General features: G+C 42.2%; 1 protein-coding gene across 1 annotated transcript; it reads left to right on the forward strand.

Moving 5' to 3' along the window:
• The first annotated feature begins 4210 nt into the window (after window positions 1–4210).
• LOC306970117 (polypeptide N-acetylgalactosaminyltransferase 10-like) lies at window positions 4211–76820 on the forward strand. Its single transcript, XM_079565977.1, has 14 exons — window positions 4211–4472; window positions 22424–22523; window positions 31730–31868; window positions 38009–38175; window positions 44786–44971; window positions 49944–50127; window positions 50912–51029; window positions 66806–66913; window positions 71477–71698; window positions 73062–73178; window positions 73301–73450; window positions 76087–76323; window positions 76400–76499; window positions 76583–76820. The coding sequence occupies exons 1-12, from the start codon at window positions 4311–4313 to the stop codon at window positions 76252–76254; spliced, it is 1821 nt and encodes a 606-aa protein (XP_079422103.1). The 5' UTR covers window positions 4211–4310; the 3' UTR covers window positions 76255–76323; window positions 76400–76499; window positions 76583–76820.
• Window positions 76821–144179: the final 67359 nt, after the last annotated feature.

Below are 144179 nucleotides of genomic sequence, written 5' to 3' on the forward strand. Positions count from 1 at the left end.
TATGAACCATAAGATCTGGCCCATTGACTTTAAAAAGACGCACCTCAGCCCCAGATCTGCATGACACGATATACCGAGGCTAACTGTGAAAGCACCCACCCAAACCTATGGGCATGTGAATCGGCTCTCATTTCAAAATTGTTAAATAAGTTTTAGCAATACCTTAGTACTTTTCTCGCCGTTAACACATTAGGCCCGATCTTGTGCATCAAAACGGAGACGATAGCGTGACATTTTGCGCTCAGTAGGAGCGCACCTTGTGATCTTGCCACTCCAGACTTAGCGCATTTAAGTGGCTTGAGACACACATTTTCCTCCAACCAGATCGACTCCGCGTCCAGGAGAGGTGTTGTGTGGGAGTGGGGGGTGAACATGTGCTTTTGTTTTGCTTCGCGTTCACCCCAAGCGCGGGCCGATCTGCGCCACAGCGGACGCTGTTGCTCTTTTTCTCTCGAGACGTGAACATCGTTTAGCTCACGATGGGGTAAATGAATAAATAAATCAAGTTTTTAGTTTGACCTGTGAGAGCCTAAGGCTTAAGAAAGAACGCAAGCCAGCGCAATGTAAACGAGGAAGTGAATGTCAGCCGTGTTTCCATCAGTGCAGTCACCTCCTCTTGTGACGCCCCCTCACAGGTGGCGGAGGCGAACGGCACATATAGCGCCGCCACTCGGAAAATATTTCGCCAAGAGCCTGCGCCGCCCCGTGCGCCGCCACAAGATCTGGCCCATTGAGTGCTAAAAACTAACGTTTTCTTGTTGTTGTTTTTAAATTGCCAAACTAGACATTCTAATTCACCTTATGTGTGATTTTGGGAGCTCTGTGATGAACAAAACTGAAATAAATGACGATCAACAACTTGTGAAAAGTCACGATCTCTCTGACCGGCCAAGTCACAATCGGTATGTTTTGGGCGCTAGGTGCAGCTAATCCCTGCTAGCCGTTGGCCTTACTACAAATAACTTATTTTCATTCATATACTCGTGTAACGGAGCCTAGGGACACTGTGTAGCAACTGTTGCTCTGAATTACTCTCGGAACTACACTGTTTGTTCTGATCTATTCAATTTGATGTTAAATGTACTAATCAATGTTGAACTGAGAAGAAACAAAGAATTGTGACTATTGGGAATCGTGCGACCTGTCTATGGTGAATTTAGTAACAACTAGTGAAAATAAATTCACTTTTCAATTTCTACGACGGAACAAATGTCTGTGATCAATTTAAACAAACCTGTGTGACCTTACTGGCAGTTCTGTTCCACGGTCATTCTCCCCCGTTACATCGCTAAAGCTACTGAGCTACACCACCCCGTCACAATAGGAATGTTTTCAGCTCAGAACAGGTTTTGCGAATGCCAAAAACCTTCCTAAGACATCATTATACGTTCCTATTCTTCACCCATGGTCGTAAACTCTGGGTCTGACCCAAACGACAAGATCCCATACACAAGCAGTCGAAGTTTGGGTCAGACTTAGAGTTGATGAGGCGTTCGATCACCCGGACTGTCCCTCCACATGCAGCGAAGGCTCTGTTGCCTTTGCCAGGTTCTAAGCCAATTAAGTCCAAAGTCCTAAGTTAGGACATAAATCAGTCATAAACAGTAGCCAGATTGGGACTAAAGCACATGCTACGTACATGGCGTGTTTAAAGAGCCTAACAAAGGAAGCGGGAAACCACAAAATTGAGCAATAAATCACACAAGAGTCAGAAAAAGGAAAGTGAGGCAAAACGATGAACGCCACACACCGCGGCGTCCTTCAATTTCACTATGCATGAAACAGTAATGTGTAATTCAAATTCTAGAGACGAGAATCATCAGAGTAAATGAAGGCGCACCGTTATGATAGCATTTGTAATATGGTTGTTACAGCCACGATTCATTAGGTCTGATAAATTAAAGACAAGCAGGAAATGGGAAATGAGAAATTTGAAATTGGAGAGGAGACCGGAGAACTGTGTGACGCTGGGAAAGTCAGAAGCCTTTAGTGTGGTTTGGAAAAGGGTTGTTTTGGCAACATTTTGGTGACGTTTAGAGCAGAGGTGTCCAAAGTGGGGACAAGCTGGAGAGGTTTGTGGTATGTGCGATACTTAATCTGTGCAATGCATAGACTGCCATAAGTTGGATAGAGGATTTTCTTTCTTGGGGGGATTTCCTCTTGTATCTGTTAAAAGTGACTAAAAAGTATGTAGGTTATTACATTCTAGGTTATTACTTATAGGGTCATCTGAGACTAAGTTACACACAATCCCCCAGAAAAGCTATATAAGTGCTATAGAGATGAACCTAAAGACCTTAAAGCAGAACTAAGTAACTCTTGCCCCTAGAGGCCATAAGCGCAACTGCAGGTGTTGTAGCAAGTTACGATTTTTTAACTTATTAATTGTCTTGGAGTGTAAACACTACGCTGACAGAAAAGGCGAAGGGAGAGAGGGATATTGTACATCCAATTATACAATGGAAATTTTTTTTTCACTCAAACTTGGCTGTAAATACTGTTTCAAGCGACGTTAGCCCACAGTTAGCTTTGCCCGTTAGCATGTTAGCTTCTACTTCGTGATTCCATTAGTGTGTGTATTGGTGGCTCCGGTCCGGTGGCTGTCAAGTTGCGAACATGGTTTTCTGGCCAGAGACACCAGGGGGAGATGAAAGACCCTCCAATCATCCCATAAACACTTGTATTACCCCCACAGGGACTACGGAAAGGATTTATTAAGGTAAACACGTTACTTAGTACTGCTTTAAAGATGAAATAAGATGTATTTTAACTACATACCTCCACCTAGGGCTGGGCAATTAATCTGATTTTTATCGAATCATGATTTTAATAAAGGTCGATCACGATAATCGCGTGGTGCATTTTCATCGAGGAGAATTCACCAGTCCTGTCGCATTCTGGGAAAAAAATATGGACGGCGTAATGCTGCAGCGCCTGTCAGGTCAATCCCAGGGAAACACTCGGCCCAAAACAAACAGAAAGCACAGGATGGCACATGCGGCAGCCAGAGGAGAGGACCAGGAGGACCAGGACGCACACGGGGATGAGGAGTTCACCTTTGAAGAGGAAAACTATCAATCGCTGTTTGAACCATGTGGATTTGTTTTGAGGCTGCAGCCATCAGACATTTTTTTTTTTTTTTGCAAAACATGGCAAATAAAGCGACAATAAAGCGGAAAAATGGACAAAAAGGCGACACAATCAAGGTAAAAAAAAAAAAATCAGCCAAAATGTGACAAAACGTGCCAGAAAAGTAACAAAAAAACAACAACGAAAAAAATCGACAAATGTGTCAAAAAAAAAAAAAAAAAAACGACAAAAATGTGACATAAACGTGACATAAATGCGAAGCTACGGTCCAGGGGTGGACTGGCCGTATGTCCATTCTGGAAGAGCACAGAAGGGCCACTGGGTCTCGGGCCACCGGTCTGGCCTCTCACTTTACCCTTACCCTGGGCGTAACCAGGCTTTACCCAAATCTAAAAGCTGAAAAGAAAAGCATCCAAAAACAAAAATGTGCTGGAAAAGCAACAAAAAAGTGACAAAAACACAACAAAATGTGACGAAAACGTGACGACAAAGCAATGAAAAAAGCGATGAAAAAACAACAATAACATGAAAACCCCCCCCCGAAAAACAAGAGAAGAAAACACACCGAAAAAGTGACAAAAAATTGACGAAAACACGCCAAAAAGCCACAAAAAAGTAATGAAAAAGCAACAAAAACATGACACAAATGCAGCGACAACGTGACAAAAAGTTACCATCACTTTTCTAGATTTTAGCTTTCAAATGAGGCGTTACAGTTGCTCTCCGGTCAAGAAGCCTTTTGATTTGGGTAAAGCCGCACTGGAGAAAATGCTCTCGGGGGTAAGAGATTAACATATGTATTTGTGGAAGTGTCGCATTTACGCTCATTTGGGCCGGGCTGGCCAGAGTCCAGGGCTGTTTTTCAGTCCCAGTCTGCCCCTGAAGCTTTTACATTTGGGTAAAGCTGAACTGGAGAAAATGCGAAAAAAAAAAAAGACACCAGGCCTTCACCAACATCACCAGACGTTTATTTTGCCGTCGTGTCGCGTCGCCTACTGTACAGCATGAGCTCGCCCAATACGTGCTCTTATGTTGAAAAGATCACGCACGACGCAGCTTGGCGTGTGTCTGACGCAGGGTGTATTTGAGCGGCGGCAGCAGCGGCTCGCCTCTCAGTCTGTGCCCGCCACGGAGCGCAGCGTCTCGGGATTTTCCGCTTCCTTGTCCCTTTCCCTCCCCTTCTCGCCCCTGCTCGTTCTTTCTCCTTCGCCACGAGAGGCATGAGGCGGAAGGAGAAGAGGCTGCTGCAGGTCGCGGGGCTGCTCGTCGCCGCGCTGCTCTTCTTCCCGAATGTCGGACTATGGGCTTTGTACAGGGACCGAGTGTTGGACCACTCTCCGGAGAGCGTAGCGGAGGGAGCGGACGCGTTAAGCCCGATACAGGTGAGCGGACTCCCGTTTGGGCACCGTGTGGCATACCGCTGCGCGCGCTGGGGCCACACCAGTCAATCAATCGGTCTGTCCTGAAAATACGGACAAAACTTTCTCCAATGTAAAGAACAGGCTATACATCAGCAGTTACCGGGTTTTACTAGTGCTATAATAAAACATTGATACATCTGGTGAATACGCTATGCATTGCTCAGTAAAGTGTAGACAGTCATAAAACGATCAAAACTGGACTTTAAGTGTTAAGCTTACCGTAAAAGATGCCCAACTTGGGGTCTCCAACTAAAAAATAAATAAATAAAGCAGTGAGCAGGCTATAACAATGTTAAAGTGAGCGTGGCGCAGCTAAAATACATATCAAATATAGTATATGTTACGTGATGATGTTTTTTCCCCCTTGTTTTCCTATATTTTCATCGTTCGCTGTGGAAGTGTGGAAGTTCAGCACCAGGGACAGCTCCTCCGCTCTCGCGTTTCGTTTCGTCTCGTTTCTTCCGCGTTTCAGTGAGCAGAGGCCACTATGCATGCGGTGCGATTCGAGACCAATGTGCGCAACGCCGCGTTCTGTGACAGCACCACATCGTGTTACAACAGTTGACGTGTGATAAAAACGGGGATTCACAAGCGTGACGCCCATGAAGCGGAAACCATGAATCAGCAATCATCTTTTTTTTTTCAACCGATGTTGCCCCTGCGTTTTTCCCTGTGAATAGATATTAAAAGAAAATTTTCCCTGGAAAACCATTGAAAAGTCCCAGTCCTCTCCGCCTTGTAGGGTTTTAACATCATAGTTGGCATACCGGTAATAAAGGTTATAAATGTTTAGCGTCTTAAAAATGATTGAGAAATCATTTGGAAAGCTTTGGAAGTGTTTTAGTGTTTACAAATGCTTTGCGAATGATTGAAGCACTTACTGTAAAGCGCAACAATGTTTTTATCTAACAAAATGTGAGAGTTATATGCTGTTATTACTAAATCCGGATCTACAGTGTGTACCAAGACCGCGGACACTGTATACACTGTCCATTTACTTAGTATGTCGCTGATAACCCACTCCCTCCGTGTGTGCCGTGAGCCTGAGGATAAATGTGCTTATCTGCAGAGGGATCAAACAGTCCATATTTACAACCACTTTAAAGCAGGAGGTGATTTTGTGGTTGTTTCATATTAAGGTTGTTGTAATTGTTCTTATTTTGAAGTTCGTTTTGAAGCGTTGGATTACAGTCTAAGGAAGCACAGTAGAACACAACAAACCAAATAGACGCTCTGGAAGTTTTTTATTGACTAACTGGTCGAGGGAGCCAAAACATATGAAAGAAAAACCTATGAACTCTTTCCGTATGAAAGTTCTCTACGTCGTCTGAAAAGTCTTATTTTAAGGCTAATCAATTCAAAATCTTTGTCGAATTTCTAGCTCTTGGTTTTCCTTTTTGTTGGTCTTTAGGAAGGGCTGGTGAGTCGATGACCAAAATCCCAAACACAAAACGACAAAAAGGCAACAAAGATCGGAAGCAACATACTCCAAAAAACATTTTTTTTGGTTAAAGTTAAGCCAGAGGTTGGCAGGTGCAGACTGTCAGGTCCTAGTGGAGACGTTTAGCAGCCTCGCTTCCATTTGTGTCAGGTACCTGTGGCTATAATAGCAGCTAAGTGTTGAGGAAGTGACAGTGAAGCACTTTGAAAGGCTTGTCCAACGTGTAAAGTGCAGCACGTCCATTCAACATCACCTTCCCCAGTACCACATGGGTCATGTTAACGGTACCCAGCACATAGTGTAACTGTAACATTTAGCAAAAAAAAGGAAAAGAAAAGTTTGTTCTTAGATGCACAAAAAGTTACAGCCCGACGTTATTTCAAACGCACATACTGTAGCTTCGAGTGTCCTTATACGATCCGTAAAATCCTGCCCTGAATATATGAATCCCACTCTTAAGCGGCGGTTTGATCAGCTCAGTTCATTTTAATGGAAGGCGACAAATGGAACGAGAGCCTTAAATGCCTGTTTGAGTTGGACATGGTGCTGTTCCCTGTGGGCCACGGCTGCTGCCGCTGCTGCTGCGATGGCTTCTCTGAAAATAACCTCAGAATGCATGGAAAACAAAAATCCCATTTGGTTATAATTATTACAGTCAGTGAATTTTGGGTCATCCTTTTTAAAACAGACGTGGTTAAACATCAAATCGACAGTTGGCGGCGACTCGGGAAGACGAGGAATCTGAATGCCTGAAATGATTTTGGAAGTGTAATGGTTCAGACTGGGAGAGAATGGTTATGCAAAGTCACAGTTTGAGCGGTCAAAATAAGCAAATCACAAAGCCTGCAATCAGCATACGGTCATTTGAGGATTGGAGCACTAAATATCCTGTCTCTGTGGGGACTTATTATGTAATAGAGCAGCCAGCCCTGCAATTTTACCTCCACAAACAGGCTCTGAAAAAGGCGAGATTCTATAGTGGCTAGGGTCTACTGTTGATGCTCCTGGGCGTGTATAAAATGTGCATCGGGAACTCAATTATGATTATGAAAATAACCACGATGTGCATGTTTTCTGGCTTCCATAACACATGGCATTAAAGATAAGTCCTATAATCTGTCAATAACAGTCAGGTATGGCTTGCAGCGTCGACTAAAGCCTTGTATCAGGCGTTGGAGTGAATCAGCACCATAGACAGCGCACCATGTGTCTGCACTAGAGTGCGGATCGGGCTGATTTTTTCTGTCCGAGCCCGGCCCTCGTCCGACAGAGCAGTGATCAAATCCGAACCGAGCCCGACAGGCATTAAGATATTTGTGTCCGAGTCCGACCGAGCCCGACACATTTAAAATCACAATATTTCCATAAGCCTAATGACACAGTAGGATACGATATTGTTTGTGTGGAAAAAGTCAGATTTTATCCATCAAAAGGCATTCGGAACGTCAACACAGATGAGCGGAGCACGCACGGCCACACGCACGCACGCACGTATGCGGAGCAACAGTTTTACCTGTGCGGTCACTACACGTGTTTCGTTGTCACAGCAGTTCACAACTTCTTAAAAGCATTACTGCGTGCGCACTGCGCAGTGCATAAGCGGGTTTAAATGCTGCATCTTCTATTTATTTATTTATTTAGTTTTTTGACAAATGAACGCTTGCAATGCATGAAATGAAACAGACCCATTTTATTTTCATTTTTTATTATCGTGCTGATGTGTCCGAGTCCGACCCGAGCCCGAAAATAAGTTCTAAATATTTGTCCGAGTCCGACCGAGCCCGTCGGGTTCCGACGGGTCCCGTCGGACGTCGGACGGGTTGCAGCACTCTAGTCTGCACAACATTCCTGGAAGCAAAAGAATAGCCAGAAAAGATAGAGAGAAACTGCAAATACTTTTTTTTTTTATCAGACTTGTTCCTTGTACAGTTATGCAACATTTTGAAGGCTTTACAGTTTTGAGAAGTTACTTTTCTCGGCTGGATATGACTATTCTGTAACACTTTATAATAATTACACCTTATTTAGCCTGTGATGAATTCACATTTAATTCATCAGGGACAATTCATTAGTTAAGTGTGACACTTAACCACTACTTAACTACAGTTAATGCCTGACTCATGATGAAAGGTTCTTCACATACTTGATGTATTCATTGATAAGTAGTTATTAAATATTAGCCACACTTAATTAATGAATTGTTCATGTAATTAAGTGTTAACTAATCATTTATTAAGGCTAAATAAGGTGTAGTTATTATAACTTGTTATAACTATTCTTTTTCATTCTTCTTTAAATATAAGGCTTGAAGGGACTATACACAGTTTAAAAATGTTTAATTATGTATTTTCCTCCCGCTACATGTTCCACCCATGTGCTAATGTGTAGAATGAGCTCAGGCCTATTCACCACAACTGCCTCTAAAATCCTGCACTGTCACTCAAAAAGTTTTGTGTTCATTGTGGGATATTGTAAGTTCAAGTACTTCCCGAACAAAGCTTTACTGCCATTTTTGAGCTTTAGAGTCAGATTCTGCGGCGTGATTTCAATAATATTGTTCACATTTTGATCTAAGCCTAGTCTCAAGTACATGCTTAAAAACATTCTAGAACTTTGTTGATTATCTTTTCTCTTGAGATTTGATGGGAAAAAGATCAACTTTGAACGTGCAATACCTGGATATCCATCTTGAGCTGAAGTCCTAATCATGACGGAGTCAGAATTTAGTTTTTCTGTCCTTTTTTAGTCTTGAGATAAATTATACTTGGTCAAGATTTGCTACAACCCTGGCAACCCTTCAAGATTTGCTATCAATCTATCAGTCACTAGTTTCATTATGTCCAAGTGAAATCATTTTCTAAGGCTGCATAATATAGCGCAAAAAAAAATCGTATCACGATATTAGGTATCGACACATTTTTTTGCAAACTCAGCCAAAAACAAACAAAGAACAGAAAACAAAAAAATGTGTAGCAGTTCAGTTTTACTTTTTCCTAATTTACCCTTGTTTTGAATATCGCAGTAAAATCGTTATCGCAATAGTGCACCCTACGCCGTCACCAGTTACTTCAATATCGTACTTTATTCCTTGGTTTAGATCTAGATTTGTCGGAGCCCCCGTCACAAGTGCATTCTGTTTGTCAGCCCTCACATTGTCTTTGGTCACTGCGGGCGGATGTCACCTATAATGCTGTTGTACCTTTTGATATGCATGAGCCCGCGCTATGCTCGACACGCGCCGCCTGTATGAACACATTGGAGTCAGTAGCAATTCTCTTTATGCCCCTCCTGAATGACAAGCGTGAGCGAACTGGTCCCAAACAACACACACACACACACACACACACACACACACACACACGCTCATATACTTTCTATCCTCTTTGTTATGTGCGGGTTGCCATGTCCACGCTTCAGTAACCAGTCTGCACACACACACACACACCCCGGCAACATGTTTATCTCGTCTGACTGACAGCTCCATGTAGTCAGGCCTCTAACAAGAGAAACGCCAAAAAAGCCCCCCCCCCCCAAACCCCTGACTCCACCGTAGCGCGCCGCGATATTGGTTTGAAGAGCCTACACCCACAATGCACCTCTCTCTCTCTCTCTCTCTCTTTGTGGAGACATTGATTGGCTCCGTTTCAGCGCGCACGGATCGATGGCCAAGTTGAAAAGAGGAAAGAAGGAGAGACTGATTGCAGAAGGACACAGCACAATGGGGCGGCGGTCGGCTCCCATTGTGGACGCCGCACACTCGCGACAACAACATGGGCGGAATAAAGGACACACGAGCTGTAAATGCGTAGTGGGTGGACAGAGTATGACATGGGAAAAAGAAAAAAAAACCCACACTCAGTCAGGTTCAAAGCAGGAAAAAGTCATCGGTTTAAGATACAAAATGATTGGCTTGAGTGAAGCGTGGAGGTGTGACCGTCGTCTTTGTGATAGCGCTGACTCTCTGGAAAATCTAAAAAAAAGTCCATCATTGATCATTGAGTTTGATTGATTTACAGCCTCGTGTTTTATAATTCGTTTGTTTATCTTTGGTCCCAAAGGAGCTAGCCTGTACCATACTCTGTTATTTAGTTACTTCACAGTCAGTGTTGGGGAGCTCCCTCTGTGGCACAGATGCCCCGGGGCAGTCTGACGGCTGCCGCACTAGGCATCATAACTGCATTCAGATGTGAAGTACCTTGCCCAAGGCCACAACAGCGGAATATCATATAAATATAGTAGAGATGAGACCGTAGCCTGCTGCTGTCCCAAAGTCTCTTTGGACTTACGCAAGTAGGGTATATATTTTTTTTATTATTATTATTTTTATTGTTGCTTCATGAACATTACCTATGTGTGTAAACAGCAAGGTTATTAATATAGTTTTATAGTTAGCACATGTAATGTTGACTGACTCACACAGAAAGAAAAAGACAAACCTGTTCATGATGTAAAAGTTGATTTTGTTTACATATTTGTTCTGGACCGTGAACCCCCTACCGCCTATTCAGTCACAAAGTCGACAAAGCCCCATGTTTTGGGAGGCCAGACCTGGTGGATTTTGATCTGTCATTACTCTGGTTACATAGACATTTGAGGGCCGATCTTGTGTTTAACTTGTTGTGCTTAGTAGGGGCGAAAGCTGCCTCAGGTCTTACACGTAGCTGCTGTTTCTATATTAAGCATGACAGTACTTAAGGCCCGATGTAACTTTCTGAGTGACAGTGCAGGATTTCTGCGGCAGTTGTGGGGAATAGGTCTGGGCTCATTCTACACATAAGAACGTTACTGGAGCAAGTAGGGGGTAGAAAATACATTTTAACATTTTTAAACTCTGTCTAGTCCCTGCAAGGGAGAACACAAGGCTGCACTGGCTCCCGATCCGTTTTCGGATTGATTTCAAAATATTAATGTTTGTTTTTAAAGCCCTTCATGGTCTCGCTCCGTTATATCTAACTGAGTTGGTGACCGTACATCACCCCAGCAGAGCTCTCCGGTCTGTCGACCAAATGGTTCTGGACGTGCCCAGGTCCCAGTACAAACAGTGGAGCGATCGTTCTTTCAGGGTTGTAGCGCCAAAACTGTTCTCACAGAACTGTCCCTCTTTAAGTCTAGATTGAAGACACATCTTTTCAAACTAGCTTTTAAGACTTAGATCGCACTTATTTGATTGATTGATTTTTTTAATATTGTTTTATCTGTCTGTGAAGCACTTTGGTCTTCCTTGTGTTGTTGTAAGGTGCTATATAAATGAACTTTGATTGATTGATTGATTGATTGATTGCATGATGTAAACGAGGAAGTGAATGTGTGCCATAAGAGAGCGCTCTCATGGAGCTCTCAGTGCTGCTTGTAATAAACCACGTTTCAGTCGACCTCCTCTCTTTTTATAAGCGATGCCCTCTCACAACTGGCGCAGACACAGAGCGCAACAGCTGCGCCCATGGAAGATAACCATCCCGTTTGGAGCAGGGCTGTCCTTGTGCCAGGCGGAAGATCTGGCCCTTAGTGTTCCTCCTCCTCCGCTGGCTGCTCTGCCTTGTGACGACGACACGAGAGGCCACCATTGCTGTAGTACCTCCATATAGCCGCTAGTCTCCCATTGGAAAGCATTGCATTGCCTAATTTTTGGGAACTTGATACAGCTAGATATTCCTCCTGTGATAATGCTGGGTTAGCTACAATAAAAGGCACCAGGCTGGTTTTCGTAAGAAACATTTTAGAAATCTCGCACTAATGAGGGCCGGACTGTTAGCATTGGAGCTGCACGAACCACACATCACACGAGGGCGGAGTCTACAGTGAAGATCCCGCCCTTATGCCCTTTTTAGGAACATGCTTCGTCAGAGCTGGGGAGGAGGAGTCTGTAAATCTGCCATGATTTCCCCCTCGAGCGTGGTCATTGTGGTAAACGGGGAGGAGTGAGGAGAAGCTGTCTATTTATATATACAGTCTATGACCTGTATATACTTAAATCTCGCTATAATTTTCAGATAAATATAACATTCATGTGAAAAGTAATTCTACCTTTACTACTACTCCCAGCACATGTAATTTTTCAATCAGTTTCCCGTTGACCTAGCAACGATTCTATAGATACAGACGGCATCTCTGGAATCGCCCATATATATGGTCCTGATCGAAAATAGTTAAGGGGGAAAACAATTTGGAGAAAAATCTAAACTTTCTTTAATTATTCAAAAACTACTTTACCAATGCTAAGTTTTCTACTAAATAAAGATACAAAGACACGGGGTGGAGCAAAGCGGTTCAGCAGCCCATAAATACATAAACAACGGAGAATGCTAACCTGATGCTACATGTTAGCATCGGGCTAATGCTAACGGTTAGCTAGCGCTAGCTACGACTGCCGTTTTTTCACTTCTACTGAACAATCTGCTGTGAGAAAATATCCATATGGGCCCGATTTAGACTTGGCTTTACTGATGTGTGATAAATAAGTTTATATTCCACCAGAAAATGGCTAAAATGAGCGGAAAATTGTGTTTCTCTAAAGATTCTATTTTCCCCTTGGTGAAGCCACACCCCCTTCTATGACCACACCCCCTTCTATGACGTCTGGATCTATAGTTGGTGCTCTCTGCTCCCCCTTGGGCACAACAGAACTGGGAAACACAGGTTGCCATCATGTATGTAAGGCCCTTTTAAAACAGTGAGTGTAACTATCAGATTAAAATAAAACAAAAATTGCACCTGGACTGTATTATTTTTCTCTTTGTAGTGGAGTAAACACTACACATGTTATGCACAGACACTCAAAACCTCTAAGTTCTGGACTAAAATAGAGTTACCGAGGCGTCTCTTTTAAAATATGGGCTCAGAACACAAGTATAAAAAGTAAGTTCGAGTGAAAAATGCTTGCGAGTATTGTAAGTTTCTGTTCCCCGTCTGTGAGTCTGAGCCCCGGGGAGCTGCGGGCCGTTGAGAGCAGTGCGTTTGTCCCTGTCTCTCATTGATGTGGACTTTGATTCGGCCCCGACAGTGCGCCTCACAGCAGCTCCTCGCGCACACAGCGGGGGCGAGAGAGAGTCTCGCGCCAAAGCCAAACTCTCGGTCAGATCCCGGTAATGAGTCCATCTGGGGCGCGGGGTCTGTCTTTGGGGAGGGTCCGCTCATAGATGTCCTGTCGGCTTCACTTCGACGGGCGGCGGACTCACACACAAGAGGCTGAATTAGGCTCCGAAACGAGAGAGACCAGACTGCAGTCATGCTCGATAAAGTCGACTGGTGGGTCTGGAGACAGCTTCTGGGAGGATGGCAAATACGAAACCAAAGTAGAATGTTTGCTACAATACAGGTTATTTATACCTGTAGCTTCAAATGTAGATAATCTTTCTATGCATCTATAAAAGCTATCAATCTATCAGTCAATTTGTCTGTGAAAATTGTAAGATAAAGTATTTGTTAGCATTTTTTTGAAGGTGCTACTTAGTTATAACACCTGAGATTCCACAGCAACAGGGTTGGGGACACTCAAAGTATGTTTTTGTCTCGTAGATGACAGGCGTGCAGGAATTATTCTCTCCCAAATACACAATGCGTTGTACACAGCCTTTACAACTGTTGTTTAGGGGCAACAGTGGCAGAGGAAGACGAGTTATCGGTATCACTTTATCATAACTGCACCTTATTCAGCCTTAAAGAAGGGGTATTATGCTTTTTGATTGACTGCGGAATTCTTCCGCAGTCAACCATTGGTTTTCATGTTCTTTAATATTATTATTAATCTATGTTTTTCCCGTTTTTCTGCAGCTTTCACAGCTTTCACAGTTTCAGCAATTTCAGCAAGTTATACATTTAAACGTTCAGCATGTTGGAGAGAATTGTGCTATTACTTTTGGGAATTCAGCGATTTCCGGTTTTTCCGCAATCGGGCCGGAATTCGGCCGATTTTTCCCATTAATTATAATGGGGCTCCCTCAAATTCACAGATTCTGCAGTTTTTTCCGCAGTTTCAGCAATTTCTGCAGTTTGTGCTTGTTCAGCTTCCGCAGCTTGTCAGTTTTCAGAAAAATTCCGCCTTCTGCAGTTTTCCAGTTTTTTTCTACGGGATCGGGAATTCTGCCATTGATTTGTATGGGGAATTCTGCCCATTCATTTCAATGGGACTTCAGGTCTTTCAGCCATTTCTGCAGTTTCAAATACTTCTGCAGTTCAAATACTTCTGCAGTTCAAATACTTCTGCAGTTCAAATACTTCTGCAGTTTCAAATACTTCTGCAGTTTCAAATACTTCTGCAGTTCAAAATACTTCTGCAGTTCAAATACTTCTGCAGTTCAAATACTTCTGCAGTTTCAAATACTTCTGCAGTTCAAATACTTCTGCCGTTAGAATACTTCTGCAGTTCAAATACTTCTGCCGTTAGAATACTTCTGCAGTTCAAATACTTCTGCAGTTCAAATACTTCTGCCGTTAGAATACTTCTGCAGTTCAAATACTTCTGCAGTTAGAATACTTCTGCAGTTCAAATACTTCTGCCGTTCAAATACTTCTGCAGTTCAAATACTTCTGCAGTTCAAATACTTCTGCAGTTCAAATACTTCTGCAGTTCAAATACTTCTGCAGTTTCAAATACTTCTGCAGTTTCAAATACTTCTGCAGTTTCAAATACTTCTGCAGTTCAAATACTTCTGCAGTTTCAAATACTTCTGCAGTTTCAAATACTTCTGCAGTTTCAAATACTTCTGCTGTTTCAAATACTTCTGCAGTTCAAATACTTCTGCAGTTTCAAATACTTCTGCAGTTTCAAATACTTCTGCAGTTTCAAATACTTCTGCAGTTCAAATACTTCTGCAGTTTCAAATACTTCCGCAGTTTCAAATACTTCCGCAGTTTCAAATACCTCCGCAGTTTCAAATACTTCCGCAGTTTCAAATACTTCCGCAGTTTCAAATACTTCTGCAGTTTCAAATACCTCCGCAGTTTCAAATACTTCTGCAGTTTCAAATACTTCTGCAGTTCAAATACTTCTGCAGTTTCAAATACTTCCGCACTTCTGCAGTTTAAAGGATTGGAACAAAGACCCAGACCAAGACCCAGACTAAGATCCGAACCAAGACCAAGACTGGAGCCAAAAGCCAGACCCAGACCAAGACCCGAACCAAGACCCAGACCAAGATTCAAACCAAGACCCGGACCAAGACCCGGACCAAGACCCGGACCAAGACCCGAACCAAAACCCAGACTAAGATCCGAACCAAGACCAAGACTGGAGCCAAAAGCCAGACCCAGACCAAGACCCGAACCAAAACCCAGACCAAGATTCAAACCAAGACCCAAACCAAGACCCAGACATAGATCCGACCCAAGACCTGGACTAAGACCAAGTCCAGACCAGGTTGCCATAGTTACCGGAATTAAAACCATAACCAGGTAAACTGCAGAAACCAGGCCAAGTCCAGACCAAGTTACCATAGTTACCGGAATAAAAACCACAACCAGGTAAACTGCAGAAACCAGGCCAAGTCCAGACTAAACAACCAGTTACCGGAATTAAAAACACACCCAGGCAAACCACAGAAACGGGCCAAGTCCAGACCAGGTTGCCCTATTTACCAGAACCAGATAATTTCAGCGGTGTGGGGAATTTCAACAGGTTCAAGGACAATTTAAATTTCAGATCTTTCAAGGATTTCAACTGTTTCAATAATTTAACCAGTTCAAATGATTTCTAGAGTTTCAAGGATTTCAGGAATTTCAAGGATTTAAGGAGTATCAAGGTGTCAGAAATTCCAATGATTTTAGAACTTTTAGGACAAATGTTTGTGGTGTTTCAAGGTTTCAGGAGTTTGAAGGATTTTAAGAATTTCAACGTTTCGGGTGTTTCAAGGTTTCAGGACTTTCAACAATTTTAACAGTTTCACGGTTTCGGGTGTTTCAAGGTTTCAGGAGTTTTCAAGGATTTTTCACCTAACTTTTGCAGCAACACTATTCCGCAGTCAATCGCAATTGCGCAGCAATTGCAAAATTTTCTAGTTTTATATATGTTTTTTTATTTATTTTTTTGGTCACATGGCACCAGTCTATATCACACTACAATGATGACCAAACCTTCTGTTGGTCTGTAAATGCAGTAAATTAGAATAACTGCCTTGTCTAAAATTGCTCTTTCAAAATGGCTGTAGTGAATGTCTTGAAATAGGCCTCTGTCTCTTTAAGAACCTCTGACCCTTTCAGACACGCCCCCTCCACACGCTGTCTGTGGCATCAGTGGGGAGGGGGTTCTGCTGAGGAGCAGTGGTTGGTTACTCGGCTGGTGACGAAAGCTCAGAGGCGTCTCCGGGAGGTGGGGGCGTTCCTAGGAGGACTCAGGCAAACCTATCCCTAAAATGGCCGCCATCAGAGTTTTTAAAGATTACTCGAAAATACGTGAATGTGCCAAGGCAACACTTCAGGCATGTTTTTAATGAGGGAGTGACATAATAACATGATGTAAAGCTTGAAAAAGTCGATTTTGCATAATTAATAAATGATGAATTAACACTTAATTCATCAGGAACAGTTCATTAGTTAAGTGCGACTAACACTAATAACTACGTAACTACTACAGTTCATGCCTAAATCTTCAGGTATAGTTCTTCACATACTTCACTAGGGATGAATACCAAAACCCGGTACCGAAACCCGGAATCCACCTGGACCGACAAGCTCCAGCCTTCAACGGTCTTCTTAACCGAGCCGCTGTGTTGCTGTGAGAAAAAAAAAAGCGAAATGTAACAACCTTGTAGACGAGCCACACACCCTTTTCTTCGTTCACAAATACCCAAACTAAAGAGTTTCGGGTGGGGTCTAATTTTCCGCATATGGCGGCGTGAATGCAGTCACACTGGCTGTGGCTCTAGTTCATTATTATTTTATTTTGAAGTTTTCAATTGAGCTCAGTCCCCACAAATCTAACCAACACCCTGTGATCCTTCATTTACTAGATCATTTTAAAAAATAGCAATTGTACATTTTGGTCGATAGACTATTTGTATTTTACCTCCCAAGTGTATTCGGACGGTACGGTAGCGCAGCGTTTGGTGCTCTCGCTTATCAGCTAGAAGTATATATACTATATAGTGTAAGCTATAACTATAGGGCTAGGATAGTGCTGGGACTTAAAGGATCTTCCCAGGCGTGGAAGTTGTTGAGGGGTGATTTGGTTAAAGAAAAAAAGGAACGTTAGCTGATGGGACACACCTGGAGATCAGCTGGTGCTCATCTGTGTGGAGACAAAGAGCAATGAAAGACTTTTAAAGGAGACACTTTTAATCATGACGTTTCCTCATCAAAAACCTAGAGTAGTATTTTGCTTCATTCACATAGTTTTGCATAATCCTGTTCACTTTGGTCGTTTGTTATTCTACTGCTGAAGCTTTTCAATGTGTATTTACTGGACTTTTTTGTGTTATAGAAGGAACCTGGTTGTCAAACTGCGTTCTTCACTGTGCCATGAAATAGTCAGTATGCCCTATAGGTTGAAAATGGTGCCTTGCCTTCATTTCCGCTGCCACCAAGAAGTAGACAAGACCCGTACAAAGCAGACTATAGAGCATTAGCACGTATGTAATTTATACATTTGCTGCTGATTGGATCAAGCGTGCCTTGTTTTAGCCAATCACAGCCAAGATTCAAAACAGTAGCTAAAAAAAACCCAATGCACTAGAGCAGTTTTTAAAAATGCCACTGAAGTTTTTCTGGCCTTGCGATATGAATCACTAATGATGAAACCGCTTGTTGTTTTTTCGGCAAATGTGAATACAGTCTGAGCAAACTGCGATGATATTGATGCATTAAAAAGTTACCGTTTGAAATAAATATTTGTGTATATGTTGGTGCGGCCACATTTATTCCCCATAAGACTGCCCTATATTTCCTGCACTTTATAATAAATGCATAGAGGCGCGTTAATGGCGCCGGGCTGCGGCAGCGTCAAAGATTATTTATGCAGCTCCTTGTAAAGACACCTCAGAGGAAAAAACAGTAAAGCCGCTCACAGTTTGAGTCAAGTCTCAAGAGACGCGCAAGTTAATGCCGTAAACAGCGGCGCGACGTGATTTATGGAGACTACAGATCCGCTTGTTCGTACACAGCAAAGATTTAATGGAGTTTAAACATTTCTTTATCAACACGCGGGCTTCTCTGGGGAGATGTTGTCATTGCAGCAGCGCAAAATGTAAGAAGAGTCCAAAGCAATGGGAAAATTCCCCTGAAATCAGAGGGTTTAAGTTATATTATAAGGCAGGGTATAATTTATGGTGTTATCGCGTTCACGCACATTCATTCATATTCCCACATGAACATGATATAAGGCTCTGTCAGTCAAGTTTCCCCCCATGAACATTTTAGTCATAGTTTTATTCTCATTAAAGTGATAGTCTGGAAGTCTAAATGTTTTACAGATTTTATAAAATGTGCAAAATCGAAAACCTGATCTTGCATTTTGATGTAAAGTAGAGTAATAATATATGTTCGTTAATTTTGTAAAGTCTCTCCTTCTCGGATCTCAGAGACTCATCAGAGTCTAGTCTCCTCCCGCGTCGACCAATGAGACGAGCTTGTCCTGTGAACCAGCCAGTCAGGCCCAGTCAGGAGGGGGAGGAGCTTGATCTTGACCTCATTTTGCAAACTGAGAAGGGCTTTTGGTAAAATAGGGAGACACATTTGATTTCACTCTCTCCCTCCTCACTTTGCAAACTTACAGACTATCACTTTAAAGTGATAGTATATTACTTACGTTATTTGACATAACGTAAGTAATATGAATTAATTGTTTTGTAAAGTCCCTCCCTTTGTCGATCTAAGACACTAATTAGAATCCCCGGTGCCATCACTTTGACCAATGAGACGAGCTGTCATGTAAACCGGCCTGTCAGTTCCAATCAGGAGGGAGGGGGGAGGGGCTTGATTTTTTACTTTTTAAATCAATCTGTCTCTTTTCTCATTGTGAAATCTTACAGACTATCACTTTAACTTACTTTGGTTGTAGTTTTAGTCTACAAAATATTTATTTTATCACTTAAAATTAGGTCAACAAAATGAACACTGTGCTGACAGAAGTTACTTTATAAAAAGAATGACTTGCTCAGAGTGAAGGTGTATGCAAAGGACAATTCATGCAAAATGAGTGCAAAAATATGCGTCCTATTGAACATATGTTTAATATTTATTTACACATCACCAACAGATAAATAATGCAGCAAGGCTGTGCTCAGGCACAACAAAGCGGTTCAGAAGTGCAGGAGGCGACATCTGCGAAAACAAAAATAATACAGATGTGGGCAAAACAACATTGTACAGTAACACGACTAAACACTGCATACAGCAAATGTTTTTTACACTATATATGTTTTTTATTGTTTATTTGTGAGTGTCAGTCATTGTGTGAAAGATTGACTTATTTAACCTCTTAACTCCCACCTTAACCAAGCACATTTTTCCAGCTTTATCCAAATCTAAAAGCTTGTCAACTGGTGAGTTTAAAGCCTAGAGGCCAATGTAATGTGTAGTTAATCATGGTTTTGTTGCATGTTATTTGTGACGTTTTCATCGTTTTTTTGCAACATTTTTGTCATGTTTTTGTCAGGTTTACATTGCGTTTTTGTCGTGTTTTGGACATATTTTTTGTGGTGCACTGTAACTGACATCAAGCCACAAAAAGTGACCAAAACATGTCAAATAAGCAACAAAAACTTGATGAAAACACAACCCAAAAAAAAACACAATCAGAACAAGGAAGAAGCTTGGATGAGTTGTGTAGGTCTTAGCTTTCAAATGAGGCTGTAAGCCCCAGTAGAGGAGCTTTTAAACTTGGGTAAAGCCGAACTGGAGAAAATGCACTTGGTTAAAGGTGCACATTGCAACTTTTCTGTAATAACAAAAGTTGATATTAGCAGGTATTTGACCTTTCAGAGACCAAGCGGATGCTTGGGTGGTTAGCATATCGCCTTTACTCACCATCCCGATGGTCTGTAGGACGCTCCAGGATCAATTGGTTTCTCGGCTTTCACTGCTGATTGAACCGTTTCTGTGGTTACCTATGAATCCCAACCTACACAGGAATCCTAAAAAACTTGAAATAAAACAGATCCTGAATCATCATAGCAGCCACCGGAACTGAAAGTAAAGGCGCTAAGCTAACCAACCACAGAGGGAGAAAACATTGAAAAAAAAGTGACGAAAAAATGATGAAAAGTGGCAAAAATGTCACAAAAATGTCACAAGAAATTGACAAAAAATTGACGAAAAAATGACAAAAATGTGACCAAAAAATGACAAAAAATGTGACCAAAAAATGACAAAAAATTGACTAAATGTGACAAAAAATGACCAAAAAATTATTTAAAAAATGACAAAAATATGACCAAAATATGACAAAAAAATTACAAAAATGTGACAAAAAATGATGAAAAAATGACAAAAAAATGACAAAAAAGTTACAAAAATTAGTTGAATACCCAACAAAAAAATTATGGAAAAAAATCTGATGACGTGAGGAAAAAGATCCTCTCGGTTCAGGCGGGAGTTAAGAGGTTAATATCAACCTTTTTTTTGACATAAAAAGTTTCATAGTGCACCTTTAAGCTTTAAATCATGTAACAAAACTCCATCGTCAAAAACATACCTGGAGTAGTATTTCACCATATTCACACAGTTTGGAGTAATCCTCGAGTAATCCTGTTAGCTGTAGCTTTGCTGTTTCTTCTTCTACGGTGTCAGCGCTTTGCCCAGTTCTTCCTGGATACAAATAAAAACCCGAAACTGTCCTCCAGATACTCATTAAAGCCCCTGATCCAACATTATATCGATTCTGAGTGGTGCTGCCATCAAAGTGTGTTTATCACGCTGTAAATCAAAACTGGAGTTTCTTTCCTTTTTATATAAGTCATTCCCACGGCCGCCAGCAGGGGGAGCCCCAGGCAAAGTCTTCACCAGCTCTAGTGCCTGTGTTTCATTGTTACTATTTAACTATTACTTGGACATCATTTCAAATCATAAAATATAAAATACCAATGTTCAGGCACCCAAAATAAATCAGTTTTTAAGCCGCATATGTCCACTTTAAGGTCTACTTTGTTGTTTCGATCCTTTTACCGTGTTATTGCGCTGCTAAGTGTAAAGTGTGCCCGACAAGCGGTTATGTTCCCTTTTTGCCAACTTTTCCTGCATTTCACAGCACGGGTACTTATATAACTGCACACTTTTAGTATTCCTTTTGTTAAAACGCAGATGGCCCTCATTAAACTCCATATTGCGTCCCCCCATTGTTCTTGTTTATTGTCACTCTTGGGGGACAAACATTTGTCAAATAAACCCAACTGGGAGTCTGTTTGCGTGCAGTGATGCCGTCTCAGTCTGCCTATATTTATTTATTTTGTGTGTTTTTTGTTGTTGTTTTGTTTTGTTTTCCTCCGTCGCACATACATTTCCATTACAGCTCTCTGTCACAGGCACAGCGGGTCGTAATTAAAGGGAAAGCGTTGTGCGTTTGGAGATAAATGCTCTATTAGCTGTTTGCAGAGGCAGATGGAGGGGATCCGAACGTGCTTTTTTATCAAGGCATTGTCTCAGAGGAACAGAGCGAGAGCCGTGTTTGTGCCGAGCTTTTTGATGTTTCGAGAAGGGGCAAAGTCGGGAAAAGGTTGCGCAAGTGTTGAGATCGTGAAAACAACGGCGCGGTTTAGCAAACGTTTTTACAAGCGACGAAAAATGAACGGTGCATATACGATAGCGGTCACTAAACTTTAACAGCCAAACAAATACACAAATAAACTATCACTTCTAAAACTTAAACCAACCTTTCCTAATCATTTGTTCATCATATATAAATAGTGCAGACCTTCATAACTGCTCAGGTGATAATAATGTTAAAACCTGTACGTTTTTTTTAATATGGTTTTATATGGTTTTTGACAATTGTAACTTCATGTAGGGCTGCTCGATTATTGGAAAAATAATCATCACGATTATTTTAGTCTTATTTGAAATCCCGATTATGTGTTGCCTTTTAAAAAAAAGTATTTATTTTATTTATATATTTATTGATTTAAAAAAAACTATGCCGAACATTTTCTGTTTTCTGAACAGTCATAAAAGTACAAATGATTTCAAGTTAGCCTCGATTAAGGAGAGGTCTCTGTTTCACACCTGCCCCCTGCTGGCCAGCCCTCACACCTGCGCAAGTAAACTGAGCAGCGCGGCCTGATGACGTCATCACACAGCGCTGTTGTGCCATGGCAGGTGAAATGTGAAGGGAAAATAATCCCAGCGCCATGAAATCATGACAGTCTGCTTTGCAAAAATAAATGAAAAAACGCTAATTTTGTAATCGTTCAGTGTAATAATCAAAATTGTAATCGAATTTCGATTAATTGCACAGACCTAACTTCTTGCATTGCAGCTTCAACATGGTGTCCCCACAGTTGTTTGTCTACGTGGAAAAATTATTCTCAAACAATGAAATGTTTTTCAGGGGTATGCGATGAGAAGGATAGTGGAGGTCGGAGCAGATGGCATACGCCGGATCGACTGGCACGACTACGAGGCCATGAAGCGAGACGCTGCACGATCTGGTGGGTTAATGTCCCGTATACGACTTACTTCATGTCCATGTCATCACATGCACGGTTCAGGGCATGTTCATCCTGGTTGGTTTATTTTCCTTTACAGGGTGCAGTGACAGCACTAGCCAGTAGTGGGCAGTATGTTAATGTTCGATGGGAACATGAAAGTGGACCTCAATATTAGTCGCCATATTATTTTATGAATAACTCTCCAAAGATTGTGTTGTGTAGTGTTTAAATCACACATTTTGGCATAAATCCTTACTTATCCACTCGTTTGTAATCCAATCACATTCCTGTTCAATACACACATGTTTTTTATGTCTCCTGCGACTTTTAAAAACAGTGATTTTTAGTTTATTTTTCTGCGTTGGTTCTTGGTTTGGCTCTGACTGAGTGGATTTTCCCAGGAAGTGCCCCAGGATTACGTGGACATGAAGTCATATACAGTAGTTCCCTCTGCGTACTAAAGGGCCCATATCACCGGCCTGGGGACCAGACTTGCAGCTAGTCACGGGGATGCCTCTGATACGTCCCCTGGCAATAAGGCTTCTCCGCACGCTCTCCGAGAGGTCTCAAGCAGTTGTGGCAAGCTGTGTTGGATAAGGAGATCTCAAAGAGTCATATGGAGTCTCTTTGAAATCTCCTTGGGATCCTACAGGTCTTGGAGACATTGCGGAGATGTCACTGAAACGTTTCACAGGTTGAGGACAACAAACAGTGTTCGCAACACTGCCACAGCTGGTGGAGACCGCGTAGACCTCTCGAAGACCTCTCAGAGACCATGCAGATGCACTGAAATCGAGCCTTTGTTTTCACCGAGACCACCTGGAGACTCGCCTTATCTCCAGGGGACGTCTAGGAGACATCACCGTGACCAGCGGCAACTCGAGTCTCCAACTAGTCTCCAGTGTTGGCCAAGTTAATTTAAAACTGTAATATTTTCTGTATTAGTTGTTATGGCTATAAGAATGTAATATGTTTGTATAACTTTGAGTTACTATTGGCAAAATATGAACCGAAAATAGTAATAATTCCAACGAGCAAAAACTCAGTCAAAGTTTTCCTTTTCCTTCTCTTTCCCTCTTTGCTTTGTTTTGACGACGTTAGCTACACACAACTGCACATCTTATACACCACTGTCCGTTATTTGCGGGAAGTTTGTCATGTTTTCGCTCATACATTTAAATGCACTTGAAAATTGTAAAATAATTATATTTTTGTAACTTATTACTTTTGCTATACGTTAACCCCAACACTGCTAGTCTCCAACTAGTCCCCAACAGGCCCTTAAGAACTGAATCTTGATTTGCAAACATGCACTGTAAATCTAATCAGGATCACACCTAGAAAAATATGCAGTTAGGTTGTTTGTTTTCTCTTTATTTATTTATTTTTAAGTTTTTTAATGAAAGAACGTAGCCCCAGTTTGCCAGAATCCTTAATCACTGCAACACGATACAGCGCTAGCTACCCTGCCACTTACGCTGCGATTTAACACAACTTCTTTAGAATTACTGCCCTAATGCTCCGTAAACCCTCTGTTTTAGCTGGATTTGCCCGTCTTTGTGGACGGAGGCTGAGAGAGTACAGTGCAGTTCATAATTAAAGTCAGTTAATCTCCTCAAACGAGCATCGATTCTGCTCGGGCCGCGGGCTTTTCCTCCAAACGTTACACATCTCCACGGCTTTGGGCTGGCATTAATTTGAACTCACTGACGGAGAGTAAATCTGGGAGAGAAATGTGTTTTTAGCCAGACTTTATGCAAGGAGCAGTGCTTAATCTTTCACATGTCCCACAGGCCGCTAATGCCTCTCACTGATTTGTAGCGGGCTGCTGTAGCGCACGTTTATAAAATGAGTTTGGGAGAAAAAAAGAAAAAAAAAAACACACAAATAAACAAAATTATCAATGTACAGTCTTATTCATTTTCCAAGATGAAGATTAAGTCTTCTTTTACTGGCAGGATTGGTAAGACATGGAACAATAGAACAGTATATCAAAAGTGAATAATGCAAATCACTGAAAAACTATCACTACTATTATGACCCCACTGAAAACGCTATTTTGATAATAGATACAGAGCGGCAGAGAGTAAATCCACAGAATGGAAAAACAACAAAAACAAATGGGTTTCATTAATTAGCTACTAATAAATTGGTTATAATTGTGTGTGTTCCACTCATCCATGGCCAGTTAGTCATGCTGAAGAGAGCAATGTCAGTGTGCCACCCCCGCACCACGAGAACATTCACTGTTAGCACCCTGACAATCCTAGTTCATGTTCTGTCCTTTAATTTCCCAGTATGTCCTAAGAAAAGTGAGGTGCATTAAAGGGACTATATGGAGTTTAAAATGATAACCCTAACCCAGCCATGTCCTAATGTGTAGAAAGAGTCCAGACCTGTTCACCACAACTGTCTCTAAAATCCTGCACTGTCACTGAAAAAAGTGTTACTTCGAGTCTGAAGCGCCGTCATGCACGAGCTAAATATAGAAGGTGCAGTTACACGTATGACCTGAGGTGGCAGTAGTGAGTATAAAATGGCCAACTTGCATCCAGCCCCTTTAAAATAAGCATTGAGCTTGCCCTATTCTGTCTGCAGGTTGTCACTCAAAAGCACTGCCGTACCTCGTACAATGTATTTTTAAGTTAATTATAATAATAATACATTAATAATAATAATAATAAGTTGCAAACATTTCACAAATTTAGCAGATTTGGTAACACTTTATATTAATCTGTGCTCGTTAAGTATTAATAACGTATTAATAAACACTAATAATTTGCTTGTAAAGTATTAACACATTGCATAATTATACTTTTATCTGTCAACATACTAATAGGCCATTAATAATATGCTTATTCATAGCCAACCCTTAACCTAACCCTGAAATGATTACTAATGCTTATTAATACTTAACGACCACACCTTAATCTAAAGTGATACCGCAGATTTGAATGATTTACTCTTAATTTATTGAGCACCGGTTACACAAACATGACCCTCTCGTTTTTGTTAAATCTGAGTAATATTCACTCCTTGCCTATATATCCAATTAGGCTCACGTCTTGTTGACTTTCAGGCAGTTTCTCGTTTATCTGTCCCGAGTCAGGGATCAGAGCTCACTGCTTCAAAGCCCCAACAGGTTTATTAAGATGAGCAGTTTATCTGTGAAATGAGGCGTGGATGTGAGTTATTTTCCACTCTGATTGCCTTCAGGGGAAATCCACTAATGCAACACGGAGTGCCCTTTAATGTGAGTCTGGAGAAGATCACAACAACGCGAGTCAAACCACATCAGAATCACACCACTCTGGGTCCGGCCGTACAAACGGACCAGTAATATCGCCAGGATATTCTACACCTGTGTCACCCGTCTGCCACATTGCTATCTTCACCTCTCGACCTACCGTCTCTTATGCCCTTCTTTTCTTCTCATTCTTTCTCGTCATCACCGCCACCATTGTTTTTAACTCTGGGTAGGTGGCGTTTCCTTAACACATCTATCTTTATCTATATCATCTCTCATCGTGACGTAAGCAGTACCAGCTGGCACAGACTTTACACACGCCCATGAACACGTTTTAATATAGCTTTTATTAAAGTGGATTGGAGCAACTAAGCAACACGTCAGGCGCATGTAGAAAATGTACAGTATAACAGAAGGTATGCACATTTTTCAAATCTTAACAGAAACCTTTCAACATGGTAAACGTCAGTGACAAATCATAGAAATAACACTGCAGACTGTCGACTCGCTGCTGCTGCTGCCGCGATGGAATGCTAATTGCCATGCTGTTACAAAGCTATGGCCAGAGGTTGTCAGGAACAAAGTACATTTACGTAGGAACTGCACTTATGCTCCATTCCGGGCGACTTGGAAAAATACCTCAAAACGCCACTCAAACTGGTGATTACAGCATGGAAACTCGGAGATGATCAGACTGCTCCGAGTTCAGATATGAGATGAAGACAGCAATGGCGGCCCCCAGTGGAGAAGTGCAGCTATAGATAAAACTTTAACAAAATCCCTGCATCAGTGAAGTGAACGTTACTTTTGGTCGCAGTTTTCAATATAAAGACATTTATCATGTTTTGGCCAACAAGTCCTCCAAATCCATACGACACAAGTGGTCGTTTGTCTTATCCCTTAATTACGACCATATAAGACGTTTACTAAAACAGCGCCCCCAAGCTCCCATTGAGGGTATGTACATTTACATTACATTTAACCCGATTCAGAAACGACTTTATTTTACGTAGTGTTTTGCGATGACGATTCCAAAACACAAACGCAAAGAAATAAATCACAAACTGGCAAAATGAGCCCCACATGCAATAAGTAAAGCCGTCCCAGGTCTTCAGCCCCGCCACACCTGTGGAGGAACTGAACGTCCAGCGGTGCCAAAGGCTCTCCAAGCGCGCTCTGCGCTATTACGCATCACACCTCCCCAACCGCAGCAGCGGCTACAAGTCACCACCCTCATCATTTATTACATTATATGTGTGAGCTATCGGTTATCGCCATTTTACTCACAACAACAGCGACACCAAAGCACAACTCACCACTGACGCCTTCGTTTCTTCTCCTCCATATGCGTCACTGCCAACTCCATATCTCTCCTGTCATGTCCATCTCTGTCCTCAAACGTCCTCGTGTCTCAGACTCCGTGTCTCCCGTACGTCCGGTTGTCCGGTGACCGCGGCGATCCTCGGATCCGCCCCGGGTTCCAGTGCGCATGATGCGGGGAAACACTGCTGTCACCCCGACAAAGTCGGGCTCGGCTCCGCTGCTGTTCTCCACAAAGTCCCGCATCTCTATCAGAGTTCCTCTTGAAAACGTGCTGCCAAATGTCCTGATCAAACTGATGTGGTTCATTTCTCCGCAGTTTCGTCATTTAAGGATAAAAATATAAAACATCATAGCTGTGTTTAGCTCGCGGGTTTTTCCAACTAGATTTGACGGACACTCGCTCTGTCCAATGAAAACACGTGAATCAGCTCGAGGGCGTTTGGGCAGGTGAGCCTGCGCTCTGATTGGCTGAAGAGTCAGCTACGTCATATCCAGTAATATTTGTTAATAATTATCATCATTATATTATAAACAATCTGAAATAAACTGTTATAGAGCAATTCCTCTGATGTCTGTGATTTATATGAACAATGTTACACATTTTATTATTTTTCTATTCAAAATAAATGTCTTGGTCATAATAATCATTCTACCCATATGTGTTTCTATGCATGACATAATGAGCTAAACACATGAGTGCAGATAAAGGTTAAGATCATTTATGTGTCATTACAAAATGTGTCTCTGCATGTGGCCCCTCCTTCGACTGAGGCGAGCCGTCAGGAGCAGTGGGCAGGAGCGTGTAGCATCTGGGGACCATCTCCAGATGTGGAGCCAGGCTGATGTTCAGAATCACCTGCTGGAGGATTCACCTAATGCACATGTTTTATGTTTTAAACAAATGTAATAGAGACACTGCAGATGTGGCACTTTGCTTTCAGTGTGAATGTTTTGTCATGTCTGATTGTGTGTGCGCAGATGAGCGGCTCTGTCGCCAAGAAAAAAGACAAATCCCCCTCTGGGGCTAAAGACGTTTATCTTATCTTATCATATCATCTTATGTTGGGGTGCAGATGAACTCCACACTGAAAGGGAATTTAACCCAGGACCCTCTTGCTGTGAGGCCAGAGCACAAACCACTCAGCCACATGAGCCGCCCATCATGTAAATCATACAGACGACTGTCAAGTGTGTTTTAATAAAATATAGAAATGTAAACATGACTTTATCAAACAGTAATGAGGAGGTTGCATTATTTCTGATCTGTTTTGTGCAGAGGAACATCATCATCATTGATGATGTAACATCTGATGAACAGCTGCAGGGACAGATGTGCTTCATGGAGTTCTGGACAGTCCAATTGTGTCCAGTTCTTTAGGTTCCTTTGTGAGCCAGTGTACGACACTGAGATGGTCAAATGTACACGCTCACTTTTATGTTACATGACTTAACACTGATGATCCACATGTGGCTGTGGCTTCTCCTGTGGCTTCTCCTGTGAGCTCCACCGACATCACATATGATCAACCAACACACACATGCACCACATGGATGTGCGAACCCTCACGGTCCAGATGAAACGTGACATGATGAAAACTATAAGAATTATGTTTTTGTTTCTTAATTTTATTATAACCCCTGAGTAAATGTTTGTCTAATTAAGGTTTAATGTTGATAAAGCAGAGAAAAAACATAAAACAATGTTGAAAATTCTGATATGTGTAAAAAATACCCCAGAAAAAAATAAATCACAATTATTTTGATAAGACACAAGAAAATTAATACAGGTTTAGATTCATTGTGCTTTGATTCATTTTCATTTTTTTCTTCAGTTTGCCGCTTGCAGATTAACTCAGTAAAAAGAGAACTACACTCGAGTACAGATACTACTTCAAAATAATATTACTTGAGTAAAAGTAAAAAACTCAAATAACAATTAAAAATATAAATAAATGGATCCCAGAAAGAATAGTTATTGCTGCGGTTAATATATAAATGCATAAGTAGTAGATAATAAGAAATGTACAAATAAATAAATCAAATCAAATACATAAACCCCTTTCTTTTTTCTTCCCTCCTGTGCACCTTTTGCTATAGGGTTAAATCCTGCTTTAGTCCAGATAAATCACAGACATCAGAGGAAATGCTCTACAACAGTTTATTTCAGATTGTTTATAATATAATGATGATAATTATTAACAAATATTACTGGATATGACGTAGCTGACTCTTCAGCCAATCAGAGCGCAGGCTCACCTGCCCAAACGCCCTCGAGCTGATTCACGTGTTTTCATTGGACAGAGCGAGTGTCCGTCAAATCTAGTTGGAAAAACCCGCGAGCTAAACACAGCTGTGATGTTTTATATTTTTATCCTTAAATGACGAAACTGCGGAGAAATGAACCACATCAGTTTGATCAGGACATTTGGCAGCACGTTCTCCAGAGGAACTCTGACAGAGATGCGGGACTTTGTGGAGAACAGCAGCGGAGCCGAGGCCCGACTTTGTCGGGGTGACAGCGGTGTTTCCCTGCATCATGCGCACTGGAACCCGGGGCGGATCCGAGGCTCGCCGCGGTCACCGGACAACCGGACGTACGGGAGACACGGAGTCTGAGACACGAGGACGTTTGAGGACAGAGATGGACATGACAGGAGAGATATGGAGTTGGCAGTGACGCATATGGAGGAGAAGAAACGAAGGCGTCAGTGGTGAGTTGTGCTTTGGTGTCGCTGTTGTTGTGAGTAAAATGGCGATAACCGATAGCTCACACATATAATGTAATAAATGATGAGGGTGGTGACCTGTAGCCGCTGCTGCGGTTGGAGAGGTGTGATGCGTAATAGCGCAGAGCGCGCTTGGAGAGCCTTTGGCACCGCTGGACGTTCAGTTCCTCCACAGGTGTGGCGGGGCTGAAGACCTGGGACGGCTTTACTTATTGCATGTGGGGCTCATTTTGCCAGTTTGTGATTTATTTCTTTGCGTTTGAGTTTTGGAATCGTCATCGCAAAACACTACGTAAAATAAAGTCGTTTCTGAATCGGGTTAAATGTAATGTAAATGTACATACCCTCAATGGGAGCTTGGGGGCGCTGTTTTAGTAAACGTCTTATATGGTCGTAATTAAGGGATAAGACAAACGACCACTTGTGTCGTTTTCTGTTGGAGGACAGTCTCGTTTTGGATGATATCTGATGTGAATAAATGTTAATTTAACATTAGCACCTTATTTGCTAATTGGTGCAGCATTTATGTTTTGTCTACATATCAGTTTGTTCAGCTGGACCACTCGCTCTGCAGTCATAAGTTGTAATTTTCGAGTGGGGAAAATCCCAGTTACCGGTTGCTTGGAATGCTGCATTAAAGCAGTGCTAAGTAACTTGTTTAACTCAATAACTCCTTTTTGTAGTCCCTCTGAGGATAATAATAACATTCATCTCCCCCGGTGTCTCTGGCCAGAAAACCACAATTACAACTTTGCTGCCTCCGGGTTGGAGCCGCCAATACACACTAATAGAATCACGAAGAAGAAGCTAACAGGCTAATGGGCAAAGCTAACTGTGGGCTAGCGCCGCTTAAACAGTATTTACAGCCAAGTTTGAGTGAAAAAATGATCTCCATTGTGTAATTGGATGTACAATATCCCTCTCTCCCTTTGTCTTTTCTGTCAGCGTAGTATTTACTCTCACAGACAATTATTGAGTAAAAAAACGTATCATGCTACGACACCTGCAGTGGCGCTTATGGCCTCTAGGGGCATGAGTTCCTTACTACTGCTTTAAGTAGAGTTTTTGTATCCTGGCTAGCTCTTTATATTTGAAATATATTTGAAATCTCCATAATACACACAGTTTGTAATAAACAGAGGAGAATAGTAGAAGAGTCTGGTGTGTCGGGTTAGAGTTTTTTTGAGGATCTTCACAGAAGTAGCACGTGTGTCTTTGAAAGATAAAAGGAGCACTTTGCGCGCCCCTACTTTTCATAAATGGCTCCAAAGTAAAAAAATAAATTACAGCGTTTGTTCTGTTGTTGTTCTGTCTCATTGTCGGAACAGTATGTGGCGCAAATGCTTCTGACTCACAGCAAAGAAGAGGGGGAATTCGGGCAGTTTTTGTATTTTAGTGGCTGCAAAGTTATTTTTCCTAACACTTATTTAAAACGGATTTGTACTTTCTACTTGGAATACTTACATTTTTTCGCGCCGTTACTTCAGTACTTTTAAGTAATAATATATAGCATCTGTACTTTTACTCAAGTAATGAAATGTCTCCCTCTTCTTTTTGAATTCAGTTGAGACAAAACAAGAAAAGCCATTTTCCTTTTTGTAGAAAATGGTCTCTTATTTGAAAATAGCAGATGACTGATTACAATCTGGGGAGAAATTACAGCAGTTTGGGAGAAGACACAAGATGCACTAAATCGTAGATGAGATTCGCTACAGGCGAGCGAATATCTTGCAGCAAAGCCGTAATGAAAAAGAAATGATTTTAAGCAAGGTTGACATGGCACATCTTTTGCAGATAAAGATTCTGTAGATTTGGTTTCAATGACACGAATGAGTAAAAAAATGAATAAACAGTAATTCATCATCTCCCAAATTGCCCTTTTTTAATGTAGTAAATGTCGCTGTCTGCAGGTAACGGGGAGCAGGGGAAACCGTTCCCTCTGAGCGACGCCGACAGAGTGGACCAGGCCTACAGAGAAAACGGCTTCAACATCTACGTCAGCGACCGCATCTCCCTCAACAGGTCCCTGCCCGACATCCGCCACCACAAGTGAGTACCCAGCAGGCCTGTGCAGGGGGGGGGGGGGGGGGGGGGGGGGGGTTGGGGGGGGGGGTTGGGTGGGGGGCTACCAATGAGGTCAACAAGCCTTACAGTGCAGTTAGTACAGTTCGTACAGTTTTGTACGATCTAAAAAATTAACCGTATGTCAGACGCGAGCGCCGTTTAGCACCACATCAGCGCAACGTGTTTTTGTCAAAATAGTTCAGCTCTATTTTTCCTTTTAAAACAACGTGAAACTCACACCCAGACATTCTCAATAGCCCCTGTTTTCAGCCACAGCCCAGAGAAGAGAGAGACATGAGGCGCTGCTAAGACGCTCCCCTGCAAAATACCCCACTAGCAAAAGATACTGGTAAGAAACTGTATTGATAAACTGAAAAAATAATAGCAGTTGGCTTTCCCCAAATCAATATTTTTAGCGCCTATACAGCTCCTTTTACTTTTGTATGCAATAAATAAATAAAATGGATTTGAAATAAACGTGAGTGTGATTAGAATTTAAGAGAAGCCGGAACGGCCGGTTTGTCAGGTGTCGCGGGAGGAGGGGTTGGGTGTAGAGCCCTTTTGATTTTTGTGCCCCTGCCCCTCTGTAGCTCTCTGCACGGCCCTGGTACCCAGACACAGTATATTAGATTTATACATTACACCAACACCAAACTCGCCTATGATCCACAAGAATCTGCTGTTTGGAAGAAATGCAAAATTACAAAGTCTCGTCCGACATAAAAGGTGCCATGTTTCTTTGACGCTTGATACCGAGGCACTAAACTCCTCCAGTAATGTTAGATTCTTATTTTTGGAAAAAACATTTCATAAAAAGCTAATTATATAAATAAGTACACGGCCTTGAGGAGAAGATAAAGTGAAAGCGTTATTTGGCTCCTCTCTTGTTGCTTTCCGTCCTTGTTGGTGTTTGCTAATACATTTCCACACAAAAAAGGATAAGTAGAAAAAAAAAAAAAAAAAAAAAAAAATTCATTTCAAGACTGGTCCTCTCTTAAAAGCCCAGGGTTTGGAGGTCATTTACTGTGCCTTTTGGAAAACCTTGGGTTGATTTTGTGTGCAGACGAACATCCGGCAGCAGCTGATTGTTTACTTCAGCGGCTGATTTCTGAATGTGTTGAATTGAAAGCTTTTGGGGCCGGGTCACATCTCGACCATGCTTTCCTTTGCTTGTGTTTATCCAATGTTTTCCTCCTCAAAGTGCTTCATTCATTTCTGTTCATCGTGAGCATCCTTGGTCTTAAACCTGCGTGGTCAAAGGCAGAGAGACGAGGAAATGGAACATTATTCATTATTATTTGAAGATACATACACAACATATTCTTTATAGAGTACAAACTGTGAGCCGACCTTTTATATTGGGCACAGAATTTAGTGCTTCAGTGGCTGTAGAATATTTCCGTATCTTTAGTTCCTTGAGGATTATTTAAAAAATGTTCACACTGTTCCATGAAAACATATTACGTTCCCCAATCAAAAACATTCTAGGAATAGTTTGGGAAGGCTTTCTGTCGTCCGAGAATTGTTAATTGAAGTGAGGTTGAGGATGTTTTGTGCCTGTCTTCAAAAGCTTCTTGTGTCTAGAGGAGAGAAGAGGAAGTTTCCAAAGAAAAAAGCAAAACAGTCTCAACCAATTAACTTTATCGCCCGGTTTATTTTTGATTGTTTGCAGAAGCTCAGGTCTCCGCATTTGTAACATCACTAAACCATGGGCTGCGTTCAAACTGTGCCATCAGTTTGTTTGTACGTCCTTCACCTGTAACAGAAAGAACACTGAAAGTGTGTTGTCAAGTAAAAGTACACTACTCAATTACAGCAAAAAAATACTCAAAGTGCAATCACCCAAAAATGTACTCAATTACTATAAGTGAGTATACCATACGCAGTTTGTTACTTTCCACCATTGACGTTCACTAAAGGCTCACCGGCAACACTTTATGATAGTGGTACATGAGTTCATGATACATTCATGCATTACTAAAGTGTAACTACTGAAATGAATGTATATGAAAATCTTAATAATTCAACATGATCACATAAGAATACCATGAATTCTCTAAAACGGCAATGACAATAAAATAATCAACCAATCATGACCATGAGGATCATGGATGAACATCATGACTCATATGGCAGAAATCTACTTGCAAACTATGTCCCTTCAACTAAAGAGGTGAATTGCCACATTTAACCTGTTAAAGACCACGTTAGTCCTGAAGAAGAAGCAATGATTTCTGGATTGTTTCCTCAATTGGATTTTTTGTGTGGAAAAAAAACATTTAAAAATATTTATCTGAAATTATTACAAGTACAGCATAACCAAATAAGGTCTCCAGAGCCGGTCTTTAACGGGTTAAAAAGTTTAGGATAATGCACCACATTAGTTGAGGGGCATAATTATAATGAAATCATGATCTGTTAAAGATTAGTAAATGATAAGTTCATGATTGCTGTAACTTTCATCCTATAAAGTTATGCTTTGTGTTCTTGTCAATAATTTGCAGTAGATTTCCGCCATATGAGTCATGATGTTCATGCATGATCCTCATGATCAGGATTGGTTGATTGTTTTATTGTCATTTCTTTGCCGTTTAAGTGAATTCATGGTATTCTTATTTGATCCTCATGATCATGATAATTATTAAGCTTTTCATGTACATTCATTACAGTAGTTAGACGTTTAATTCAGAGATGAGGTCATCCATGAACCAACATGTGATCAGGTTTGTTCCTAAGAAGTCATGATTTACACTGCGTTCCAAATTATTATGCAAATGACATTTTTTTCTGATTTTCTAAATTGTCAACTCAAATGAGAGTCAGCATAATTTTCAAGTCTTTAACTGGTAGAGGATCATTTAAATGTGGTGGAAAAAATAAATATAGTAAAAACCTCAAAATCCACTGTTCCAAATTATTATGCAACTCATCGTTTCATTACATCATACAAAGCTCGTAATTAACTGAAAATGGTCATTTGTTGTATTTGTAGCATTAGGAGGTCATATTTACTGAAATCAGAAGCTATTTCAATCAAAAAAATATTAACAGGTCAAGTTATATTTTACCAAAGGAGCCCTTGTGTGATAGCGGCTTCAAAATTCTTAAATCCATTAAAATTGTGAGTTTTTGGACAGTTTCTGCTTGGATTTCTTTGCAGGATGTTAGAATAGCCTCCCAGAGCTGCCGTTTGGATGAAAATTGCCTCCCACCCTCATAGAAGTTTTTTTTGTTGAGGCTCCAAAGGTTGTCAATAGGGTTGAGATCAGGAAAGGAGGGGGTCCACATCATGAGTTTCTCTCCTTTTATGCCCATATCAGCCAGTGATGCAGAGGTTTTCTTTACAGCAGGACAAGGTGCGTTGTCATGATGAAGAGGATTTTGTTAGGGAAAGCACAGCTCTTCTTTTTGTAACATAGAAGACAGTGGTCAGTCAGACACTCCACATATTTTTCAAAGGTCATTTTCACACCTTCAGGGAGCCTAAAAGCGCCTAATGGGGCCGACCAGCTCTCTCACCATGACTCTGGCCCAAAACATGACTCCGCCCCCTCCTTACTGACGTCACAGCCTTGTTGGGACATTGTGGCCATTCACCAACCATTCACTACTCCATTGATCTGACCATCCAGGGCTACACAGCCTCATCAGTGAACAAGACTGTTTGAAAATGAGTCCTCATGTATTTCTGAGCCACTGCAGCCGTTTCTGTTCTTCAGCTTCAATGAACAGTTTAGGGGAGGCCCGGATAGAAGGTTTATGCACAACTGCAGCCTCTGGAGGGTCCGACACCTTCATGTTCGGGAGACTCCAGAGGCACCAGCAGCTTCAAATACCTGTATGCTGCTTTGTAGCATCTGTTCTCCTAATCTGATGTGTTTGTCTGGCAGAAACCGTCCATATTGTGCCTTTATCTGCACAAAACGGAGTGTGCTCTGAATTATCCACAAATCTCTTATCAGTTCGATGATCACACTTAATCTTTCATGAAATATCGAAGGTTTTCATACCTAGATCAAGGCATTCAAGTATTTCACGCTTTTCATCAACAGAAAGTCCCTTTTTCTTTCCCATATTGCTTGAAAATGATGATCTGCATAATAAAGTGGAACACCCTTTTCAGCAGTTTTTCCCTTAACTGGGCTTAACCTGAAAACTAATCATCCCAGGTCTCTGAGATTAATGTCAGTGATTCATAGAGCCCCAAGACACGATACCATCCATGAGTTTCATGATTATTGTTTTTTTTTTTTACCTTTTTGACACAAAAATCCAATTTGCATAATAATTTGGAACGCAGTGTAGTAATGCATGAATGTATCATGAAATCATGCTTTAACTGATGCATAAGTTGAACTCACGTACCATAATTATAAAGTGTTACCGGCTCATTTATTGTTTTTATCATGTTCAATTCACCATACTGCCAGTGGGGGGCACTCAAAACATTTTTTAACAATACTTTACAGCACTTATCCTCTATCTTCCTCTTTAATTATTTATTGGATTCGTATCATTAGAACCCCTTTATCTCTCTCTGTAAATCACATTGAGTTGCTTCGTGTCAGAATGGTGCGTTGTAAATAAGACAGGCTCGCCATCTCCTGTTTGGTCATTTCCTCGGCTCTCAGCGTCCAAAAATCCCTATTTCCATGAGCGAGCTTTCATTACCGACCCTGCGCGTTTTCACAGACACAAGTGCATTCTTTGAGGAAAACCAAATAGATTGCGTTTTTTTTGTCCTCCGAGGCCGCGCAGCACAAATATCAGCCGGTGGGAAGTGGGATGGGAAGGCGGTTTGGAGAAGATTGCTCCGTGATTTCAAACAGATTCATCTCATCGCAACAGTTTTGACCTGAGAAAACCCGGACGCTTCAAAACACAAGGACTTTTTTTTTTTTTCTTTCTGTTCGCTTACGAATATAATCAGCGGTGGGAGTGTGAAACGGATGTAGCCTGGAGGAAATTACGCAATGATTGAATGCGGAGAGCAAATGACATCAAGCAAGACCGTTCAGCCTTAAGTGTGCTGGCGTTTACAAGCACAAAGCGGGTCCAAGGCAAAAGTAAAAAGCTCAAGAGGCATTTTCAAAGTGCCTTCAATTTTTTTTTTTACTGAATCTAGTGAGAGTTCCAACTTTGACGTGACCAAATGTGACCAATGGGAGCCGCCGTGCATCAATGTCACAACAATCTTTCTTGGTGTCTTTGGTAATATCATTAAACTATTTAAACGTTACTTAAATTCTGAACTGTGTCTTGCTGTTGCCATGTAGTGCCTGTGTGTAGCCTTCACTTTTATAAAATATCATATCTCTCCCAAAATTTCTAAGGACAGTCTCTGTGTATGGAATCTTTTTGGTTAACTTCCTGTTTGCCAGTGGAGGGTAAAGACTACTTCCTGTCCACATTTTAACGTATAATAAACAAACAAGAACAAGAAAACTTAAATATCAAGCCGAGTGTGTATCATAAATATAATTTCAGATGGCAATGCTATTTTGCTATTTAGCTATTTAGCAACTTTGCGGCAAATTAACATTAGCTTTTAGCTTCAATGCTTAAGCGCTAAACACAGTCGTCTCCTACAGTGAAGTATTTACAGTCTGAGTAAACTTTTTAATATGTTGAAAGTGAATATCCAACAGCTGCATGTTTAAACTGATTAAATATTTATTTCAGAAAATACGGCTAACACAGACATGAAACAGTTGTTACGCTTTGAAGTTAGCATCATGTTGCTATGCAAAGAGTCATTATTACCCTGGGGTTACAGTTGAAAACTATAAGGAAATACTGATGTCCGGAAATGTTCATACAGTATGTACTGTCCCTGTCAAATAAAAAAAAGGAAAACAATGAATGCATTGGCAAATCATCACAGGGTCATATAGAATAATATTCTATGTAATATATATGTATAAAATATATCACATTGCGATGTTTGCTGTGACTCATGTACTGCAGTAGATATTGGCCTACAGTATTTTTAGAAATTTCTTTATGGTGTGAACTGGGCATGGTGAAGGATCTGCTGGGGCCATTGTGTATGGAAATTGTCACCAGGTTTCCTTCAGTTTCAACTGCAACTAAAAGCAGAAAAACATGTTTGTCTGATTTTTCAGTTGTAAACAGAAGTTGTACGCGGAGAACCTTCCCAACACCAGCATCATCATCCCGTTCCATAATGAGGGCTGGTCGTCTCTGCTCAGAACGGTTCACAGCGTCCTGAACCGGTCACCGCCAGCGCTCGTCCACGAGCTCATCCTGGTCGACGACTTCAGCGACAAAGGTCTGTATCGCAGTGGTGCACAGACTCAAGACTCAGTTCCAGAAGTGTTAAGCTAAATATGTCTATCAAAATCTAATCACATTTTAGACACTTGGAGAGGTTTACTCAACTACAGGGCGAGCAGGTTTTATGGGTCCTATGACCTCACAGAGTCGGTTGGGATCTTTTGTAATTTTTGTTTTTGGCTGCAATCTTATCTTTAGTCTTTTAGACAAAATAAGCAACACATTAGCTTTAGTTACATTTTAGTTTTTTCTAGTCCAGTTTTAGTCGACAAAAACTCAGGTTGTAGTCTAGTAGTGGTAGTAGTCTTTAGTAGGATAGGATGCAGTAGTTCTGCTGATTGATACTTTTAGCTTTTGACAGAGATAACACACATAATAGCTAGAAATGCCATGCATTTTGAATGTCTGTCAAACCACTTTCTTTGTCCAGTCTCGTCAACAAAAACATGCAAACGTCTTGTGTTAGTCCTAAAGAGCCATGTTTAGCCTGTCACCATCACATTATCGTCATGGAAAGAAAGGGCGTTACTGAAACAATTTTGTCCGCTTCGTTGACATCATCTTCTTCTTCTAGCTGACACTTATATGGTGTATTTTAGTTTGAGAATCATGGCAAGACATTTTAAGTATATCGTGCATTTTGTGCACAAGGCAACTCAATGCGCCTATGATCTTTGTGTACTACCAAGAGGATAGTGATCGTTTCACCGTGACATGTTATAGGAATAAGGTGGCCTATGAACAATGAGAACTGAAGCCATAGCAATTAACAATTCCTGACGAAAAATGATAGCCTTTGAATTGCCAAAAGTCAGACAAATGGTGGACACAAGTCATTTGACTGACCAAACAAATAGTAAAATAGCAATAGCTTTAACATTTACCAAATAAATAAATGAACTACAAGCATTCATTTCATTTTAGGTGTTTTTATTGATAAAGAATGTGATGTGTCTGTACTGTAAGTGGGCTCACCTCTCTTTAGACCTGACTCATTGATCGATCTGGTCATCCCCATGGAGACCAGATCGTCTCCATGGGGATATTGATTCTATTTGACTACAATATGTCACCAAACATATTAAGGTTTAAATACTGTATACTGCATATAGTCGTCCTCCATGTACTTTATTTTTAGAGGCTGACAACCTGGAGTGCTATGCAGTGCTTACTAGAAAAACAAAAACCTACTCTATTATGTACGACAAATAAAGGAAAGCACGGAGGGTTTCGTGCCAAATTAAATTGAGTGCCGTCCCAGACCTGACATTAAACCAAACAACAAACAAGTCAATGTTTTCTTACCAACACCTGGGACATTTTAAATGGTCTTTCTGTGTCCTTGTTTTGCTCCGTCTCTGATACTTTGATTCTTTGGTTAATTAGCCGTGTCTGTCGCCGCGCCTGACTGAGCGATGCATTTATGTCCCCTCGTTAATGAGATTTTCCGCCGCCTCGAACTCATTTAGAGGTTCACCCTTCAGAGACGAGCGCGGGCCCTCGTATACGTCGCATGATCGCGGCGTGTTCGAGTGGCTAATGGTTTTGTGTTTACTGATAATTATGTCATGTAATGTCACACAAAATCAACAAATGAGTTTAAAAAAAATGTAAATGCCGTTCGGTAAAGCAGCGGCGGTTGCCTGGAAACAGAGGTTCACCGGAGCAAAGGAATGTCGAGGGTTAGGCAAGGTCGGCGACACAATGGGGAGCGATACGAGGCAAATTAGCGGTCGATTAGCCTGTCGGGAAAAAATGCACACTGAACCGTTTTTGCTTTTAACGGTCTATATCAGGCAACGTGTATTGATTTAATGTGATACCCTCATCCACACAGTCTTTCTCATGTTTCTGCAATGGTTAATGCACCAATATGTTGAATCTCTGTAACCGAGAGCTTAAATATAATTATTATTGTCATCCATGAATTTTCAAATTTGCTGATTTAAAAAAAAAAAAAAAAAAACATGGTAAAGTGCGTTACTTTTTCTTGATTAATCTCTTAACCTCCGCCTTAACCTCTTAACCCCCACCTGAACCGAGGACATTTTCTCCAGTTTGGCTTTACCCAAATCTAAAGGCTTGCAAAAAAAGTCTCAAAATAGCGACGAAGATGAGGATGAAAACGCAACAAAAAGTGACAAAAACGTGTCAAAAAAAGCGCAAAAAAAACAATGAAAAAAGCGATGAAAAAGCAACAATTATGTGATGAAATGCAACAAAAACAGACAAAAAGTGACACAAAAATGTGACAAAAACGCAACAAAAAGGCCTAAAAAAGATACGAAAACATACCAAAAAAATGCAACAAAAAAGCAACAAAAACGTGAGGAAAAAAAGAGACGAAAACGCTTAAAAAACGAGACAAAAAAATTACTATCAGTTTTGTAGGTCTTAGCTTTCAAATGAGGCATTACACTGTTACTCTCCAGTCGAGAATCTTTTAGATTTAGGTAAAGCCAAACTGGAGAATGTGCGTTCGGTTAAGGCGGTTAAAGAGGTTGACCGAGTGTATTCCCTCCAGTTCAGCTTTATCCAAATCTAAAAGCTTCTGGACTAGATCTTACAGCTTCGGCCAAAGAAACCCCTGGCTCATATTAACTCCGGTCCGGGCTCGGTCCTGATCCAGTCCTGATTTCCTACGTCAGGCCCAGAAACGGCACTCGCGAGAACAGAAGCCGCTCCTGTTTTGCTTGTGTTTTTCCGTTTTTCCAGCTTGATCTGTGGGGCTCAGGCCTCTGGCAAAAATAGACTTCCTGACCCGGACTTCGCGGAGGCCGTACCGGACCTTAACCGGATTTAATGTGAGCCGGGCCGTACACCTCATTTGAAAGCTAGGACCTAGAAAACCGATGTTAACAGATCTTTGTCCTCGCATTGTTGCTGAATCTTTTTTCCGCCATTTTGACACTTTTTTCAAGAAGCTTTTAGATTTGGGTGAAGCCAAACTGGAGAAGATGTGCTTGGTTCAGGTGCAGGTTAAGAGATTAATATAAGTCAAATTATAGTTGTGATAGGGCTGTGCAATTAATCGAAATTCGATTACGATTTCGATTATTACACTAAACTATTAAAAATTAGCATAATCATGGCGCTGGGATTGTTTTCCCTTCACTTTTCACCTGCCATGGCTCATGCTTTTGCCTGACATAAAAACAAACGGCGCTGTGTGATGATGTCATCAGGCCGCGCTGCTCAGTTTGCTTGCGCAGGTGTGAGGGCTGGCCAGCAGGGGGCAGGTGTGAAACAGAGACCTCACCTTAATCGAGGCAAACTTGAAATAATTTGTACTTTTATTCAGCATAGTTTTTTTTAAAGGCAACAAATAATCGTTTGAATAATCGTGATTTCAATTATGACAAAAATAATCGTGATTATTATTTTTCAATAATCGAGCAGCCCTAAGTTGTGATGAGAGCTAACCATGAGAATCAAACAAATAAATAGATATAATATGCAATTTTAGACTAATACAGCATTTACTAACCGGCAAATTGTGATCAAGATGAGTTTAATCTATTTTGCCAAATAACTGCAAATGAAACCTCCTCTTTAACATAATACCTTTCTTCATCATCAGTGCCCAGTCTTTCTGCAGATGAGGCAGTTCTGTGATGAATGCTTTGCTCTGTGTGCGTCGTATTTATAGCCTGAAGTTCAAAGCAGCGCCAGTATGTTCACTCTGTCCAACACTGTTTCTATCTAACAATGACCTCGGCCCACGTTTAGCTTTTATTACAAAAGTTACAGCTCCATTATGTTCTGTGTCCAACTGGCATCAATCACCGCCGGAGCAAATCAGGCCGTAAAACCTCCCAAGCCAGAGCGATCAACTTTCACAAAGCTTTCAAGTCTTCACCGCGTCGTTTTTCGCCAAACACTCGACATTTTATAACTTACTTATAACATATATAACATAACAACAATGAACAATAAGAACTTTTGTCTACGATCAAAATCCAATGTCAGTATAGCATTTGTAGCGCCATTACCAAAGACATACTATTACATGATCACTTTAATGGAGAAAAGTGTCTTGCTCAGGAGTACAGTATCGAACCACCAAAACAGCTATTATAAGGTCACTTTATCGAGGGGGGGAAAAAATACACTGCCACCTTTTTATGGCAAAACGGAAGGCAGCAATACTATTTTCACTGGAATAGAATAATGAAAGCTGTTGACGCCTTTTTCAGAATACAAGTACAAAAGCAACTGCTATTTATTTCCAGTTTAAGAAAATGTTGTTTGACTAACAGTCCACGGCCCCCTCTCAGAAGATCCCATGTGGCTCACTCATAATAACAATAACACTTCGGTCTATTCAAAATAACTCCTGAATTTACATGTTAAATTAATGAGATCATCGGTTAAATACTAAGTCAGAATAGAGGATTGATAAATTCTTCGTCAAATTCCTATTAAGTGCTTGATGGGTAAAGTCTACAACCTTTGGAGGGTCCCTTAAGGGCCGATATGATTGGAGACTCGAGTTGCCGCTGGTCACGGAGACGTCTTCAAGACTTCCCTGGTGATCAAGTGAGTCTCCAGGTAGTCTCGTTGAAAACGAACTGGTTTGATTGCATGGTCTCCGAGAGGTCTACGCGGTGCCAAGCAGCTGTGGCAATGTTGCGAACACTATGGGCCAGATCTTGTGGCGGCGCACGGGGCGGCGCAGACGCGAATTATTTTCCGAGTGGCGGAGCTATATGTGCCATTCGCCTCCGCCACCTGTGAGGGGGCGTCACAAGAGGAGGTGACTGCACTGATGGAAACATGGCTGACATTCACTTCCTCGTTTACATTGCGCTGGCTTGCGTTCTTTCTTAAGCCTTAGGCTCTCACAGGTCAAACTAAAAACTTACCCCATCGTGAGCTAAACGATGTTCACGTCTCGAGAGAAAAAGAGCTGCCGCGTCCGCTGTGGCGTGAACGCAAAGCAAAACAAAAGCACATGTTCAACCCCCACTCCCACACAACCACTCTCCTGGACGCGGAGTCGATCTGGTTGGAGGAAAATGTGTGTCTCCACCCACTTAAATGCGCTAAGTCTGGAGTGGCAAGATCACAAAGTGCGGTCCTACTGGGCGCAAAATGTCACGCTATCGTCTCCGTTTTGATGCACAAGATCGGGCCCAATGTGTTATACTCCAGAACCTGTGAGACGTTTCAATGACGTCCCTGCAATGTCTCAGACCTGTACTGTTGGATACCAAGGAGATCTCAAAGAGACTCCACAGAAACATGTCACAGGTTGAGGACAACAAATAGTGTTTGCCACATTGCCACAACTGCTTCAGACATAAATCTGGAGGTTTGTTTTCACCCTGACTACCTGGAGACTCGCCTTATCTCCAGGGGACGTATCTGAGACCTCTCTGTAACCAGTGGCGACTCTAGTCTCCAACTAGTCTCCAGGCCAGTGAGATCGGCCCTTTGTATGAGGGCAGTCTCAACTGACGGCTGAAAAGACATAGTGAAATATCCCCATGAGGTCTTGCTAAAGTCAAAACCAGTTTAACTCATAGTTTAGACCTTTCCAAATGTTTCTCTGCATCTTGTAATTGTTTAGCATTTTCTCAGTTTCAGTGTTGTCTCAAATGTAAAAGCTCTTGGACATGTTTGAGATATATACTGTATATATACTGTACATATTAGAATATCTTGAAATCCTACCCTCTGCGTGTTCATCCAAGTTCCACTTTGTAAAGATAACACTAGTAATGATATTCATTTTGATGCAATATCAGCATCATCTTGCGTAAATACAGTAAATATCGGGACTTAAGCGAGTCCGACGTCTTGTCTAACAAAGACTAATGCGTTCCCGTACACGGCCGCGCTCTCGTTAACTTGATTAATCGCCTCCTCGCTTCCTCTCAACGCTTTGAGCTTGATTTCAATTAAACCAGGCAAAACGAACCAATCATAATTAAAAGCCCCTCCGCTCTCGTCTTCTTCCTTAACGTGGTTGGCGCGAACGAAGCGGAATCGTTTCACCGCCAGATTTACGACAGGCAGCGTTTGACCCTGCGCCTTTCGCTCAATGTCAGGGGTTTACAGCAGGGGGTCATGATAAAGACGAGGATAAACCAGGGTCACCTTCAGATGTTCGGCCTCGTAACAGAGAAACAGCCAGGAGTTTGATTTTAATGACACTGCAGAGAAATATACCAGTTTTTCATTTTATCTTTCAGCTCGTAACTAAGCCTTGGTGACTCAAAATGGCCTCTGCTCAATGATGCATGTCACCAAAAAATTTAAGTTCTTGCTCCACGCTTTTTTCTGCTTTCTTGGCTGGATTGGACAGGCGCACTGTGTCCCTCATGATGTGAGTGCTAAAGCCCATGCACCGCTGCCTGTACCAGATGACCTGTTCAGACCAAGCAGCATGATGGGAAGCTGCAGCAGGAATAAGCTACATATTAAACAGTTTTTTGCTGCAGTACGAAGGAAGAAAAAGCCCATGATGTAAAAAAAAAAAGATATAATATAATACTTTTACCTGCCTTAACCAATCGTTAGAAGTGATTTGTTTGTTTTTGTGCACTTTTGAACAGAACACGTGTGACTTTGTTAAATGTCTCCATAATGTCTCCCCTCAGAGCACCTGAAGGGGGCGCTGGAGGAGTACATGCTGCGTTTCCCTAAAGTGCGTATCCTGAGGACGAAGAAGAGGGAGGGTCTGATCAGGACTCGGCTTCTCGGCGCCGCAGCCGCCAAAGGAGAAGTCATCACCTTCCTCGACTCACACTGCGAGGCCAACGTCAACTGGCTCCCCCCACTGCTCGGTGAGAGAACTGCAGCAAACTGGTCGACACATGTCAAAGAAACAATAGATCCCACCACCTGAAAGTGCACATTGTCGTTGTGTCTTTGGGCAAGACACTTCACCCACATTGCCCCCAGTGTTTGCATACATTGGTGTATGAATGAGAGAATGAATGGGTGAGTGGATCCTTGCTGTAAAGCGTTTTGAGTGCCTAATGTAGGTGGAAAAGCGCTATATAAGTTGAGACCATTTACCATTTACCATAGATTCAGTTCAAAGTCAAAGTTTTTTTTCAAACTTGGTGAGAGAATTATAAAACTAAATATACAAAAAAGTGAAATTTTCATATGACTCCACATTATAGCGTTAACCAAGAAACTGAAAGCACAAAGGCTTGATCCCACCTCTGACCTCACCTCATCCTGTAAATCAAATGTTATTACCAATCAATCGATCGTTTTGTATAGCCCAATATCACAACAGGAGTTGCCTCACAGGGCTGCACCAAACATTAAAACAATGAAACAAAACAATAAAAAGTTCAGGTAAAGTGTCCGGGCCAGCATAATGTCCAAAGGAGTGTCAGCAGCAGGTGTCCCTGTCCTTAGACTCTCCGACACAGCGAGGAAAAACTCAAAAACCCAGGGGGAGAAAAGAGAAACCTTGGAGAGAACCAGAGGACGAGAGATCCACTCCCATGGACGGACAGGCTATAGATACACCTGGGGCCAAAGGGAGTCCCACAGCAGACGGGCCAAGACCACGGAAAAACATCCAGTCCTTCAGAGCTTCAGTTCTTCTTGTCCAATCTTTAGGCAGGGGATCCTGAAGACTGCGAGACTAACAACCCGCCATACTACTATCTATGCACAAGTAAACCATACCAGTTCTTGTCTTTCAGATACTTAAGTTTACATTTTATATAAGCTTGAAATATATTTCATAAAAATCTCCAAAACCTGAAGAGGCTGTCCATAACCTTGATTCAACCCTATATTCATTCCTAACACTAACCTTAACTGTGTTGACTATTCAATTCATATGAAGGGGCCATAGGTGCAGACTGGCAGCCGCTGGTCTGTCAGTCTGCACCAGGACAAGGTTCGATCTAACTTGCGACCGAAGATGTAAGAAAATCTCTAGCCTGGCGAGTCAGCCAGGGGCGGACTGGCCATATGTCCATTCTGGAAGAGCACAGAAGGGCCAGTGGCTCTAGGGCCACCAGTCCCGCCTCAACCAAGCTTTACCCAAATCTAAAAGAAAAGCATCAAAATAGCGAGAAAAAGAGGATGAAAAGTCAACGAAAACATGAGAAAAACACGGACAAAAAAACCTACAAAAACGTGAGAAAAAACAACAAAAATATGACAAAAATGTGGCGACGTGACGAAAAGTTTCCATCACTTTTGTAGGTCTTAGCTTTCAAATGAGGCGTTACATTGTTGATCTCCAGTCGAGAAGCTTTTAGATTTGGGTAAAGCCCAGTATAAAAAAAACATGAATCTAAAAAGAATTCCGTGGAGTATGGTGCACCACAAGGTTCAATTTTGGGACCATTATTATTTATTATTTATATTAATGATTTTGCTTCTGTTTCTACGACCACCTTTCCCGTTCTTTTTGCTGATGATACCAATAAAAAAAATAAGAGTCCAGGGCTGTTTTTCAGTCCCAGTCCGCCCCTGGAGTCAGCCGCCACTACTTTCCACACTTGACTGATTCCCTCCTCAGTCACAGCAAGTACAGCTTGTTTCCAATGAGAAAGACATTATATCTGCTCACTATTCCCAGAAAATCGTACCCATATGTCAATGCACAAGGCAAACGTTAGGTAGATGCATGTTGGGTTGCATTTCCCACACATTGTTGCCTTAGACACACGCTGAGCAGACTGGATAACTGCAGGTCTTTTTTACTGTCTGCACTCCGTTTCCATCAATATCTATAGATTTGACAGCTCGTGACATTCAATGAGTTTAGCTTCTCGAACTCTAAGTGACGAGAAAACCTCTTTAAATCTATATTTCCATTTCGCCCGTACATTCCCTCTGTCCACTTCGCCCCCCCCACCCTCCCATAAATAAATAAATAAAATAAATTGAACTCCTCGCAGTCCACTTCCAGTCGATTTAACGCAGGACAAACATGGCGGACGTCTGGCTGTGAGGCTGAGTGCTAGTGCTCGCGCTCTTCCTCCATCACCATCTCCATTTAGGCCCCGGCTGCGCTCATGTTTCGCAGCGGGAGGAGACGCGCCCCGCGGGACCAACTCGCAACGAACTAATGACCACAGCAGCGCCACGCAAGCCCCATGTTTATACAACATACTGGGAGACGGAGCGACAGGGAAAGAAGAGATAAAAGAGAGGGAGAGGGAGACGGCAACAAATACGCAGAAGAGAGGAGGGGATAGGGGAAATAACGAGGGGAAAACGATGGTACATGCGTCAAGTCTGTTGCTCCATTGCCGTACAAATAATTACCGTTCTTGTGTACATGTACATTTTTCCAGTTAAATATCTGCCTAACGATCACGAACGTTTTCTGTAAACTGTAGAAAACTTGAGGAAACAGAATAAATAACAACATGTAAGTTAATTCACTTGGTTACAGCAGATGCAAACATCGCTGCTGTGATCAGTTGGTTCATGCGCCAAAAGGATGAGATCACCCGTCTACCTGACCATCATGAATGACCAAGTTATTCCATCAATGGATTTCTTCTTCTCTGATGGCACGGGCATATTCCAAGATGACAATGCTAGGACTCATCGGGCTGTCATTGTGAAAGAGTGGTTCAGGGAACATGAGACATCATTTTCACACACACCAAGGAGTCCAGATCTTAACCCCATTGAGAGTCTTTGGGATGTGCTGGAGAAGGCTTGGCCCAGCTGTCACACTCTCCCATCATCATTACAAGATCTCAGTGAAAAAATGCAACACTGGATCTTTTAAAGTCACAGAAGTTTTTTGAAACAAGGCCACAGCCGACGTGCATTAAAGTAATTCTACAGAGTATTTGATAAAAAATATAGTCAGAAAAATAGTTGACATGATTTACACGGATCTGGTAAAATTGCTAATTGGGCTATGATTGGTTCTCGATTCTCTCGATTTACCGATCGATCTACGTTCCCACCCTCACCTATGGTCGTGAGATTTGGGTAATGACCGAAAGGACAAGATCACAAATACAAGCGGCCGAAATGAGTTTCCTTGGCCCCCCCATCGAGATCGGGTGAGGAGCTCAGTTACCCGGGAGGAGCTCGGAGTAGAGTCGCTGCTCCTTCACGTCGAAAGGAGCCAGCTGAGGTGGCTCGGGCATCTGTTCCGGATGCCTCCTGGTCGCCTCCCGCGGGAGGTGTTCCAGGCATGTCCTGGTGGGACAAGGCCTCGTGGAAGACCCAGGACACGCTGGTGGGACTATGTCTCCGAGCTGGCCTGGTGTCGCCTCAGGGTCCCCCCAGAACAGCTGGAGGAGGTGTGTGTGGATCGGGAAGTCTGGGCATCTCTGCTGAGACTGCTGCCCCCGCGACCCGGCCCCGGATAAAGCGGAAGAAAATGGATGGATGGATGGGCTATGATTGGGACCTTTGCCAAATAACCAAAAGGTTATGCTCAATATCATCAAATCTTTAAAGCTAGGCAGGGTTGGACTTGGTCGAAATGGGAGATCATGTGGGTTTGACGTTTGACGTTTTGGACCCGATAGAGAACGCTCTGTGGTTCGAATCCCGCTCAAACCAGTGCATCCTGTTGTTCACCCACTTGCATATGTTTGAATCCTCGGGTGTGCCACAGGGTTCCATTTTAGGTCTTGTTTTATTTTCACTTTACATGTTGCCCCTGGGTTCAATCATCTCTAGCCATGACGTGTCCTTTCACATGTATGCAGATGATCTACAAATCTACCTCCCGGTTTTGCCAAACTCCACAGACACATCTCAGTTCATCCACAGGTGTCTGGATGACATAAAGCTCTGGCTTTCACAGAACTTTTTGGGTTTAAATGGGGGCAAATCTGAACTCATTCTTTTTGGCGCGCAGTCAAAACCCACCACTGTTCCTGGTCTCCAGTCTCTCGCCCCCCACACTGTCATCAGAAACCTAGGTGTAAATTTGGATACAAACCTGAACTTCCGCAAGCAAATTGACTCAGTAGTTAAGGCGAGCTTTTTCCAGCTTCGCCTTCTTGCAAAAGTGAAGCCTTTCCTCAGCCGCTCTGACCGGAAAACAACTATTCATGCATTCATAAGCTCACGATTGGATTTCTGCAGTGCACTGTATATTGGACCTCCTTACACAGATTCCAAAGTGCTGCTGCTCGGCTCCTCACCAACTCTCGCAAACATGACCGTATCGCAGCTGTCCTTTACTCCCTGCATTGGCTCCGGGTCCCCTTCAGAATCCAGTACAAACTCAACACCACCTGCTCAAGGTGCCCAGGTCACATTACAAACAGGGTGATCGTGCTTTTGCTGTGGCAGGTCCGAAACGCTCAACTTGCTGCCGCTTGAGTTACGTGCCATCACAGACCTGCCCCAGTTCAAAACAAAACTAAAGACTCACCTGTTTAGAAAGGCATTCGACACATAGTTCTGTGGCACTTTTTTGTGAATGTGATAATGGTCTGTTTTTAATTATAATATATGCCTTTCTAAATTGTATTTTTATTGTGCAACAACTTGAATGTTGTAAAGCGCTTGAAATAAAACTTCATTGATTGATTGAAAGTAGTGTTTCCCATGGATGTCTGCCTAAATACGTCTTCTGCTTAATGTTTACTACAGTAGACACAGGTTCTTGAGCTGTCAATCTGTCCTCTGTGGTTTACGTGTTGAACGTTTCGCCTCTCATCCCAGAAGCTTCATCAGGGGCACTAATGATCTTGGATGAGAAGCGAAGCGGCCAACACTGAAACTACAGAGCGCAGACGACGACTCGAGAACTTTAGATTGTTCCTTTGAGTAAGTGATGGTGTCTTTCAGACCGGATCGTGCAGAACAGGAGGACCATCGTCTGCCCCATGATCGACGTCATTGACCACGATAACTTTGGCTACGACATGCAGGCAGGGGGCGCCATGAGGGGAGCCTTCGACTGGGAGATGTACTACAAACGGATACCGATACCGTCAGAGCTACACCAGGACGACCCCAGTGAACCCTTCGAGTGAGTCACAGCCGGACCAAACAAACCCACTCACTGATTTAGGTCATGTTTTAGTCCTGCGCCTCAGTCTTTTATCATGATGGGGCCTTTGAAGTAGTGGTTTTAACTTGGGGCGGTAAAGGCTGCACAACAAGACAGTCTGACAGCAAATTCTTTCTTATTTTATCATTTCATTTTATTTTTTTTCACATTTAAAAAGAAAAAAAATCCTTCTATCGTTTCCAGTCTGAAAAGCTCATGCAACACTCTTGTTCAGCTCAATGTCCACTGAACACATTCATGATTTGCCCTTGATCACAGAAGTTGGATGAAAAATCCTCGCTTTTGCACAAAGTATAAAGTTCTGTACTTTCTTTTCATATTATACGATCAATGAAAGTGGCTTTTGCTTAGTGCACATTAGAGCTTGGAGGAATGTACCATCGTCTGGTGGAGGCTACACACATTTTAGAACAAATTCAAGCCTTTTAGTCATAATAAAAAAACAATATGGACAATATTTTTCAGCAGTCGGTCGTTAGCTTTTTCCTGCTAAAATGCTTAAAATGGGAAAACGACCCAACAGCTTAATTAGCTGTTATCCTCTCCACATCATCGCAGGATATTTTGTAACACCTTTCATAACTCTGTGCCAGAGCGTTTTTGTGTGTTTTCTTTTGGTCTATTTCCTTTGCTGCCGTGCGTTAAATTGAATTGGATTGAACTGTTATATCGAATCCTCAGAAACCATTTGGCACTTGTTCAATCAATTTTTTTTTTTTTACATTTCAATGTTTGTGTGCAGGTCTCCGGTGATGGCGGGAGGGCTGTTTGCCGTGGACAGGAAGTGGTTCTGGGAGCTGGGCGGATACGACACGGGTCTGGAGATCTGGGGAGGGGAACAGTACGAGATCTCGTTCAAGGTATGTGTGAGTCCGCATGACTTTAACTTTCTGTCGCCATGAATAGTCTCCGTGAACACAAGTCATTTTCTCTTTTTAGTGCTGGCATATTATCAAGGTCACTGTCCAGGGTGTACATCTGAAACCCAGTGCTGAATAATACCCACTGTTGCTTTCACCTCTCTCTGAATTTGAAGGACAGCTGTTGCTCTGAGCGCAGATTCACAGGTGTCCACTCCCTCCCGTTCTGTCCATCTTTAATCCCTTTATCACATTCAAGTCATTACGGCGATAACATCCAAATCGCGCTCATTATTTTTCGCCGATCACAAAAATCCCAATGAAGCCTGCGCTGTTCCGTCTTTGTATTCAGTTAGGACTTTGTTTATTAAGATCAGTATCAGCCGATACAGAAAGCCCCCCTGAGGTGCGGAGATTAGCAGGATCTCTGCACTAATCCGCAGAACCAGCAGCGATTCGACCTTATTAATCTGAAAACACGTGGAGAGAGGAAGAGCGCACAGTAGTGTGTGGCAGGCAACAAAGCAGTGCGGTGAGAATGAACCGCTGGGTCCAATATGATGCAGTGACTGAAGGACTATACAAAACAGCAAGGCCTTAACCAAGACTTTACACTGGTGTTCGGGCTGCAATCTCTAACTCTGGGAATTTAAATCAGCGGTTACGTATCTGGTGAAGAGAAACAAGCAAGGCCTCATCCAACAAGACCATCATTTTATTGATTTATTATTTCTGTATCATGCATAATTTAGGCTTTGGAGTGACGGCCTGGAGTGACGATGGAGGGAATGACACTTATTAAACTGTGAAAACAAGATGTCCCTTTCAGCTAACGTTAACGATATGTTACCGGATCAATGGCGTCGTGATGAACGCACTTTTATGGCAAAATGATCTGGTGATCGATGAAGGGCTTTAAAACTATGGAGGACAACGCCATGATGCAAAACACGGAGTTGTTTTGCATCATGGAGCGAATACTGCATCACCGTGTTTGCTCGATGATGCAGCAAAATCCAGGAAATATAGACGCATTTTAAGTGTGTACTTTGTGAATGAAGCAAAATCTCTTCTCCGGGTATGTTTTGAACAATGCTATAGTGTGGTTTATTGCACAGTAATAAAAAAAGAGAGAGGCATTGTTCAATCCTTGCAAACGTGGGGACAGTTTGCAAACCAGCTAGTCCAGGAAACGTTCATTAAGTTAGCATTTAATCATCAAACATGGCAAATTATGAACGATCGAGATGTTTTCAGTCGTCGTCAACCCATCATCCACATTTTGGTGAGGTCAAAGTTATAAATCAGGAATCAATGTACAGATCTTTTGAGATTTTACTTGAGATATGAATTAACATGCAAAAGTGGCTTCTGGGCTAATTAGTTACTGTTTTTTCCACATCTAATAGCTGCTAAACATCCTCTTATAAAATTATATATAAATGTCATGAATGCCATACTTTAACATAGGACCTGGCCCCACCATTCATATGTAATGGGGACAGAACGCTCAATTCAAACAGGTCCGGAAAGCTGGTGACAAGCACACATTTGAGGAAGGTTTCTATGAATTCTATGGGTAAATACTAAAAAAAAGTGGATTCAAGCATGATTTGTCTTTTGTAGCTGCAGATCCATCAAAATCACCCCTTTATAAGCATGGGGGTGGTAATTGACCCAAATTGCACCAAAACAGCGTCATGTTGGCACCACTTAAATACCAGTTCCGCAAGCCCACACGCTCCAGCCCCGAATGAATCATTACACAAAGTTAATTTTGAGTAAATGGAGTAATTTCTGTACTTTTTAATTAGAAGACAGATAGACCAGAGTAAGCATGTTGCCACATTTTTGCTGCTTGCGAGCTTAGAGGGATTTTAATTGACAACATAACCCAATTAAATATTACAGCTTTATCCCACCAGGCCCTAGTGGTGCCTGTATATAACAAAGATAAACTAAAATCTTTTTCCTTGTTTTTCTGTGTGCTTTATCGACTACTTCGTTAAATCCCCGAACACTAAACCAACAGCAGATGTGCAAAAATAAAAGAACAAAAAAAAACCAAAAAACACAACAACTTCCTTTCCAGAGTTTCGCGATGCTGCCTGCCTTTAAGACTCCATATTGAAACGCAACGGAATCCTCCTCCTTATCGGCGGCTCGGATATGCAAACATCGCCTCCGAAAACCAAACTGCAAATATAATTAAACCTCCACGGACCGGCTGAGGAAAGTTATCTAACCGAGAAACTGTAGGCAACTTTTCTGAGAGCATGCATTAAGGAAAAAAAAAAAAAGAAGAAGAAAAAAAAAAGAAAGAAAAATCTCATCTTTTATTCATTCGGAGCTGCCCAGGATGTTTTCTGCGTGAATGAGGGGTGGCGAGTAGCAAAATTGGCCTAAAATATGCTTAGAAGAGGTCAAAGTTGACGCGGGTGTAGCAAAAGCTTAAAGGCGTTTCTGAAGTTTTCTGGGATGCATTTCTTGGGTTGCTTGGCTCACGCTTTGCAAGTTAATATTTATGCAAACCGATTTTTGGAACAGTGACATGCGGTAGGAGCTGTTTTATTTACATCTAGAGGGGCACACTGCTTTTTGTTATGCATTTTGTCTGCGAGCAAAATGTTTTATGGATGCATGTGGAGCGAGAGACAGAGAGAGAGAGAGGAGAGACCGGCGGGTGAACTGGGACAAGGGAAGTGAAGACCAATACGAGCAGTCGCTGTTGTTTGTTAATCGCAATTCTTGGCACATGTGCAGTGATGGGCTGGACCAGAGATCTATTATAAAATCTAGATCGATTGTTGTTGTGTATGAAATAGTTAACTTGGCTTGTCACGAAAACAAAATCTAATGTTTATCGAGGCAGGAAACTGTTGCGATAAATGATATTATTGAAAACCCTTTAACACAACAGAAACTAACTCTAAAGCTTAAAAATGACAGAAAAGCTTTGTTTGAAGTATTTCAAAAATATCCCCCAATAGACATGAAATACAATGAAACACAACTTAATTCGGGTAAAATACATAAAGTATTTCAACCTGGATAGACTCAGAGACAAAAGCAGCGATTAGAAAACTGCATTGACAAAAAATACTTTGGCGATCAGACCCCGGCAGTAGACGATGTACGGATTATAGTTAGTGTGGATGGGTAGGTTAGAATTAGGGATGTCTCCCCCGGAGCCGGGACACTGGTGGTGGTATGGGAGACCGGTGAAGGATGTAGCAGGGCGAAGCCACAGACAGCCGAGGCGGTGAAGAGGCGGAGGTGGGTCGCAGCACAGCCTTGGAAGCTGACAAGCCGTGAATGCTGGAGTTTAAACGCAGGACCGCGGGTGATGATTGGCTGCGACGAAGGTGCAGCTCTGCGCTGAACAATAAGTCGATTCAGTAATTATCGTGACAACCCTATCAATCAGTGATGCGTGTATTTATGAAAGCGAATTCATGGAAGCATTCAAGCACGAGCACTTTCTACACCACACCTTTCTATATTGGATATTTTATATTTAAATTCTTACATCCTCAATCTCAAAACCATGTAGCCCTGATGTTGTATTTTAATCTCAATAGACTATCAATAAAAAGTTAAGTTTCTCTTCTTTTCTTTTTCACTTTGCTTGGGTGGAGCTCGCAGTAGAACCGCTGCTCCTGCATGTTGAGTGGAAACAGCTAAGACTAGTCTCTAGCTCAGCTCTAGTCGGATGCCTCCTGCTCGTCTCCTTGGGGACTTGTTCTCGCCGCATCCCAGTGGGATGAGGCCCCAGGGAAGAGGCCCCGGGGAAGGCCTCTCGGCTTGCCTTGAAATGCCTCAGGATCCCTTTAACGGAGCTGAAGGAAGTGTGCATGGATAGGGAAGTCTGGGCATCTGTGCACAGTCCCCCAAAAAAGTGGAAGAAAAGGGATGGATGGATGGATGGATGGATGGATGGATGGATATTACTTTCTTGGTTAATTGTTGTTCATTGTTGTCATGCATTTTGTCTGCGAGCAAAATATTTTATGGATGCATGCGGAGCGGGAGAGACAAAATATTTCTTTAATTTTGCTCTTTATTTTTTATAGATTGTTGTAATATTCAGTTCGTAGCCAAGTAACTCACTCATGGGCCCACTTCCCACTTTACACTTAATGTTAAATAAATGATTTGTACTTATTATGTCTATGGGCTCCTGTAGCAATAAAAAAAGACGGTATTGTAGAAGAGGCATGGTAATCTTTTGATTAAGAGGTGGCAAGACTCTTGATGGCCGCGCAACTAGATCAGACAAAAAAAATCGCCATTTGAGTTGTTGCAATCAGCAAATAGTAAAGATTACACTAGTATCCTTTGCCAACAGCAAAATATATGCAGCCCTTTGTGCCAATGTGGGTTCAGTTCAAAACTCTACAGCGTGCCCACTTTGCCATATAAACGATGCAGCGCTTTAGCTGAGACGGTAACTCAAAGCTCTTCCAAAAAGTTTGGTTTTATTATGGGCGGGAATTACGATCCTAAATATCCCATTATAGTTTTGTTTACTGTGGATGTAAGCTACCACCTTGTCGCCGTTTAGTTGAAGGATTCGGGAGACTGGGCTATTATCGCGGCCCTTATGTTACATCGAGAATCTTTACTTCACTTGATATGTGCAAACACCACAGCATCCTTGAAAACTATAGCCCCCCCGTTCTTCGCCAACTTTAAAACCTTGGCCAGTTTTCTGCCTCTGCTCAAAGTTTAATTAAAATTCAGTGACCTTACATCCATCTTTAGGTGATGATTCTGCAAAACCCCACAATTTATTCCGGACAAATTCGATCACTATGTAAATGCCCCTTCATAATAGAATCATCGCAAAAGATTTATGAGTTTATCGATGAAAAAGGTCAGAACGAGGCGAGCGCCGCTGCCGTGACGCGACCCGGACCCTTTCCTAAAGATATCTCGAGGTCGTTGCCGCGGTGACACCGTGATTCCAGTGCTGTTTTGTCTGCCAACCGGAGGGAGCTTCTGGTAACAATACGCCGCACATGCAAACAAACGCTGATGATTGGTGTGCGTGGACATCGCGAGCGTCTCCTCGGCTCCAAATTGACGCGTTGACGAGTTAAGACTTGCCTCAAAGCCCATTAAGCTCCAGACAGTGGCCCAGACGCGGTGAAGTGGCAGGCAATCTTTTCTGCGAGCTGTGAAAGGGCTAAATGTGTCCGCACAGACTCAATCAGAGGAGACAGCTGGCCAGATCATTTGGTGCGCGCCCATTAAAACGCTTCAGAAATGTGGCTGTGGAAATGAAACACAGCTTCCTCGTCAAAAGCAGAGTTGCGTTTTCTTTCATGTGTACATGTTTGTCTGACTTGCTCTGATCATTTCAACGCTACTTTGGGTGTTTCACTAATAGCTGGTAAAGCACATGCGGAGCAATGAAATTCAGGTTCTGGAGGGGGCTAACAATTAAACTGTTAAAGCAGGTGAAAACATTGATTTTTCACACAATGGTCAATGTTGAGATTGTTAGCTAGTTTTCTCCCTTAACATATTACTTTTAAAGCAGTACTAAGTAACTTGTTTACCTTAATAAATCCTTTTTGTAGTCCCTCTGGGGGTGGGAGGTCTTTCATCTCAAAATCACAATAGCAACTTTCCTGCCTCCGGGTCGGGCCACCAATACACACTAATGGAATCACGAAGAAGAAGCTAACAGGCTAACGGGCAAAGCTAGCTGATTAATGAGTTGAAAAACACAACTTGCTACGACACCTGCAGTGGCATTTATGGCCTCTAGGGGCATGAGTTACTTAGCTTTAATATCAGAGTATGAAAATGACAAAACTTGCCCTGCATGATGCTTATTTCATGACGTTTTGTCTGCTCCAACATTGCGCCGCACCGACCGTTTTCCCACGTGAAGTCATTCACAAATATTGACAAATGATGTGTCCACATGTGCTGCGAAAGGCGAACCGAGAGAAAGCTGTGATCCAAATATGGTCATTTCCTTTTCTGGGAGATAAATGTAGACGAGTGAGCACAGACATACACAGAGATACAAAACTTCATGGCCCGATTTATAAAAAAAAGTGTTTTTCATTCCACTCTTGACAAACCATCTCCACTTGAGTCACTCCTACAGACTTCAGCTTTTCCTGTCTTAGACTTAACAGTATTTTCAAGGCTTCATATCTAATTCCTTGCTTGATACATTGAGATTTTGACCCAAAAAACAAGGCAACTAGGTTATTCAAACACTATATCCAAAATCCCCTCCGAAAACCAACCTGTGTAACTAATATGTCAACAATATAAAACCATGGCATTCTCCTCATATTTATTATGCTGTCCTTCACTCTTGTCACAAAGGTGAATTCTAGCCAGTGTCAACAGAATAAACAGGCAGATTTAGACTTATTTATTTTGGTGTATTTCCTTAGTCATATCATTCTCTTTATTCTGTGAAACTAAACAAAAATGAACACAACATCAGTGTTGCATAAAACATTGCATACAACATATACAGTTAACACAGACAGACACAAGTACTGTATTACAGAAAATGTAACAAATGCTAATAAATTCCACCATAAAACATATATCAAACAATAATGGAAAAGAAATCTACATACAGCCGATGCCACATGCAGACACAAACCACAGATGGTGTTGGATTGATGAGACCTCTCACCGGTGCTGCCATGTGCTCTCTAGCTGCTGGAGCTACTTAAATAATTTTATCTTGGCCACTAGGGGCAGAATTTGCCAAACAACGAATGCAGGGTTTGAACATGAACATCTACAGCAAAAGGTTCAAATTGTTTTAGTTTTGCTCCCCTGTTGGCCTAGCCTGGCTAACACCAGACTAAAATCACAAGTGATATTTAGTCTGGGGACCACCAGTTCATTTTCTCGTAGGAGAGGTGTGGTTTACGGGGCGCTACGAAAGTCTATCATGCGTCTGCACGTGGCCACAGCCAATCGTATCATCGTATCCGATGACGTATGACGTACCCGCTGTAAACTTTCGAGCTAAACTATTTAGAACACGGCCTAAAGCTCGATCGAAAAATAGCGTCGCGTCTGCTGCTGTCATGTTTGATCCGTAAATAAACTTTTTTTTTTTTAATCCGTAAATAAACTACAAGCTTCCGTATATTGAATAGCTCGTCATCATCTTGCCGTCCCTCCTCGTTCTGTGATTGGTTCCCAAATCCATGCGAACATTTCGGCCATGGTCCCCAGGCTGTTGTGCAGTTCGAAATGATTCGAGCGCACACAGCAGCATGGTGTTAGCCAGGTTACTGTTGGCCTGCAGTGTCACTACTTTTGGTGCAGTTTAATGGTTCGGCTGGGGCGGGTTTATGGGCTGTAGGCTTGGAACAGCAGGACAGACATAAAGTCATTGGTGGAGATCTGTCTGTTTTCTTGGCACTTTTTCTTTTCTTTTTTTTTGCAACATACTGAGATTATTGTTACTATTCAGGCTTCAGGTAGGTTTCATTAGATGCCCTATACCTGATTTATTTATTTTTGGTTCCAAACAATGGACGAGAGAGCGAGGACATATTTTGTTGTATTGACTATTTTTTTCACATCCCAATTCTAGAACACTATCCTGCATGTTCATGCAATTGATACAAATGTTTTATAATTAGATGCGCTGTGTTTTATTTACAACATACTGAAGGGGAATTTAGTTTACTAGGAAAAAAAAGGGCATAGTGCCACAGAGCCTTTTATGTTGAACGTAGGTAAATCACTAATCCAAGTGAAAACTGCACAATAAGCCTGTGGTGCGCTAACCAGCCAAAACAAGTTAATTGAATGTGGCACTTGAAAATAATTACAATAAACAGATTACATAACATTATTAAGTTAGAAGGACCTAATTTTCGAAAGGTTATGTTGGTCTAAATAATATTACAGTATAACTAAAACAAACACTCTTTAGGTGTGATACTCATGATCACATAAGGTCATAGTGCTAATGTAACATAATGAATATGGGGGCTGGGTAAAGTAGGGTCAGGGGGCCCCCGGAGCTGAACCATTGGCCTAAAGCCTGTAAATATCAAAGGCGTTGATATCGTCCTAATCATTTTGCCATCAGCTCCAAATCACCGCATTTGCTTTAATCTGGGGACGTACCCTTTTAAATATCTCATTTTGAACAAGCAAAAAAGCTGTTTTCTTCCGTGGAAACTACTGCAGCAATTTCAGATTTCTAAAAGGTCTTGTCAGTAAATTGACAGTTCAAGATGAACGTCTTTGACCTGGAGATTTAATCCAAAAGCCCTTCATCTAAAAAGCATTGACCTCTTAATTGTAATACATTATCATCGACACAACAACAGCCCGCGCTGAACTTGCGCTATTGTCTGCCTTTTGGGTCTGATCGTATGCATATTTGATGTTAAAATATTCCCACCCTCAGCCTCCAGCTGCGCCTTCATCTCCATACTAAAGCGCCGCGCACGCTCCCTCCCCAACTTCACTTCACTGTTTATCTACCAAGTGAAATTTCGCCTTTTTGGCAGTTTTAGACAGACATTAAAAACTCTATTCACAAGTGAGGCTCACGGCACAATTACGAAGGGTTAGAATAGATACGTTTCTTGCCTCTTGACATAAACAGTTTTCCTTAGTGTCCATTTGTGAATAAGTCTATTGCCGATCTCAATTAACAGCTCGAGTAAATCTAAACTTGCCAAAACCACTCAACAAAAGACACATAAAGCAGTATTTCCCCTGCTATTTCTACATGCTGTAAGCTTTGAGAATTTGAAAATGACTGGAGAATTGTTTCAAGAAAAAAACAACTGAATTGGGAGCACAATGTTGGGCCCAAATGCATTAGGAACTATTGTAACGATTAAATATACATGAAGCATAAGAGTAGGTTCATTTGTTCGACGTTTTCGGTTTTGTTTAAATATTTATTGCGTTTTTGGGGCTGACCCAGAATTTGCCTTGAGTGAAACGAGAATCACCACATTGTTTTAGCTCAAGTTTAATCGTTGATAATGTGCGTCGTTGCTATTTTTAATCACAGAGAGCGTTCCTTCCTTCACTTACAAAGCTCTGAACGTCCAAGGCAACTCGATATTCAATGACCTGTGAGTTTTTTCAAGCTCAAAAGTTCAAACATTTTCATTGAGTGAGACGGGTGGAGTACATGGAGGGCATGTACATAACAGAGGCTGGGACTCTGGTTCTTCTCAACTTGTGGAGAAAGTAGAGACGTTGATTACTTTTCTTGACCAGTGATGTAGTGTGCATGGTCCAGGAGAGCTTCTCTGTGATGTGCACACCCACAAACTTAGTGCTGGTCACCCTCTCCACTGCAGCACCAATTGTTAGAGGAGCAGGATGGACCTCTTCGAAAGTCCACAACAATCTCTCTTATCTTCTCCACATTTAGAGAGAGATTGTTCTGTGTGCACCACATGGTCAGACTGCTCACCACACTCCAGTAGTTTCACTCGTCTCTGTTGCTGATGAAGCCCACCACTGTTGTGTCGTCTGCAAACTTGTTGAAGAGGCTTGAGTCGCACTTTGGGGTGCAGTCATGGGTCAGCAGAGTGAACAGAAGGGGACTCAGCACACAGCCTTGGGGAGCGCCCATGTTCAGTGCGATGGTTTCTCTAGGACTTGCCGCCGACATGTTTATATGGACAAATTCTGTGAGAAATCAATACCTTTGGATATTTGAACCGAGACATTGATTTTCTAGTTTCCTTCTTTAAAGGGACTAGATGCAAGTTGGCCATTTTATGCTCACTACTGCCACCTCAGGTGTAACGTGTAACTGCACCTTCTATATTAAGCTCATGCATGACGGCACTTCAGACCCGAATTAACACATTTTTGAGTGACAGTGCAGGATTTTAGAGGCAGTTGTGGTGAACAGGTCTGAGCTCATTCGACACATTAGGACATGGCTGGAATATGTAGGGGGATGAAAATACATAATTTTAACATTTATAAACTCTGTATAGTCCCTTTAACATCTTAGTTTTAATGTCATAGTGGGAAAAAAAGGAACCAAACTTTGCAATGCTTCTTTTCTGACTTTTTGTGGAGCCGCTTATTCATTCACAAATATTGACCTGGTATCTACATTATGTAAATCAAATATGGTCATTTCCTTTTCTGGGAGACGGCTGTGCCTTTAGCCCAAAGAGGGGGGATTTTTAATATCTAATTCCTGTCTGATTTATTGAGCTTTTCTTTCTTCTCTAATGAACAGCTTATTCAAAAACTAAACAAAATCCTCTGGGTCTATCCATTATTTAGATTTCGTTGCTGAAAATACGGCCCCTTTCTGAAAACACAAAATGACAGAAAACTATTCACCTGGAGTGTCTCGCCTTAACACACCCATTAGATTATCATTTAGAACCTCTTATCCCCCACCTTAACCGAGCGCATTTTCTCCAGTTCGGCTTTACCCAAATCTTATAGCTTCTCGACTGGAGAGTTTACAGCCTATAGGCCAGACTAACAAAACTGATAGTACATTTTTTGTCACTTATGCCACATTTTTTAACGCTTTTTTGACATGTTTTTGTCACTCTTCTGTCACTTTTTTGTTGTGTTTTCGTATCTTTTTTGTTGTGGTCTTATTGTTGCTTTTTTGGGTTCATTTTTGTCACTTTTTTGTGACTTTTCCATCACTTTTTAGTCATGCTTTTGTCGCCTGTTTATTGTGTCGTCTTCATACCCGTTTCCGTCGCTATTTTTTAATTTATTTTAGATTCGGGTAATGCCAAACTGGACAAAGTAAGCTCTGTTCAGATGGGGTTGAAGAGACTATGTTACCAAACTAGCTTACTCGGTCTGGGTGGGGGAAAAGGTTTTCACCAAATTGTTTCCTCCTACTCCTGCAGGACAGACGGACTACCTGAAGGTTAAGGCACCATCAGCACTGCAGCAAAAAGCAGACGTACTTTTGAACAAGCTGTGAGTGCTCAGCGTCTCTCGGAGTTCGACAAAGCCCAAATTACAGTTTTCTTTCAGAAGTCTGGTTTCTAAAGAGCTTCAGACTTTACCGCCCGCTGTTTTAATGCACTGACTAAAAGCATCCTCCCAAAAAACAAAAAAATATCACTGCCTCCTAACCTTTCTCCCATTCTTCAAAAATGTGGCACCGTGCTGGCCACTTCATATTTCTAAATCATACTTCTACCAGGAGAACATTTTACACACAAAACATGTCGGTATAGGCCAGAATAAATACTCAAAACTGAAAAGTAACTCGCATGAACATCTGGCAGACAAACCGCAAAATTGTATATTAAAAAAACATTTCTGAAGAATACGCCATCAAAAGTAGATTAAGAGCAACATTTTTTCCCCATCCTAAAGTGAATTGGTAGACATTATTGAAAAGACGCTATACATTTAATTAAAACACTTTTATCCCCCAGAAGCACAAGCTTTATTGTGTCAATGATCCTGAAAAACGAACTGGGACGTTAGAAATGCATAGGAATGTTGGGAGTGAGTTTAGACCCAACTAAAAAAATCATCATTTACAAACAATGAAAGCAAACAAAGATCTATATTTAAAAAAAAATCAGGTATAGAGACTTTAACGTGATAGTGTAAGTTTGCAAAGTGAGGAGAGACAGAGTGAAATCAACCCTCTTTAAAGGGACTATATGGAGTTTAAAAATGTTAAGATTACAGTATGTATTTTCCTCCCCCTAGACGTTCCAGCCATGTCCTAAGGTGTAGAATGAGCCCAGACCTGTTCACCACAACTGCCTCTAAAATCCTGCACTGTCACTGAAAAAGGTGTTAATCTGGTCCGAATTGCACCAGTTTAATATAGAAGCTGCCGTTACGCGTACGACCTGAGGCGGCAGTAGTGAGTATTAAATGACCATCTTGCATCTAGTCCCTTTAACCAGAAAGCCCTTCTTATGGTGCATTCCAGCTAACTGGTAAATTTCCTGCCTCCACTTGGAAAAATACCTTGTAACACTGCTCGAAGTGGCAATTACAACTTGAAAAACTTGGAGACCTCCAGACCGCTCCCGGTGGTGGAGCGCAGTGAATGATAAAACTGTACCGATATTGGGTATTGGCTACAAATATCCGAGCTGTTTACATTAATGTAAGTAGCCTGTCATATACCCAAGGATATTTAGTGTAGAAAAGTCCAGTGATCCTTGTTTAATGTTTACCCATTCGTTTATCAATAGATATAATTGATGATTGATCTGTAAAATTATGACAATAAAATATAACTTTATTGATCTTAAAATGGATGAAAGAGTCAATTACATTTTTCACTCAGAGAAAGCCACTTTTAAGAAAGTGGTATCGATAAAAAAAAAGTACTTAAGAAAAAGAGATAGGCCTAAAATGTTAGCATAGTTTGAGCTAACTGTTAGCATTAGCTGCTTTGTTACAAGTTTAATCACCTGGAACACTCTGAGGTCGTAAGTCGTCATTTTCAAGTGGGAAAGATACCAGTTACCATTAGTTTGCAAAATGAGGGGAACGGGAAGGAGGGACATTACAAAGAGTAAGACATATACAGTATATATTATTACTTACTTTGCATTAAAATGCAAGATCAGGTGGTCAATTTGTAAAACATTTAGACTTCCAGACTATCACTTTAAGGGTCAAGAGTTAAGACTTCATTTGCAAATAAATAAAAGCAACTTTATCTTTGACTTTGAAAACAGATTTCTTTGACTTTCTGACCCAAATCAAGGCAAATGTATTTACTTCAAGAAAGTTATACTTACTTCTCAATTACTTTCTGCAGTGCATTCATGTTCTTTCTCCGGCGTAATCTCTGCGTTGACTGAAGTAAATCAGTATTGTTTACCCTCTCGAGTTGTCTCCTCAGTATCTTTTTTTCCCCCCTCTCCGATGGGATATGGAAATAACGCCGCCACGCGCCGTAATGTTGCTGTAAATTCCTCTGGTGAAAATGAGCTTTTGGTTGCTGCGATCCATCACCTCGTCGCATCCTCTGCCTCTGAGATTTCTGTGCTTTGGTGGATTTATGTCCCAATTCAGCCGCCGTAGAGAGCGATCTGTCTCCTGCTCAAACGTCTCCTCAGTTCACCTCAAAACTTTTGGACAGATGCAGAGGGAAAAAAAAGAGAAAAAAAACATCAGTGTGAGTGTGACTTGGTGGAATAGTGTCGCTTCACAACAAAAGGGTGACAAGTTCAATTTCTGGTGTGAGCAAACGAAGTCACGGAACAGAATGGCAGACATTTTCTTTTGCACTATAACATTTCTGACTTGGCTGCTGTTTTTTTTTCAGTAGTGGCAAAAGTTTTTTTTTTGTTTTTTTTGCTAGAGAAACTTAGGCGGAGTTCACCCTGGAGAGTTTGTGGCCCACTGCAAAAGTGGATTATAAGAAAGTGAAAAAGTTCTACTAAAAAATCTTATTGAAAGAAATACAATGTAGACCAGATCTAGTTTGCTTAGAGAAGGCCAATTGTCTTCGCTGTCAAAATACCAAGGGCCGAACCTCCCAATTGTAGCAAAGTAAAGCACCACTTTTCACAAATGCCAGTGCAGAACATACAGTATATGACTAAAAAGGAGTGTTTTACCAGGGAATCTGTAAGGAAATTACAGTATTATCCACATTTTAGAGTACTGTAACAAGTGAATTTCTCCTTTGTGAGATCAATAAAGGTTTATCTTATCTTATCTTATCTTATACTTAAGGTCAGCACACACTACACGACTTTTATGCCCGATTTTGCTGTAATTCTCAGTCGCGCCGAGTCGTGGCTAGTCGAAGACAGTTGCACGGAGTCGGGTCTCGTGTAGTGTGGGCAATAGAAAGACGCGACTAGATTCCAGTCGTAGGAAATCAACATGTTTGACTTTTAAGACACACGGGAGAAACATGGGTGATTTTACCGTTTCTGTGAACACACAGAAAGCAGCGGCCAATGACAAAGTGATATAAAGACAGAATAACACCGGTTGAAAGCTACATTTCAAGCGCGAACAGAGTTTAGCGGCACTTACTGAGTTTGGAGACGAACTGTTCAGCTTCACCTCGCGGCTAGCAACTAGCTTCTCCCCGCTGTCTCCTCCACATCCTCCATCTCTGTTCTGAGGCCCGTCTCCTTTTCTTATTAAATCCACTGAAATACGTCCCGCTTCTTCGTGTCGCCGACTTTTACCTCCTTTTGACAGAACTATAGCCAAGTTGAAGGCTTAGTAGAAGTAGCCTAGCGCTGTGATGTTGTGACATTGTTGACACCGCTGACCAATCGGGACACGCACACGTTTTCCCACGCTCACAAACATAGGCCTATCTTTGCAGATTTGAGTTTTTGAAGGGGAAATGAAGCGGTAGACAGGACAGACGCGCTGTGTTATGAAACATCAGCTGTTCGGAATGTTGTAGTGTGTTCGCTCTTACGAATCTCAGTCGTTATGTGTGAACCCCCAGACGCTCTAAAATTGCACTGAATCCAGTCGTGGACCCCCATTCTATATAAAATTGTTTGAGATTAGAAAAGTCGTGTAGCGTGTGCTGACCTTTACCAGATATTGGAGCTCTGAATTTACTCTGTGCATAACTTCAAGTCATAACAACACTGTCCTAGAAGTGACTTCCTGTTTCGATCCAGCACGCCGAAATAAAAGCACACAGCTCGTCTCATTGATTAGATCAGCAGGTACTTGAAACATTACAAGAATATGATTAAGTACACACATGTTGAGTGTTTTGTCTGTTTTTAGTTAAGAAGAATTGAACTAGTTAAGAAAATTGAACTAATGAATGAGATGGTGCTTTTATTTTGGCGTGCTGGATCGAAACAGGAATTCACTTCTTGGGCAGCGTTGTTGTGATTTGAAGTTATGCACAGAGTCGGTTGTGTAATAATCTTTCTGAACCTCTTAACCCCCACCTGAACTGAGCACTTTTTCTCCAGTTTGACTTTACCCAAATAAAGCTTCTTGACTGGAGCTTACAGCCTATAGGCCAGTGTAACGCCTTATGTGAAAGCCAAGACCTACAAAACTGACCTTCACGGATCGTTTTGCTTGCACTGTTGCCGTGTTACAGTCACTTTGGTCATATTCTTTTGGTCATATTCTTTTTCCTCACATTTTCCCCACTTTCTTCTCGTTTTTGCTGCTATTTTGACTTTTCTTTTTTTAAAGAATCTTTTTTAAATTAGATTATTCTGACCAGTATTGCAACTGCAGCTAGATTTATGTTGTTGTGCTCAACATACAAATTCAGCTCACGGATGAAATTTCAACACTATTAAAGAAAATGACTTTTATACTATACTATATTTGGTTAAATGTTTGTGGATCAAGGTCAGCATTTGAGTCATTTTAATCAAAACGTGTGACATGGCATTCCGACGAACACTTCTTTGAAATGAACAGAAGAGCCATAAATCCCACCGCCAACAGCTGGCTGTGCGCAGTTTGCACGCTGCACCTCTGTCGGCGGGAATTTCTTTGGCGCAAAACTTGTAATTCAGAATCGGCTCGGCTTTACGTCTCCCATGGGGGCAATTGGTTTCAGCAGCATCAGCGAAACTCGTAAAAACAGTCACACTGCAATAAATACTGTAATAACATAATAAAAAGCCCAGACTTGCAGGCAATAAGACAAATAACATCTCAAAGAATGCAAACAGAATGGAATAGAATAGAATATGAGTAGAAAGACAATTTGAAGAGAAGATTGACACAACTGTGGGAACGTTTGTGGAGAGTGGGAGTCGCCTTGTGTTGTCCCTCTCCCTAACCTTTTGGAATATGTTTGTTTTCAGGTTTGGATGTGCGGGGGCAGAATGGAGGACATCCCCTGCTCCAGAGTGGGCCACATTTACAGGAAGTACGTCCCATATAAGGTCCCGGGAGGAATCAGCCTCGCCAAGGTACGACAACACACAGACAGGGTTTTTACATTAAGCTGTACCGCTAACATTGCTCATGTCATTGTCTACAGTTGTCATAACTGCTTCAATCAGTGACAAAAGACAATGAGGTCATTCGTTGGGAGCCACAATTTGCTTCATGCATTCACTTTCTCACGTTATAGTTCCAGCTCTCAGCACACAGTGTTCACTTGATGCTAAATACATCACGAAACAACAGAGAATCGCTTCAATGTAGCGAGGGTATTCGTGAGCAAAGCATTACAGGTTTTCGATGTAAAAGATTTACAGTTAGACCTTGCATACTGAACATGCTCCTGTAAGCTTAAAAGGGACACCTCATTCTCACACAAAGAACAGACTGTGCACCAAAGTGTCATAATAAAATTTATTTACAGGCTAGGCATTTTCATTTTATGTTCTTGAAAATGTTATGCGAGTTATCGTCCGAGGGCTAAGCTCAGTAGCAGCACAGTTTTCTCGCAGTAATTGTACTTCTTCCTATATAAGTTGTTGCAAAATAACAAATAACATTACAATTACACGGTAGCATTGGCTAAATGTAGTTTGCATTGTATAGTTTTGGATTGTGTTGTCAAAACAGCAAAGATGGAATTTTAAATTGTATGATACTGTTATAGCTGAGTTATTTCTCACATAAAAGCATTTGGGCGATGCAGCGTGTTAGATCTTGACACAGAAGCTTTTTTGCAGCTTGTTTCTCTAAAAAAAATGTAAGCGCCACTCAACACCAAACTCCACCCACATTTGGGAATGCCATAGTCGGTGCACGACAAACCGGCATGTTCAGATAAACAGACGATAGGAATATATGGCCTCGATGGATCATGGTCAGAATCTTCCTACCACTCGTGGTAGGACGAGACCCGGGGTGGCCGGTCGATCCGATGAGCAGGCCTGAGGAGAGGCCAGGCGGAGGAGGGGCGGGGGAGGGTCGTAGCGCGGCTGAGAAATGGCCGAGTGATTGACCGGGGGGGCTTAAGAAGGGGACCTTGGCCGATGAATGGCTGAAGCAGGAATAAGCAGCTGCTATGATTGGCTGACGTGAAGGTGCGGCTTGAGCTGGAACCATGATTGGATGATTAGTGAAGGTTGCCGTTGATAAGGCGATGAATGAAGGCTGCAGGTACGTCCGGGTTAAATTTGCGCTGAAGCTTTATTTGTCACACAGCTAACTTCTCGTCGGTGTGCTAAGTGCTCATGACCTATACGCGCATGGTGCTGTGTGGATGGAATAGTGAAAACCTACATTTCCTCTTCCTCCTTCCCTGGGCGTGATCGCGGAATTAGATGGTCGTGGTAAATTGTAGTTCACTGTTTAGACATGAGGGGGCAGCACACACACAACGGAAATGCAGAATACACATTAAAGCAGTACTAAGTAACGTGTTTACCTTAATAAATCCTTCCCTGTGGGGGTAATACAAGTGTTTATGGGATGCTTGGAGGGTCTTTCATCTCCCCCTGGTGTCTCTGACCAGAAAACCATGTTTGCAACTTGACTGCCACCGGTCCGGAGAAAGCAATACACACTAATGGAATCACGAAAAAGAAGCTAACATGCTAACGGGCAAAGCTAACTGCGGGCTAACGTCACTTTAAACAGTATTTACAGCAAAGTTTGAGTGAAAAAAATACTTCCATTGTATATTTGGATGCACTGTAACCCTCTTTCCCTTCGCCTTTCCTGTCGGCGTAGTATTTACTCTCCAAGACAATTAATAAGTTAAAAAATCTTAACTTTCTACGACACCTGCAGTTGCGCTTATGGCCTCTAGGGGGAAGAGTTACTTAGTACTGCTTTAAAATGACAAAAAAGTTAACTGGAAACAGCTGACAATATTCTGAAAACATAATTTTATCAACAGAAAAAGTTTGGTATTTAGTTGCTAGTTTTTAGTTAGTGTAGGAAAGAGTTTTGTCGTATTTTCTGGACTATAAGTCGCACCAGCCAAAACAGTCGTAATGAAGAAGAAAAAAACATATATAAGTCACTCCGGAGTATAAGACGCACTAGCCATAAAATGCCTAATGGGATAAAAACAACAGGCTGAATAGGCATACAGAATGCTAACGTGACACATTACACAACAAACTAAATAGGTGTCTGTTATGTCAACGTCCCATACACAGTTCAGATAACTAAAGCATAAGGAACACATCACTGCACCGTTGACAAACCTCTCCCACCAGCATGTTTTTCAAGCTCTCATTTGCAAAGTCATTCCTCTAAATGTGGCCATCGAGCTTTTAGCCCGTGATTAGCTTTGTTTTGCTTTCTTCTAAAAGTAACCTCCGCTTCTCGCTCACTCCTTGCTTTCTTTCTGCTGCTCGATTAGCCTGCAGTGCCCACTAGTGGCAAAATTCTATAACTGAGTTAAAAAAAAAAAAAATCCACATATTAGTCTCTCCGGAGTATAAGACACACCCCCTGCCACACTATGAAAGAAAGTGTGATTTATAGTCCGGAAAAAAACTATATTAGTACAATAGTTGAAAAGCAGAGTCAGCTCCACTGGGGAACCTTGTCAGAATCCTGATGTCTGTTCCATGTATTTTTTCTTACCATACCCGTTAGCCACTAAACATTGCAAATTGTGACTGATGAAAATGCTCGTGGCTGTTGTCAACCCATCAATCACACGTGGATGATGTCAAAGCCTGGTTAAAACTCATTACTGGATGTACAGACAAGTGACACCCGCGCTGAATATTACACAAAAACAAGTTTAGTTTATTGTATGGTGTCAGATACTTATTTAGTAGCCACTAAATGCTCTCTTTTAATGTATTAATGATGATAAATGTTATAAATAGCATGAAACACATTTTTATAAAGTCCTACCATTCATTTCTATGGAGAGATGATCCACAGTACCCAAGACACTGAATTAACCCATATTATCCTGTTGTATCATAATATGAAAACTCCATTGTCCACTTCCCTTGATTGTCTGCCTTTGTCAGCTAAAAATGTGCGAAACCAGGAACAAAACTACATCTGGGTGGCCAATGTCCCTTTTACAAATTCACCCTGGGACCACCATTCATCATGTCCGCCACGTCTATCGCCTCAAATGCCCCTCGAATTTGGCTCTGTCCGAAAGCCAGGGTTTTGTTTTGCAGCAGCGGACTTGAAAGCGCTGCCGCGAGGAATGCAAATGGCCCTGGATAGATCTGACCCTGTATGTAAAGAGCCACATTTACATAAGAAACTCTCAGCGAACTCTTTTTTTTTTTTTTCTCCACAGGAAATACCGGCTTTAATAAGATCAGGCTCGAGTCTGTGCTGCTTACATCTGCACACGAAATGCCTTTGTCAGTGGATACTGTAATTAAAATATTTTGGGAGTATAAAGCATGGACCAGTAGTTCAAAAGTCTTTCACTCCTTGCAAATTGATACTTTCCAATAGAGTTTTTCCACTTCTTGGTTATTTCTGGAGCTGTCCATGGTGCTGAAAAGCTTCAAACTCTCTTTTCACTGACTTCTGCTGTATGTATTTTGAGCCATTTCTATTTGGCCCCCAGTTCAAAATATTAGATATAATATTTAATCAAGAAACCAGATGGATACTGGGCCAGACTTGTTATTTGGGCAGTGAATTTAAATGATATGAGAGTGACATTGGAGATTTTGATGTTTTTAATCCCTTCTTTTCTTTAATTTTTTAAGACCAAAATATCTGGATGTTTTCGTCATCGTTGTTTTATTCTCATGAGCTATACTATATAAAGTTATAGTTTATAGTTATAGTTTCTTTGACAACGTCATCATGAAATGTTCTCGACAAAACCAATAACCACCGGTGGTAGTGGTAAAAAGCAATCAAAGACATCTTTTAGTAAACGTTTTTGAGTTGTCGCTGGGGTGACCTGTAGGAGCAGTGAACTGCCAACGTTGGCCGGTGCTCGGGAAACCATCTCCAGATGTGAAGCCAGGCTAATGGCCAGAAGGATTAACCTATTGTACTTTGTTTTAGTGGTAGGGGAAACACGAGTACCCGGAGGAAACCTTCACAGACACGGGGAGAACATGCAAACTCCACACAGAAAGGCCATCAATCTGTGAAGCACAAACGCCAACCGCTGCGCTACCCCCTGCTGACAGATGCTATCTATCAGCAGGCTGTACTTAACTTAGGGGTATGAGAGCAATAGTTCTTCATTCAGCTGCTGACCCATTCACACCAACGCGATTGTCTCCTGTCTAGCAGATTCTTGTGGATAGTGGGAAACGTGTGTTTGATCTGAATAAAACCATTGGTCAGTGGAGGTTGTGAAGCTAGTTTTGGGCGATGATGTTGATCCAGTCTCTCTGTTGCTGTTACCGACTGGGGCTTACTGTATTCCGGTGATGTCCTGCTCCCATTAAAGTTATGGGTTATAGCTAAAGAGAGGCAAGCCCATTCATAACAAAGGTGCATGCCATTTTGTAGTATGGTTTATAATCCAACTTGACACAAACAAAATGGACCAGAATGAGTGATTTGAAGAAGTTTCACACCTGGATTTAAAACCATATGGTTCTGGGTTGTTTCAGAATCTGAAGCGCGTGGCGGAGGTGTGGATGGACGAGTTCGCTGAATTCGTTTACCAGCGTCGCCCCGAGTACCGTCACCTCTCGGCCGGCGACATGACGGCGCAGAAGGAGCTCCGGGCCAAACTCGGCTGCAAGAGATTCAAATGGTTCATGAAGGAAGTGGCCTGGGACCTGCCCAAGCACTACCCCCCAGTGGAGCCCCCTGCTGCAGCCTGGGGAGAGGTACAGACTTTTTTTATGATGTTTCGTCTAGAGAACAGTATTGTGTTGTCATCATCGATCTATCCAACAATGATAAAACAGTTAGATAGAGGCATTGGGCAAGACACTTCACCCTTTCATTCATATTTCCTTGATCAAAATCTTGTTTTGTCACTTTACATTACAGCCTGGTGACCGATTTCTGTCAAAAGTTAATTTGCTGCTGTAATGGTTCGAGCAACTCCTGTACTCCTTCCTTGTTTTGAAATACTTCTTTTGCATCATGATTGAGAGCTGCGTGGGAGATAACGCCATCAGAAATATATTCATAAATCCCACGCTTGAAATCTATTTCCCAATATTTGATGATAATATTTTCACAAGATACTCCTCAGAGATTCGATATCAAACGAACACTAAAAGGAAACATCCGGGCGAAGAGTTATGTTTTTTCTCAGCTTTAGACATTTATACAGTGTGTGAACGGAAGACAAATGTTGTGGGAATGTAGTTTCAATATTAGCGGTTTGTATATGATTTGCTTGTGCAGCAGAAGGCGACGGACAACTTTATCATCTGCATTTAGATGGATGGAGCTACGTTTTAGGTTCTAACCAATTGAGTTAATGTGAATTGTAAATAAAAGGGGTCTTAAAACTGATCCTTGGGGAACACCCTTGTTAAAGGGGGGCTGTTATGCAAAATTGACTTTTTCAAGCTTTACATCATGTTATTATGTCATTCCCTCATTAAAAACATGCCTGAAGTGTTGCCCTGGAACATTCACGTATTTTTGAGTAATCTGTAAAAACTCTGATGGCGGCCATTTTAGGGATAGGTTTGTCTGAGTCCTCCTAGGAACGCCCCCACCTCCTGGAGACGCCTCCGAGCTTTCGTCACCAGCCGAGTAACCAACCACTGCTCCTCAGCAGAACCCCCTCCCCACTGATGCCACAGACAGCGTGTGGAGGGGGCGTGTCTGAAAGGGTCAGAGGTTCTTAAAGAGACAGAGGCCTATTTCAAGACATTCACTAGAGCCATTTTGAGAGAGCAATTTTATACAAGGCAGTTATTCTAATTTACTGCATTGACAGACCAACAGAAGGTTTCGTCATCATTGTAGTGTGATATAGACTGGTGCTATGTGATTGAAAAAAGCATAATACCCCTCTTTAAGACTTATAACGTCAGACTGGTAGAGCTCAGCAACAACTGCCTGGTTGTACTTTTGCGTCATGATTGGGAGCTGCGTGGGAGATAACACTATCAGAAACATAAATTATATCCATTTACAGCAGAGTAATATGATGTGAGTGGGAAATTACAAACCATCCCAATGTCTTTTGCCTGATATTAACTCAACCTAACTTCACTGTCGCTGCAGATCCGTAACGTGGCCTGTGGGATGTGCATGCAGATCAAGCACTTTGTCTCTGGGAGCCCCATCCGCCTGGACACCTGCGTGAAGAGCAGGGGAGAGGTCAGCTGGAGCCATGGGCAGGTAACACCACACGTTGTACACACAGACACGGCCTTCATGAACCGCCAACTATCCAGTTTTTTGACAATACCACTTTTTTTTTCCTGAAGTTGACTGCTGTTGTTGTGGTTTGGCTCGAGCAGGTGCTGACTCTAGGCTGGAGGGAAGACATCCGTGTGGGCGACCCTCTGCACACCCGAAAGGTCTGCTTCGACGCAGTGTCCCACAACAGCCCGGTGACTTTGTACGACTGCCACGGGATGAAGGGCAACCAGCTCTGGAGATACAGGAAGGTACAGGCGAAGGGAATGACAATATCCACATTAAAGAAGAAGTCTTAGGTTGCTATTCTGCACCAATCCCTTTGCACAATAATGGCATGACAAAAAAAAAAAGTAAAAGGATGAGAAGTCCTTTGTTGTTTCGACTTCACTGATGGGGAAAAGCGAAGTTGATAACTGATCGCGCTTTGTAAAATGTAACGCACAATTAGCGTCACCTGCGGCTAATGGCTTTAAGAATTGTTTCTGAGCTGAGCCGGGAGCAGCGCATCCATCTTCCTTTTGTTTTTTGCGTAATATTTCGCAGCTGTAACATCCCCGCTGCAGCCAGATGAATGCGCCGTGGTCAGCTAAGCCCCATTTAAGCCAATTAATGAATCACTTGAGTTTGAGGAGGCCATCTGTTAAAGACGATAATTAAATAAAGGCAACCAGGAAACGTGCGGGAGTTTTTTTATTTTCAGATTTCAAATAGAAAAGAACATTTTTTCAATAGAGAGGGTTTGTTTTATAGAAAGTGTCTCAGCGCGATGACTCAAGCTCCTTTCTTTTCTCTTATTGGAGGGTGCTTTAAGGCGTTATTATTTATGGCCTTCATTAAACCCATTAGGTTTCGCACTAGCCATCGATCCTCATTGTACGCGGATTGGCAAGTGCATCACAAGCTTAATGATACACTGTCATACAACATAGACACTTGGCACAGTCTCTCAAAAGAGTTCAGCTAATGGCATGGGCATAGCAACCACACAGACCAGTGCAGTCCGACTGATAAGAAATGTTTGATTCGCAGTTTAAATGTCATTATTTTTCCTTCCAAAATGTTTTTTTTTCTGGTAATTGGTTCCATGTGCACGTTGCTCTGTAAAGAATGTTCATGTCTGGTGTTATAATTGTGTGTGTCGTTACTGAATGGCAGATTATTACATGGTATTTGAGGACGCTTACTAGCTATAATCTTTTTGTAGGGGTGATAATAGTGAATGGAGTATTCTATCCTGCACTGATAACAAATCGAGTTTGTCAGGCATGACTTTAGAGCTGGTTTCATACTCACATGCGAAATCCATATGAGCCGCTGGATTCTGTAGGAACCGCAGCCTTTTAAGCTCTTCGTTTTTGGACCAAACTGTGGGGCGATGTAGTCCACATATGAAATGACCAGAGCTTGTGAAATTTGCTTGATTACTTTCAATGTCAAAGCTTTAATCATTGTAATTGCTCTTGCCATTTTTATACACATCATTAGTGATAATAGCAATCAAAAGCAGAGAATGACATTTTGAGTCAAAGGCAAAAGTACCTTTCGGAGTTTTTCTGCGATACAAATCAGCCCCAGAGGATAGCTGCTTTGTTTCCAAAGGGTGGGGTGGGGGGGGCTTAAAGACGGGGTATTGTGGCCTAGTAAGGGTGAAGGAAGTCTGTTTCAATAAATCAATATTTACTTGAATGTTCTGAAACAGGTGATCGACCTCCAGATGTGGAAAATAACAACAAGCTAGCGGTTGGCATGTAGCATGAAGCTAACATTAGATTTATGGTTAGCAGTCCCCGCTACATGTTCAAATTTGGGCCAATTTGAATCACTTGGCTCTTCCAAATGTTTTTGTATCTCCATCTGTGCCCTGACGCAGAACACGCAAGTGGTCGAAACGCGTTGTTAAAGTGATGTTCCGGTAATATTAAAGGATTTTTATTGACGTCAGAGTGCCTCGGATCGGTGGAAGGTGAAAGTGTAGTTCAGGGATAGGCACGTTCTCTTAACGGAGGGCCAATTGTTTTCATATTAAAAAGACCGAAGGCCGAAGCCACAAATTTTAGGCCAAAGAAAAGCACTACACTGGAATAAATACCATCTTAAATGAGATAAATGACTTAAAATTGCTTGAATAAAGGTTCTTTGTGTTGAATTTGAGTCTGTTTGGACTAATCTAAGATAAAGATACAAATGCCAGTGGAACGAGCATAAAACCCACTTTGAAATCAGACAAATTAACTTTTACTTTTAAAAAGATTTGTTTTTCACTTAAAATTATACAATATAATCTGAATTAAGAGAATAATGACTTGTTCCATTGGCGAAAAGATGTTTTATCTGATCTAAGACCAGACCAAATCTACTCAGACTTTAGATTCAATCTCTTAATTCAAGTAGGTTTCTGTCATTTCTTCCTTAAAATTATTATTTGTCCAGTGCAATTTTTGCAAATGCCAGAGTTGTATTGACAGTATCTCTCCCATTTAACCCAAAATATATTAAAGTACTTTCTGATTTGTGTCATAATGTTTCTCAAAATCATCTTGAGGGCCAGAGGTTCGGTGCTGGGGGGCCGGATTTGGCGTTGCCTACCCCTGGTGTAGTTCTTTTACCTCTTGGCAACTTCGAACATGACCATTAGTGGGCCTTCCCAAAGATGCCGGCTGTATCTCTGTTGTCTGTGCTCTGTGATGGAAGAATAACCTTTGTAAGAGATTGGGAAACATATTCAGGATTGGTAGAAACGAAGAGAAAGCTTACAATTGGACATCCAAATGCCCGCAAAAGCATAAAGAACCGAGGAACCCCCATGTCACCAGAAGCAGCGCCACAATTTGCCACGCAGTAGTTTTTGGTAACTTTTTTGTATGTTTTTCCCATTTCCTCCCAGGACCGGAGCCTGTACCACCCGGTCAGTAACAGCTGCATCGACAGCAGCTCCACCGAGCGGCGAGTCTTCATGAACACGTGCGACCCCTCCTCTCAGAGCCAGCAGTGGATCTTCGAACGGACTAACGCCACTGTCCTGGACCACTTCAACCGAGAGGACCACAACTGAGGACCTGCCGCCACGGAAACAAAGTCTTCCACCAAATACAGGCCGCTAGCAGCCGACCGGTGCTATTGGGTGAGCGTCGGAGAATTAGGGCACCGAGGTTGTTCTTTCTACATCTTACTTAATCAACAAAAAAAACGTTTTCCAGGAGACTGAAGATAAACTTTTACCGCAACGATTCCTGGGATGATCCACAAACCAAACACAATGGAACAAAACCGAGACGGGCCGCAGTCGTGAAGCACAAGGTACTGTGGGCGGTTACGTGGATCATTTCGTCTCATGGTGTTGAACGCTAACTTGATTTCTCTGTCTGGTGTGTTTTCTCCAGGATGGGGCGAAGCAGCATGGCACACTGTACTGTATTAAAAGGATGGAATAGACTGAGACGCCGTGGATGCCAATGGTCTTGACTCTAAACCTTTGCCTTCAAACTCCTGTTCTGCTGCTGTTATCCTTCGCTCTCATTTATGGACTTTACTGTGGACTTCCGTAAATGAGACCCCTGCAAACACATGTAAATATCGGCTCAAACTATTTATTTTTGTATTTAAATGCTCTCTCTGTATTTTTCTACTGTTTAATAAAATGTGAATTATGGAGTCCAGTTTGGTCCTTGGCCCTGGGATTAGTTACTCAGAGATAACCTGTGTGATGAAGGTGAATAAGGGAAACATTTATGAGAAAGTTCTAACCTCTTAACCCCCACGTTAACTGAGTGCATTTTCTCCAGTTCGGCTTTACCCACATCTGTGTAGCGTCTCATTTGAAAGCTAAGACCAACAAAAGTGATCTAAACTGATCTTTTTCCTTGCATTGTCGCACTGTTTTGACTTCTTTTTTTTTTTTCATTGAATTGTTGGCGCTTTTTCCAGTGCTTTTTATCACTTTTTTCTTGCTCTTTTATCACTGATTTGCTGCTGTTTGGTGGCTTTTTAGTTATATTTTAAAGCCTGTTTTTCTATCCCTTTTTTAATCACTTTTTTGTTGCTCTTTTTTCACTGATTTGCTGCTGTTTTGTGGCTTTTTAGTTACATTTTAATGCCTGTTTTTCTATCCCTTTTTTAATCACTTTTTTGTTGCTCTTTCGTCAAGTGTTTGTTGCTCTTTTGTGAAATTTTTGCCACTTTTCCCATTGCATTTTTGTCTTTTTTGTGTTGCTTTTTTCACTGTTTTCAGCTTTTTTGGTCACAGTTTTGCCGGTTTTTCCATCGATTTTTTTGTCACTTGTTTGATGCTTTTTTGTCACGCTTTTATGTTTTTTTGTTGTGCTTTCATCCTGGTTTTTGACTCATTTTCGTTAGTTTGAGGTTTATCATGCCCCAAATCTTTCAGATTTGGGGCATGATAAACTGGAGAAAATGTGCTTGGTTCAGGTGAGAGTTAAGAGGTTTATTATTCACCAATCTGAAAAGGTTTAATAAAACAAGCAGGGCAAGTTTAAAACATTAAAACTAATATGTTAAGGGAGAAAACTTGCGTTGATTACTACTTGAAAAATCTATGTTTTAACCAGCCACGTCTTGCCTTAAAGGGACACTGCGCAACATTTGGACTATACTGTTGCCATTAGTGCAAAACATGCTCCTATTGATCAGCTCGACACAGAAAAATACTATCACTGCAGGGAATAATCAAAGAATGGATTTAGATGAGGACTCTATACTGAGTTTAGTCACATCTCCATGGAGACGAGCTGGAGACGTACCCACTCCCGGTAAAGTTACAGTCATGTCTTAGGTGAGATGAGCCGCTCACAGTAAAAACACATGTTTGTTTATACATTTATTAGGTATTTTTCCAATGATGAAATGATCCATCATATAATAAATGCTAGTATTTAAAAAAAATGTCAAAGTAAAATTCTACGCGGTGTGCCTTTAAAGGAACAGGCCACCGTTTTTACACACTGACATATTTTCTTACCTGAGCATAGACAAATTGATGCGTACCTGTCTGGTCTTTGCACGTGCGCTCAGTCACGCAAAAAGACCAAAGATGTTGTTAGCATTTGGCTCTTCCACGGGCACGTACAAAGACCAGAGAGGTACGCATCAACTCGTCTAAGCTCAGGCATGAACACATCACAGTGTGGAAAAACGGTGGCCTGTTCCTTTAAAAAAGCACAAAAGAACGAAACAACAACGATGTAACCGACCTGACCTGGGGAAGCGCGACCCCCGTTGTTGTGGCAACGTTGGACCAAGCAACATCGAAAAGGACTTTATTTTTCTCACACACATTCGCAAACCATTCAGCCGGTCTGCTCTTTCCCTGTGCCCCCTGAATGCAGCAGTCCGTCTCTCCTCTTCACTCCCCTCTTGCTGCTGCGTCTGTGAAATATTATTTGAAATCTGAGAAATCCGGGGTCAAGCGAACTCATCGGAGCAGGGACCGCGACCGTTCGCAACGAAAAGTTCATCTCCCTCCAATCCGTACAGCTTTATTGACACTCTGAGTCCAATTCAATACTCCTTGAATTGGTATTAGCCGTACTGGGGATGGCGAGGTCATATAAACATACACATTCACTTCTATTGGACCCAGGCTTAAAGCATCACCGATACACAAATGTTACTGCTGCCGGGGTCAGGTCTGTTGGAATTTGGAAGTGGATTAAGAAAAATAAGAGTCAAGTTTGAAAAGTCAATTGAGAGAGGCAGAGGTGGGAAAATGTGGACGCTATACAAATAAGGAATCCAAGGTGCCATCTTAAGGGTTTTGTTTAGCATCAGAGGTGGGCGTCTATTATGGTGCTAGGAAACGGATGAGCAGATGTGGTCGTCCGAGAAGAATGATGATGAACGAGAGCTGCAAAGAAAGAAAGAACTTGAAAAGTGTACTGTCCTTGTTTGCTGAAGCGTATTTATATTTCACAATGGCATACTGAACAGTACTTCATAGAGCAAACCTTGTGGAACACAGAAATGATTAAAAAACAACAACACACATAATAGCTACTATTCAGTGGGTAAGCAGGTAAACAGTGCAATATAAATAACTAGCCCACAGTCACAGGAACAGTGGGCTTTGTCTAAGATAGACAACATTTAGCCCCAATCAAAGGTAATACAATACGATATTATATACTTTATTATTCCCGAAAGAAATTCAGTTCATCAGCTGAACAAACAAGTCACACATAAAAACATCAGATTAAAAAAATAAATAAAAACGAGAAAAACTTCAATAAATAGGACAGTGCAGAGAATAAATATTAAAGTGCTGTAAAGCCATCGTTCCCATTTAATAAACACACTTCCTTCAGAATTCAACAGTTCAGTGGCAGAGGGGACAAAAGAGTTGGAAAAACTATTAGTTTTCCGAAAAGGTTCATTTAAACGAAGTTTGTCTTCTATCTTTCACAGACAAACCCTTGAACCAGCAAATAAATGCTGCAGCAGTAAACGTTTGAGAGGACCCTGTGACCCCGGTGAATACTCGATTCTGATTGGCTGGTGGGCGCTAACAGGCGTGCATTATTTCTGTATAACCGCACATGTAGTCCAGTAGTTAAATCACTGGGATGTCACTCCTCTGCAGGCGTCGCCATAGCAACGGAGCGATCAGATAAACACTTAATTAGCTAATGTTAGGTGACAAGTCGGCTGACTCTGCGAGTGACTGACAAGAACGAATAAGATGGATTTTTTTCCTTCATTTAAACATTTTTGGGCCAAAACAAAACTTTTGATGAATGGGAAGTAGAGGAGAGCAAGCAGGCTGTGTTTAAATGGGCTTAATTAAGTTAAAGAAATAGGATAATAATTTGTTAGCCTACGTCTGCCCTACTCGCTATGGTATTTTTCCTATTTCAATTGCTTTTTTTTGGTGATTTATTTAAATGTTCACTGTTCTGCTTTCCATTTCTCTTGCAGACGGTTAAGGCACTATTCATTATTTTCAGACCTACATTAAATGACCCCTGCACTTCAGCATATTTGGATGGATAAATAAAGTCTAACATAAGAGTTTCAGTTCATGGGACCAAGGTATAAGCGACTCGACCCTTTCCAGGAACAATTGAGCTTCAGGTATACTAGCTCGCTAGCTTCAGGTTAAACAGTGTAAAAGTGAATTAACTGCAGCCCAGGAGCCTCATACTAGCAGTGTTTACTTCCATGGAAAAGTGCAGGGTTAGTCCTGTTGTGTTGTGGTTCTGGCGATGCAGCCTGTGCTTATGTTGTTTCGTTGAGCCTGACGAAGATTCTGGTAGCAGCGAGACAATGGCTCATTCTGACGAGCATTCAAGACCGGCTAAAAGCCCACAGAAAACAGAAAACAGCAATATGCTTTTAAGATTCCTCAGCCCAGCACAATAAAGGCTTCCTTTGAGTCTTAGTTCCCCAAACGCCAAAGAGCACCTTCCCCCCCAAAAATAATTTTGTCACTGACTTTCTGGACCCTTTGTCTAGTTTTTTCTGTACCACATAAAATAGCATTTGTTTTTAAAAAGTTGCGTTTGTGGGACCATGGTATAAGCGGATTAAGGAGCCATGCGTTAGACAGTTTTAATGCACGACGTGGAGTCAAGGTGTTCCTCCGTGAATTAGAATTGTCCAATGCACATCTCCTCATTGTTAATCCTTAGTTATGCACTAATGCTTTGTTTTTCAGCCCACTTGGCCACTTTTCTATCTGTCTTCTTTGGACTCTACCAACCAAATTGGACTCTACCAACTTGAACCAGCTCTGAGGGGTGGTCAATGTCAAATGGTATCTTCCAACTACAGACCAAAAAAAGGACAGTATCATGCGTCTGATTAGAATACGTCACTCTTTATTTGATGTATTATTTATCAAAAAGGCCCCATATATAAGCAAACTGTTGCTTCAAGGGTGTCCCATTTATGAATATGCAATACTTCATGAATGAATGTAAATGTTTTTACTGTATATTCATAATAAAACGAAACGAAACGAAACGAAATGATAAATAATGTCTAATGTCTCAATGATATCTGCCTTTGGAAAAGAAGAAGCCGTAACCCGCTGTAGCAGAAACATTGCAGCAGCAGTAGCTCAGTCTGTACATGATGATTCTTGGTCCATGAGTCTTATCTCAGACTAAGGTCAGAAAGTGAGTGACACATCATTACATGTTATCACCAAAAGGTCATGGGGAGAAATGGGAAGTGATCTCTGTCAGACTCCCAACGGTTTCAAATGCGGCCCCTCCCCCGCGAGAGGCCGTATTTGAGTAATTACTACTAACCTGTTCCTCCCCAGGGGCTCAGGGCTATAAACGGCCTCTGCCATGCTCTAATGGAGGATTAGACATAGTCACAGCAGTACAACAGTGGTACTACCTCACAGGAGATCAAGTGAATACTTTATCCATAGAACCAGCTTAACTCCCCCAATGACCACGAATCCCTTTTCTAAGTAGACAAACTACTGCAAATAATTTACATTTATTTCAATTGTGAAAGGCCATGATTCTCCACTGGAAAAAGGTGGCTTCCCCTCTTCAGGTCAGTGGAGAGTCCTTGCCTCAAGTGGAGGAGTTCAAGTATCTCGGGGTCCTTGTTTACAAGTGGGGGGCAGATGGATGCGGTCGCTGTATCGGTCTGTCGTGGTGAAGAGGGAGCTGAGTCGGGGGCAAAGCTCTCGATTTACCGATCGATCTACGTTCCCACCCTCACCTATGGTCATGAGATTTGGGTAATGACCAAAAGGACAAGCGGTCAAAATGTGTTTCCGTCGCAGGGTGTCTGGCTGCACCCTTTCAGATCGTGTGAGGAGTAGAGTCGCTGCCCCTTCACGTCGAAAGGAGCCAGCTGAGGTGGCTTGGGCATCTGTTTCGGATGCCTCCTGGTCGCCTCGGGGTCCCCCCAGAACAGCTGGAGGAGGTGTGTGCGGATCGAGAAGACTGAGCATCTCTGCTGAGACTGCTGCCTCTATGACCCAGCCCCGGATAAAACAGAAGAAAATGGATGGATGGATCAATTGTGAATAACACATTATATGAGAGTAGGTTTAAAGCAGTACTAAGTAACGTGTTTACCTTAATAAATCCTTTTCGTAGTCCCTGTGGGGGTAATACAAGTGTTTTTGGGATGATTGGAGGGTCTTTCATCTCCCCCGGTGTCTCTGGCCAGAAAACCATGTTTGCAACTTGACTGCCACCGGACCGGAGCAAGCAATACACACAAATGGAATCACGAAGAAGAAGCTAACATGGTAACAGGCAAAGCTAACTGCGGGCGAACATCACTTTAAACAGTATTTACAGCTAAGCTTGAGTGAAAAAAAATATTTCCATTGTATAATTGGATGTACAATATCCCTCTCTCCCTTCGCCTTTCCTGTCAGCGTAATATTTGCTCTGCAAGACAATTAAAAAGCTAAAAAAAATCGTAACTTGCTATGACACCTGCAGTTGCGCTTATGGCCTCTAGGGGCAAGAGTTACTTAGTACTGCTTTAACAAAACAATACTCGGAACCCACTGTGAAGCCCAGTGTGGGTCCAGTATAGTACAATGTAAAACAACAAGTTTTACCCAAATCTTAAAGCTTCTCGACAAAACTGATTGGAATTTTCCTCGTGTAGTCATCACTTTTTTGTTTACATCTCATTTCTGTCACAATTTTTTTCAAGAAGCTTTTTGATTTGGGTAAAGTCGAACTGGAGAAAGAGTGCTTGGTTAAGGCGGGGGTTAAGAGGCTATTAAAATGAGGCTGTAAGAGACCCGGGCTTGAATCCAAACCCACGTGTTTTGGGGAAATAAACCAGACACATTTTCAAATAGCATTGGGTCACTTGTCGAAAACAGCACACCTCATAAACAGTTGCTCCACACACAAGTGTAGCCTTCAGCCACCATTCCGATTGAAATCAAGATTTAGATCACGTCCACCTAACTCTTGTAGAACACCTTTCCATTGCCCCATCTCTGTTTCAGATTCGTATATTGTTGTATTGGCAAACTCAAAGCACCTTTTGACTCGCACTGATCTATTCTGAGCCAGTTCTTCACACTCGTTCCATATACGGCAGAGAACAATCCTTTGTTTTCGATAGGGTCCCTGGTGTTATAATTATCCTCGTCTGTTGATCTGAGCCGATCGAGAGTCAGCCACCTGCGCCTCACCCACACGCACTAGGCATCTGCCACAAACCGACAAATCAAAGAACTTCCCATTTCCTGTTCGGGGACGCACAAGACGAGAGGAGAAGAAGAGAATGGGGCTGCAGCTGGAGAGTGTTTGTGATGAACTCCGACTGAACTGAAGTGAGCTGGATATTTTTGGAGTTATCAGAAAGAATAAATAGAACTCTGTGACGTTATGATGCCAAAGTTTTGTAAAAGGGGATCTGCAGAAATTAAGCACTGGCAAAAAGAAAAGCGATACAGTTTGGCTTCATGTTTTATAGTTTCTATTTCACTGTTTTTGGCAACGCAATCTCCAAAAGGAAATTACATCAATTTGAGCTTGAGTAAATATAAAAAGTAGAGGTCAACCGATATGAGTTTTTCTAAGGCCCATGCTGATTTTGGGGGATTTTTAGTGACTGATGCCGATATGCCTCGGCCGATATTTTTGATCAATATTTTTTGGGCGATTTTTCCAAATGTCTGGTCTATAACCCTGTAAAAACATAAATACTTAGCCACTCCGGCACTGGCCGATTTTATTTTATTACTTAAGGTGATTCAATCATAGTTTCTGGCCCAGCTTTGATTAGTTGCCGTTAGCATTAGCATGCCGCTGTTAGCATTAGCATACTGCCGTTAGTATTAGCATACAGTTGCTAGCCACGGCATTTTGCGCGGCAATCACAAATACAATTGGGGAGGTTAAAACTAACTCAGCGCTTGAATTCTTCAAAATGACATACAGCACGTCCATATTGACTGAAGTTTAGTGAAATTTCTTGCAAACAAACTTGTAGCTAACCTATTTTCATTCCCTGTGGCCTAGGGAGTTGTGGGAGGACTTGATTTAAAGCCCTGACTGAGCAAAAAACAGGAAGTGTCTTTCACTTTCTATCCCAACGATATCGGCGCAAGATGGGCCGATAGCCAATGTTGTAAAAGCCAGCCGATATATCGGTCGACCCCTTATGAAAATATACTGAAAATATTAATATTGTGATCTGTCATTGTGGACAGTCAGGCCTGTAAAGTCAACAACCATTTTTTTTTTTTTAAGTTTTGGTGAACAAAGTAATTAGCTTTGATTCATTACTGTGGCTTAGATTCAATACGCTTCTGCAACGTCAAAAGCAATGTCCGGTGTTGCATTCATTTTTCACCAAGATATTATATTTATGATGGGAGAGTGTGACCACTATGCCAAGCCTTCTCCAGCACAACCCAAAGATTCTCAATGGAGTTAAGATCTGGACTCTGTGGCGGCCGATCCATGCATGAAAGTGATCTATCGTGCAAACTATTCTTTGACAACGTGAGCCCGGTGACTCCTGGCGTTTTCATCTTGGAATATCTCAGCGTTCTTGTGGACTGGGGAGCTCATTTTCCCGAGATGTGATGTCAGTGTCCCCAGATGGTTTGCGTTCATGTGGTTTTTATGTCGGAAAGTGGGGCTCTTGATGACACCGAATAGAAGCGGTCTTTTATCACCCATTAGCGTTGAACAGAGCTAATTTCAATTATATAAAATGACATGTAAATTTTCTTTTAGCTAGCATTAATGTCGGGCTTTTTTCTCGCAGTCAGTGTAGAAGAAATCCATTGATGGAACAAACTGGATGTTCAGGTCGTCAGCTGATCTCATTCTAATGTTGCTGAACCAAGACTTGAGCAACTGCAGCAGTTCCAGGTGGGGACTTTTTGGGGGGTTCAGGCAGTGTATATTATGTATATTAATGTGTTTGCATGTCCTGCCTGTATTACCGTGGCAGAGTCTCATTTAAGGATACAATTTGAATATAGTTGTAATTAGCCTACTTGCCGAGAATAACAAAACGGATGATCCAAGCACCGTACCTCTGTGAGAATCTGTATGATTTAAAATCTCCAAAGCCAAAAAAAAGAAGTTTCAAAGTGAGCTCCGCGCCCCTGAGAAGGCGGTTGCTCAAGAAATGGCAGAGCTTCACTTGTAAAACAAAGAGAGCTCGCCCACACAGTCTGACTTCTTTTCATTTATTTATTCTTTTTCTATCACGCAAACCATCATCAACAAAGAGAATGTTGTTTTTATTGCAGTGATGAATAGCTATAGACTAAAAATCCTAAATTTCCCAAGATGCTGCTGGCGTGGGCATGTGAGGCAGGGCACCTCCAAATCGATGGTGATAAGTGCGCGTCAACCGTTCCTCGCAGCCCTAATGCATCGTGTGTGAGAGGCGGTTCGGAGCCTTCTCCGTTTGTCGGCTCGAGAGGTAACATTTTTCAGCCCTGACTCCTGCTGCGGTCATGGACATTTGTCACTGGCTTATTTGAATCAGGTGCAGCCCAAACGCAACAGAAGCAGGATTTATTGTCTGTGGGAGCCGGGCTGTGCTGCCGAGTGTCACGACAGATTCACTCCTGCATTGTGAACCGCAGCAGAGAAATCGAGCTGTGATATTAGAGTAATGTTTGCAATGTTGTGTATTGTATTCCTGCTGCTATTTAATCTGCCAGTTTAAGGACTTACTCAGTGCTCACTTGATGGTTGCTTTTATTTTAAAATTGTGGATGGCACTCTCTCAGACGGGGACTAGAGAAAGGGTTCCTAAATACTTGGCTTGTTTTCCTTAATACGATACGGATCATTCCTAGCCTGACCACCTGCTTGATTGAACATCATGCACCAATACCAGTATCAGGTATTGGACAGATACCACATGCTTGACTCATACTCATATTCATGAATATGGTCCCGATTTAAAGCCGTACTTTCCCCAACAAAATCATTGCATGCTGCAAAGAGTATCTCTCCTTCAGTGGCTGCTATGGGCATAAAAAGAGAGAAACTCATGATGTGGACCCCATCCTCCCCTGACCTCAACCTAGAGATTAGATCAGGCACAAAAAATTCAGCCCGACCCGACCCGAGCCCGCGGGCATAAAGCCCGACCCGGCAAATTATCGTAAAATGTAGACCCGAGCCCGAAATAAACCCGACGTTATTTTTTCATTTTATTGCTGCCAGAAGCGCTGCGCCTCGCGGCGGGGGTGAGGGAGGGTGGGAAGGGCTCGCGCACACATGCATCGCAGCTCTGCCCAAAAGGTATGCAGAAGACCAGACCGGACAGCCCGTGCGTGGAGTGCTGCAGAGTCAGACCTGACTGAAGCGCGCAATCATATTTGTGAGATTGATGCTGCGGGCGGGGGCGGGGCCACGTTCACGTGTGCACTACATGCTCTGCTCGCGCTGCTTAATAACAGTTGTTACTAAAGTTTATGTCTTTCCACCAGAGTTGTAAACTATTTGTCCATTTTAAAGAAGGTTATGATCAGATTTCGTATTAATGAAACTAAAAAGGTGATGCGTGTATCTTATTCGAGATAAAAAAATAAAATAAAAAACCCGACCCGACCCGAACCCGACTCTCATGCATGATATCTCGAGCTCGGGCCTAAAATCTAACCTCTACCTCAACCCTGTTGAGAACCTTTGGAGCCTCGACAAAAAAAACATCTATGAGGGCAGTTCACATCCAAACAGCAGCTCTGGGAGGCTATTCTGGCATCCTGCAAAGAAATAAAAAAACTCACAAGTTTAATGGTTGAAAAAGCGTTTGATTTCAGTAAAGTAATGACCTCCTAATGCTGCAAATTCAACAAATGACCATTTTTTAGTTCTTTACAACCTATAAAATGTATTGAAATGCTGCTTAGCATAATAATTCTTAACAGTACATTTTGAGTTGTTATATATTTATTATACGGCTCTTCACAATGCAAGTAGAACGCTCCATTGACTTGGATGGGATTTTCCAACGTTCTACCAGTGATTATTTTCTGCTGAAGGACCTCTGAAAAAATAATGACCGCTGCCAATGGCAACGGAGTTCGTGCTTGTAATACAGGTCTTTCATATCACTCTGCAAGTAGTAGTAGAGGACACTATCTCTGTCCCCCTCCCTGCGAGAGAAGTTGGGGGAATCGCTCGTGAAGTTAACAGGAGTCCGACTTTACTAAAGTTGCTGGAAGTAGCGACTTTAGTAAATAATACTTTTTTAGCAGTAGGTGCGGCATTTTTGGCTAATGAGTCTGAGAAATAAGTAGGTTCAGTAACTCTCCGTTGAGTTGAAGTCGTGACGTCACACTTAACAAACGTATAGCCCTGTAACACTGCCTGGAACAAATGTTGCCAAGCAACCCGCAAACTTTTGGGAAGTATTTGCCATCATTAAATAAACCTTTTAGTCTTCATAAAGTGCATGAAGTGTATTTATTTTTTGAGTGTGTTCAGTTGGCAAATAGCTGTATAATAAATGGGATAATGTAGAGAATGCTGGTAATTGTTGGGATAGTAAGTACCGACAGGGCGAACCGGACCCCAACGCGAAGCATATAATATGCATACAATAAATATAATATATATCCCTTACATATACTATATTTATTTTTGGAAAAAATACTGTTATCATTGGAAATATGTTTCAATCACATTCAAATCCTTTAACAGTTAGACTTATGCTGACTATCATTTTCGTTGACAATTTAGACGATCTGAGAAAAATATCATTTGCATAATAATTTGGAATGCAGTGTTTGTATTGCTGTCATTTTGTGGATTAAAAATATAAATGGCTCAAATAAACTGCTACTACTACTAAACGGCCCATGACAGAAATTGGTCAACTTGTTGTATAAATTACAACATCAATCATCCGCCTTTCCAAAACATACACTTTTATAAACACACTGTTACTTTTATCCCATCTCAGTTTTGAACCTGAAACAATATATTTTGATCCATTTATTTTAGAAATTAAAGAAAAAATTCTACAAACTGAATATGAAATACTCAAGCTGACGATGTGGCTAGGTGGCGTATCCAAATCTGCAGATATTTGCACTGGCTACCTTGAAGACAATGCGTTTTAAAGAACAAATTACATAACCAATTTCACTTTGATGTAGAGCTTGAAAGCGTATTGAAACAACAAAGTACCTACTCGGTTTTACAGCTGACACTTTGCACAAACTGCTACAAAGCCAGTGAGATGTGTAATTCAGAGGAGTCATATTAATATTTGAATGGAACATCTTCAGCATCGGTAAACACAGACACAGAGATTATTAGGAGTCTGTCATCTGTAAAAACACATTTATCTCCCATCACAAACAGAGGTGTGGTTCAGTGAGTGAGGAGACGGGATCATGTTGGAGGAGAATTTGGTAAAGTGTTTGTTTTTTCCACAGTGACATTAGTAGGAGACAACTGGAAAATGAACGCTTCAAAAACCAACGATTGTAACGTACTTCAAATAGGAAGTTATCATAAGGGCAACTACACACTGTCATAAAACTCAAAACATAAATAAACATAGCCACGATACCGAATATGCACCTAATGATCAGTGGTGGTGCTAGAGGGGGTCATGGAGTGCACTTTCACTTGATGGAAGCTCAAAGGTAGTAGACTGAAGCAAAAAGCTTATAATTGCCTTCCCCCTTGTTCATGTGAATTAAATTACATTTGCATTTCATAATCTTACAGTTAAAGGAATAGGCCACCGTTTTTACATACTAAAATATGTTCTTACCTCACTTTAGACGTGTTAATATATCCCCGTCTGGTCTTTGTCCGTGCGCTCTGCCAGGCAAACGGAGCACATACGCAGCCTCTCCCACATGTCACATAGCTCCAAAAAAGCTCACGATAGAAGCTACCAAGCTCTTCCACGTGTTCCCTATTTAAATAAAGTTACGTGAAGTGTTTTCATGCGAAGTATATTTACACAGAAATGTAGCATGTCGATTTTATAAGCAAATAAAAAGGGGGACTATATTGTGAGGCGTAATGATACGAGGAGTAAAACGTCCGCGCAGTAACTCCTAAAGGTTATTGACGGAAGTGAGCGGGGGAAGTCTTTAGGAGTTACTGCGCGGACGTTTTACTCCTCGTATCATTACGCCACACAATATAGTCCCCCTTTTTATTTGCTTATAAAATCGACATGTTACATTTCTGTGTAAATATACTTCGCATGAAAACACTTCACGTAACTTTATTTAAATAGGGAACACGTGGAAGAGCTTGGTAGCTTCTATCGTGAGCTTTTTTGGAGCTATGTGACATGTGGGAGAGGCTGCGTATGTGCTCCGTTTGCCTGGCAGAGCGCACGGACAAAGACCAGACGGGGATATATTAACACGTCTAAAGTGAGGTAAGAACATATTTTAGTATGTAAAAACGGTGGCCTATTCCTTTAAGACAGCACATTGACATTATACTGCTTGTAAAAAAAATCCTTCCTAAGTGCATCAGTTACAAAACACAATTATAAACCTGTACATGTTTATGAGTTAACTTTTATCCTAATGAAGTTTCAGCGCAAATTCAACCTGGGAGACGTACCTGCAGCCTTCATCCATCGCCTCATCAACGGCAACCTTCACTAATCATCCAATCACAGCCACAGCTCAAGCCACACCTCCACGTCAGCCAATCATTGCAGCTGCTTACTCCCGCTAGCTGCGCCATTGCGATTGACTGCGGAAATGCGGGAAGCGAATGCAGAAATTGCATAAACTCTTCAAATTGCATAATCAAATTTGCATAAACTGGTAAAATGCATAAAATGTCATGTTGCATAAACTGTATAAACTGCAAAAAGTGGTAAAATGCATGAATGGGTTAATTTGCATAAATTATGTAAATTGCATAAACTCTTTTAAATTCATAAATCCTAAATGGCATAAACTCTTCAGTTGCATAAACGCTTTAAAATGCATTAACTGGTTAAATCCCATAAAGTGGTTACTTTGCATAAATTGTTAATATTGCATAAACTTTTTAAATTCCATAAACTGGTCAAACTGTTGAAATGGCCTCAGTGCTTGATTGGCAGAAGCTGCACAAATGGCTGAAAGTCCTGTAGTCTCCCCAACACCCGTATAAAAAAAACTGGAAAACTGCAGGCCAATTTTTTCTCAAAACCCACAAGTTGCATAAGCTGAACATGCATAAAGTGCAGAAATTGCAGAAAATGCAGAAAAAAGTGCAGAAAAGCATGGATTTGCGGCAGCCCCATTATAAGTCAATGGGAAAAATCTCCGACATTTCGGCCGATTGCGGAAAAAACGTAAGTTGCAGAAGTCCCAAAAGTAATAGCAGCATTCTACTCAACATGCGGAACGTTTTGATGCATAACTAGGAATAATAATAAAGAACATGAAAACCAATAATTGAATCAATCAATAAAACCTCTCTAACGCAGTCAGTCTTTGTGAGTCTCTTCAGGTTGAAATCTAGTTACAATGATCAAGCATGCAATCAACAGAATTAACCTTACAGTTACCAGCACTGACAACAAAGACGTTTTTTTTTTTTTTCACAGCATTTTAACACCATGCTAATTAATACAATAATTATAATGATTATTATAACTGATAGTTGTTGTTATTGATCAAAGCAATTATCTTTATTGTCATTATCATTGAATATCCAATTTTATATACTACAGACACATTTGACATTATTCATCTGACATCTCGCCACTTCCTTGATGTCATTACTATCTACACTAACTTGACTGGTCACCCAATGTGCCACCCCACCCAGGATGGCTGAAAACTTAAAGCAGAGCTGAGTGACTCATGCCCCTAGAGGCCATAAGCGTCACTGCAGGTGTCGTAGCATGTTGCCTGCATTACTTGTGCGTGAGAGTAAATACTACACAGACAGAAAAAACAAAGGGAGAGAAGGATATTGTACATTTTGCCACAACTCAATAACACAATGGAGATAATTTATTCACTCATGACTGTAAATACTGCTAAAGTAGCGCCAGCCCGCAGTTAGCTTTGCCCGTTAGCCTGTTAGCTTCGTCTTTGTGATTCCATTAGTGTGTATTGCGCCTCCAAAGACACAGACAAAGACACCGGGTGGAGATGAAAGACCTCCAATCGTCGCACGGAAAGGATTTATTAAGGTAAAGAAGTTACTTAGCTCTTCATTAAGACTCTTTGGAGATTAGGAAGCCAAACATGAAGTACAAATACCTTCGGCCCTCATCCAAACCCAGCGTATCGTCAGTGCCTGGCTGAGCATTGGGAGCGCGGTCACATACCGGCATTTTTATACCAGATGTAGCGACATGTAGGCCATATATAACGCTGAGTGGCTTTAAATGTCCAAAGCGATCAGGCCAAACACTTAAAATCCTGTTGGCCGTTAATTTGTTATCTCTACCCCATAATACTCAAGGCCAAAACACAACATTGAGTAGAGATGCTTGTACAACCGCAACCTCATCACCTGCATGTTCCGCCTCCCTCCACCTCTTTAACATCCTTTTAATGAACACCGAGCATTTCCTACCAATTTAAATTCACTTAGATGCCTTCAACGTGTCTGATCCACTCAACCAGACGCTACTCCGGGGCACCACTCCAGGCTTGTAATAACCAAATTACATTTTTATTAGGCGCGCGCTAATTTGGAGAGAGGCGAAACGCGGCTCCTCGAGTCTCCACGCTCCGGCGTTATGTGACGGATTTGCAAATGCGTGACTTTAGTCGTATCATTGGCGTGTGTGTTTCTGTTTTTTCCTTTTTTTTTTGGTGAGGAGAGACTGTTAGCGGCGCGTTTAATGGCAGGCTGTAAAAATACGGGCTCGGGGCTGAAGGATTAGTGCGTTTTATGAGAGAGGATGAAGAGCGAGCCGGCTGGAGATGAGAGGAAGACGTGACGGAGCTGCTAATGCTAATGCGCGGTGATGTTGTTTTAACTTGTTTACTCATTAAAACACAGAGGCTGCGGCCCGGGAAGCTATTGCCGCACAGTGTCCCTTTTCAAAAACGAAAAAAAAAAGGTTTAATCATAACATTCTGAAATAAATATATTGGAACAAAACAAATGGCAAAGCTAATGCGTGTGAAATAGAACGAATTGTCACATTTTTTTGTGCTTTCGGGTTAGTCCTGGTTCAGAACTGGTTCAGTCGTGGTTTAGTTTAGTGTACTTCACACTTCACACTTCACACTTGAAGAAAGTCTGACTTAGATCTGTGTGTGTCTCAATCTATTGTGGCAGGATGTGGGTAAACAGAGAGTCTTAGCAGTAGAATTAACCAGACTGTCATTACTTTAACCCATAGAATCCCCATTTTGACAGGACCAGACTGGAGCGGTTTGAAGGTGTCTCCACAGCATAAAGTGAACTGTTCCGCTCCCAAAGGGGGGTCCAAACCGCTCCAGTCCCAGACCACTTCAGCCATGGGGTCTGGAGTGGTTCGCAAACTAGACCGGTTTGGGGGGAAAGGGGAGGGGGGCTTGTCACCACTCCAATTGGTCAGGCCAATAGTCAGCTTGCATATTCAAGTTTCTTTCTCTTCACAAGGCTCTAGCATGACTGGTTCAAAGAAAATACATACATTTTTTGCCATCTCTACTCACAGCCTATGCCTGATTTTGATGTGAAATCATCATATTTATGACAGCTATCTACTGCTGAACTTTTCAAGTTTGATTTGTACAGTTTTCCCATACATTCTATCTTATTGCCCAAATGAGAAGAGCGAGGCCTCATATCTCCCTCTTTTATTTTTGAATTCACTGTCAAACTAAAAAGAATAGGTTTACTCGTTTTGGGCATTTTTGTGATTGTTTTTTTTTTCTCAATAACTTTTCCTCTGGTGCTTGAAAACCGTTCAAACACTAGAGCGCTCTGTCCCTCCTAGTGGTCAAACTTTGCATATACAAAGGTGTTTTTATGCAGGACTAAAGCTCAGTGATATCAAGCATATGAATGACCTTGGCCACTCCCATAACAACCCAGACATCTTTACACTAAAGACACTTGAAACACAAACTTGCGGGCACTGCCCCTCACTAAATGAACCGGTCTCAAGTGAACCGAACTGGTCTAGTGCTGTCGAAATGGGCCTAGTCTTTAAAAATGCCTCCCTTACACGGAGAACCAATATCTGTTTGTAGTAGTAGCCTGTGGTAGTACAGGCTAAGTTGTAGTTGACATATTTGACCTACCCAGTGGCACGAGACCAAGATCAAATCAAGACTAACCGGAGCTAACATAACATACAACATAGTGACTAAACTGGCTGTAAACCTAAACTAAAAGCAACAGACTTTGCAAGCAAGAATGTCGGTTGGAGGCCCTCTGGTGGCCGCTCGGTGTACTGAGCACTGGAAAAGAGGATGTCATTTGGGCAGGAACGGGTCACCTGACAACTCCCATAATGCAGTGCTTTGCATATGTTTCCCCAAAGAGCAGGAGGCGGAAGTTCTTTAGATCATGAAGAGTGTTACAATAAACTGGTTTCATATATCACATTATCTAAGAGATATAATCTGGTGGAGCCATGAGTAAAAAAGTCTGTCCACTGCTCATTATAAGTTAACATTAAGGAACCATGACTCACTAAAGCAGCAACAGGATGTGGATAAACAGCGCCACAGAGCATTGGTGGAGAGGTGATGTAACTGCAACACCAAAATCATTAGGAGGACTGTGTATTTCAAGCTTTTATTGTAGGCTTCTGAATAATGGGTTGGTTCATGGGGGCCTTTGACTGTTGTGGGACCCAGGCAGCTGCCTGCCTTGCTTTATGGCAAGCTACGCCTATGATTATAGCACGTTGTCCAGGCCCTGAGACAACAAAACTGCCCCACACCATGATTCTCCTGCTCCATAATTCACAGTGGGGATAGGGTTTTGATGTTGATGTGCTGTTCCATTTTTCTTCCACACATGATGTTCTGTGTTCCTCCCAAACTATTCAACTTTGGGTTAATCAGCCCACAGTACATTTTTCCAGTAGTGCTGTGCAGCATCCAGGAGTTCTTTCGCAAATCGAAGTTGAATAGTTTGGGAGGACCACACAACGTCACATGTGTAGGAAAAATGAAACAACACATCAACATCAAAACCCTATCCCCACTGTGAAGTCTGGTGCAGGAGAATGTGGGGCTGTTATGTTTCCTCAGGGCCTGGACAACGTGATGGCATCAATAGAAAAATTAATTCACAGGTTTATGAAGATAGTTTGCAGAAAAACCTGAGACATTCACAACAGCATGGAATCTCTTGTATGAAATATCTGGCTGATCCTTCTTTTGCAACAATAACTGCTTTTCTGTTGTTGAAGATTAGACACTCATAACGATCAGGATGAATCTTGGAACATTCCTCCTCCTCCTGCTGCAGTTCAGTGAGATTTCTGTGTGTTCACTTACTTTTTCAACCCTCTCCTATGAATGTTTACATGTTATGGCCAATAGAAATATGATAAAATGTAAATGTTTGGGTAGTATTAGTTTAAGCAGACACTGTTTATTCATTCTTATGATTTTGATGAAGATCAGACCACATTTAGAGACCAATATAGGCAGAAATGTGAGAAATTCCAAAGCGTTCATATACATTTCCCCCCCACTGTAAATGCATCACTAAACTTAATCTCTTGATCTCTTCTACAAAAACAGATGACCCAGAGTTCCCCCTGAAACACAAGTACCACCAGTGGTGCAAGTGCCACAGTCTACTGGTCCCGTGATCAGTAGACTGTGTGTAGACTGGCATTTTTTTTTAAAGCCGGTACTTGTCAAATGTTTCTCTCTGATTCAGCCCATTGCAGCCCGTCTTGTCGGCTCTTCATTGGCTCCATGTAAAATACAGCATTGATTTCAAGATTTTAGTTTCAGAGCCTTAATTGGTCAGGCCCCACAAAACATCCAGGACCTTTTGAGCCCATACTCCTCTGGCCGCACTCTTCGGCCAGAACCTGAACTCATTACAAGACCCGAGGGGACCTGTTTTTTCAGTCTGTTGCCCCCAGACTCTGGAACGCCCTGCCCCTGTCTGGCCGACTCTTTTTAAAAGGATCTGAAGACATGTTTATTAATGAAAGCTTTTGGCTTTTCACTAGTGGTTTTTCACTAGTTGTACAGCACTTTTATCTGTGAAAAGCACTTTAGAAATAAACTTTACTTACTTACTTACTGAGATGTCAAATAAAGCCTAAAGGCCAAGAACAAATCTGCTTTCAGTGCATATTTTGAATAACTTCCAACATTACCACTGAGAAAACTGAAATATCAATTACTTAACTGGTACAAGCATCATATTTATTTCAGAACGTGTTTGCAGAGTTGTAAGTACAGTCAGCAAGTTTTAAACTACATACAGTATAAAGCCAATGGAGATAGATTTTTTGAATGTAAATCTTTGCTACCCAGCGCCCAATAGCAATGAGACAGGATGGGCAGAGCTGGCCCCTGCGTGATGACGTGACTGCTTTATCGGGAGAACGCGAGCACAAAAGCAGCCCGTGGGGACTTTCTTTGTGAATGACTCCTTTCAAAGCTCTCTGACTGATGTCTCCTAAATGCCACGGCTGTCTGTATTCTCCTGGGCTCTGTTCAAGCTGTGATCATTGGACCAATCTGCGGGCTCACCTCCAGACCTCCCCCCTCTCAGGACCCGCTCCTGACAGCTCCCTCCATGATGCCCCTCTCCTGCCGGTGGAGCTGCCTGTAACGGCGGGAGCTCCGGGGAAAGTCAGTTCTGTATAAAGCTCATTCATTATTGAGAGGAGGAGATCCGCCCGCAGCTTACGCTCAGCCAAACACACACAGACCTGTTTGTGTGTGCATTATTGATGAGAGGTAATGGCCACAACAGTTCAGTAGTGCAGAGTGAGTGGACGATGGGGAGTAACTACCGCCATATCAGCAGATGTAAGTGAAAGCGGGAACCAGTACTTGAGTACATGTACTTGATCTTTTCATACTCATATATTGAAGTTTAGAGGCCATGTCTTTGCACACCGCGTTCCAAATTGTTATGCAGATTAGATTTTTCAAAGATTTTCTAAATTATCAACTCAGTCAGCATCATTTTCAAGTCTTTAACTGTTATAGGATCAAATGAATGTGATTGAAAAAAAAAAAACTCCCAATGAAAACAGCTATAATAAACAACTCAAAATCTGCTGTTCCAAATTATTATGCAACTCATTGTTTCAATACATTTAAAGCTTGTAATTAACTGGAAAATTGTCATTTGTTGAATTTGCAGCATTAGGAGGTCATATTTACTGAAATCAAAAGCTATTTCAACCAAAAACATCTTAACAGGTCAAGTTATATTTTGACATACGAGCCCTACTTTGATAGCAGCTTCACAATTCTTTAACCCATTCAACTTTTTGGAGAGTTTCTGCTTGGATTTCTTTGCAGGATGTCAGAATAGCCTCCGAGAGCTGCTTTTTGGATGAAAACTGCCTCCCACCCTCATAGATGTTTTGCTTGAGGCTCCAAAGGTTCTCAATAGGGTTGAGGTCAGGAAAGGATGGGGTCCACATCATGAGTTTCTCTTCTTTTATGCCCATAGCAGCCAATGATGGAGAGGTATTCTTTACAGCAGGACATGGTGCGTTGTCCTGCATGAAGAGGATCTTGTTCGGGAAAGCACGGCTCTTCTTTTTGTAGCAGAGAAGAAAGCAGTCAGTCAGAAACTCCACATACTTTTCAGAGGTCATTTTCACACCTTCAGGCAGCCCAAAGGGGCTGACCGGCTCTCTCACCATGATTCCAGGCCAAAACATGACTCCACCCCCTCTTTGTTGTTGTTGGGACATTGTGGCCATTCACAACCATCCACTACTCCATCCATCTGACCATCCAGGGTTACACGGCCTCATCAGTGAACAAGACAGTTTGAAAATGAGTCCTCATGTATTTCTGAGCCACTGAAGCCGTTTCTGCTCGTGAGCTTCAATTAACCGTTTAGGGGAGGCCCGGATAGAAGGTTTATGCACAACTGCAGCCTCTGGAGGGTCCTACACCTTGATGTTCGGGAGACTCCAGTGGCACCAGCAGCTTCAAATACCTGTATGCTGCTTTGTAGCAGCTGTTCTATTCATCTTATGTATTTGTCTGGTAGAAAACGTCCTCATTGTGCCTTTATTTGCACAAACCCGTGTGCGCTCTGAATCAGCCACAACTCTCTTAACATTGCGATGATTACACATCATCGAAGGATTTCATACCTAGACCAAGGCATTCAACTATTTCACGATTTTCATCAGCAAAGATCCTTTTTCCTTGTCTTTCCCTTTTGCTTGAAAATGCTGGTCTGCTTAATAATGTGGAACGCCCTTTTTCAGTAGCTTTTCCCTTATCTTGACTTACCTGACAACTAATTATCACAGGCGTCTGAGAATGATGTCAGTGATTCAAAGAGCCCTGAGACACAACACCATCCATGAGTTTAATTGAAGACACTTTTTTTTTTTTACCTTTATGGCACTGAAATATAATTTGCATAATAATTTGGAACGCAGTGTATTTGTTAATACCAACATGCCAATCGTCTCTTCTTTGCCAGTCTCAACATTTTAAGGCTGTCTATTCAGGCGGCGACACTCAGGACTCTGTCGCTGTACAATCGGGAATTCAGACTAGCGCTTTATTAAGAAAGGATTTGGCTTCATGAGAACACTTTGTGAATCAATTCTCCCGAAACCTTTTAAAGTGGTACTGACAAAGCTTTTCTCAGATATTCTTTAACCTTTCACTCAACTTGGCGTTGCACATCGGCTCCGCCCCTGCAGCCCCGGCACACTTCAGCTCAGACGTGTTCTCCCCCTCTGCGCCTTCCTCCTCTTTCCATTCTCACTTGTCGCTGCGAGCACAGGCTCCAGGGAACACGACATGACGCACAAGCTTTGTCAGGACATCTGAACTTAAGTTTGCAAACGTGTGTGAAGTCTCCTCGCACGGCACAGGAATTCCTACATGTCATCGGTCGCATTGAAACACTTTTCTAAACTCTGTTTTCTCCCACTGTTCTCGTTGAATATGGGACATTTTTTGTCAGCTGCATTAAAAAAACAGTATTGGGGTAAAGGGTAAGTAAGTTAGTAAGGACAGGCCCCCCCAGAAACATGGGATTATGAATCTCTGTGGTATCCACCCATCCATCCATCTTCTTCCACTTGTCCGTTGCCGGGTTGTGGGGGCAGCCGTTGGAGCTGCCCAAATCATACTGCACCAGCCCCCCTACGGCTCCTCCTGCAGGTGTTGGGTCCACGGAAGGATCAGCCTTGATTCAAACCAGGCCTGTTGGTCTCTGATAAGGGGCTTCTGACCCGTCAACTAGGACCTGTTTGCCTTGGGAGACCCTACCAGGGGCACGAAGCCCCCGACAACAGAGCTCCCAGGATCATTCGGGTGCGCAAATCCCTCCACCACGCTAAGGTGGCGGTTCCAGGAGGGGTCTCTGTGGGATTTCCCGGTTAAATGTTATTGAGATAAATAAACAAGTCATGTGAAACACATCAAATACCGTGTCTCAGATAACATCACAACAGGCCTAGCTTTGCTTTATCGACATGGGAGTAAGAAAATTATTATTGAAGGAACAGGCAACCGTTTTTACATGCTGAGATATGTTCTTACCTGAGCTTAGACGAGTTGATGCGTACCTGTCTGGTCTTTGTGCATGCGCTCAGTTACGCAAATGTTGTTTAGCATTTAGCCTCTCCCAGCAAAGGTATAGCTCCAAACTGGGGTGAAGTTAGAAGCTACCAAGCTGTTTCCACATTTCCCCCTATAAACAGTAAAATAATATAATAATAATAATAATAGTGACACAGTAATATCTCACTTTACTGCTTAAGTGCTCCTAAGGTATAATTACGCTTTATAATATAGTTTCCCTATGAAAAAGTGACGAAAATGATGATTAAAAACAAAGTCAAAAAATAGTCAAAAAATGAGCACATTTACAGCGAGTCACAGTGATATTAAGGGCCTCGTAACTTACATGGTTAAATTCTACCATAGTGGAGAATTTTTTACTATATTCATTATGAAAACACACTAAACTATTGCACTCCATATTCAACGCAGCGCACACGCTACACTAGTATTAGAAACTTGAACACCAGTGGTCGTGATTCTCATAAATAATGGCCATCAGTGGTGGGCCATTCTGAATCCTAATGAGAGGATGTATAACTCGCGGGCACAGTGTATCTCAAAGCCGCATGGAGCCCAGGGCAAGGCCAGCGCGAGCCCCGCTGAGGTCATCTCCTGCCAGCGTACAGTACACATATAATAACGCGCCAGGTTCATGGCTGCAATCGATTGTACAAAACACGCAGCGGTTGTTAGCATAATGAATTCCCCGCCGCCGCGTGTTGCAGTGGAAGGTTAGGACACGCCGTGGCTCGTGGCGTCATGAGTGAACGCGTCCAGCGAAGGGCCACCGCTCGTTCTCTGGAAGGCTTTAAAAGAAAAGCACTTGGGAGGAAACGATATGCATAATGTCCGCCTCACCTGCTTAAAAATGCAAGCACACATGGCATTACTCTGGAAACGTTTTCATAAGAGCTCATACAATAGGAGAAGGTCATATATGAATTTCAAACAGGAGAGGCTTAGAGAGAGATTGGAAGAGGCTCGCGAAGAAAACTCAGCAATTCAGTGCAATGAAAGGGGCGTGTGGATGTGTGTGGGGGCAAATATAAAGAGAGGATCCAGGGGCTGTGTCTATGGGGATTGGACAATTATTCGTTTATACAATTTGCAAAGTGAATAATATGCAGCAGAACCCAGTGTGGACAATAAAAATGACATCTGCCTTGAGCTGCTGCTGTCAGTATAGCAGCTTACCTAAAATGTACACACGTAATTCGGGCGTTCTGCTCTCCCAAAATTTCATCCACTCAGCGGTGCTGTGATCAAAAAATTACACAGTTTGTTGCGGAGCGCACTTCCTGTTGCTATCATACTGCATTCAGACTGAACGCGATAGGGACTTTTCTGTTCTGTCTTGTTGCCTTAATGTTTGGTGCAGCCCTGTGCGGCAACTCCTGTTGTGATATTGGGCTATACAAAACCACTGATTGATTGAGATGTCAGGGACGAGTGATTTTAAATGTGTTCTGAAGCGTAGGAAGGAGCTCTTGACAGTGAAAATAACTGCGGTTTTGCTACTGCCATGTCCAATGGATCTTTAACTACAGCTTTACCCATGGTCTACGCGAGGATCTCCCTTGTATTTAAGCACATATCCAGCCCATAAGTCCAAATAAAGGACGATTATTTGTGCCAGTTGACAATGGTTATTCCAGGTTAGCCCCGTTAGCTTGTTACAATCGCCTACAGCTCATTGCTGATGAAAAGTCTGCAATAAACCACAAATGTGTCAAGCCCGGCTCAGTGTGTGATCATCTTAAAGGCTGCTTTATATAGTTACAGGCTCTATTGACGTTATTAGTGCATAATTCTTGTTTTCACCGGATCAATGCGTGCTAGTTGCTGAGCAGCTAGTTAGCTACAGGCGAGCGGTTAGCAGCTCGGCTACGTACTTATTTATTGACATGGCTGGATGTTCTCATGTCGAAAACACAGATACTATTAAGTTGTATTGGGCAGAGAGAGATCATCAGAGGCTGTCACTGCTTTTTACTATAGTCCCCCTTCGAGGCTCCAAGCCGGGCGGGAGACCGTACAGCGGGGCTGTGCGTGGCTAAAAGGGTCCACTGAAGGCAGGAGGGGAGGCGGGAGGTACGAGCCCCAAATGTAGGGAGTCGGAACTGTCAAAGTCTGCATCACAAAATATCAGCTACAGAATTGTATTCCTTTTTTAGAAGAAGATGAAGCAAGCAGAGCGAACGAAAACGCTATGGCAGACAGAACCGGAAGCTGCGAAGTCGAATGTGACCCATAATGCAACACAAAATTCAGTCGCTCCCCCACCCATCGGATGAAATTTTGGGAGAGCAGAACACCCGAATTATGGCGGGGGTTATGGATGTATGGAGTTTGGAATGTTTTAACCTCTTACCCTCCACATAAAACAAGCACTTTCTTGAATTTGGCGCTACCCAAACCTGAAAGCTTCTTCACTGGAGAGTTCACAGCCTAAAGGCCAGTGTCATTTGAAAGCTATAGCAAAATTGATCTGCACATTGTTTCCGTGTTGCCGTCACTTTTTGGACTATTTTTTGCCTTTTTGTCAGATTTTTCTCACTTTTTCATTACTTTTGTATTGTGTATTGCAAAAAGGGTCATTTAAAAACACGGAGGAATGAATGCAACTTAAAATAATAACGCAAAATGTCCATTAAAATACTGAGTGGACAAAGTATTCAGGTAATGACTTCGAGTCCGGTGGCATTAGCGACTTGTGCACCAGGAGAAGTACTTTGAACTGAACCCCCTGTGTAACTGGAAGGACTTGAGTACTGTTCTTTTAACCTCTTAACTCCCGCCTGAACCGACAGGATTTTTTTCCTCACGTCATCAGATTTTTTTTCCATCATTTTTTTGTTGGGTATTCAACTCATTTTTTTCCCTCACTTTTTTGCCATTTTTTCGTCACATTTTTTTTTCTTTTTTTTCCGTCAATTTTTTATTACATTTTTGTCATTTTTTTGGTCATTTTTTTTGTTGTCATTTTTTGTCACATTTAGTCACATTTTTGCCATTTTTTGGTCAAATTTTTATCAAATTTTTGTCACATTTTTGTCACATTTTATCACATTTTTTGTCATTTTTTGTCAATTTCTTGTGACATTTTTGCCACTTTTTCATCAATTTTTTGTCCATTTTTTGTCAATGTTTTCTCACTTTTTTGTCACATTTACATTATTGTTTTCGTCTCAGTTTTGTTGCTATCACAGCTTTCACAGCTTTTTTCTAGAAGCTTTTGGACTGGGGTCAAGCCAAACTGGAGAAAATGTGCTCGGTTCAGGAGGGAGTTAAGGGGTTTAAAGTATTTCTTACTCTGGCCGCAGCACTTTGAGCTGTCTGACTTGGAGAGACCTGTGAGAAACCCATGGCAATGATCATATCTGCTGGATTTAAAGACAATAGTGTCATGGCGATGTAAACAGCCTCCGGGTTCAGGATCGATTAAAAGGCTCTATAGACGCACAGCACCAAGGTCTGCTTTTAGCATATACTGAAGGACAAAACAAATATACTCCACAACCACACAAAGCTGCTTTATATGAATATTAAACCTTGATGTAGGCCTGAGTTATGAAATGACCTTCTCATTTCTGGATGGAGTAAATGACGAAATGGAAATCACCAAACACTAATGGGTGAAGGGAAAATGTAAAGCAATGGGAAAGTGCACTTAAACAACAAATATGTATTGATTCAGTCAAAGTGAGAGGAAGACGAGGTTAAAAGAAAGACAGTTTTATTGAGATTAATTATGATGGGACACGTCGACTGGAGGACTCTTTTGAGCACACGCTTTTCTTTCAGATGGAGGTTTACCGTTACCCGATACCACTACTTATGCTCCGTCCACACCAAACTCGTTTTGGCGCCTCCAAAGCGTCAGGTTTACATTTAAAATACATGGAGGACGCGCCTCCGGGGGGCGTCAAGATGTCCCGCAGCGCGTCACGCGCCTCCTCCGCGGCGCGTTTTGAGGTTTTTCGCGCTTGGTGAGCGTTTGACGCGCCTCCAGGGCGTCGAGCGCGGCCGACGCTCGAGTTGGGAAATGTTGAACTTTTTGGCGAAATTCGCGAGCGTCGACCAATCAGGAGCTTTCTCCCCATAGTGACGTACGTTGTAGCTAAGCCACCGGGGCAGATTCTACGCCAGCCCCACAGATGTCAACAAGTCACAAGTTACGGACGTAGCTTCTTTGTGAACCGGAGCTACAGCCGCTCTGGGACTTTTTTTTTTTTAGAAAGACACATCAGTGCTTCTTTATCTAAACACCAGGATTAAACGCGGAGGAAGTACCGTTGAAAGCGAGTCTCGTGCGAGCGCAGCTCCTGGAGCAAATGGTGAAACTCGCCAAACTGAGAACGCCTTCGGACGATCTCATGAATCCAGACACGGCGCCGACGAGCCCATAGACGACGTTGTCTGGCTTTATGAAGCAATAAAAGCCAAGCCACTCTCTCTATGTCATCCATGTTGATAACTGACAACGACTCCCAACGCGCTCCACGACGACGCTCTTGACGCGCGTCGAGAGCGTCTTGACGCTTGGTTACGAGCGTCTGACTTGAATGAGCACAGGCGTCCAACAACGGGCGTGACGCGCGTTTTTGACGCCCAAATCGAGTTTGGTGTGGACGGAGCATTAAAGGTATAGCGTATAGCGGAGGATGTTCTATTTCCGGGTGGATCATCAAGACGATTGGTCCTCCTAATTGTCAATCATTCTGGTGATATGGTAAGGCCGTCGTGCACGCTCGCCCCTTGTTAATTTCTGCGCATGCGCACTTTCAAGCCTATGTGAGTTACGCTGTTAGCCATTCATTGCTGCTCGCAGAACGCACCAAGTCGTTTGAAAATGGCAGAGGGTCGCGAGAGAAAAAGTGTCTTCGAAGTGTATGAGAAGAAGAGAAAGGCTTCAGAAGAGAGAAACAAGACCAGAGTGTTTTTGGAAGATTCTTCCTCCTCGGAAACAGGTAGAGCGTTGCGCATGCTCATTTTTTTAAGTGGAGAGGGCGGTTCTTTCCTAAAATTCCGGAAAATCCACCTGTATACCTTTAACGATACCTGCTTTTCGATGCTGGTGCTTCAACAGTACTTTTTTTGATACTTGGGTTATTTTAATTCAATTGAATTTAATTAAAATAACACGGGTGTAAAAAAGTATTGTTCAGGACAACAGAAAGCAACACAGGCCTCAGTACCGTCACCTGCAACTTCATGTTTTGAGCAGAATTTCCACTTAAGCAGTGATAAAAAAAAAGAGAGAAAAGGACATTATTGCCTCCTGAGCTGCAGGGACAGACCAGATCCACATCAGGACATGGTTTTATTTCAGCTAAACGTTTGCTAAACATGCTGCACTGTTTGATGACAAAGCAAAAGTATTTCACATGTCAAAGATCTGTTACACAGTGTGAGCGCTTACTCTGGCACTAATAATTCACCAAAACTGTACCAAACTGCACAAAATGTCTAATACGGAGTGAACGCTCACTTTTCTACAAACTATCTTTGCTGCAGCTGGAGTTTAGGACAACAACAGGCACGTATTTAGCTTCTGTGGGTCTGTCCCTAAAGGTAAAAATGTTGTGTTGTGCTTTTCAAATTGCCTAAGAACTCCAATTTCTTATTCAGTCCTGGTTTATAATTGGTTTAGCCTTAGTTCTGGTTTAGTCCTGGCTCAGACCTGCCACAGACCGCCTCTGATAATTGCAAAGGTTTTAGTAAGATATAGCTTTGCTTTGAAACAAAATGCTGCATTTGCGCACGCGTTCATGTTGCCTTTGTAGACGCACTGCGGTCATAAATTGGAGGCACCGTTTAAAAGGACCCAGCCCTAGGTTTAAGAGACGTGTGAGTGGTCACTCTGGCGTTGACCATGTGACCCGCCGCAGACACAGATGGATGCGGTGCTCCGTCGATCAGCCTCATTGACCTGTTTCTCTGTGGAGCCGTGTGTTGGACAGATGGATGCGGCCCCATGTCGAACGGCCTCAGGTCGAGAGCAGCTTCTGAGACGACCAGATGAAGACAGTCAGAAACGGAATTACTCGACAGAAAAGTTCCCAACCAAGAAGAGACAGTAATGAGCGCATACGATATGAAAATAAAGACAATGAAGTTATGCATCTGCTCAATTTTAAAGGTTATTGAGTCAAGCTTTAATAGTGGCGGCCTCAGCAAACACAACCAATGAAACGGTGCATTTTGAACATTATGATCTGCTTTTGCTTTCATTCTAATGCTATTTGTTTCAAAACATATCTGAATCTTTAATCTGTCAACTTAAACTGGAAACATGTCAACCATGACTTTTAACCTACACATGCGTTTCCAATGACGTCACACATAGTTGAAGATTGAAGTGGAATTATGCTGTACTACAACACAATATCTCTACTCCTTTTTGTATGTGATGTGATCATTGCTCATGAAGCACATGTTAATGTAAACAAACCAGCATGTGCTTATGTTTATAAGACCTGGAAAAGCTGTCAGTCCAGCTACAACAGGATTTACCAAATATCTGCTTCCACTTCTAAGACTAAATGAACACATCGTAGAGGTATCACATCTGCGGCTCACATTCATGAAACCCTCTTAGAGAAAACTGCAGTAACAGCTCAGCTCTTACCTCTGTCACATGTTGTATCCACGGCTGGGTGGTTTGAGTGTGTTGTTCAGAGCTTTCTCTTGGAGAGGTTTGTACGACCTGTAGCTCAGCTGTATCATCTGAGCACAAGTTGCTATTTTTTGATGTAACATCTTGACTTTAGTCAGTGGAGAAGTATAGCAGAATGAGCAATCACATTTTTCTATCAAAAGTATCCCTACTCAGTCTATTCAAAATCAATTTTAATCCTCGATCAGTGTTCCTCAAACTGTGGTATTTGCGCTTATTTAAGTTTAGAAATCTATTTTAGATACCTTTTTGTTTTACCTGGTTAAGATTTCAATTGATCTCGATCTGGTAAAATATTTTACTTGAAAGGATTGACTGAATTCTCAGTGGTAGCTACTACAATAAAGGAGCTGATGATTTGTTCCTTTGGAATATAATTAGTACTGTCAAAAAGAAAAATAACAAACAAGATCCAAAGATTTGTGGTCCACGTGGAATAAAAAGGGTCGTGATTGCATGTGTCGGAGCCACGCTTGAATCAATACCAAATGCTGGGGTTGACAGTCATTTTAATCAACGTCTAGTTTGTTTTCGCTCAAAGTTTGTCGTTTGCTGCAATCAGACTGTGGAGTGCGCTACAAAAGTCTGATTCAAATGAAACATGTTCACACTGACACAAGAAAAAGTAGTTAGTGGAGAGTTCTTCCAAATTGCTTTGCCAGATTTAACACTTTTGAGAGGAGTGGAGTTTCTGGTTGTATTTGGACCAAACCACCCGCTGCTGTGTAAACAGGAGACTGGCAGTGTCAAAGTGGTTTGGCTGTTAACAACTCTACACACATACAGTAGTTGGCAGCTTGATGACCTCGATCAGAGTCTCACTGGGCAAGACATTTTACATAACCACGTGTTGGATTGTGTGAGTCTGAGAGGATGGGGCACAGTTTGCCATCCATTCATCCAACCATTTTCTTCCGCTTTATCCAGGGCCGGGTCGCGGGCCTTCAGTTTGCCTCAAATACAAAGCTTACCACCATTTATCGTCTATTTCTGATTTTCTTTGGGATTTTCTTACCTTCTATGGGTGATATGATCATGACGACACACAAAATAATATGTCACAGTGGACGGTATTAGTCCAAAGAGAGGGTATTATGCTTTTTGCGAGGTGTTTGGTAACAATGATCTCTTTATCCCCATCTTGCATTTTGGTGGGCAATATTGATCTGACCTTCGCTGCGCAGCTGCTTCAGTAAAGAGTGGAAAAAATAAATAGTGAATAACATTCTCTGCTTGGTGCGTGTTGTGAAGCTATGACGAGGGTTTTCACTTTGCGATGAGAGGATTAACCTTAGCATACGATCCGCTGTTAGGTACTAAGAACTGTCACTGGAGAAGATTCCAAGATTCCTCAAAGATGCGCAAGTGGGTTGAATCACCGCTCCAGGTATTTATTTTTTTCCACGAGAGAACAAATTCGCAACAGGGTAAAAAAGCTCAGTTTAGCATATACCCTTCAAACTTTTGTCTAGTTTTTCTTTTACTTTTTAATTCTTGCATCAAGGGTTTCGAGGTTACATATTTTTCTGCTTTTGTGGTAGAATTTTCAATAAATTCGACTTGACAGGTTTGATGAACTTCTTGCAGACCTTCTGCATAATTGAATCATATACACATTCGTACAAGTAATGTAATGTAAAAGAAATGTGCAGCTCATTGTCACCACATTTGCAGCCTGATAGTGGGTTTAGATTAAATTTCTATTTTCTCCTGATTCATACTGCTGCACTCCCAGGTGATGAGAGACCTAAACTTTAACCAATTAATTAAAGTTAATGGGGAAAGAGATTGGAAGCATGCAGGAATTAAATTGGAATGGACTATCTGCATGCGAGCAGCTGAATAACGTAGGCACCGGCCATTTCTGTTCAAGTCGGATAAGGCAATAAATAAACCATACAAAAAACAAAACTATTCTATTCATCAAACCGCCAGCTACAATTTGAGATCGAGGCGGTATAGATTTTTGTCTTAACCATTTATCGATCTCCGGGGAACTTTAGTGTTGCAAATAAATTGGCACAAATGAATGGAAAATGGGCGGGAAAAACTTGACACTGACAAAATCAATACAACATCGCACTTGTGTGGAGAAATGTCCTTGGCCATTTATTGCAACCCGTCAAAAGTTTTTCTTCCTCGTTAAAAGAGAAAAAGACCCCCTTGATCTTGTTTATTTGGCAAGTTTAAAAGATAAAAACAGACAGAGAAAGGTGGTTTTCCCTCGAACTTTCAGAGGAAAACTGCCTTACCTTGAGGAAGCGTTCCAGTAGCCAAGCAGAACATTGGCATCTGTATAAGCTATTGGACTGAATTAACGACCTGCATGACTGAGAATTGACATTATTTCATTAGGGATGAATGTGTCAATGAATGATAAGGATACATGTTTTATATCTGGGCGTGTATTGAATCCCTGATGGGTCAAATGAATATGCAAAGCAAGGCCTGATTTTGAGGATGATTAAAGGACCAGGCCACCGTTTTTCCATACTGAAATATGTTCTTACCTGAGCTTAGACGAGTTGATTCGTACCTGTCTGGTCTTTGTGCGTGCCCTCAGTCACGCAAAACGACCAAAGATGTTGTTAGCATGTGGCTTCTCCCAATGCATTCCAATAGCTCCAAACGGGGTGAAGTTGGAAGCTACCACGCTCTTCCACGGGCACGCACAAAGACCAGACAGGTACATATCAACTCGTCTAAGCTCAGGTAAGAGCATATCACAGTGTGGAAAAACGGTGGCCTGTTCCTTTAAAGATATGACTTTATTGACGTGACACTGTATGTATCTAGGTCTACCTGTGTCTAACTTAGTCCTTCACCATGTGCGACAAACAGTTATTCATTTGTTAAACACTGACCTTCGAGGACTATGCATGTATGCACGGGAGTGAAACGTGACTTCCGAGTGGATCCTCACGAGGCGCTGTTCTCCTTGTCCCGTTATTTCCCTGTGACTTAGTAACAGTGTCCTGTCCAAAAACATAAATAACTCAAGATTCCATGGCAGGCAGTGAGTTACTGACGGACAGCCAAAGCATCATGTTAAAAACATCACGTCAGGAGCAAAGAATTTACGGGAGGAAGCTGCAGTTCGAATGTTAGCACTGTAGCTAATGTTAGCGTCTTTTCAGTGTAATGTATTGCAGTTTATTCATAAACCATACACAACAAGTGGTTAAAGCAGTACTAAGTAACGTGTTTACCGTAATAAATCCTTTCCGTAGTGCCTGTGGGGGTAATACAAGTGTTTATGGGATGATTGGAGGGTCTTTCATCTCCCCCTGGTGTCTCTGGCCAGAAAACCATGTTTGCAACTTGACTGCCACCGGTGCGGAGAAAGCAATACACACTTATGAAATCACGAAGAAGAAGCTAACATGCTAACGGGCAAAGCTAACTGTGGGCTAGCGTCACTTTAAACAGTATTTACAGCAAAGTTTGAGTGAAAAAAGATATTTCCATTGTATAATTGGATGCACAGTAACCCTCTCTGCCTTCGCCTTTTCTGTCAGCGTAGTGTTTACTCTCCAAGACAATTAATAAGTTAAAAAATCGTAACTTGCTACAACACCTGCAGTTGCGCTTATGGCCTCTAGGGGGAAGAGTTACTTAGTACTGCTTTAAAATGTGTTGTGTCCAATTCAAAGGCCTGTCCTATCGCTTCTTTACTCACAAACGATCATTCTAACTCCTTCTTCATCTAAAGGTTCTCACACTACATTCCATGGTACTGTCTGTCTTTTTGCTAATGGCTAACGTTAAATAAAAATAAGCAAGCCAATCAAAAAATGATTGGCCTGTCTTTAGTAGTTTAATTTTTACTAGCCGTTAGCTCTGAGACAAAACCTCAATGACCACGGACGTTTCCTGCAGTCTAGTATTTACATCCAACGTAGTGTTTTTAACGTAGCCAGTGACTTCCCATCAGTGTCTCACTGTCCATGATGTTTTCTTCAACTATTCAGTGATTTGTGCAAGACTTCGCTAATCTTTAATGGGAAAATAGCGAGAGAGGAAGGACCGGAGATCACACTCGGAATTCTTCATGCAAAACAAGCCAATTGTGAAGTTGGTCATGGTCAACTTTATGTCTATAGCTTCACATAAAATAGATGTACAAAATTCTAAAGACACACTCCAGTGCTATGTATTGGCCCGACTGTCCACGCAATCCTCCAGCAGTAATCCCTCATGCACCATTTCGCGGACTATGGAGTGCACTCATCAGGCCTGCGAAGAGTAGAGGCTAAGTAGCTAATGCTTGTGTCTCTTTACTGTAATGTATTAGAGTTTATTCATAAAACATTATGCAACAAGTGGTAAAAATGTGTCTCTCTGTCTATTTGGACACAGCTACAAAATGGCGTGTCTACTATATAGCGCACAATGGAATTATGTAAACATCCGGACACGGGAATCGCTTCTTTGCACCCACAAACAATAATTCGAACTCCTTTTAAGGGGAGACACTACAGGCAAAACTCATTTTTTTCAGTTTTCAGGTTTTTTGGCCAAATTGGTCTCTGATCATATAAGCTTTCACCCGGAAACAGAAAATATGCCTAATCTTCACAATAACATGTTTAAATATTGCGCTGATTCAATGTTCCCCCATAGACTTATATGGGACAATGCAATTTCAAGGTCCTTTTTCTCAAAACACATTTTTCTGTCATTGTGGCGACACTATGTCCACGTCAGTCGGACCTAGACTTCAAATTGCCCAGCCTTGGACTGAACAATATTTGGAAGATTTTTTCAGAGGGATTTTTTATTATTTAATCCCTAGCCCCATTTATGGAGTTTTGAATGTCAAAAAATAAGGCGAAAATTTAATTTTTACAAATTTTTCCACTAAAAAACAGCTTATTTTAAAACTAAACAAGAAATCCAAAATCCACTCTGAAAAAGTCTTTTAAAGTCTTTTTATTTATCAATAAAATGAAACCATAAATTTGAATGTAGCTCTATCCATTATTCAGATTTCGTCACCGAAAAAGATGGGAAATTTGGGGCATTTTTAGGCATAAAACACCTTGTTCTTATATGAAAAGATAAAATGACAGAAAACTTGCAATGTATTTTTTCCTCACATTTATCCCAGTGATCGACAGCAAAAGTTTCAAATTGATATCTGTAAATATACATTTTTTCCCTATTCACCTGCAGTGTCTCGCCTTAAATAATAAGTTTGTTCACTCAAAAGTTCTCACACTTTTTTTCAGGTTCACTTCTTGATATTTCTACCAAGCATTGCTCAGCTCGTCCTAATCTTCTCCATTATGTGCCGATGAAGTCTTAATAACAGTATACAGAGACCGCGTGGGTGTGGGCGGGGCCGAACATCTCACTGAGCCTCTGAGCTCCTTGATTAATGCCCGCTTTCTTCTCTCCGACGGCCGTGTCTGGATTCTGATGAGACAATCAAAACGGCGCGTTAGCTTTAGCCTCCGCCGCTAACAGAAGAGCGCTCCTGCACGGCCATTGTTCTAATGATGGATCACGGCTGCGACGGGGGGAAGAGAATACATTATTACAACAACTTTTAATAATGCACATCAAACTTCTGCGTCTGAATGTCATTAGGATAGAGGCGAGGGCGCGTCAAAGCGTGCTCAGATTTGTTTTGGATGAGTTTAGTTCATTAGATAAAGCGATTGAGCAAATCAAGCTGCGGAGGAACTTGCCGATATAAAGTGTTCAGGGAAAAGATGCTGAGTTCTCATTCCATTGTTCAACACCTACACAGCGTTGTACGTACAGGCTTAGTACCCAAGAGACGTCATGCAGCTACTATTTCTAGGGCAGATACAAAATAGATCACATCTGCAGACTTCTTTCAAAAGTTGCCAATTAGTTTTTCTACCGTAATTTAGTCAGAAAGTTATAGCTCGTAATTTCAAATATAGAAAAAGTCATGTGGTTATTCAAGTGGAGATGTTTGCTGTTGATTACTGACATTATTGAAGATATTTTATGGGGAGTGTTAGAGGACAACATTAAATCGCTATTTATCATACTGGGTCAGGCTGTACAGTCGTACTATCTCTGTCATAGCCTTGACTGTGAGGCTCAGGCGCCCACTCTCAGCCACTGAATGCTTGCGTATCAGTATGACGCTCTGAGAGGGTATTTATCCCTCTTCTGTGGAAGCATAGACGGACTTGAATGGTAGGACTTGCGCAATGTCTCGAGTTCATGTCTCCGGGTCCCGCACCGATGGTAAATAAACTTCTCCTGCATAAGACATCTAGACTGCTGCCTGTTTTTCATCTATCCTCTCGAACACCATTGTTATTTCTCTAACAGGGAGGAAGTGAAGGAGTGGGAGGAAATAAACTTATACGTTCCCACCCCTGTAAGTATCATCATTTCATAAATGTGGTTGGAGCCAGTAGCAGGGCAATGTACAACAACCTGTTGGCAACAGCCAGCACAACGATCCCGGCCAATCTCAGCTGCAGCAGGCCGACAACGCAATGACACACCAGCAAAACACCCAAGCCGCCGAGCCAGTGACGCACAAACCTCCCTCCAACAAGTGACAGCAAGCCACGTTCAGTCACTATGACCACAAATACAATTTGTTGGTTTGAAAAAGTCTGATTTGTTTTGTCCTTTTTCTCCTCCTTCTCCTCCTTCTTCTTCTTCTTCTTCGTAACATTATTCCAGTAATGCACACTGGCTTGTAGCATTCAACCAATTATCGGTAGTATGCTAATCACATTTTTTTTCTCATGTGGCAACATGTCAGTATAGTGGTAGAAAGATACAGTGCCCCCCGCACAACAACCTCACTACATCACCGGCACGCCACTGTCCCACCACACCCAGGACCAGCCACAACCATCACACGACCGGTCACCACCCTGCCATCATCCACGGCCACACCACCGCCTCCTTCAGTGGTTGCTTCCTTTCACAAAAACAGTTGATATAACAGATAAAGAGTTACGAGAAATATACTTATACACATAATTATATATACACATACAAAAAATATGCTTCCAACAATAGTAAGCACTTCAATAGATCACAATCTATTGTCAAGCTCTTCTGTGACATTTTTTGTTTTTATATATCAATGTTAGTCTTATACCAAGTACACCTCCGACATTCACCCAGATACACAAAAGTCTATAAACCTTTTTTGTTATCAAAATTCACCGCTATTGTTATAATTCGGCGTATTCAAGCACAACGATCTTTTGAGCACTGTTGTTGCCTTTTATTATTTATCGGAAAAAAGTAGTGTACTCATCAGGCCTGCAAATTCAGGCAAAGAGCACAAGATAAGTAGCTAATGTCAGCATCTTTGTAATTATTCCTCTTAATTTCGGCACAACATGTTCTCTTTAGATTTATTTTGACAGATTAGTTTCAAAGATTTGAGGATTTGAATATTTTGTTTAGTTTTTGAATAAATTGCGGTGAGGTAGGCCAACCTGATCAGCATGTTTTTGGAGGCAGGGGAATCCGGAGTTCTGCCAACAGTGCTCCTCTGAAACGTTGCATCGCCTCCTGGGTTAATCCCTGTCTCAGAGCATGGTGTCCTGCACTTGTCACCTCTTCCACCTCCTCATTCCTCTTGCCCCTGAGCAGCTCCTTCCGCCCCACTTCAGTCTTTCATCTTCTGGGAAAAGTGTAGCAGACGAAAATAATCCGTCTTATTCTCCAGTGAACAAACATTAGTCAGAACAATAGTAGGGATAGAAGTCTTGTGTGGCTTAGCTGTGAGTCTTGCCCTTGTACCTCGGCGTTTGTCCCTTATTTGTTTCCTGTTGCGCCTCTTGTGGCACCTCCATGGTGCTGCAGGTGTTGGGGGGCTCTCGGTGCCTCTTCAGTGTTTCAGAAGAAAAAATGTGTAGGTCTCAAATGTCTTTAGCTCATAAGCTAGCTGGCTGTTTACTTAAAAGATAAGCTGGGTCCTTCATGGCTGGTACGGACTCCGCAGTGAAAATTCCACTGAACCTCACAAAAATACAAGACATAAAAGTATCCAGTAAACAACGTGTAACTGAAACTACAAATGCAGTTCTCAGAAAGGCAAACAATGCCACTGTACCAAGAGACAGGGAAGTTGCTGCTTATTACAGTGAGCTTTCACTTTTCTACATAAGCAAGCTTGGACATATTGAAAAATCCTTATGAAGAAACCTTCAAAATGTTGTTAAGTAAAAGTAAAAGACAGTGCTTTGGAAGTTACAAATGGACAAATACTGAATTAGAGCAACAACAAACAAAAAAACTATTTCCAGGTGAACATTTGCATATGCTCACAAAACAAACTTGACCAAAACCTGAAAATTGTAACGGCTACTTGAAAGGAAATGTTGACTCTATGTTAAGAGTGTGAACGTGGCAGGTGAAAGCAAGAGTTATAAACCAAAAGAGAATTCTCCCAGTGTTCGGTTGCTGTTTTTTTTTGGTTCACTTACTGCAGCTGAGATTTGCCCTGTTTTTAAACCCACTGACTACTGTGCTGGACAGATGGACGCCAGATTTAGTCTTGAAGCAAAAACACGGAGACACAAATGCTGCTCACTTGGTCCGAACTGAAGACACTCACCCAAAACTGACAGTCCATCTGCTCTGCGCCGCGAAAGCTCGCAGATAACAAGGCTCTGAGCACAGGGCCGCTTCACCACCACCACTGAGATGTCAGACTGGAGAGGACTCCCCGGGTGAGTTTAGACACCAGTGTTATAGGTGCAGCATCACAGAGAAAAGGGATACATTGACATCACTGCTTAATTTACAGTCAAAGAGTATAGCGCATGTGCTTTATGTGTGGAAAATTTGATAATCAAGCTAACTGAACTGAACTTTACATTCAACAGTGATACCAGCATGATGGCAAAAATACTGTAACAATTGTTCAAAGGTACTTTAGGCTGAATGTAATATTTTTTTTAGCTTGCTACATTTCCAAGCACTGACACATTTCATTGCTACAAACTGTCTCTTGAAAATGCTCCTATACAAGATGTATCCTTCCTGTACAAGAAAGTATTAGGGAGCAATGACGAGCAGGGCTGGCTCAGGCTATCATGAGGCCCTATGCATAATCTGACTTGGGGCCCCTCATAAAACTTGTCTTGATCGGGCTCAATATTGATGATTGTGCTCTTAGTGCATGGCCCTGTGCAGTCAATGTCCAGTTATATTTAATTAAATGTAGGCAACTAAAAAAAACAGAATGATGCTGATTTTGCCCCTCCTGGAACCACCACCTTAACGTGGTGGAGGGGTTTGAGCCTCCGAATGATCCTGGGAGCTCTGTTGTCGGGGGCGTCGTGCCCCTGGTAGGGTCTCCAATGGCAAACAGGTCCTAGGTGATGGGTCAGACAAAGAGCGGTTCAGAAGCCTCTTGTGAGAGACCAACAGGCCCGGTTGGTATCCTGAGGCCGTCCTTCTGTGGAATGTGATTTGGGCTACTCCAACAGCTGCCCCCACAACCCGGTAATGGAAAAGTGGAAGAAGATGGATGGATGGATGGATGGATGGATGGATGATGATTTTGTTCAGTATATTGAGCATTACAGTTTTCACTACATTATTTTGAATATTTTCTGCAATAATATTCTTGGAGAGCCCCTGGCTTCCTCGGAGCCCTAAGCAGTTGCTCAGTCTGCTTATCTCGAGGACATCGAGGGCATCCAAACAACTCATGCCAGTAAAACTTAAGCCGCTGTTAACTCATCTGTGGAAAAGCACCTGTCTGTACATCCCAGTGATGCACGGACCTCCGGAGTCTCCAGGAGTCCAGGTAAGCTTTAGCTGCGTGGCTAACTGGCCGCGTCTGACACGGCTTTCCCCTCGTGGTTTTGTTATTGTCGTGTCCTACTGTGCACAGCCTGTCATCGCTCCAGTCTTTGACACAGAGTGTGTTCGGTATGAGTCACTCAGCAAAAGTGTGGCGGATCAATCTACAGACATTTTAATAAAGAAATGATAGTTATATTTAAAGGGGCTAGATGCAAGTTAGCCATTTTACACTCACTACTGCCACCTCAGGTCATACATGTAACTGCACCTTCTATATTAAGCTCGTGCATGACTACATTTTCTTATTTCATTTTTTAATCAACTAGTTTAAAATGTACTGTTCAAGAGTATGTCAGACTTTCAAGCTTTAGCCTTGCACTAATAAACATAACTCCTCTCAAGCATCTTTTGCCCATACGCAACACTTATCTCTGGCTCATTCTTCACGAAAAGATCCCTGTCTATGAGTGCTGGTCTCTGGGGTTAGAGGCTTTTAACGGTCACTGATCTTCAGGAAGCTTCAGACTGTGATGGTGATGAGAGCGTCGTGGTAAACCGGCCACACAGAGGGAGGGAGGTCATCGATCCCTCACTGCTCCACCGCAATCTGTGAACTAAAAAACCTAGGCATTGATTATTACCGATGTGACTTTCATGTCTGAATCTCATCTTTTTTCGAATGGCTTTTCAACATAGAACGGCAACACAAGTGAACGCTTTTAGCAGCAAAAATATCTAGCAGCTGTTGCAGTCTGTTTTCTTTGATTGTGGCACACAAGTTGTATTTGCATATTTCAGAGGGTAACAAACAGCCATAAGCTTAGATGATTAAAATCTCAACTTTAGTCGCACGCATTACTAACAAGACTTTCATCTCCTCCAAGGCTGCTCTTTACAAAGCATCTGATACGATAAGACGTGTTGGCAAATAAGTCCTTTTTTTGATTGCACTCGTTTGAAGAGATTTGGAAATTAGCAGGTTAAAAATCAAGTCATATTGCTGTAAAAATGGCAACCATAAAAGACACGCCGATGTCAGAACTGGCTCTGGCCTTTGAACAAAGAGGAAAGGGATTCTTCAGTTTCTTTAATTCAGCGCAGAATCTTGTTTCGCTTGTTACAATAGCCTTTGCCCTGCGCCTGCAGACGGAGAACAAGGTCCTCTTTTGGAGTTTTGTGGAATTTCCTCATACAGGAGTTTTTTTGTTTTTTACTTGTACAAATACCAAACACACATTTTTCTAAGTAATTCAACATCACATTTCTATCTTGAAATGGGTAAGGCTGCTGCACACATGTCATGGGTTTTCTGGAACCAAAAGTGAAACTTGTTCGTACACCTATATTATATCTTTTACTTTGCAGACTTTTGCTCATAATCTCAGATCCATAAAAGATATAGACTTTTGGCATCTGTCGATTTGTGTCTTTCAAATGAGCCCCCTCTAAAGTATCTACTGTCCTGAATAAGTCAGTCTGCCGATAATAAAGCGCCCCCTGCTGTCACAGACAACACTGACACGTGCTATAGTTTAGAAGCAGGATTATGGACAAGGCAACATTTTTAAAGAAAAGGCTAAACGTATTGGTCAAAAATATCCACAAAATCCAGAAAAATTGGCATCGGGCTTAGATAAACTACTACTACTTTCAAATCTACTTTTCTTTTTTCCAAACCAATTACGTTTTGTCTCAATTTCCTCAAGTCCACTTCCATATTCAGAGGCCCCTGATATTTCAGTGTAAAGCAGTGATCTCCAACCAGCAGCTCCGGAGTTACAAATACCTCTCCAGCCCTTGCCAAGTCTTCAAAGCCTTTGTACATGTCGTACAACGCTCAACATTTCTTTGTACATTCCTGACGGTTACATTTTCTTTCTGTTATGGACACGTATTCAGATAAACAGGTTATATAAAGAGGAATCTCCTTCTTCAGTTGGGGGTCTCAGTCCTATATCCAGAGTACATGTTTCATAAACAAAGCAAAAGTGACCTTGAATCAACAGAAAAAAAAGAAAAGGTTTAATGGCTTAAAGGGGCTAAATACAAGTTGGCCACATGTAGGGGGAGGAAAATACTTAGTTTTCACATGTTTAAACTCCGTACAGTCCCTTTAATGCAGTGCGTGTATTTGTATAGGATTTCTCTTCATTTCTGTTTAATTTCATACTTGTGTTAGATTCCTGTCTCCCTTTGTAGCTATGGATACATAAAGCACACATACGAGCAAACCTTTTGACCCAGGGGCCACAATGGGCTTCAGAATACATTAGATAGTTATTGAATGATCAAATACTTTGCGAGTTGGGTTAAAAAGCTCACCTGGTCTTGATCAACTTTAATCCAGGGCACGGCCACACATCATGTGAGCATCCGGACACTCAACGCCTACTTCAGAAACATAAAACTGCATTCTACTTGACGCACATCGGATGCAGTTTGTGTGGCCACTTCCTGTCCACTTCAATGAAGGCTAAGTATAATCGAGGCAAAATGTACGCACGGTTTCGTCATTGGAAATAGTCACTTTGCCAAGAAGTAGGATAAATATATATATATAATTTTTTTAACCTACGTAAAAGTTTAAACATCCCCCCAATTCCATGAGACTAACCAGGGTTTGTGTGTGTTATGGTTTTCCCAACTTGAGGAGACGCCTTGAATTACATGGTTGGCCATTGTTTTTATGTTTGAATTCACTTTAAGGCGCGGTGGCATTGGCGGTGGAATAATTCAGGATAGGTGGGACTCTTGATTTGATCTGCATTTGTGGGAAATATGAAGATACAAACACAGAGAAGCTTTATTTGCGATGGTAGTTCATGAAGTGCCAGGTCTGAACAGAAGAAGGTGCTTGGTCATCCCTCTGTCCGCTCAGCTGTGAGGAGGTGCGCTGAACAACAGGCTCATGTTTTCTGAGAAGCCCTGGTCTTGGCTCAAATGCTTTAATATGTTGGTGAAATAGTATAAAGACACTGAACATTGGGTTTTACCGAATACAGTCTCTCATACACAGTCTGCTATTTGCTTAAATTCTACCCGGAATCCATCAGCCTGCAGAAAACAGTCTGTCTTTGTGCATGAGCGCCAACGTTAGCTTTAGCGGCTATGTTTTATGATCCAGCGTCTTCCCGGTGTTAAATTTTGATGGAGCACCGAATTACCGGATCGCTGTAGCAGGACGAGGCTGACGAATGCCTGTGCCAAACGCACTGTGATTCTGTGGCTTTGCTGTGAGGGAAACATTTTAATCTAAAGCTCCTCCATTGGCTCCTGGAGGAGCCGACGCCGCGGGGGGAGCCAGGGGCCAATTGCTTTCGAAACTTGCTGCAGTTTTTTGGGGGGGAAATACCAGAGTTTGGTGCAGAATCTAAAGAGGACGGAGCTAAATAAAAGGAGCTGGGTGGGTGCCACTGCCAGAGGACAGTTTACGGAGTTTAGACAGGGAACAAGGTGAGTGGTGCCTCAGCAAAACATAACCTAATGGGCAAAGAAGAAACATTTATCAAAGGAAGAAAAGAACACATTTTTGAGTTTACAAAAGGTGGATAGAAAGAGCCAGAGTGATGAATCTTGTAAACATGTTTTGAATTTCAGAAATGTCCTTAAAAATTTCAACAGATACGGTAAAAACGTCATTAGTGCCTTACAATCAGCAGAAAACATTCTTGTTAGGAATGTTATTTTTGCTTCTACTTGAGTGAAATTATATTTGAACTTTTTGGTGACAAAAGCTTCACGTTGACATTATTGACAACATGATTCTAGTGTAATTGCTTTCTCCAATTAAACAACCCTTTTGTCTTTATAAGTATTTGAGAATGTGGCTTATTTTCACCAAGTTTTCCTTTCCCTTTGGTGACACAATGGCATTGATGGTCAGTCTACCCCAGGGCGGCTGTGGCTACTAAGGTAGCTTATGGAGTGAAAGTAAATCGCCCCTTGTACAACACTTTGTGGGCATTTTAGCTACACCACAATCACACAATTCTCTCCTTATTGAAACAGCTGCTCAGCACAGGGGAACATTAGGAGGGGGGTGGAGCATGAGAGGGGCTTAAGGTGAGATCACTTGAATAACTAGGAAGTAAAACGACTGGATCAGTTTGTTTTAGCTGTTTTAGATCAATATTGCAGATAAGATGTGTTTGAGATTATTACCAGGTACCTTGAGAAAGCAGAATGACCCGCTCTTTAACACATGGAGCTGTTTTGGGGATTAAGCTGTTGCATGCCAACAATCCAGACCATTTTTATGGTATTTGTAGCACCACAGCATATTCTATGTTGTGGCTATGGACTCATGCTATGGCTCGTTTGAAAGGGGAGACAGTTTAATTCGACGTGCCTCGATTCCTGAGAAATATAAGCTAAGAGTTTGATCAGAATCACTATAAACGGAGACATTGCGTGCTTTATGAACATTTTCTGAACTCTCCTTTCTGACTAACTCCTCCCTCCTCCTCTCTCCTCTCAGGCACTAACGTTTTGGGAAGAGGCAAATGCCTAAATATCTCAGTTTCAAGTCAATTTTCAACAACATTGTTGACACGTTTTGAAACACTGCGTGTTATCGATCGCTTTTGCTCATTATCGCGTGTGCATTTAACAGCCTGGTTTACAGCCTGGTAGACTTTAACAGGATGGTTCTCAGCCGTCCATGGACCGATTGTAACCATTTAAAAACTCAGAGAAATGTTAAAATCTCATCTGTTTCGATCTTTCCATGGGAAGCCGTTCTGCTTTGTAAAATTTTCTAATTATTTATGGAAAGCTCTTGTTGTTTTGGTGTTCGGGGCGTGCGTGTTGATCGACTGCACCAAAGTAAGCCTGTGCGTACGCTCAAGCAGACTTTTCAAGGTAATTTCACTTTTGTTTTCAATTTGACATGATACATCGATTCTAACGGAAGAATACAAGGCAGTGTGATCTTTTTCTGAAAAAACACCCTCTCCCTAGTGGCGCAGCCTGTAGCGCAAACCTGTGGCATATGCAAGATCGCGTGTCTACCACGTTGGGTTTAGAGTTGTGCACCGACCAGGTGGAAGATCTGGCCCAATGTGTTAATATCTATAGTATTAGCACGATAATGTCGGCCGCCAATAATTAGCTGCATTTATCTGAATTTTTGACACCATCCCTGAAAAGCCGATAAAAAACATTTGTCTGATAATTAGGTCTGCTAATTATAAGCTCAAATGCTGCCCCGCTCCTCCTGCAGCCCGGAGCTGCTGCAGACTCACATTTACAGCAGCAGATATACGCTCTCCCCGGCCGACTTCTGCGCTGTTTTAGCTGAAAAACGAAGAGTATTCCAGCGAAACAATGCATAAATGAGCCCAAATGCAGTAGAGAGTGTCTTGTTTTTGTGCTTTAGTATCGTATTATATGTCAAACCTGAAGCACGGATTTGGCATCACTTCTCTCTCATGTCAGAGACGCCTCTAGACTCAGTGAAATACTATAATACTGTCTATATTCCAGTAATGTAAATAAGAATTCATTAGTATGATGTCAACAAAAAGAAAAATACTAAGCAGGATGCAGTAGTAGTAATATTCTTTTTTTTTTTTTTTTCATAAGATGTGATACAGATGAACAGAGACAGACCTGCTCAGATGGTGGAACTGTAAAAACCCGGAGATTTTACAGTGTCATTATCGGTATCGGGACATGCAAAATGATCGGTTATCGGGTCAAATCGGCGTTATCGTGCATCTCTATATAGTATCGATACTGTACGAACACCAAATCAGTTCCCATTAGGGCAATGATACGGGATACTGGCAGAGTTGGTCGTCTCATGATCGGACGGTCGGGGGTTGGAATCCCACCTCCTAAAGGTGCACTGTTGTTGCATCCTTGGGCAATCTCAACTTCGGTTTGTTCACTTTATAAAAATATGACGTGAATTTTCTTTTTGCTCACATCTCTCACAAATAAATTACTCTGAAGGACGACCGTTCACACAAAACTCAAGAAAGTAGCAGATTTTAATGAAAAGATGATAAAAAACAGCTAGTGATTGAAAGCGTCTTCATCTGTATTGGTGCTGACGAACATGACCTCAAAGCAATCCAGGCGAGGTATGACGCATCACTACTTGTAAAGGGCCGACAAAATGGTAGCTCCTTTCAAGCAATTAGCTGGAGAAAACCTGCGTAACGGATGGATTAATTTGAAGCTGCTTCTTTATTTTGAGCAAGCCTGTCATCTCATAAATTCCCAACACCTGGAATTTCAGAACACACTTTTGCACGTTCGCCCCTGTGCTCACATAGAAAGTTCACTGTGTGTTGTGTCCTCACCGCGCCGCCGTGTTCGCCTCCTGCTCGCACAGACCTGTAGCTGCAGTTGTGATGTAGTCGCGAGGTGGGAGGAAGAGCGTGGAGCTTTTAGCTTTGCGTCTCTGTCAGCGTTTTCTGCCGGAGCGGGGGATGCGTGGGTTCAATGAGCTGCACACTCTCAGGAATATTCAACCTCGCACGAATCACAGTGGCTCACCGGGGAGAGAGAGAGGCGCACAGACAGAGAGAGAACGGAAAAGTTTGCAAAGTTTTTCACAGAATTTCTGACTGAAAAAATACAGCATAATGATAGTCTGTGAAGTATTATTTTTAGTGAAGGTGGTTTCTAAGATTCTGATTTTTAACCAGTTTTTCTAGCTTGTTTTGTTGAACGGCATAAATGGTGAAGATTGACACGGGACTGGGCGATGTGGAACCAAACTCAGAGGGGCTGCATGAAGAAGAATATTTGTGGCAGTTTTTACTCATTAGCTGTAATGCTTGGATTTTGATTGGTCGGTCCAGTAAAGAGATTATAGGAGCTACAGCAGACCTGGGCAAAATACGGCCCGCGAGATGATTCAGTCTGGCCCACAACTTGCAGAGCATAGATTCAATGTAATCCAAGAAAAAAAAAAAAAAAAAAACGGTAAGTAAGCCTGTAGCCCATTCCTGAGCGGAGTTATGATTTTCTTTTTTAAATTACCAGAATGCTCAGTCCAGCCACTAGGGGCAGATTAAATTAGAATAAAAGGAACAAAATCCACAGGTGTCCAGCAGAGGTCACTGACATAATAAGAAATCAGGATATAAACAACACATTATGTGACTTGCAAGTGGGAAATAGACAGTCTACCCCTGGGCAGTTGTGGCTACAATAGTAACTTACTAAACTTACTAAGTAAATGGTAAATGGCAAATGGTCTCAACTTATATAGCGCTTTTCCACCTACATTAGGCACTCAAAGCTTTACAGCAAGGATCCACTCACCCATTCATACTCTCATTCATACACCAATGTACGCAGACACTGGGGGCAATGTGGGTGAAGTGTCTTGCCCAAGGACACAACGACAATGTGCACTTTCAGGAGGTGGGATTCGAACCCCCGACCTTCCGATCATGAGACGACCAACTCTGTCAGTATCCCGTATCATTGCCCTACCGCTCTACCATCTGTGCGCGACAGTGGCGCAGATGGTAGAGCGGGTCGTCCAATAATAAATATTGACTACAATGTAACAATGTACAATTGTGACACAAGTGTAAGCCGTTCTTATGAGGCTACAGTCCTGTCGGACTCATTATTATTCATTTATTGCAATTTTTATTTTGTTTTATTTTGGAGCTTTTGTTTATGGACCCTGGCGATACACTCCCCATATATTATAACTTTACTTTATCCAAACATAAGTTTGAGTTATTGTTGGTGCGGCCGTCTGACTCAATTCATGCGTCTCATGTGGCCCCTTATGAAAATTTATTGCCCACCCCTGAGCTACAGGAAACAAAAAAGGGACAAATGAGGAGGTACCCGGGCAAGACTCACAGCTAAGCCATACATGCCTTCTATTGTTCTGGCTAATGGACGTTCACTGGAGAATAAAACAGATTAACTGCTACGCTCTACCCAGAAGATGGTGAAAGACTGTTGTGGAGCGGAGGGAGCTGCGCAGGAGGAAGAGGAAAGAAGAGACCATTGCAGGACACAAACTCAGGAGCACCGTTTCAGAGGATCAGAGGAGACTGAAGGCAGTCAGTCAGGTTTCCTCCAGGTGCAACGGTTTCCCCAACCTCCAAAAACATGCTGGTCAGGTTGGCCCACAGCGGCTCAGGACGAACACCTGAACACTCTTTCATCGTACGGTTGTACAATGACAAAAAAAGCACTTGCTTACTCACTTAAAGCTGTAAAATAACTTGAAATGGTTAATTTGGTATTCCACATTTCATCAAAACCATAAAAATGTTATAAGTAATGGGGAATATTAGCCCCCACTCCCCCCTCCCATTGTCTTGGGCCACCCCAAAAAAAAACAGTTTGAATTCAAATAATGTATGAAGATAGACAAGATTCCAGTCTCTGTATGTATTTACAAATACATACATGAAGTCAGTCTGGCTTTATGCCAACCAACCAAATGATATCATTCACACCAAAGACTCCAATGGGACGAGTAATCAAAGATCTTGCCAATTGTAAAAACAGAACTCAGATCAATCCAGACCTATCCCCAAGTCCTGTCCTGTCTTTGAAGTTAAATAACATAAAAATCAGGATGGTCAAGGATACCCCTGGACCAAAGAACTTGTCCATGTGGTCTGGACATCCAGTCCATTGTACTGCAGACACATCCTAAAACGGTTGTGCTACTCATGACTCTGGTAAAATTCTGGACGTATCTACAGTTATTATATGGACTTGACCGTCTATTGTTGTTTGATATTTGTATATTTTTGCTTGTTTTTACATCGATGAACTAAACTAAATAAATGAACTAGCCCCCAGAATCTGGAATGACCTGCCCCAGTCCCTCCGTGACTCTTGACTCTGTGGTCTCTATTACTATTTACTATTGTTTGTGTTCCCAAACAGCTTCTCGTGTGGTCTTACGTATATCCTCTCATCACGAAGCACACGGGCTGAGTATAGTGTATGTTTGTTTTGTCCCCTTTATTCCCTCTTTATTGAACCAGCTGTTCAGCACAGGGGAGGAAAGGGAGGGCTTATGGTAGCTCGCTGGTAGGATCAGGAAGTGAAACGACTGGATATTTTGTTTTAGATAGTGAACTATTACCGAATACCTGCAAAAAGCATAATACCCCGTCTCTAAAAGTTTTCAAATTAAATTGGAGTTACTTGACATTTTAAAAGTCGCTTTGAAGCGTCCAAAATATGCATTTAATATGACTTTTACTGCCATGAAGTGCTCGACTCCTTTTACCTTTCAGCGCTTGTATTTACCAGAGAAGGTCACACACACCGAATCTCCAGCTGAAAAGTAAAATGTCTTAAAAAAGGTGGCTGTTACCGTGGTTACATTAGAGCTGATTACCAGGCCCTTGAGTTCTGAAAGGCCCATAGAATTTGGTATTAAATATTATAGCGGGAGCAGATGAAAGCGGCACGATTGGATATCGATTGGCCCCCACGTTACACGGAGAAATAGAAAAAGCTTATTACGCTCTTTACGCGGCGCCGGGGTCAACAGCGGCCGACGAGCGGCAGAGTAAACAACCATCGATTACGCAGGCGTCATTGGAGGGAGAACGGGTCTGAACGCCTGCACTGTACTTACACATACTCGAGCAGTGGAATGGTACTGGCTTCTGCACGAGTGTCTGAAGCATGCGCCAGATGGTGATTGCACAAAAAGGTTAAAAGAACTTGCTACACTTCTCCTCAAAGCACAGATTTCACAGTCCAAATGGATCATTATTCGTATGCAGCCCTTTCCAACAACTCAAACAAGAAGTGCTTCACAGAACAATTTAAAAACGTCAAATTGCCCCAAACCAGAAAGCCTACAGTAAATGTATGTATGTTCAGGACCTAAATGGTACGCAGTCCTTGGTGTTGAAAGGCTTTCTGAACAGTCTCAGTGTCATAGGCGAAAAATAAGGGCTTAGAAAACCGCCAAAAAGGGATTGACTGACAACCTCCAGAAACATTAAACGAAATGTTACGCCCTTGCTCAACGTCAGTATGCCACATGTAGGAGCAGAGGCATGGTTTAGACTTAGGCACCCAAAAATGTGATTTGTGTGAGCTTTGTAGCGGGACAGCTTTTTTCCTTATACAAAGTGCAGGGGCCAAACCAATCCAAACCAAAGTAAAACACCAATGTCTAAAAATCCCAGTGTTCTTCATGATATGTCCTAGTATTGGGGGCATCACATTTGGAAGAAGTAGACAGTATTTTGCTGCATATTTTCAAGGCATTTAATTAGGTATTTGTTCCCTGGACTGTGCATTGAGCATTTCTCATCATCACCTTGGATTATGCCCTGAGCCTGACATTGCCTACCCCTGGTCTAGTCAGTGCTGCACATACTGTATGGTGGAACACTGCTCTGTCCTCAGCGGCCCAGCTCCTGTAATTTATTGAATATCTCCTCCTTGTGTCCATCCACTTTTACCCTGTGTTGTTCTAAAGGCCAAGTCATTTTTTATGCAAATACTACCTTTCCCTTGTGATATCTGCTCTGTCCGTATGCTGTTTCTTGTGGTTGCTCATTTATGTGTGCAACATTGCTGAGAAAACAGATCAAACAAGACGCGTTTCTCCTGAGAATAGAGGTTCAGTTCATCCCGTCTGTTGCGAAGAGACGATTTGATCACACATGTCACAACACGGACAATTATTAATAAAGCCATTGTTCTTGGCAATTGTAAAACCCTACCGGCTTGTCGCGTCAATGGATATCTCTCGACAATCCAGCTTGAGTTCCTCCCCCAGACTTCTACAACTTCAAGATCAGATCGTCTTCTCATCATGAGACCATCACCACCCTCAACAGGCTAGAGAAAACCTACTTTGCTATAGCCTGGTTTTACAAGGGTCTGGACTGACAATTGAGCTCCATTATCAGCTGGGAAGGGTGAACTCCTTTGAAACAATTGGATCTGATTTTCGCTAGCGTTTGGTCGTGACGTATGTAATGCACCCGAGTGAGTGAAGCAGCCATCATAACTCTATCATAACTCTTGGGGGCATTTCTTGTGCATTCCAAGGCTTCAATTTAAATTTCTGGATATTATTATTGTACAGTCTGACAGCAGTGCGGATGAAGGCTTTGCGGTAGCGCTCCGTCCTGCACTGAGGGTGTCTCAGTCTGCCACTGAGAGAGCTGCTCAGCTCTTCTACAGTCCCGTGCAGTGGGTGGAAGGTGTTGTCCATGATGGAGGTGAGCTTGGCTAACACCCTCCTGTCACTCACCTCCTCCACAGAGTCCAGGGAAGAGCTTCCATTACTTTCGTATCCGCCGCCATTGCCAAACTACAACCAGCAAATGCGGCACAAATGCTTGACACCTGCAACACCCGCCTCCCCCGCTCGCTGAATGGTAGGTTGAAATTCAACCGATGCAACACGGCCACTGAGATCAGACCCAGACGTACATGTAGGGAAATTATAATTGACCAGAGTTTACGGATGGGATGGGAAGGCCAGGATATCTTTGCTATGACTCTTCGCAACACTCATTGCTCTGTCACAGTCTACAGCCATTGAAATAGTGTAAGATTCAAATATCTGCGAGTCGGGATTTCTTCTAGTCTCTTTGTTCTGTGTGATTTTTGTTCAGAGATATCACGAGTTACGAAGTTGGTTGGGGTCAATAGCTAATACTACCGAGATGTCATTGTCCAACTACTCCTTGCTATAATAAAAAATCTCTGAAGAAGAATCTATTCTCCACAACCCCGGTAATGTTGAAAGATGGGTCAAATGCTGAGGACAAAGTTCGAAGTCTTTCTTCTTCTCTCTAACATCAAAACTTCTTCATGGAGTGTGTCCTTCGAGCACTCCAGGTTTAGCAGATTCTCACTCTGGCCTTTTCTCTCCTTTCTTTCGATTTGACCTTTTCACAAATCCAAAAAAACATGATTCAATAGGCTGCTGGTTCACTGTGTAACATCGTGTCCGGTGCATCTTTGAAGTTCTCGGAGTTTAAAAATGAACTGAAGCGTTACGACATTTTAACATGGTCTTTGAGGGTTTTAGAAACAAGAAATGCTTACCCCTAAAGATTGTAGTCCAGGTCATTCAAGTTTGCTGAGGGAATTTCTTCAATGATTTGACAAAACGAGAATTCCTGGAGCTGTGCATTTTTCCTCATTCATGCATGTTTGAATCATTTTGAATGTGTTAATATCTGAATAACTCGTAATAAGGACCCCTGAACTACCCACGCTGTCAGCACTTTTGCTTCATTTATACCTGTGTCTGTTGCTGAGGACAAACAGTGGATCGCTCAGACCCTGAAGGCATCTGGAGCCTCATTCTCTGACTTTGATGAATAAAAGATGAAAGCCGAGTTTATGTGTGAAATATTTATAGGTGTCTCATTGTAAAGCTGGGGTCAAGACGACTGCGGATCCATATTATGAGGCTCCTCGTCTTCTTCCTCCCCCGTCATCCCTGCTCTCGGATCGGAGCATAATTAAGAAGCTCTGGGTGTTTGCTTTGGAACCAAGGTCGGGGAACGGATAATTATATAAGTTCTTCAAATCAATGCAGGAAATGAAAATCCCTTGCAGGTGTTAGTCATCATCAAGCTGGGCACGGCACGTACTGGATGCAGTCTTTGAATCTAAGAAGGCTTCGATGTAGGATGATAAAAGTGAAGCAAGAGACTTTTCCCTCCAAAACACCTCATGGAGTGACGGAGATCAACATGGTGCTGTGAGGAATTAATCACGTTTTCAGTTAGAGTGAACCTGAACGGTTGCAGTGCAGACTATGTAAGCGATCCAAACGTCACGTATGGCGCAACAGAAAGAATCCGCAAGACGTCTATTTTTGGCAGACATTTCTGATGAAGCCCAGGAAATTACATGAACCAAACAGGAATTCAGCAGTTAGCTTTGCCCGTTAGCATGTTAGCTTCTTCTTCGTGATTCTATTAGTGTGTATTGCTTTCTCCGGTCCGGTGGCAGTCAAGTTGCAAACATGGTTTTCTGGCCAGAGACACCAGGGGGAGATGAAAGACCCTCCAATCATCCCATAAACACTTGTATTACCCCCACAGGGACTACGAAAAGGATTTATTAAGGTAAACACGTTACTTAGTACTGCTTTGAAGGGACTTTTGATATTTTTGAACGCCCTTGATCAAATTGTATGTCCGCAAAACTACAGAGGAATGTAGTTTTGAAATGTAGTGGTTGAAATCTGGGTGTTGGAAACCTATAGGTCATTTTTTAGAATGTGGTGATGTCATAATATGAGTTGGAGGGCAGGTGCCAATGCAACTCTATGGGACAAAGGCAGTTTTTGAAAGAAATCTCCAAAAATAAAATTGACGAATGTTGTGCCTCATCAGTATTTGGAAATGGCTGAATTAAAAAAAACGCCATTTTATTTTTATGGTTGAAAGTCCTAACCACTGGCCAAAATCACGAAAAACGATAGTTTTTCAATATTGTATTTCAGAGACATTCGTTTATACGTGCTGGTAGAGGAGACATTGAACTTTGAAACAGTTTTCGCTTCACTTCACAAAGTATTCCATTCATTTATCTAAATATTTGTTTTCAATATGTTCCTCTAATAAATAAAATACATTTGTACACACATTTATCTTTTAAAGTTTGATAATTATCTCAGTGATTCTCAGAGGATGCACTCTTTTCTCATATCTAAGGATGTTTGTGAACTTTAGTAGCCGTTTCATCTCGCCTCCAAATCTTCAGAAAAGCTTCATGAATTATTTGCATCAATTCGCACACACTCTATTTGCCCTGTTGCTTCCCCATCTTCACTTATGGTTGTAAGTGCGTTAAAAGTGTGCATATTTTGGCTGGAGCCAACTTCATTGAGCAGGATCAGAGAGAATGCTTAATGGGATCACAACATGGCTCGACATGTGAAGAGGTTTGAAGGAAACCGCAACGGAGTCTGGGTTGTGTAATTGGCCGCCTGCATTACAGGAAATCAGCATGTTTAGTTTAGCAACGCGGCAAGATCTGAGAGTGTGGTAGTGCTTTTGAAGTTTGGAAGATGAACAAAAACAACAAAGATTTAAACCATGTCTTTGTTTTCAATGTATGTTCAATCTTGATAGGCCTCTCGTTTGTTCACAGTAAACATATTAATTGATCTTTCGCAAAAACCCCGCCCCAAAACGATCAAAGTCCAATTGTACTTCCTAGCATTGCTGCCCGTCATTCTCAGGATCTCCTGCCAAATACAGATTTTTATGTATTTTAAAAGTTTTTACATAAATTGACGTTCCAAGTCCTGAACGCCAGAAGGTCGGTGGGGAGTCCTTACCTCAAGTGGAGGAGTTCAAGTATCTCGGGGTCTTGTTCACGAGTGAGGGACGGATGGAGCGTGAGATCGACAGACGGATCGGTGCAGCGTCAGCAGTGATGCGGTCGCTGTATCGGTCTGTCGTGGTGAAGAGGGAGCTGAGTCAGGAGGCAAAGCTCTCGATTTACCGATCGATCTACGTTCCCACCCTCACCTATGGTCATGAGATTTGGGTAATGACCGAAAGGACAAGATCGCGAATACAAGCGGCCGAAATGAGTTTCCTTCGCAGGGTGGCTGGGCGCACCCTTCGAGATCGGGTGAGGAGCTCAGTTAGCCGAGAGGAGCTCGGAGTAGAGTCGCTGCTCCTTCACGTCGAAAGGAGCCAGCTGAGGTGGCTCGGGCATCTGTTCCGGATGCCTCCTGGTCGCCTCCCGCGGGTGGTGTTCCAGGCATGTCCTAGTGGGACAAGGCCTCGTGGAAGACCCAGGACACGGTGGTGGGACTATGTCTCCGAGCTGGCCTGGTGTCGCCTCTGGGTCCCCCCAGAACAGCTGGAGGAGGTGTGTGTGGATCGGGAAGTTTGGGCATCTCTGCTGAGACTGCTGCCCCCGCGACCCGGCCCCGGATAAAGCAGAAGAAAATGGATGGATGGATTGACCATAAATTGCACACGAAATGGGTGTTAAATTGACAGTAGTAAACCGTGAAAAAACAGCTGGAATTATTTTCAACTGTAATTTTAATGACAATTGTCCTGTATTTTTTACGGTAAAAAACTGGCAGCTGTGGTCGCCAGTTTTTTACTCTAAAATGTACAGATTTATTTTTTCTACAATACAGATTTTGATGTATTTTAAAAGTTTTTAAAAGTAAATTGCCCAAGAAATGAGTGTTAAATTGACAGCAGTAAACTGTGATAAAAACAAATGAGACAGTGCTTAACTGTAAATTGAATAACAAGGATCCTGTATTTTTTTCAGTAAAAAAAAAAAAGGCAACCACAGCTGCCAGTTTTTTACCGTAAAATTTAGAAATAGTGGACTGCTGCATGTTTTTCCCTTTTCAAACCTGGAAAAAGCAGAATTAGCGCCTGCTAACTTGTAAGCCAAGGTAAGACTCGTTTAAGTTTCAAGTTCAAGTTTAATGGTTTTGTATAGCCCAATATCACAACAGAAGTCGCCTCAAAGGGCTGCAACAAACATCAAGGCAATAAAACACAGCAATAAATATGACAATTAAAAGTTCAGGTGAATCCAGGCAAATATAATGTCCAAAGGTAGCGATGAGCGGCGTGGGCGTCCCCCGTTTACCATCCGTCCTGTCATTTGCCAAGAGTTTCATGAGCCGTTGCTGGACATCGTCACAAAAAAGCTGTTTCTGCCGCTGGAATATCTGGCACGTTTACTTTGTAGGTGCTACAGGAAGCGTTTAGGTAGAGCATTGAGGTTCCAGCCGCGGATGGTTTTGTTTACCCGGTACTGATAGCACACAGAACATTGTGGCTGGACAACCATTACTAAGTTACCTCGATTAATATGTACCAGAGCCGGAGGGGAAACACAGCCAGCTCTGCAGCCTCTCGCTTCTCCACTGCCAGGAACAGGGGCCTCTAGCACGATAGCCAACTTAACAATAATACTACTACAGATGGAAATTTGCATGGGGCTAAAATTGGTGCACCCATCTTTTTAATGTAACTGCACATTTTCCTTCACATACTGTAAATAAACTAAACTCAAACTAAACACTCATATTTTATCAATACTAGACAAAGAAGAGAACTTACCTGGAAGTAGTGCATGAGTCTATACGACGGCGCTTTAGCCTTGATAGTCCCCTTTGTTGTATGTTATAAATATATTCCTCTCATTTTATATCGCGCTGGCATTTCACACAAAAAAAAGAGTAATGAACAATTGTTATGACATGTCTTAAATAAATAGGCCACCGTTTTTCCATACCGAGATATGCTCTTACCTGAGCTTAGACGAGTTGATACGTACCTGTCTGGTCTTTGTGCGTGCCCGTGGAAGAGGGTGGTAGCTTCCAACTTCACCCCGTTTGGAGCTATAGGAATACATTGGGAGAAGCCAGATGCTAACAATGTCTTTGTGCGTGTCCTCAGTCACGCAAAACGACCAAAGACAGGTACGTATCAACTCATCTAAGCTCAGGAGAGAACATATCTCGGTATGGAAAAACGGTGGCCTGTTCCTTTAAACTCCACTTCTTGATGGAGCTCACTAACAGTGGCTAAAGGGAAGGGCTTTTTGCGAAAGGCCCTTTGTGTTCTTATTATTTAGAGTATTCAATGTGTTCTTGTATCCATGTTAATAACTTTCACAGGATAACCTGCTCCTCTTGACTGGATTAAACCTGCAAATGGACCATTGGACAATAGCACTTAAAATGTTCTTTATTTTGGCCAAAATTGTGGCTGTGTTGAAAAGAACCTGGCGTTTTCTCAAAGGCCAGAGGCTAGTAACAGGTCGAAACATTAATTTGACTGGGCATTTTCACTGTGACTTCATACAGTGAGCGGCTTTTAAACGCCGGGACGTGGATGTGAGAAAAGCAAATGTGAAGGTGTGTTGTTTGTCTGACCTTTCACTGCGATTTACCGCCGGCACTAGAAGGGGAAAAAATAAATATATATATAACAACAGCTTGAATAAAAGGCCACTCGAGCAAGAAAAGAGAGGTCAGTAAGTTCCATGGCTTCATCATCCGTTTGACTCAGTGACTGACTAGATTTTCCACAATTTCCGGGAATGCGAATATGGTTTTGTTGTCACCTAGATAGGTTGTGATTTCCACAAAAGCAGACACTGCAGAATGGGTTAGGTTAAAAAAAAAAGGGATGGATCTAAAAAAAAAACAACAATTCTGTGGTGGCCCGTCTGCAGAGAGATGGGCTGGTGGACATTGTGAGATGAGGATCGGTGGACCACACAAACGAATAACATTTTGCTCAAAGAGTTCATGGGGACAGGTCTCTAAAACGAGAAAGTCATATCAGAATTGAACAGATGCCATTTTTTTGTTTTTCATAATTTCATTCAGTATCATTTTTAGTTTTATTCATATATCTATTTAACCATTGTATTGAGATGGTTACTTATACTACAGCAAAATGGCCTCTTTTTGCCTTTACTGCAGCGTGGATTTTCCCGTGAGTTTACATCAGTTTCGCTCAATATTGACCTGCTGTATCTCTTTATTTTGTATTTTCTAAGTACTTTTTAGTCGCTGGGTTAGTTTGACAGTTGAATTAAGCCCCTGGGCATAAAGCGGCGTAAGAATCGGCAGAGGTGCTAGCCGCTAGTTAAAGGATCTGTATCATGCTATTTTAGCCATTCCAAAGTTAAGTATAGGCATTTATATGAATGATTGTACCTCTACCGCTATTGAGCACTCATTTTTGTGATAAATATAAGTGATTCAGTTAACTCCACCCCCTCTCTCCGCACATACTTTACCGTAATATAAATAAACAGCAATAAGTGAAGATACTTCACGATGCAGTTATAAGGAGTTGACATCTGCAACACAGCTTCATAAATGGCTAACACACAAGCTAATATGCTAACACACATGCTAATATGCTAACACACATGCTAATATGCTAACACACAAGCTAATACACGTTTGGACTGACTCACCACTCTGGTCCATCGCTGTTTACATTATGGGACTCGCGTTGGTTATAAAAGTTAATCCACTTTGATTCTGGCGAAGGTTCACCAAACATCCATCAGTGACAGTCACAGAAAAACACTATTTTGGTGATAGTCGCTGAATCCCGGAGAAAAAAACAAGTTCTGACGGGAGTGGCCTCTTCTTTAGGAAGGTTGAATCATAGACTCATATAGTCCCGTCCACGAAGCCAAACGCGCTTCTTTTTCTCCGTCCGTGACATTATCGTTAGGTAAGAATAAAGAACAGGTGTGTCCAGAATAGGTTATAACGAGCTCCATCTTCACAGCTGCAGCGCAAACATGACTGATCTGTTCAGACGCTCAGGGGATGTGTTTGTTTTGGCCACAGCTGACCTGGAAGCACCTTGGGCACATCCATTTTTTTCCTTTTTTTTTTTCCTTTTCCTTTATTTATTTATTTCTTACAACAGAAATAATGAAAAGGGTGGTTCACAAAGTAAAATCCGTCCGTAAGCATAGAATTAAGACATTACTTTACAGACGTCGAGCACTTCCGTTCCGCTGTGACGACACAACTGAGCAGGTCAGTCGTTCACCAGGAGAGGGCGGCGCAGCTGCTCAGAGAGCAGGATTCAGGAGGATTACTGACAACTGCGTGAATGAAGCCACAAACCACTCTGGGGGTGTTTTTGATAAGGAAATAGCATAACAACATGGCTAAAAGCTCTAAAAAGTCGATTTTGCATGATATAGGACCTTTAACAACATTAGCCTGTATGTTGTACACACTGCAGACTCCACGCTGCAGCACTAACAACATTTAGCTTTGGTTCAATCCAGCACAGACTCTGATTTAGGGAGTGTAGTCTGTATTAAAGTCAGCTCTATGTGGAAAATTGTATTTCCACTAAAGAATTCTCCAGTTTGTCGCTCTTTTCTCTCCTCAGCTTAGAGGTGCGAGGAAGGAGTGCCGGCCGCACGTCAAGTGGTATTGGTTTCGGGGATCGGGGCCTCATTAATGAGACTGAGTATGAGTACAAGCCGGTGGTATCGGCCCGATACCCAATACTGGTAGCGGTATCGGTGCATCCCTATTGTAAATTTGGTGAAACATCCTAACACAAAAAAAAAGCCTAAATCGTTTTTCAGCTTGGACTCGCTATTTAGCGCCTGCCTTGATAAATGACCTTATATTTGTAGAGATTTCAGAGAATGACAATAATGAGCTAATCTCAGGATCTCATATAAAAAATATTTAGAAGAAGAAGAAGAAGATCTTTATTTATACAGCGCCTTTCACAGACATGGTCACAAAGCGCTTTACATGAGACAATTGTACATTCACTCCATACTCGGTACTCCATACACAGACAAGTTACCTTTAGCTTTCTTTGAGGATCCAGCTTCTTATTGGCAATGAAACTTTACCAATAACTTCCAGGGCTCTTGAGCACATCCTGCTTTCCTTTACATGCGTCAGTGCGGGTGTACCCTGCAAGGCTGCATGCAAAACAAGGTTATTTTTAAACACATACACATTAGTTCCTTATATAACGTGCGTCGGGTGGATTATGTTGCTGGAGTGCTTCTGAGAGCTGTTCTGAGCACTTTCTCCCTTTTCTCTCGTGGAGCGGGACCACTAAGCCTTTGAGCCCCAACTTTACCGTCCTAATCTAATAAGTGCAATTTGCGTCCAGCTGCACTCCGGCTCCGGCACTGGCGTGTAATTGGACAGAAACTGCAGCTTTGCATGGAAATGAGCTGATTTAAGGGGGAAATGACTGAGTTCCTATGCTTTATATGTTTAATAAAGAGACAGAAACCGAAAGTCTGAGAGAACCTCTTGTGTGCTCATGTTGTGATTTCATTGAATTATTTATCTTTAATTGCATGGAGAAAAGACTCAAACCGTCAACGCAAACATTAATATTTTGGTTTATAGTATCATATAAAGTAGTGTCAAGGGTAAGGCTGACATTTCTAGAGTTTTAGCTGCACGTTTTGTGTATTCTGGTCCCTCACCGGTGCTGGGACAGGTGCCGGAGCAGGCAGCATCTAATGAGCGTCTGCTTGGATTAATATCATCCACAGTCAACAGAATGTGCACCTCACAGTCAGAAACCGAGTGATATGTGGTCATATCTGAGCAATGATGCATTTCTATAAAACTAAACCAACTGCTTACGAGACTAAATATGCAACCGTATAACCTTTGTGTGTTGCATTTTTAAAAACAGTTCTACTCTTGGGAAATTAAAGAAGCCTGTAAAAATGAGTTGTCTATTAAAGTTTACTCTTTAATTACTCAGATCTACTGCAGATTATGAGGCTCATAGGTCAGAAAATATGTGGAAACAACAGCTGTTGTTTTCTCCATAAAAACTGTATTACAAGAGTGCCAATAAACACTGTATATTGCAAAATAAAAAGTGCTGTGATTGTACATGTGAAAGATACTGTGCTGTAACACTGTGATTTACGCCGAACCAAGCCCTTCACTCAAACCTGTGCATGTGGATCCTGAAACAACACTGAAACAATGCAGACGGTGCAGAGACCTTGCTTCAAGTATCGTATCCAGGGTCTTTGGTTTATCAGTCCGAAAAGTCTCTGGTTCAACTCATTCGTAACTTTTAGACACATTGAGTTTGTTTTCACTCTCGTTAGGTCAACCTAAAGGGTGTCGGCCCATTGTCCAATGACTCATTATTCCAAAAATGTCCCATTGAGTAGGGGTTGAAAAATAAAATTAGGTTCAGGCAAGAGTCCACTGACCTTAAGGTTAGGGCCAGTGGTTGTATACGGCTCTCTAATCCACAACACAACTGGGTTAATCATTTCGGACTAATGGCACGTCTACTCAATGGTACATTTTCGGAATAATGGGACATCGGACTAATGGGTTGTCGGACCAATGGAATGGCACCGAGACCGGCACTTTTGGGTCAGTGTGAATCCAAGCGCAGCACTTTGGGCCGGTTTAAACCGCCTGGTCTGAATGCGGGCCGAAGTACTCTCGCTTTGACGCCTTGTATCAGCCACACTGTATTTAACCACGAGGGAGAGGAGCGCGTGCAATTCCTTTTACATTGGTGCTTTGACAGGATGATGACTGTGACGTTTGGTGTGGGCGCGTGTGAACATGGACTGAACTAACGTTGGAGTTAATGCAGTTGGAACTAGGGTGGTCTCGGGCCGACCTACAAGGCGCTCCAGCATGTGTAAAAACAGCCGGAGTTGCCTGGTGTACGAAATGCGCGATATAAATAAACATGCCTTGCCTTTTACTGGGATATTTACTGCAAGATCACGCACGCTATGTTTTACAATAAACAGCAAACAATTAGTTGTAAGTCAGTAGCAGCATATCTTATATATTCTCCAATAACAATGCTTGTTCTTTGCAAAAGTAAAACCTCCCCAGTCAAGGATGTACTGCCTTGAAATATTTTTGTGAGACGTAAAATTTGGATCCAGTAATCCAAACTCTGGCCATGGAATCGAACCCTTCTTGTGGTGAGACAAGAGCACTAACCGTTCCTTTCTTGAGGTGTGTATTTTACCATTGCAAATAGGAACTCATATTGAATGCATGAAGTCATTTTCTTTTATCCACCGGAACTAAATTATTAAGAGCATACTCCTATTTAAATGCCGGCATGTACCTCCTGCAGTACAGCTGTTGTATTCGTAATACTCCTCAGTATTGCACAATGTATTCATGGCGTGTACATATCTTTGCTCCATAATTCATCTCTATGTGTATCCGGTGTATGAGGTGCTCTATAGGGAAAGACCCCTTTACGCTTCCACAGAGTATCAAAGCCTCGCTCAAGCCCTCTCCCATTCTCCCCCTGCACATTAAAGGAACAAGATCTATTCAAGATAAAATTCAACACCATTTCTGAGCAATGTGCAGAATAGACTATGCCAGGATATGCAAGAGCCGCTGTTTCAGGCTGTGAATATCAGTCCGGGCAGTTTTCTCCAGAACTGTGGTAATTAGAAGAGAAGGGGCTGAAGAATGGACGAGATAGAGATCTGCTGTGTCTCTGCCAAATGGGATCCAAACAAATGGCTGCTGTAAATTACGCTCTGTTCATTAAGAATTAATACCAGCCTCATGGTTTCTGTACTGGGATGTTAAATAATAAACTTGTTGGCGGTAAGGACGTGCAGTATGACTATATATAACATCGGCTAGTAATTATAGCCGACAGTCCGACACTGCACGTCGGCAGAAGGTGAGTTTTGTGATTCATAATTCTGTTTGAATATTAACACAAAACCGCCAAGAAGGCCGCTGACTGCCCTTCACTGATTGGTTTACTCCGCTTCCTGTTTGCTTGCATATGTTCCGCTGTGGAAATCAAGTTGATGTGGACTCTTCCATCCATCCATCCATTTTTTTCCACTGCCCTGGGCCTTCCACGAGGGCTCTTCCCAATAGGATATGCCTAGAACACCTCCCGCGGGAGGCGACCAGGAGGCATCCAAAACAGATGCCCTAGGCACCTCAGCCGGCTCCTTTCGATGTGAAGGAGCAGCGACTCTACTCCGAGCTCCTCCCGGGTAACTGAGCTCCTCACCCGATCTCGAAGGGTGCGCCCAGCCACCCTGCGAAGGAAGCTCATTTCGGCCGCTTGTATTCGCGATCTTGTCCTTTCGGTTATTACCCAAATCTCATGACCATAGGTGAGGGTGGGAACGTAGATCGATCGGTAAATCGAGAGTTTTGCCCCCGACTCAGCTCCCTCTTCACCACGACAGACCGATACAGCGACCGCATCACTGCTGACGCCGCACCGATCCGTCTGTTGATCTCACGCTCCATCCGTCCCTCACTCGTGAACAAGACCCCGAGATACTTGAACTCCTCCACTTGAGGCAAGGACTCCCCATCGACCTGCAGAGGGGAAACCACCTTTTTCTGGTGGAGAACCATGGCTTCAGATTTGGAGGTGCTGATCCTCATCCCGGCCACTACACACTCGGCTGCAAACCGCCCCAGAGCGTGCTGAAGGTCCTGGTTTGTTGAAGCCAACAGAACAACATTGTCTGCAAACAGCAGAGATGTGATCCTGAGGCTCCCAAACCGGACACCCTCCGGCCCCTGGCTGCGCCTAGAAATTCTGTCCATAAAGGTAATGAACAGAACCGGGGGAGAACCTGGCGGAGACCAACACGCACCGGGAACAGGTCTGACTTACTGCCAGCAATGCGAACCAAGCTCTTGCTGCGGTTATACAGGGAACGGACAGCCCTTAGCAGAGGGCCCCGGACCCCATACTTCGAAGCACCCCCCACAGGGCACCACGAGGGACACAGTCGAACGTTTTCTCCAGATCCACAAAATACAAGTGGACTGGTTGGTCGAACTCCCATGAACCCTCGAGCACCCGATGAAGGGTATAGAGCTGGTCCAGTGTGCCACGACCAGGACGACCAGGGCGTGGACTCTTACAAAACTCAATTGCTGGTACAGCGGTGAGTCTGGATTCTTTTTTTCAAGGGGCGCCCCCCATCCTTCGACCCTCTTTACCGGCAGGGAAAATGCAAAAACCAAGTGGGAGAAGAGAAACCTTGGGGAGAACCACAAAAGGAGAGATCCACTCCCATGGACGAAAATGTTGGTTCTTTGGATCCAAAACGTCCAGACCATGACTTGTAATGTACTGTCCACACGACACCAGTCTCCCCAAACGTTTTAAGTGAGACATTTATTCATTCACGCCATGTTTGGTGGTGATAAGCTGTGTTTGTAGTCACAGCAGCCCTTGGGGTAGACTGGCCAAGTGCAGCTGCAAACATCTGTTGACACTGAATTTTTGCACGTTCCTAATTTTCAGTCTCATGAAAAATCCATCTTGAAAGGCAAAAACTGATACATTCTGTCTCAAATGCGCTGGACGATTGGACGATTTGGACCAATCATGTGGCAGTGTTGCTGTGAAATACAAAATCACACTCTCTTTGAACCACAAAATAAACTTTGAAACCTGAGTAATATTGCTTTGTCCTAAACCTGACTATATGAGAAGCATTTTCCCCACGAACTCTGAATAAGCTGTAGTGAATAGGAAGCCATTCAATTTATGGTGTTTATACAGCGCTCATTTATTTTGCTTTTCAACTCATTCAGATCAAGGACGGTTTATCCAGACTCTTTCATCTGCCTTAATTAAGTTGCATTCATTTGTAGAAAGCGATGAGCCTTGGTACCAGTCTATTGTTTTGGGCCCATGGTGTTCACTGCTGTCGGGTTTTATGGCGCGTTTCCTGCCACATCACTTCATAAACGCGGCATTAAGGGTGACAGCGAACGCACCACGGCTCGTTGAATGTCGGTGCGGTGCTTGGTGAATATTAAAAAGGTGGAAGGGGGGGGGGGGACAGAGAGAGGGAGCTGTGTCATCAGAGCGACAGACCGAATGTTCAATTATATCCAGCCAAATCCAAGGAAGAAGAAGGAGCCAGAGACAAGCAGAGAGTGGGAATGTAATGGATGAGGCACTTTTGATTAAGTACTTTATCTGACTCATTGCGTTTTACTATCTTAAAGAAACGCTCCGTAGTGTTCCAGAATTTACTACGTTGCTGTGTCACAAGAGCAGCTACAGCCTGCTGTCAGAAAAGTGAATACATACACACTGTATATGGAAGTTTTCCATCAAAGTCAAAGGTTCTTAAACTTTTGAAAGGTTGTGTACTTGGTTGTTTAAGTGTTGGGTACATCTCGCCTGAAGCTTCGTCAGCACCAACAAAGCTCACTAGTGCAGACAAAACTTGTAGTTAACACTTATGAACAGTCTCTTTTGTCTCTTTTGTTATTTTAATGGCTAGCGGCCACTTTAGCCTCTTGTTAAGCTTTTCCCACCAAAAAATGGCAGTGTTTGCAAACTGATAGGGTCTACAGCAGGGGTACTTGGGGGCCAAATCCAGCCCTTAAAGGAATAGGCCACCGTTTTTACATACTAAGATATGTTCTTACCTAACCTTAGTCGAGTTAATATATCCCCGTCTGGTCTTTGTCCGTGCGCTCTGTTACACAAACGGAGCACATACGCAGCCTCTCCCACATGTCACATAGCTCCAAAAAAGCTCACGATAGAAGCTACCAAGCTCTTCCACGTGTTCCCTATTTAAATAAAGTTACGTGAAGTGTTTTCATGCGAAGTATATTTTCACAGAAATGTAACATGTCGATTTTATAAGCAGATAAAAAGGGGTACTATATTGTTAGGCGTAATGATACAGGAGCACAACGTCCGCGCAGTAACTCCTAAAGACTTCCCCCGCTCACTTCCGTCAATAGAAGCTGCGTGACTTGTAGAGAGCTAGCAGAGAACAGTTGAAGAAGCGTTGATAACTTGTGAACAATGGCTTTTACGTGCATCGTGCCGGGCTGTGATAACAAGCAGAAAGTATATACTGTAGTAATGTTTCACAGATTTCCAACTCACCCCGGACGACGACACAGGACTCAGGACCTCAACCATGAGGTAGGAATGCGCCAGCACTTTCCGAAAATATATTTTCTGCTTGTTGTAAAAGGCTCCCCACAAGTCAAGTCACGTGGAAGAGCTTGGTAGCTTCTATCGTGAGCTTTTTTGGAGCTATGTGACATGTGGGAGAGGCTGCGTATGTGCTCCGTTTGCGTGACAGAGCGCACGGACAAAGACCAGACGGGGATATATTAACTCGACTAAGGTTAGGTAAGAACATATCTTAGTATATAAAAACGGTGGCCTATTCCTTTAAGCTTTCTAGATGATTTTGGAAACTCTTGACAAGGAAAACAATTGGCCCGTCTATCAGAAAACTCGCCTACCCCATGATCTACAGGCGAATGTGTAGACCATACCTGTTGTTTGTTTCATTTTGTGAGTAATCTTGCATATTTAAACTCTCTCCTTCCAAGTGGCTCAAAAGAAACACTACTGTCGGCTGAGCTAAATCTTCAAAAGTAAACAAATTAAAGTAAGTTTGTGTGGCAAGGCGAGGGTTAACTTTGATTTTATTTCAGCTTTAAATGCCACAACGCCACCCCAGGAGCTTCACCTGGAGATTTAACTAAATACAGACGGACAAAGTGCAAGGCACACAGGTTCGTTATGATGTGGAATGACAGGCGGGCAATGTTCATATTACAAAAGATTTCATTGTTTTACTATAAGACAGTTCATGTTTGTTGACTTCAATCTGACGGCACAATTAGTTACCTTTATGTAACTTCAGTACTAATTGTCCATAATTTAATTGTTATCCAGTACCAAGTTTTCGTTACTTCAATACACAAACCAACTTCGTAGTCATTCATTTGCACTTGTTCCATAACGAAGGGAGAAGACAAGACAGCAGCTGTTTCGATGCCTGCAGGCGATACTGCCACATTTGCAACAGTTAGTCACTGACCAAAAACTTTCCAAAAATACTTTACTCCCTCCAAGAGTTGCTGTAAGGTAAACTCTGTTCTTGAGGTGTGCAGCTCCACAGTAATTAATGTTGTCTGAACTGAACCGTGGAAAGAACTCACCAAAGAGACACTGGGACAAGAGAGACCAGGGAGAGATATTGGATTTCCTTTTATTTGAAGAAGACTGGTGTTTCCGCAAGACAGCAAAGAGTTCAGAGAGAGCCACAATTGTTTGAAGCGCAATAATTACTTCTCAAGACAGAACAAAAACATTGGAACAGCAACTTGTACCCGACTCCAATGGCCTCTTCTCAAGTTTGAACAAACCAGGTGCTGAGATGTTTATTTTCATGCTTTTTTTCCCCCTGTATCTAAACATGCTACTCACTAAGGTGCCGTATTCATTCACTCGTTGGCTTCTCCAAACATCTGTACAGGACAAGTAGATGATGTATCTCGTCCAAGGAGTAAGGAACAACAAAGCGGTTGTCACACCTGAACCACAAGTCTGCCCTATGCAAAGCCATCAGTAGAAAGAGCAATATTCAAATAATTACAGTCCAGGTTTAATACTATGATCCAGTTGACTAAAGCTACTGAGGTTTAAAATAGATATGTAGAGTGCCTTTTACCGGCTGAAGTGCATGCACAAGGCTACTCTGTAGTATGTGCGCATTACAGCATCCCTTAAAAAGTACGGTTTCTACGTGCAGGAAAGACGGTAAGGAGTGAGAGAATGGGCTGGTCCGGATGTCGAATTGGCCTGGACCACCCTCTGCTGGCAGTGGTCGGAATGGCACATTAAAGACAACCAAAACGGCATGCTAGCAAATCGATGGACACACTGTGAGAGCAAAACAGGGGCCAAGTAAAGGATAAAGAAGGGATATACTTTTTTCTACGTTATGTCCACGGTCCATTTTACGTACGTCAAATCACTCATTCTAGTTTACACTGTGTCCGAACGTCTTTAATCCGTCATGTAATAATGTAGCCTTTTAATCACATGTGAATCAGTATTGCCAGCTTTATTTTCTGAGTTTAACATGCAGTATAGGAGCTTATCTTCATCATCCGCTAAGGTACTCATCTTTCCCCCTCAGTCTTCTGCTTGTCCGTTTGTCTTCTTGTCTCTGTACTTCTCCGATCATCACCATCCTCATATCCAACGTCTGAAGCAAACATGCTCTCGCTCTCCGTTGTTTCAAATCATAATGACTTTGTGTGAGAGAAAAAGAAAGGCGGGCCGTGCGGGGGATCTCGGCTCAGTCACGGTGGAGAGACCCGGCTTTGGCAAGCTTATTTCGGCTGAATATCTTCAGAAGAGACGAGACGCGGGTCGCGGACTAAAGTTTTTCCAGGAGATGTTGTTCCGGAGTGGTGTTATGCTGTTCATCGTCCCACCGAAACACTGAGAGGCAGTTCCACCTTGATGTCAATGTTAAAACTCGTCCATTATCCGGTGTTTTGCCCTTTTGTCGAGCACATGGCTCATTCTGCAGGATAAACAGAAAAAGTAATTGATGACGCTCCGCCATCCGTCAAAAATAGAATCGATGCGTATTCCGTCTGTAGAGCCGTAGACGTGACGGACACCTGGCGGACAGTTGTAAACCACTTGTGTTTTGGTCCATTCACTTATCTTTGAATTGTCCACGGGGACTATTTCAAGTGACACGGCGACTGCTATGCGATCCTGCAATTTCCCCCAAGCTCCTCTGTGTAACCCCAGAAGCGCTTCCATTAGTTCCCAGTCCATAGCACAGCTTAACCCGCCTTCGCAGAGCACCGAGAGGCAAAAGACATCAGCCGAAGCTTCGCTGATACAAAAACAATGCCCTGCAGTCTGCTCTGACACAAGTCCTGACATCTCCTGACAGCATGAACGCAGGGGCTTGTTTTGAAGGGGAATGAGGAGAGGAGGCGGGGCCAAGGAAACCTTTAACTTTGAGCTATATAGAATAGATATGTTATAACCCATATAGTGTAATTGACTCTTACCGATATGCTTGAAAGTATTGCCAAATTCAAAACCCCCACTTTTAAAATGTGCAGATTTGTGTGTTCTCGACACGAAATCCAGGAAAAACAGAAAGGTATCACAAAAAAAAAAAAAAAAATGTAACAATTCGTATTATATTGTCACTCTTTTGTGTTGCATAGCAGGCATTGTGAGGGCGAAAGTTCTGAGGGAACATTTAGCGGCGCAATAGCGGCACAGCAGCAGCGCAATGACATTGACACAAAGCAACTAATAGTGACAAACAACATGAGCGCGATAAAAGCTATAAAGGAGTAAATGGCCTGGACATTTCAGCTCCTCTGCGGGCGCTGTGGCTGTGTCCTCAGCTGAACCGGATCATTTCCGAGCTATTTTATTTTCGGCCACCGTGGCACCTGGAATGTCCGCGGATTACAAACTATTTACAACCTTTATGCAAAACAGCAGCATTTTTCTTTTCCATTAAAATCTTATTTACAGCAGAATGTGGATAGTCATAGCCAACCCCCCCTCCTCCCCCTTCCGGAAAAAAAAAAAGGCAGAGAAAGTGGGTC

This window comes from Gobius niger, assembly GCF_951799975.1.
Source record: "Gobius niger genome assembly, chromosome: 11".
Classification (NCBI taxonomy): domain Eukaryota; kingdom Metazoa; phylum Chordata; class Actinopteri; order Gobiiformes; family Gobiidae; genus Gobius; species Gobius niger.

What these genes read in the sequence shown, in the direction of transcription:
- LOC306970117 (XM_079565977.1), top strand. Translation starts at nt 4,311, where the DNA reads ATGAGGCGGAAGGAGAAGAGGCTGCTGCAGGTCGCGGGGCTGCTCGTC. An exon ending in GACCCCAGTGAACCCTTCGA is followed by an intron (nt 50,128 to 50,911) that starts GTGAGTCACAGC and finishes GTTTGTGTGCAG; the next exon opens with GTCTCCGGTGATGGCGGGAG. An exon ending in TCAGCTGGAGCCATGGGCAG is followed by an intron (nt 73,179 to 73,300) that starts GTAACACCACAC and finishes TGGCTCGAGCAG; the next exon opens with GTGCTGACTCTAGGCTGGAG.